Source organism: Lygodium microphyllum, chromosome 12 (genome assembly GCF_053477565.2).
Source record: "Lygodium microphyllum isolate KBCC chromosome 12, Lygodium_microphyllum_v1.1.10, whole genome shotgun sequence".
NCBI classification, from domain to species: Eukaryota; Viridiplantae; Streptophyta; class Polypodiopsida; order Schizaeales; family Lygodiaceae; genus Lygodium; species Lygodium microphyllum.
The window spans coordinates 146,271,538-146,415,716 of NC_141146.1; the positions used below are offsets into that span (position 1 = coordinate 146,271,538).

A 144,179-nucleotide genomic window follows, 5' to 3' on the forward strand; every position below is an offset into this window, starting at 1 on the left:
TCATGATTTTAGCCCTATATTTTAGAAATTACAACAAGGTATTCTGGATGAGAACTCCTAATTTCTGTTAAAAAATGGTTTCATTTGCTATCATGGTAGAATTGTCATTTTTCATACTTCTCCCTTCACATAAAAAATTATCTATCATTACTCACCTAGAGTTTGTCATTTTGGTCTCTTTAAGACCTATGATAAGATTACTAAGAGTTTCTATTAGAAGGATATTAAGAATTTTTTTTCTAGTTGTGTACCATGCCAACAAAACAAAGATAGCATATCAAAGCAAGGTGGTTTATTACAACCATTGCCCAACCTTGAAGGCGAATTGATACATATTACCATGGATTTTACTACTTGCTTACCTGCCACTAAGAAAGAGTAAAATACCATTTATGTGGTGGTGGATAGACTCACAAAGGTAGCCCATTTATCCCTCCAAGAGCTCAATGTACAACTTCTCAAGTAGCCACTCAATTCATGGATCACGTCTTTAAGTTACATGGATTACCATAGATCATAGTGCATGACAAGGATGCCAACTTTATGAGTAACTTTTGGCAAGCGGTATTCAGCTCCATGGGCACAAAACTAGCTCCTTCTACAACTTACCATCCTCAAATAGATGGATAGATACAAAGAGTTAATAAGTGGTTGGAGACTTACTTGAGATACTTTTGCCATGATCTATAGAATGTATAAGATTCATAGTTGCATTTGGCAGAGTTTGCCTATAAAAACTCCACTTATTCTAGCATTGGAGTTTTACCTTTTGAGGCTTTATATGGCTACAAAGGGTAGAAGGCCCAAGATCAAATGAAGCATTATGTTGATGAGAGAAGGTAGAATCTAGAGTTTCAAGAAGGAGATTTAGTGCTCTTGAAAGTACCCAAGTCTCATTATGCTACTATCAACATATGGTCCTGGTCCTAGTACCAATCTAGTTGATAGATTTTATGGATTTTACATGAGTTTGAAGAGAGTGGGTGACTTGGCATATTGATTGGCACTTCCTTCATTCACTAGGATTCACAATGTCTTCTATATGAGTTAGTTAAAGCCTTTTATTGGATCTACTATGGATTACGTTAAGGAGCTTCCACTTATGGATGAGGAGGGTACCATTCAATATGTGCCTAAGGAAGTCATTGGCCACCAACGAAGCTTAGAATAAGAATGATCAAAGAATATTTGATCAAATGGAGAGGATTATCTTTAGAAGAAGCTTCTTGGAGACAAGCATCGATTATGGAGGAGTTTCCTTACCTTAAGGAAGCAATATTGGCTAAAGATAAGTTATTTATGGCCATATTCTAGTACAATTAGTTTGCAAATAGTTCTCTATTTTAAACTAGATTTTATTATATTTTATAGATAATAAAACACAAATTACATGAGCTGAAAGCTGTTGGAAAAGGCTTCATATTTATGCCTAATACATGATCGGAGCTTTCTATTGAAAGTTATAGCAAATATAATATCGCAAGATACTAGGAGACAATGTGCTATTCCGTGTTTGCAACCTTGATCTAGCCATCAATTTATTATTAAGTGATGGATTTTATCCTTCTCCACTGTTGTACATTTAATATACTTAATTATACCTCCTTTATGTTTTTCATATTCTTAGAATATTCATTGATTCAGCCCTTGTAATGGTTGCTAAAACATAGTGAAGGTCTATTTTGCTCTATCACATACTCTATAATAAGTTTCTGTTTTGTTTTTGGGGACAAAAACATTTGAGTAGGGATAGAATGTAAAAAATTGGAATTAATAATGTGGAAAATACTAGTTACATTGGCTAGTGTATAAGTTGCAAGGGACTTTATTTTTTTATCATTCAGAATTAATACAAAGTATCTTTCATCTTCAAGCTTTCTCCTAGCTTCTATGGCTTCCATCTCTCACTTTTTATCTTTTTCTCTCTACTTTTTGTATTTCTCTCTCCTCTACACTCTTATGCTCTCTCTTTTGTAGTCATCTCTCTCTTAGCTTGCTTCTTCACAACATCCACACACACACATGTACGTATATATGCAATGCATACACACATGTGCAAACATATATATACGTGCGTACACAATATATAAGTACACACATACATAACATAGAAAAAATAGAGAGAGAGAGAGAGAGAGAGAGAGAGAGAGAGAGAGAGAGATGTGTGTGTGTGTATCATTCATTTATATACACATGCTTGTGTACACACACACATTCTATACTTATTATTAGAAGGTTTTGGTGGGGGATGTCATGAATAGCCTCTCATTATATGAGCCCCTCAAACCTTCTTATTTTTTCTCTACTTTTTTTACATTTTTTTCACTTTTTTCTCTCTCTCCTCAATAAGTAAGAAGAAGGGTCTCTCTCTCTATTGTATTGTTATTATAATGGAATATTATTGTATAAATTATAATTGATATATGATTAATACGTATATTTATAAATAATTCCTATGATATATATTAATACTTAACTATTATATAAAATTATTACATTATTTTATTAAAATAAATAATAATAAATAGGGCTATGTATATACGTATGGGATTTTGTGTATATGTGTGATTTTATTTTATCTAATTATTATTATATAAAAATATTTTATATACTATTTTATTCATAATAATTGTAATATATATATTATATAATTATTAATTATTAATATATCATTGATTATTTATAAGAGAGATACAATTGTATTTCAATTAACATACTATACAAATATAAGTATGCATGGATATTATTAATTATTGAGAGAGAGAGAGAGAGAGAGAGAGAGAGAGAGAGAGAGAGAGAGAGAGAGAGAGAGAGAGAGAGAGAGAGAGAGAGAGAGAGAGAGAGAGAGAGAGAGAGAGAGAGAGAGAGAGAGAGAGAGAAGAAGAAGAAGAAGAAGAAGAAGAAGAAGAAGAAGAAGAAAGTAACTCTTAATATAGTTTATGGGTTGTCAAATTTATATAATATTTGTAGGCTTAATGTGTGAGGATAATGTGCATGCCATGATAGGCTCAATGGAAATAGAAATTGCTATTAAATGCTAGGTCAAATGTGTGAGGATAATACATATGCCATGATAGGCTTAATGTGAATAAAAATCACCATTAAAAATGTTTTTCTTTAAGAAATGGCCATAAAGGTTCTTTGGAGATATGTTTTGGGTTTGATCTTGTTAATGTTGGTCTTCCACTTGAGTGCCACATCCCCATATATAGTATTTTCATGCATTTAATATTATATACTAAGTTGCCAAACTTTCAGAGTTCAGAATATGTTTCTTATATCAACCTCCCATGACCCCTCTTGCAACATGAAATGTTCTTAAGCACTAGGAGGTGTGAAGCACCGGGAGAATCTAGGTGCGTAGCGCCTAGTCATTGTAATATTCTATGTGGGTCTTGGTATTCTTTTAGAAGTTCCACTGTCAAGGAGAGGGTTGAGAGGTAAGAGAAAGAAGAGCAGAAGAGAGAGGAAAGAGGAGAGAAACATAATGACGAGGAGAGAGAAAGTCTAGAAAACAAGAGAGAGAAGCCATGAAAGTTGTGAACAAGGAGGTGAGATGAGAGATAGTAATTGTATAATGATCCAAGATGAAAAAAATTACATGTCTCACACCTTTTATACCTATGTTAGTGTGACAAGGTATTATTAATAACTCTCTCTCTCACAACACATATATTCCCTGCTTTTTACAATCCACCCTACCCAACAGTTTTTGCCCACAAAAACAAAGCTAGAATGGCAAAGAAGAATGGATGAAATAGAGTACTACTCTGATTTCAACTATACACAAGATGTGATGGGAATTAAATAGTGAAGAGTTAGTTGCTAAAATGAAGACATGAAGGAAAGCCTCTGCCATATACATAATATGGATGTCTTCACAAGAACTGGAGTCTTCAAATCTTGATGTCTTCACAATAATTGAAGTCTTCAAATCTTGAAAAAATAACCTCTATAAAGAGTAGACAACTTGATGTATAAAACAAGGCATGCTAAAGAAAACTGCCATAATTTCTTATAGAAGTATCCAAATAGAGTGTGGCACATATCAAATCATAGCTATTGAAAAGTACTTTGACCTTAGGTAGGTGGCTGGATTCTAAAAATTAGGCAAAATAAAATATGTTCTAAAATAGATTGCTATCCAGACCTTGTTTAGAGTGCAATTGGCTCCCAAATGACTGTGCCTCACAACCACCCATGCATCTTGTGGTGGATAGGAAAATTCTTCCAAGATAGAATATGGCCTCCAAGAAGCTTCCTCAAGTGGTAAACCCTTCCACTTAATCAAATATTCAATGATGGAGCAAGAGCAAAGCTTTTTTCACATTGACATATGACCTCCTCAGGAATGTATTGAATAAGTCCTTCATCCATATGAGGTAGCTCATCAATTATTTCCATCTGGGTACTATAAAAGGATTTGTGCTGACTAACATGGAATACATTATGAATCTTAGTGGAAGAGGGAAGTTTCAATTGATATGCCAAGTCTCCAATACACTTCAAGATCTTGCAGGGCCCATAAAATTTGTGAGCAAGTTTGTTGCTAGAGCCATCCTTTAAAGTAGAATATCAAGACTTGGGTATGTTCAAGAGAACTAACTCTTCCTCTTGGAACTCCAAAGGTTTCCTCTTCTCTCATCAACATATAACTTCATCTGATCTTGAGCTTTTTTAAGATTCATCTTACATTGTTGAAGAAGGGCCTGCATTCTTTCCAATTCATCCTTCCCATGAGGGTTGATCTTCTCAATGAAAAAAATTGTGGATAAGGGTATCTTATAGCCATACATAGCCTCAAAGGGTAGAACTCCAATGCTAGCATGAGTGGAGTTATTATAGGCAAACTTAGCCAAATATAACCATGAATCCCATGCATGCTGTACATCATAACAGAAATGGCAAAAGTAAGTCTCCAACCACTTATTAATCCTTTTCTAACTTCTCTTTCTCAATGGGAGATACAGACACCTAAGCCATTGTAGCTTTGAATTCCTCCCAACAACTATCAATTTGTTGATTTTTCCTCTTTATGTACCTCCACCATGTATTAGCAAAGCCTTCAAGGGGAAGAATAGCAAAGTGAATCTTTTGGTCATTTGACTTAGGGAAAATATCAAAGTAGGACTTCAACTCGGAAGTCCACTCCTCCAGATTATCCAATGATGAATGGTCACTATATTTGGTTAACACAATCTTATCATGGAGTTCCATCTCAACAAAGCTATGTTGTCCATTAGTTACTTGGAGCTGCATGTCCATGTAACTACCATTGGGGTTTGAAAGATTAGAGGTACTCCTATGATATTTAGTTTGAAACATGCTTGGAGAAATAGTTCGTTGGTTTCTAGTGGCTTGAGGAGGATTGCTCAAAATAGGCTCATCAACTCTAAAATAAGTCTCCCCAATCTCATAAGTGCTATGTAGTATCCCTTTATTTCCAATAATACCTAACTAAGGATTATTATTTGATGGCTTTAAAAAATGTTTATCTCTACTCTCTTTGTCTACCATTTGTGTTGTCACAAGCATAGAAATCTGAGAGCTAAGTTTATCCAAAGAATCCTTAATAGAAGAGGCAAACTTCTTCAAAGAATCCTTGGTAGATTGAGCCATATGCTCCATGAATTCCTTGTTTTTGATGTTTGATTGAACCAACTATTCAACCACTTGATCCAATTTAGAAACCAATTCCATGTGTTTGATGGAATAGCCTAGTGTTATGGTTACAAAGAGTGGCATTAAGAGTACTATAAGCACCATATTCTTGTGAATCTTCCTCATCTTGACGTGCCTCAAGTATTGCATCATATGCTTCTCTAATTTGTTGCTGAACATTATCATTAGGCTTGTTATTTCCCTTGTTTCCAGCCATTTTTGCTCACAAATATAGTGTAGTCCTTATAGATCCCCTATTACAAAAATGGCTATAACTTTTGACCCCAATATCGAAATCAAAATTTTTTAAATGGAAATCAAAGCCCATGAATAGCTCTTCAAGATGAGCCATAGCATCCAAATATAGAATTAAAACAAAATATTCTAAGGATATTCTTTTATTGCTATCTAGAATAGTCTTGCACCTTGTAAAAATATTATTTTAGTGTATCCACCTCTCCCAAGTCAAGGATAATGTCTTCCAACCCTATGGTACCCTGTATATGACATGTAGGAGTTGAATACACCTAACAATTCTTTGAATTATTCTATAACACCTGTAACCAAGCAAAAGTCTTTCAAGAGTGATCCTAATTCACTATTTGAGTGTATTATCCTGTGTAAAACCTGTAATAAATTTGGAATGACCTATAACACATCTAAATGACTAAAAATTAAGCCAAATAAAGTCCCAAATACCCTGTTTTTAATGAATGCACTTAACGCTTTCTCTAGGGGTAGAATGACTGAAATTCCTCATGTAGAAAACCTATGATAACCTGTATAATCCTTGTGGCTGATCAATGAAGTCCCAAGCAATGCTATCCAACTAAGAGCTTTATGTCTTCAACAACTCCACTCGTGGTACCTGCAATGAGTGATATAACGGCATGAGAGGCTCCCTACATGGGCTCTGAATAATTGAGAGGTGGAAAATTTTTCCCCCAGGTTGGTTGGTTGCACCCCTTCAGGATCTTTAATAGTCGGGAGGGTCACCTCTCTATTGTCCCACTATCTCCTTAGCATCCACCTTTTTCCTTGGTGGGAATATCAACATGGTAATAGCATTCTAATTAATCAATCAAGGATGAAATGCATAACTAAAAATTTATTTTAGTCTTTAATCATATGCATGATTAATCAATGATAGATTGGAATGAAGAAATGAGTGTTGGTTAAGGGTCTTACCAATGTAATTCAGTGGCTCACTGATTGTAGTACTTACCCTTTACAAGATTTCAATCTTGGGTAAAGAAAATCAGACAATCAAATCAGGATTATGCAAAATGATATTATAAATGATACCCATGAAGAAATAAGATTGAAATAAATATTGAAATTCAATGTAATAGGCTTTGATCAATGAGAAGAGTACTAATCTTTGATCTATTGATCAATTCAAAGAAGAGTACCAACCTTGATCAATTCAGAGAAGAGTATCAACCTTGATCAATCTTTGATCAATCATCTTTTTCAAACTTGATCAAGCTTGGTAGAAGTTGGAATCAAAGAGGCAAGAGTTGTATATCAAGGATTTGATCAAGACAGGCAGCGCATTTTGTATTGAAAATTTCGGGGCTGCTTTTGTGGTCATCCTCCAACTGGATACAACCTATCTCATGCTCTACTTGATACATTGGATGTGTAGGATCCTTATCCCATGGTCAAAGATTGAAAGAAGATCACTAGAGAGCAAGATATGGGATTTTTTGGTAGCCCACCACTATGAAAGCTTTGGCTAAAAGCTTGAAAAAGAGAGGAAAGATAAAGCATGTCTTAGAAAATAATTGGACTTCTAACCAAGACTAATTCTATTCACCATATCTTTAACCATTTTCCCTCCAAAATAGCCTATTATCAATGCACGACCTACCATTTTGTCCAATATGCCTCCAACTTTTCCTTCAAGTACTCCAGTTAGCTCTATTTAGCTATCCTTGGTCTCCTTAGTCACACTCCACTTATCCATTTTGCTTAACTAACACCGAATCCTTGAGTAACCAGGAAGTAACAAGACTGTGAAAGGAAGTCCAAGAAAAGATTGTACCAAATGGATCAAAGAACAATACTTTGATACCACTTATCAAGTGAGGGCTAAGAGGTGAGAGAAAGAAGAGTAGAAGAGAGAGGAAAGAGGAGAGAAAAAGAGTGATGAGGAGAAAGAAAGACTAGAAAGATAGAAAAGAAGAGAGAGAAGCCATGAAAGCTGTGAACAAAGAGGTAAGATGAGAGACAATATTGTATTATGATCCAAGATGACACAAATTACATGTCTCGCACCTTTTATTCATATGTCAGTGTGACAAGTATTATTAATAACTCTCTCTCTCTCTCAACACAAGTATTCCTAGTTTCTTACATCCACTGTCCTAACACTATTGTTAGGTTTTAGATGATATTTCAAGCCATATGTGTTGGTATTCTAAAATTTGCTCATCTAAATAGACCCTAGAAGGGTTGCCAATAATACCTTAATAAGGTGGATGAGTTGAAATCGTTGTTGAGGTCATCTATTGAGGATTTGGTTTTCTTTTTGTGAAACCGCCCTCCTCTCATCCAAAAAGCAACAGGTTTCCTACAAACTTCTCATGTTTTGCCATGTGGCCTAGGTTTTTTCCAAAACCACATTTATTTGGCTGAAATCTTTTTCTTAGAAAAACAATACCTTAGGATTGTTGTGGCATGCCACACATCCCCAATTTTAGTTTGAAACAAAACCATGCAGAAATAAATGAGCCATCGGTATTATGAACATATCCAACTATGTGAGCTCCATGGCATAGGTAATCATAGAATCTCCTTAGACCTTGAGTCATTCCCTCCCTTTTGGGTTCTTAAAGTTTGTTGAGGATGCAACATGAAAATATGCTTCCAATTTGGAGAGTAGATAGTATTGGTAATCAAAACACATAATTGACATGCATGACATCTTTTTGTCATCCCAATCTGAAATGCAAATGATTTTTTTTTGTTGTTGTATACCTTATTACTTTACATTTACTTAGTAGATACATTATTTTTGTAATGATTATCACGTGCCCCCGGGCAATTCACTACATGTATACCCTCTATATCACATGCGTTCAAGGCCTATTTATAAATATCCTTATCTGTGAATTTTTCCTTAATAAAACATAACCCTTTTCTATTCAATCTACAAGTAACCCCTTTATATGGGACCCTTCTATATGTAAAAAATGTGTAAAAATGGTATTTTGAAAATCTTTTTATTGAACCCACATGAGGCATACATATATTTATGACTAACCTCCCCGGGGGCTTGCCACCCATGACATGTTCCATATTCTTTCTTTTAGCTTGAAACAAAGCCATGTGGAAACATAAATGAGCCTTTGGTAAGAGCATATCCAACTATCTAAACTCCACCACACACGTAATCATAGAACCTCCTTAGGTCTTGAATCGTTTCCTCTTTTTTGGGAATCTTGAACGTTTATTGAGGATGCAACATGAGAACATGCATCCTATTTTGAGAGAGTATGTGTCAATCAAAGCATGGGCAACATCATTTTCCCATCCCAACCTAAAGTGAAAATGATTGTGTTGTTGTTGTATACCTTACTGTACTTTACATTTACTTTACAAATGCACTAGTAGTGGTAGAACATATTTCTTTACATTTATTTTGTAAGTGGATTTACACTGGCACTTCATAAAAAAGCCATTCTTAATTGGGAGTATGATTTAAGACCTTGATATGTCAACCCAATTTTCATCTCAAATAACCACTTGTCTTAAAATATGTTTTTATTAAGGTATGGTTGTAAACACGGTCTAATAAGTTATGAGTGTGCTTAAGAGTGGCTACTTTCATATCTTTAAAAAAAGTTGTTTCACCTTTAACACAATGTCAAATTTGTTGAGACTATGCATGAAAACCCCAGGGAGGTTAGTCATAAATATATTTGTGTATCATGTGGGTTCGACATAAAGGATTTTTAAAATACCATTTTTACACATTTTTTGCATACAGAAGGGTCCGATATATAAAGGGGTTATGTTTTATAAAGGAAAAATTCACAGATAAGGATATTTATAAATATGCCTTGAACGCATGTGATATAGAGGGTATACATATAGTGAATTACTCAGTATGCAAACATGCACTAATAAGTTGTGTGTGTGCTTATGAATGAGTGGTCCATATCAATGAACATGTAACAATTTTTTGTGGTTGTAAATTGAAATGAAAGTTATATATCTAGACCTTGTATACTTTGCATTTACTTTTGAAAAAGACCTTGCATACTTTGCATTTACTTTTTAAAAGGATTGCACATGCATTACGAGCAAGATGTCTTTATTTGGGGCTACCCACACCAATCCAATATTTTCATTTCGAAGTATCATTTCACCTTTAACTCAAATATAGGACTTTTTGTCAACACTCTTGTGATCATGCCCTAACAAGCTACATGTGTGCTTTTAGATGAGTGTTCTCTTTCATGATAAATGTTTGTTTCACGGTTAACTTGAAAGCGAATTTGTGAGGAATATAAATATCAAAATTCCCTGATAATGAGCTAGACGTGCTTATGAACATGTGACCTATGTGAGCATGAATACAATGATTTGTAGAATTCTTGCATTTTTTAAAGAAGAGACAAATATAGGCCATAAACCTATCACAAATACAGAGAGGAAAAAAAAATTAAGAATTTCATGTGAGAACAATCAATAATTCTTTTAGGATGCAAATAAAATCAATAAAATGCATGAATGATAAAGGACATGAATAAGAACACAAAATTAGATCTCTAAATGTAAGACCATTAAAAATAGGCCATGTAGACGCAATGAATGCATCCATCCTATTCAACTGTTAAGATAAGAAACATCATTTCTTTCAACCATCCTATCAAAAGTGGTTAGTAATATAGCCAAAAAACGTGGAAAATCCACATAATACATGAAATCCAAAATAATGTTTATATCTACCTCAAATAAGACCTTCCTTCCATGAACCATTAAAAAGTGATGTTCATTCACATTTATGACTTTCAATAATTTAAGAGCTTTCATTGTTAATGTCCTACCTCTCTTGCAAATACTAATTACTACTCATTGTACACCTCATCTGTGTGTCTTTTCAAATATGGAAATAGTAGCAAGTCTTTTAGGTTGGGAAGTTGTCATTAGCATCATCAAATTCATCAATGGTAGATAAGTTCATGTTTGATGGTTCATGAAAGATGGGTGACATGAGACCAATGATATTTTTGTACAACTTATTAGTATGGCCATAATATATAGTCTAATAGCATAAGAGTGACATGAGGCTAATGTTTATAAGTTAACTTTAAAGTAAAATCATTACATACCAACCAATATTGCGAGACTTAAGCTGTTTTAACAAATCATCCATTAAGTTGCCAAATTAGTATAAATTTGGCTAATGGGGTGGAGATGCTGAGTCATCATTCTCAAAGAAGATCCTAGGAGGCATTTGAAAATTTCAATTGGACACATAGATGATCCAATATCTTTGATTGAGTTTTATGAGGAGAAAATTTAAGGCTAGTTACACTGTCTCAGAGAATTGAGGTAGTGGAACAAAAGAAAGATTGTTGTACCATATACTATGGATTGTGCACTATATGTAAGTCCTTATCATCACATTCACATTTAGGACCTAATTTTAAAAACCCCTTGTTTGTAAGTTGATATTGAGTAAAACATACCATTTTCCTATTCAAACTATGAACATTAACATTAAATGATACCCTTCTACATGTAAATAATATCTTTAAATGGGGTTTAAAAAATCTTGTCTATTGAACCCACATGATAGATTTACATATTTATGAGTGATTTCCCCTCCCCTCAATATCAATATCTCATTCACATCGTGTTTCAAAGTTAGTAGGCACTTCTAGCCCAGGGTAGGGAAACACCTTATCCTAGTAGTCATACTATTCAGAATAAAAAGAGACATATCGCACTTTGAAAAAGACAATGATATAAAACTAGATATTTAAGTGCAAGCGACAAAAACCACTTCTTGTTATTTTTCACAAAAACAACTATTGATATGAGTGCTAGTAAATTCACTAGTACTTAGCAATGCATATAGTGACATGTATATTGGCATGCATGTTGACATGCTTAGCAACATGCATCGCACCATTGCAAAAAAATTGTTGCAGTGAAAACTTTCCCTTTCTTTGCACATTCTAGGGCTAGAAGCACACCAAGAGTCAAGACAAAAGCACGACAAGGATATCAAGGTACAAGAACCTTGATTCCCTCCATGTCTCATTCTCTTTTGGTTTTCTTTTTTCTCGTCTTCCATACTCTCTTTCTTCTCTATACTCTCTTAGAAAAAAGACGTGGCTTCAAGTAGGGTCTCTTCTTTTTACATATAAGCTTCCATGCTCATGAAAAGCTAGATTTAGAGAGAGAGAGAGAGAGAGAGAGAGAGAGAGTGTGTGTGTGTGTGTGTGTGTGTGTGTGTGTGTGTGTGTGTGTGTGTGCGTGCGCGCGTGCGCGCATGCGCGTGCGTGCACGTGTGTGCGTGTGTGCATGTGTGGAGAGAGAGAGAGAGAGAGAGAGAGAGAGAGAGAGAGAGAGAGAGAGAGAGAGAGAGATTATGATTTAATGCTTGCTTTGTTTTCTTGAAAGTTCGATTTCTTTGTGTCATTTAAAGTATAATATTAAAATTAGTATTGAAATTTGATTAATTATTTTTAAAGTACTTAAGTAAGATTAAGATAGATCTTTTAAAACTACTTGTTAAATTTAAGAAATAGGACTTAATTATTCTTAAGGCTTATGATAGTTGTAAGTGAAAGCTATACCTATAACTAGAGAATACATAAGCTCGACATAGACTAGGGCTACGCTATAGGCTAGGTTTATATATAGACTAGCTATAAGCTAGAATCCAAGTTAAGGTTAGACTAATCTATGTGTAAACAAAGTTCTCGCTTATGGTGGTTAAAGTGGATTTGCATTAGATTTAGGCTAAATAAATATGAGGGATTCTCCACATCACATACACATTTAAAAGTCCTATTGGACATAAAATTAAAAGAAAAGAAATACCTAGTCCAAGCTCGATGGCTTAGATTAATAGGCATAGAATAGAGTTTGATTACTCTTAAAGGTTTCATAAACTCAAAGTCTTAGGATAACAAGATTAGCTTAGACTAAGAATTTCCTACTCTCACATAGGTATGTCAACATCTAGTTCAAATGAGGCTCAAGACAATGTTTTGAACAAGAGATTTCTCAATCAAGGAATGCCTTACCCATGTAGTTGGCTGCTGTGCAAGATGGCTATTCGATGACACTATTGCATGATGCATCAACTTAGAGAATGTAGATCATTATGGGATATTTGATATCTTCAAGTTACATCAAGTAATGTAAGAAGCTAACTTGTCTTTGGTGCAACTCATAATTGCTATTCGTTGTACAAGCCTTTATGGATGGGGAGTTCTCAAGAAGATCCACATTCAACCGATGAGACATTTGAAGATGGAAAATGGGTGCAGTGAGTGGAGATGATGAGACTTTCACAAATTCTTGAAGAGGAAAACCACAGAAGGAGGCATTAGTAGAAGGACTTAGCATGAGGCAATCAAGCTAGAGATGGATTAATTGAGCTAGAGATTTATCAAAATATAGGCAATCACCTCAATGAGAATGAACCATGTGTTGATATCTTGAAGAAGAAAAATAAACTATCGTAATCGGGTCCAAGACTTGACATAGGGGTATGCTAGCATCATAGGTTCAACAATAAAGCATATCAAAAGAAAATACTACAGTTTGCACTAACTAAGATAAGTACTTAATCAAGAAAAGTAATGCTCATATATTCTAACAAGAGTTTTTAGAATTCAACAGTCAAATTGGAGCATGGAGTACCTCCCCAAAGGGTGATTACTTAGGGAAAATACATGAAAATGGACTCACAACCATGGTTGCCATCACAACAATACAATGTATGGAAGAATGTAAGGTGGTCTCAAAGTTTTGTAAAGGTTAGGTTCCAAACAAGGAATTGAAGAGAGACAAAGGGTAAGCAAGAGAGGGAGGAGAGAGGAACAAAACACTTCTTCTTTGATCCTTTTATAGCTTCTCGTGCCTACGGTGTCATGAAGTCCATCTACCATAATCCATGGCTAAATCATCACATTTTATTACTATGCTACTTCTGTCAACATTCATGGCCTCTTTTAGCCACCATTCCATGAATGCTATTTTGGGCTACCAATCGAGCCATCTTGCGCATAACACATGGCATGCATAAAGAACTCAAAACCCACAATAGTTACTCATCAATGGCATCTTCGTCTTCCAAAGTGGGTGCATCTTGTGCAACTTCTCGTGGCACGAGTGCTAGGTTGTTGGGACCAGGATTTGACAGAGGTAGTAGTGGAAAATGAGGCGGAATGGGTAGAACCAAATGAGGAGGGGGCCAACTATGGGAAGGGTGTGGTTCAAGAGGTGCTAGTGGTAAGGGAAAGAGCGAGGACTAATGGAGGTGGTTGTGATGGAGCCATAGGTCCATGCGATTCTAGTGTGGAGGTTGCAAAATCCGATGAGTGTAGAGTTCCATCGCCAAGATCTTCAAGTAATAGGCACATCTACACTACTTGCTAGAGTTGATCATGCTCCACCCTTCCACTATGAGGGACTATGTTAGGTGCTCAATCCTCTCATCTTGTTGGGTAGCAAAATCCTGCATAGAGTAGATATACATCAGACACTTAGATGCTAGGGCCTTTGCCTACATCAGTCTCCCTTTTAGTTGCTCCACTTCAATACATAGTTCGATATCATTCTCTACCTCATTTCTCTTTGTGCATTGGGCATTGGCCTCTTTTTCCTATGTGCATTGGTCCTTGGCCTCCTCCTTGGACTTCTTCTACAAGGTGTGCTTCTTCGAGGTTGTGACGAGATCAGTGGACGTCTAGATTTGGGTGTAGGGTCCTACTATAGTTGTGGCTATGATGATGACTAGGGCTATGTCAAAAGGGATAACACCCCATTGCATTGCGTGGCCCAAGGTTTTTCATATGAATGGTGAGATGTGCTTCTACAAGTACTTGACCTACATGGCCGCATCAGCCAGTAGTTGGCGATGATCATTTTGGAGCACTTGGACTTGCTCTAGAGCCTCATCACACTATTGCTCAAGGGCCTTGTAGAGTTCCATGAGCAGAAGCTATTTGGGATCCTTAGAGGAAGTGCCTATTGAGAAGTCAAAGAAGTCCTAAACAAGGCTTCCCTGGGGAGCTTCATCATTCACTAAGGGGGATGCGTTCTTCCTTGATGATGGTCTTTTCTTTGCAAGCTAAGGCTAGCACGAGGGTGGTTCCAAGTTGTGCGAAGGGTATTCACAAGGCATGTTTCCTTTCTCCTTGCATCTGAGCTCCAGGGATAAGAAGGGGTCTAAGACCTCCTCTGCCTCAAGTTGTAACATTTGTGGCATTCGAACTAGGAGACAGAGTTGTTGTTACCTTGCCAAGCTCTGTGGACACACCTTGGGGAATAGGGGTTGGGGTGAAGGTTATAGCCTCTTGTTGAAGTGTTGCTATCGAGCCAATGGGGAAAGGAGAGAGTGTAGGGGTGGAAGAAGAGGGGGTTGGGGTGAAGGTTATAGCCTCTTGTTGAAGTGTTGCTATCGAGCCAATGGGGAAAGGAGAGTGTAGGGGTGGAAGAAGAGGGGGTAGTGACTTTTGGGTCGGTAGTTGGAGGGGCAAGAGGTGTCAAAGTGAAATGGGCCACCGGAGAATGTGTAAATAAATCAGAGTGCAAGCCAACATTGAACTATGTGCACAAGAGGAAGAGGAGGCACAAATTACAAGAACATGTCTTGCTTATAAAGTTGTTTATGAGTACAACTAGGGTCACCTCACTCAATGAGTTGATGTAGACCCATGGGCTGTTTATATAGCCCCAATTGGCTAGGGTTAGGGTTTCCCCTTCCCCTCAGGACCATTCACACCTACCTACCCTTATCCACTTCTGCATAAGGAGAGTTCATATGCCTATACTCTCAAGTCCCCCCCTCAATGCCAGGTGGCATTGGAATACAAAGCATAAGAGAATGCCCCCCCAACCCAAAATAGGGTTCCTTTATAGATCAAACTACAAGGATGGTTATAGTCAGAAAGGATACATGACTCAAAAGAGTCGATCATCGATGGATTGGGAGGCAAAATTGGCCTCCAATTCCTTAGGTACTTTAGGATGGTTAGAACATTTACTGGTAATATATCCTATCTTCTTACATTTATTACATTTCATCTTTTCTGGGTACTTTTTCCAAGAATTATGGATGCTTAAAGTCAAAGAAAATAAAGAGAGTGTTGAGGCATCACCTCATTGAATAAAGGGAAACATATTTGGCATGCATAAAACGCAAGAAGAGAATAGCCAACTCATGTGAGTCATTCATCGAACAAGCTTGCCTACACTTCTCTTAAAATTAATCATTATTAATATATGAGGATATTATTAAATATCAATGAGCCACAACATTTTGAAGGGTCCAAAGCAAAGATCCCATTGTTGTATCATGTAACACAATAATATGATTATAATGGTGGAACTTATGAATTAGTGCCTACATTGGATTAAATGAAATTACTTAGATGGGTAGTCAAAGAAAAGAATAAAGTTGGATCATAGCATTAGTTTTACTAGGCTTGGCTTGTTGCAAAACATTATGTATAAGCATGTGGTGTGGACTATGATGAGGCATTCTCATCAATTTCTAGATTTTCTATGATTCAAACTAGCTCTAGACAAATATCAGTATTGGAACATGCCTCATAGAAGTATATAAACACTTTAACTATGTATATCAGAAACTTGAGTCTTGAGACAATCAAGACTAAACAAAACCTAACCTATTGAAATAATGTCCCAAGTTCATGACATTAATACTCAATATGCATTTTGAACTAAATTTAATGAATAATTGGAAATTTGAAATTCTACAACATCTCAATACATTGACTTGATAATAGACAAAAAACCCTGATCTAATGGTTCGTTTGGGTGAACAAGCAAAGTGGCAAGAATGGGACCCCCCCAAAAAAAGGAAGAATGGAATAGAGAAAGATAGCACAAAATGGTTTAAAGCAAGCACTTAGAGCATGGCTTTGAGAGGTAAGTTATGGATCTATAGTCAATGTAAAATTAGCAATGGTTTAAACTCAAGAACATGATGACTTATTTGTCAAAAGCGATGGAGATTATCATTTGTCATATTATTATTATTTTAGAGGATGAAGTAATCGCAAATAGAAGGTATTACTATGTATGGAGAAATTATGGAGAGTTCATACTATCTCACAATCACAAGGTTAGACATAGTTCATACAATTTGGTGTATTCAATTAGTTAATGTGTAACACAAGGAATCCACATATGGATCCAATGAGAAAAAAAATGTGTATGTGAAGACATTGAATCATAAACTTGACTAATGAGAAGTGTTAGGGGTAAAGATGCATGTGCCTAACTGCCCACATTTACTCATTGTATCCACACACATGTACACTACAAGTGGTGGGCACCCTTACTATCACTTTGTTCTTTATTCTTTCAGTGACTATTGAATAAGGCAAGGCTAGTCACAAATTGTGATTGTTGGTGGAGCTCCCACATATGCTATGTCTCTCTCTCTCTTACTCCATCCACCATAGCTCTTGATCTCTTGCTTTTGCTTGTGTGCTTCCACTCAAGCTCTACCTTTTCAACTAGTATCAAACCTCTTGCTTGCACTCAATGATCTTCATTGATAATTTAGTCCAACCCATGAAGAAGCTTCAGCTCAAGGTTTCATGATAGCCATTGTTTCTTCCTCCCAAGGTATGCATTGAGTCTCCCCTTCTCTTAGCTTGTTCTAGCTTGTTGCTCCCGGCTTGTTGAGGAGCTTCCCAAGGCTTAGATAAGCCTTGTTCAGTACTTATAGAGCTGGGAATTAGCCATTCTATCCATTTTTGAGTGGAAATAGAGCATGCCATAGAAGTCTCGTGTATCTATGGTGGCAACTTAACAACACTTTCGTATTTTGGCCATAACTTTTGCATACAATATTCGATTCAAGTATTCTACAACTAGAAATAAAGAGCACAATGAGAGCTACATATACAAATATGAATACTCATAGAGTTGATTTGGTGAAGTTTTCAATTCTCTATTTTAGACAGAATAGAATAGTTTTGGTTTGGATAGTGTGGGAGCTCTCGCTCAACCGCCAAGACCCATGAACCGCTTATTGCTTCAAGCGTTCCAAGTCGAGCACTAATGGCTACCTCTCACATAGCCGACGTGCCATCTATCTCTACGAGTGTAGTGAGCTTACCTCCATACCCGATCGAGTTACCTCCTCTCCCAAGCACTCCGGTAGCTCCACAATCCAAGTGTAAGCTTCAAGCAAGCTCCGCGCTCCAAGCTCCATTGCTGTGAGCAAGACAAGACAAGAGAAGAGAAGAGAAGAAGATAGGAGAAGATGGAGAGTTTCTCCTCTCCGGTCCCTCACCCTCACACACTCACTCCCTCACACTCTCACACTCCCTCTCTCAAGCACAAGCTCAAGCAAGCAAGAACAAGAAGAACAAGAAGAAGAAGAAGAAGATGATGATAGCCACTTTTGGCCACACACAAGAATGAGCTTCTCATTCACTTTTCAACTTTATATACAAAACCCTGAATCCCTTTTAGGCGGTCATTCCCTTATCCCCTTTTTTACATGGCAGACCATGGCCTAGGCCGTTTTTCCCATTGACCTCCTATCTTCCTAGCTTCCTTTCCACCGCCCATCTACATTTACAAATTGCACGGGTGAGAGCCCGACACTCTTAAAATAAATCATGGTGCGCCTTGCGCTTTTTTACAACAGTATAGACTCGCACTTTTTCTCATGCGCCTTTTTCCTTGATTTAGGACTTTTCTACACTTCTTGTGTTTCCACATTCTTCTTGGCACACCTTCGTCTTATGTTTCACTTTTGCCTTGGCCTTGTCTTCTACTTTAGATTTTCTAGCTTTTTCACCTTGTTCATTTGAGGGTTAACATTACCCCCTCCTAAACGAGTGCCAGTCCCATGGCACTCACCGTCGTAGGTAGCAGGCTTTGGCATGCACCGAAGACGTGGGTGGAAGGGACATCTGTGGTTTGCCATGGAGGAGTTTTGGTAGTGGTGCGGATGAAGGTCGTTGGGGGCACATTGTTGGTGATAGGGTTGGGAGCTGTACTCATGGGTTGGCACAAGGATTGATGTTCTAGGGATTCTATGGCCGACGATTCTTGGTGGGCTTGCATGATGATAAAGGATAAGAATTCAGAGTTGAGTGTTGATTAAGGGAAAACGACACTTTCATGGGAATCTTCAATACCTGCAGGTCGAACTCTAAGCAAGCTAAGAATATTGTCCTGCACTTGAGGACCCAAACTGTGTATATATTTTGGTGCATATATTATGTGAGTGCTCGTGCATACTTAGATATTACGTAGTTAGAAGACCGCGGGCTGGTTCCTCGTAACAATGTGTGGATGAAGCAAAGTTGTCCATGTTGAGGAGAAGTACACATGAAGATGTATGAGGCATCCTTTGCATTGTGACAGCATGATGTAACATAATCAAACACATTGACACCGAACTTTCGATAGTAGTTGGTAGCTACTAGGCTTGCTCAACGAGTATGTTGAACGTTTCATGGCCATTTGTGCAATGCATACCATGATTGATTGCAATGGTATTAAGGGGGATGCAAAAAGGAATCGTGCAATTGGGTCAGGGTGACAAGTCTAACCATAGGGAAGACAAGCTCCCTAGGTATGTTCTGCCCTTGATATGCCATGAACAATTGTGGGGGATGTGTAGAGGGCTAGGGAACTAGGGACGGAGCCAGCCGACCAAGGTCACTAGGTGTACCTAATTTGAGGACCCCTAGGTGTCGTGCTGTGATTGTGAGTGCTTTTTTTTTCTTCTTTTTTTCCTTTCTCTTTTTCTTTTCTTTTTCTTTTTCTTTTTTTTATAAGAATAACATGAATACAACCATTGCAATACGTTGAGGCTATCAGTCTTTCAATTGGATTTGGAATTGTCGAGATTCAAAGGATGTGAAAATGGATATGACAACGATGATTGTGTCCTAGCCTCATTTCTAGAGGAACAGTTGTTGAGATGGGGAGATACACTGGAGATTTTGCAAGACCTCTTTCTAACGTGCGATGTTGGTACAATTGAGGTAACAGCTGACGTGAGTGCCAGGTGTAGAGTTTGACCCAAAAAGAGAGAGTGGCCACTGATCATGCTTTGGGCCATGCGATGTGAGCGATCGACAGGGGTAATTTTCGCTTTCGGTGGTGAGGCTTCCATCATGGCTCTTTGTAAGGTTGATGGTCTTGCGGTGACTTGGGCATTGAACACTTTCGTACAAAGACATATGTCGTCCTACATCCACTTGACACTTCGTGAGAGTATATGCAAGTCACATGCGTCAATTATAATGAACAAATGCAATGCAAGAAGATATTACTTTATCTAAATCCTATGGTGTTGACTGTGATGCATATCATCGGTGCTTATTAAAGACATGACATGTATTAGTAGTCGGTAAGGGAGGTTTGTACAGTTGGGGAGCTTGCCCCTTTAACCACTTAAAGATAAAAAGTTATGACAAAATGGCATTTGGCATGCAGCTTATACAACATAGGGCCTATTCTATTTGTATGAGGCGGGGTGAATTTGGGTGGTCACACGACTGGGGTTGTGCCAGTGATGGGTTCTCATCAGGCCGGGCAGGGAAGAAATCACAGCCGCCGAGACCCGAATGGTGTAGTCCCTGGCCTCAATTGTTTTAAGAATTCTTTTAAATAATTCGTCAAATTCCCTCTTGTTTCTACCTGCCTTCTCCTCTTTCGAGCACCTAGTGCCCGAGCGTCTAGTGAGGGCCTACACGGCCGGGTTTGCCACCCTCTGGCATTCCCTTGAGCCTTTGTTTTCCTGGCCTGGGAAGTTTTTGGCCTGCGTCTGAGGTGATGTTGCTTAGGGCCTCTTTTTGGTGTGTGCCTCTTAAGGGTAGGCACCGATGCCCTATCTACGCCATTAGAGATGTTGGTCAAGGCTTCTTATGGCGATAATGAGGGTTGCATGCCCTCCACCTGGAGGCGAGAATGATCACATGACTTCTGGACGTGTGGTGAGAGGAGGACTTGAGGAGCTTAGCCTGTCAAACCTAACTCTTCTCCCTGCACTTGACTATCATTGCTTGTGTGTGTTGATATTATCTATACAGGGTCACAAGACTCATTGTTTATTTATGTACATATTTTCGAATCCATATCACTTCATGAGGATAAAAACCAATTGTAGAACTCAGGATTGTACTGGAGTGTGGCACATGCATCCAATACTCATGGCTGCTTACTCAATAACAATAGATATTTTGCAACATCAAGTAGCATGGTACCTTGTCCGAGTCTACTAACAATATGTAACTCCTCCCCACTGAGTACCTTATCAGCCAGAGGGTTCTCTTAGCTAGTTTTGTCTAAGTCCATATCCCAAATGGCAGTCAGTACTCGAAAGGAAGTCGGCGCCACATAGGTTGGATCTCTTTGAGACCGCCATTTGGCCAATCGCTCCTCTGAGACCGTCATAATTTGGGCTCCTAGTTCGGCCATTGTAGCGTAGTTTTCAAACCAACATTTTTCGAATTGACTTTGACCCTCTGATTGTCACTTTGGTTGTTTTATCTCTAAGAGATTTGGTTGGCAAAGCACATCATTGAATGTCACAGTTAAGCGTAGTTTGTCAACTTCCTCATCAGAGATGAGTCGCATGTATTCATGCAAGAGCCTGTCATAGTGCTCGTCAAGATGTTCTTGCTCTTTCCATGATAGGGAAAATGGTAAGTATTCCCCAAGCTACTTCTTGGGGAATGCACCCATGTCCGCAAGGATGTAGACACGTGCCAATACTTTGAGTTTAGCATCCAACTTAGTTAAGCATTCTGCGACACTTTTATGTTCAATGAGGGCTTGCTCAGTTGCTATCTCATGCAAGATTCTAGGAGTTTCCCTAGGCTTGAGCATAACTGGGGGCTCATGCCTAGATGAGCAAGATTGGTCAACTCTAGGATTGCTTATGTCCTCGAGGTTTCCATGTGTCTCCTGAGGCTTTGTTGTTATTGTGTCATGGTTCTCCTTGGATGCGACTGGTATAGATTTGTCACCCTGTTGTGACAGTGTTGTATCCACTCTTGATTGGTTAATGCAAGTTCTGTTGTCAGTGGATTGAGTGTTGCAAGAAACCGCTGATGGTGATGGTTGCTTTGACATATCGGAACACACGGATGTTTCTGAGGTTTCACCGTTGTTAGGAGAGATGGCAATGGGTTCCTTAGTGGGTGGTCTCAATGCTTTATTTCCAAGTTCTTCCGTGCTCTTGGTCTCAATCTTCTTAGCATCCATAACCACTTGTAACTGCCATTGTGCTCATTGTGTTCTCCTCTTGTTTGTGGGCAACGAAGGTGTCTTTCACAAAGACTCAGGACCTTGAACTAGGTCAGTCGTTGATGTGTTTGGTTTGGCCTCAGCATTCTCTTTCTCTAGTATGTCCTTATGGGACATGGTTGCGCCTATTGAATGGCCTTTCTAGGTTGTGAGGTTACAGCTGCCTCTCTTTTTGGAGAGTCTATCTCTTCAGCTGATTCCCTTTTGTTTAGCTCCTCAAGCCTAAGCTTTAGGTGCTTTGGAAGTTCCGGAGTTGTCAAGGATGTTGGTTGCAACACCTCCTCCACATGTGTATTGCTAAGGACACGTTCCACAAGGGGCATTGTCACAGCCAAGGGCTGTGACTGCTGTGATCACTGATTGGAAATAGTAGCAGCTAGTTCAGTGGAATGGCTACTATTGGTGGATCGTGGTGTCAAGTCCTTAGGCCAATCGGAAGCGGTCGTGTCTTTTGTTGCCCTTTGAGCATTCACTTGTGTAGATCGAGCATCAATTGATCTAGTCACATTAGGTTGCACAGGCATATCCTTGGGCCGAGAGCTATGGGTGGTGTCATGTCCCACCTTTTGGACATCTTGAAGCTTAGATGGAGATAGAGATTGGGATTGAGCAAGTGCACTTGACAACTGATGTTGTGCTTCTTGTGTCCGTTTAGGGAAAGAGGGTGTAGGAGACTTGGGACTCCTAAGTGGCCTTGACCCTGGTTGGACGATTTGCTCATGGCTATTAGATGATTCTGCCATTTGCTCTGTTGAGCAATTAACCTTACCATGAGCAATGTTGTACCTATGATGCTCGTTATTCTCTTGGGAAATCAAAGGCTCCTTGGGCACTAGGGGCTTTTGCGTACCCTCGATGATTACATCTTATATCTACTTGTCAAGCACGCTAGGCTGAGGATCTACCCTTCGATTAGTCCCGTTTGGTTTCTTTATTTCGATCATGAGGAGCTCGGTCACTCCAATGTTTTTGACTTGAGACTTGGTTTTTCGTTTAGATTTCCTCCTGCATTTCTTTGCTCTTGATACGATCTGGCCTTCAGCTGACAAAGGTGGTTTAGCTAGGGGTTTTGGCACCTAAATCCATTGGTTACCTGCGTAATATCCTTGAGCACATAGCAATGCTTTGGATATCCATCGTGCCGTTGTATTGTCTCTCCATCGATACCTTCGTCTATGAGGCTTGGGCTTCTTTTGTGATCTTCTACGATATTTGTAAGTCTAAAGCCTATCCTTGGCATTGTCTCTTGACCTTCTTGTTTCAAGCATGGCCTCGCTCACTGGTTCTCTCTGTTCAACATGCACTTGTACCAACTCTTTCAACAAGTCCTTGCCCTCATTACTAGGCTTGCCTATTATGTCAGCACCTTCCTTGCCGTTCCCTGGAGGTTCGATGAGGTCACCCTTGCTAAAGGTTGTGACTATCCTCACATCCGATAGTGTCAAGTGTATCCTCTGTGCTACAAAGTCGGCCTCACACTTCGTCGCCCTTTTGAAAGGTCATCCGAGGAGGGTTTCCTTTCCACAACTAGCACTATTTGGAGGAACATGGAATAGGATAGGAAAGCTTCCCGTTTCAATAGTTACAAGGATTTTACACTTCCCTATAAGTGCTTGTGAGAGTGTTCCCCATAAGAACTAAGAGTTGCATTAGTTGGTGTGAGCTCTGGTTGGCCTAGTAGGGTCCATGATATTAAAATTAGCTCCTTCATCAATGAGGGCATCGACAGTGTACTCTCTTTTTGCGGTGAGGTTGACCCTAAGATAAGCAAGTGGTACTATGTCTTCATCTTCTGGGTCTTGGCTTGTAAATTTCAACCTTCTGAAAAATGCCCTTGAGTCCCCAACTACACGACCAGATGTGGATTCTCCACTAATGTCTTGGATCATCTGTGCAATGCCATTCAAGGTGCATCTATCGTCAGGATTGTCATGTCTAGTCATCCTCGCAGTTGTAGCTTGAGGTTGTTGCATTCCGCTTTGACTAAATGCAGTCCGGACGCAATCTAGACATGTTTTTGTGGTATGGCCTTTTTGCCCTTGTTGGCTAGATTGGCCCATTGAGGTTCTAGGATCTCTTTTTGTCTTTGTTCAGGTATGGGCTTTTGGTTGCTCCTTTGCAAGTGAGAATCCATGCTTGTGTAGCGCCATTACTACACTAGGATCTAATTTGGAGGACATGTCACAATGCATGTTTTCTCTCCAACCTACTTGGGGGAGGTGCGGAGGGGGCAGAGCTAGAGCCCCCTCTGCGAGGTCCACGGGGGGCAGTCCCCCCAACCCGCAGGGCCGTTACGTGTGCAATTTAAAGGATCATTTATAGCCAAGTTTTAAACTACTTGCTCTAGATTTCAGACTAGCGATAGATCTATGATGTGCTTTTGGCTCTATGGGGTCTCTAGTCGCTTTCAAAATCTACAAGTTAGAATTTTGAAAAAATCCAAATTCGCCGCAGCAGGTCCGAATTGCAAGGGCTGAATGTCCGATTCGGCCCGTCCAAATGGGCCGAGGGCCAAGTCAGGTGGGCCGACTGCAAGCGGTCCGAAGGGTGAATTCAACCGGTCTGAGTGGTCCAAGTGGTCCAAGGGCCGAGTGGAAAGGGTCGAGGACCGAGTGCCAAGTTGGGTTGAATATTAAGTTCATCCGAGTGGTCGATTCAGACAGGACGAGCGATGGGTGTCCGAGTCGAGCGAATCGAGGGCCGAATATAGGACGGGGCCAACAGTTGATTCTGAGACTCGGCCAAAAATCGTCGTCCACTCGGATGGGCTAAGCGCAATGCGTTTTTCACTGAACTCCACAGAATTCGTCGTGCCGAGCGATCGAGGCCTTCCTATTGGTCGAGCACCTCTCCAGATCCAAGCTACTTATGCAGGGGAACGTGTGGAATTACCTGTGGTGGGCAAAGAACTCCTCGATGGCAAGATCGAAGCAGGTCCACGCAATGAAGCTTTCTCTCCCTCTCTCCATCTCTCCTTAAACCTTGCAGTGAAAAATGTGGTCTTCCTTACCACTCCTGGTCCCTTATCACCATGCCCAGGCCTGTGATCACCTTAGTCTTGCTTTCCTCACCAATATTTAACCCAAAATTTCTTTTTTTTTCCATTCTTTTTCCTAATTTAGCCTGTTATACAGCAACAGAAAACCCTACTGCGTGCTCCAATGTTTTGCTCATATCCTTCCTAAATGTAAGAAAAAATCATAAGTGAAATACCTACACTACTCCAAAATGCTTTTCCTAGTCCAAAAAACCAAAAACCTACTTGCTAAGGAGATCGAATACCTCTTCAAACTCCCTCGCTTCCTACATATCTACCTCAAGTACCGATTCGGGAAAAACCCTACTTCAATGCTCGATTCGAAGCGCACAAGCGCTCAAGGCTTGAATCTGTTAGTCCCGGCAACGAAACCAAAATATGGAAGCTCTCACTCAACCGCGCAAGACCCACGGACCGCTTATTGCTTCAAGTATTCCAAGCCGAGCAAGCACTAATGGCTACCTCTCACATAGTCGACGCGCCATCCATCTCTACGGGTGTAGTGAGCTTACCTCCATACCCGATCGAGTTACCTCCTCTCTCGAGCACTCCGATAGCTCCACGATCCAAGTGCAAGCTTCAAGCAAGCTCCATCCTCAAGCTCTGTGCTCCAAGATCCATTACCGCGAGCAAGACAAGAGAAGAGAAGAAGAGGGGAGAAGATGGAGAGTTTCTCCTCCCCGGTCCCTCACCCTCACACACTCACTCCCTCACACTCTCATACTCCCTCTCTCAAGCACAAGCTCAAGCAAGCAAGAACAAGAAGAAGAAGAAAAGGAGGAGGAGAGCCACTTTTGGCCACACACAAGAATGAGCTTCTCATTTACTTTTCAACTTTATATACAAAACCCTAAATCCCTTTTGGGTGGTCATTCCCTTATCCCCTTTTTTACATGGCCGGCCATGGCCTAGGCCCTTTTTTCCATTGTCCTATCTTCCTAGATTCCTTTCCACCGCCCGTCTACATTTACAAATTGCACAAGTGAGAGTCCGGCACTCTTGAAATAAATCATGGTGCGCCTTGCGCTTTTTTACAACAGTAGAGTTGCGCTTTTTCTCATGCGCCTTTTTCCTTGATTTAGGACTTTTCTGCACTTCTTGTGTTTCCACATTCTTGTTGGTGCACATTCGTCTTATGTTTCACTTTTGCCTTCGCCTTGTCTTCTACTTTAGATTTTCTAGCTTTTCCACCTTGTTCGTTTGAGGGTTAACACAATAAACTTACCTATGAGGAGGCTATGCTAAAAGGCGGTTCTTATTCCGAGGAGTGGGCTATGCAGTCTAAGTTTGATTTGTTACAAGGGAACCATACATGGGACTTAGTTTCCTTGCCTAATGGAAAATGTGCATTACCATGAAAGGGGATGTACAAGTTGAAGAGTACCCCTAGTCACCCTAAGCCAACATATAAGGCTAGATTGGTTACAAAGGATTTTAAGCAGGAGCATGGTGTTGGCTCCAATAAATTGTTTTAACTTGTAGTCGATATAACTACCCTATGCTTGTTCTTAGACTTGGTTGCTCAATTGGGTTTAGAGCTTTATCATATGGATAGTAAGATAGCTTTCTTACATGTGAACATGCATGATGAGATTTATATGCAGCAACCTAAGGGCTTTGCAGAGAAAGGCAAGGAACACCTACTATGGAAATTGAAGAAAAGTATTTGTGGACTAAAGTTGGCACCTAGGGACTGGTACCACAAGTTTGATACTTTTATGCATTTGCAAGGGTATTCTCACAGTGATATGGATCTGTGTTGTATTTATACACCAAGAAGGCTTGTGATGGTTGCCTTATTATTTTGGTGCTTTATATTGATGTTATGGTTATAGTTTGGAAGTGCTCGTGTTGAGCTAGCTGCTTTAAAGATTGCTCAAAAAGAGCTATAAGATGAAGGACATGGAATAGGCTTTGCACATACTTAGTATGTGCATTACGTGCAATTGCTCTAAGAGACTTATATATTTTTTCTAGGAGGAGTACGCCCACAAAGCAATTGAGTATGTAGGATAGTAAGCCTATTGGCTATCCTTTATCTTCTCATGTGAAGGTCTGTCTCGTCAGGCCGATTGTCCCTAGTCAAATGATGAGAGGAAGGAGATGGTCAAGGTTTTGTATGCATCCACAATGGGCAATTTGATATATACCATGATAGGCACTTGTCCTAACATAGCATTTACAGTGAGTTGTGGCATGCTGTATGGCTACACTTAGCATGTGACATTAAAACACCATAAAGAATATCATGAGATACCTGAAAGCCACAATAGATATGTGCATTTGCTATGGTAGCGAGGATACATAAATCATAGCCTACACTAACTCCAACTATGCAGGACATGCAAACAATTAGACAGTCCACCTCTAGGTCTATTTTTACCTATGCTAGAGGTACCATATCTTGGACGTCTAGGGCACAAAAATGTAGGACCTTGTCTATATCAAGGCTGAGTGCATCGCAACCACTAAGGCTTGCTAGGAGGCCATATGGTTATGCCATCCAATGACAGACCTTGGTACATTGCATTCAGATTCTATGGGTGCCATTTGCCATGGGAAATTGTTTATTTCAAACTTGCATAAAGACCTCAAGTGAAGGGCCTACAATATCTCTCTTTTTTTTTGCAGTCCTAGATTCTCTTTGCTCCTCCTCCCTTCAAGACTTTGGTCGACTGAGAATATACAATCTCATAAGAGGTTGGCCAATTGGTTTTGACTCTTTGCGCTAGTCTCCTAACCCAAAGCATTTTCTTTTCGTCCAAATCAAAATGTTGAATCGTTGTCCCATAAGTCCTTCCATTGTCTAAAATCTTTCATATATATCTTCTTGGGCAATTTAGGGTCTTCTTGAGCTCGTGCTGCCGACGAGTTGAAAGCATAAGGCAAAAGCCAAACATTAGCTATCCGGCCTCCTACTCCATTTCTCAGGCCATGACCAGGTTCGGCAAAATCTTTGAGACGTCTCTTGAACTAATTCCAATCCTGGTCTTCCATCATGTTTGTCAATGGTTATCACATTCCCAATAATTTGACAAAGTCCCTCTGCCAAAAAAAAGCCCTGAACATCTTCTCAGTTTTAGCCCAAGTAGTTTTGTTAAATGGAAAAATTGACCCAATAAAAGTAATTGAAGCAGTGAGTATGGAGTTTGTCACTACCATTCTGCCCTCAAAGGAGAGGGAAACACTTTGCCCTTTGAAATCTTCTCTTTCATCTTCTTGATAAGTCAATCTTCCCACTGCTTGGAGGAAGTGCCCACTCAAATTGAACATCCCAAGTACCGAATTACTTGGCCAACTTGAACAATCCTAAAGCCATAGCCTTGCACCCATTCCGAGATATCTTCCCATCCCAAGTAGATGAATTTTGTTCTCTGGATACTCGCTACTGATACATATAACTTAGCAAAGTCCTAATAAATCTCCAAGAAACCGTCCATTGAAGCTTTCTCCACTCTTAAGAATAGAATTGTCATGAGCAAAAAATTGCACTGCAAACTACCATGCATTGGGCAATAGGGAGCCCTCTATTCACCCCTTCCTCGATTTTCTTGTCAATTTCCTTAAGATGGGTCTATGATCAAAGTGAAAAGGAGGGGGGCAAGGGGACGCCCTTGTTGCACTAGGCTCATCAACTCAAAAGGCTCTCAAAGGTACCCATTGACATAGACAAATACTATAGCATTGTTGAATAATGACGCAACCATTTTAGTGAATATTGAACCAAAGCCTACTAGCACCTTGAGCAGTCATCGCAAAAGGCTAGCTAGCTCTATCGTAGGCTTTTTCTAAGTCTAGATTTGTTAGGACAAAGTTAGATGGGAGACAATGCATTATCAATTGGAGCAATGAGTTTTGACATGGAGTCATGCATCCTATGCCCGAAAACAAACCCAAGTTGAAACGGATGAATCACCTAGGAGAGGATATGCTTGACTCTCAATGCTAAGGCTTTCACTAGGACCTTACAAGCAAGGCAAAGCATAGTTAATGATCTCCAATGGCTAGGTTTGTACCTATTCACTACCTTTAGGACGAGCTTAATTAACCCATGGTTAAAGAACTCAAGAATAGCTGTAGTTTCCTATCCCACTTGAAGTAGTCTACCAAATCACCAACACATACATCCCATATTGCTTGGAAGGCTTCAAGGGGCAAGCCATCAGCACTACGGGATTTGCCATGTTTCATGGCTCCTACAACCTCTTGAATCTCCTCAAGGGACAAAGGGCTTTTGAGCAAAAGCACCACATCATTGAGTATTCCAGCTCCATAACCCTTCAAGAATTCCTACAACCTTTCACATAATTGTCTGGTACAAGAGGAGTTGTCCAACAATCACTAAAATATGATTGGTAAAGTCCACAACTATTTCAACATCAATTGTGTATATGGTACATATTTCATCTTCCACAAAAGGAATAATGTCCTTTCGTTGCGTCATTTTCAAGGTCCCCATGAAGAACTTGTTAGGTGCATCACCAAGCAACTCCCGCTCTCGTCACAATTGCACTCAATTATACTATTGCAACATTAATGGCATATTTCTCAATCCTACAAAAAGATTTCAACTTCACTTGGAAGTTTGTGTAAAATAGGGTCCCTTTAGCATCCTCCGACACTCGAGTGGAGTTTCTCTCCATTTTATAGCTCCATCCTAGGCTCTCCATCAAGCCTCAACACGCATACATCCATGAGGTTTGGCAACCCTAGAGAATGCAAGAGGCTATAGAAAAACTACAAAAAATGTGCACAAGCACAAGTTGTGTATGCCATGAGATTAGTAACATTAATAATTGTTATTGCCTTGAGATTGATGGTAGATTACTATACTAGTGTGTTCTTAACTTGTAACTAGATCTCTATACTAGCCTACATTTCAGCATTTATCTTGAATTTGTACCAAACCAAAACGAACTACTAGCTAAGAATAATAGTTTATTTGGAGCTTGTCCTTTAGAAACTTGCTAGAAAGTAGTGATCTTCATGTACTAATTGTGCATTTTGGAACATGTTTGGCAATGCACTATTCACCTCGTATGCCTTAGGATGAAAGAATCTACAAAACTTTGCAAATGGAAAGTTTGACCTAGATATCAAAACTACAAGTTTCTTCCCTTGTATTTATTTTTATTAGTGTCTCAAGGATGAAGTTATTGACTCTATTTAAGGCACAATATCAAGGAAAAATTACTCTCGAATAAACCATACATAAAGACACATTGATCTTTTCTCCTTGTGCTGATCTTTGCAAAGTAAGAACATTTTAATGCCTTGTGATCTGGAAATTGAATATCTTAGGCTAGCCAGCTTACCAAACATCAAAACCATTCCAATTAGTCCAAGTATGAGGTTATCCATATTGGAAGATTTGTGAACATTTCCTATGGATACTAATGTAATCATTGGAAGTTAACCAAGGTATACTTATAAAATGAATTGACCATCTAGAAAACATCCCTCACAAATTGATACATTTCACATAACACTCCAAAGTTGCATATCATTGGAGGGCTCCTATTCTCTTTTTTGCCAATTTTCTTTTATTCAGCCTCCTCAAGATCTGATTACAAGGATTTCCCATGCTACAAAATCAAAAAGCTTAGGGTTCGAAGTAAATCAGCCTACAGCTGTGATCTGGTAGATAAGGGGAGGCCTTTTTTCACTTCAACATACTAATTCTGAGTGAATCACAATCATTTAGCCATACAAGTCCAAAGACATGCAACGGGGAGTTTTCTCCTTGGATCTAACAAATGGAAAAATCACTATCATACCATTTCGACGTAGTAAAACCCTCCAAGATAAGGAGAGTCTTACATTTATGCAAAGACCTTACATAGGCTTGTAAAATAACGAATTTAATATGAAGAGCACAAACCATGTACAAAGCATTCTACGATGAAACTATCCTTCATAAAAGAAACCTGCTAGCTTCAGCAGCTGTTAGGCTTACTACAGCTTCACATTTTGCTATTGTACTAAGCCCCATCTTATTACAAGAGTCTGAATATGTGTCCAAATCACAATGAGCTTCTGCTTTAGAATTTACTTAAGAATGTATTAGTCAAGATATAAGTATAGAAAACATTACAAAAGGACCACAACGTGGTAGGGAACAATATTCATTTTGCTTTACAGAAGGGGGGTTGTACAAAAGAGCAGCAAAACAGAACACATGGGAATAGCGTGAAGCATTCTACCACAAAACGCCCGGTCTGTAGATATAAACTACTTCTATTAACATCCAACAGGTGACTTGTCAATATTATGTTACAATCCTACCCTGGATAGGCCCACATGGAGGAGAACCAAGGAAAACACATGTACCAAACCACCAATCAGTACCGCCTTCCTCCTGCTGTTGAAAGCAGTACTTTTGATGCTTTTTTACTTTTCTTGGTGGAAGATTGGCTTGCTGCCATGCCATTGGCACCATTTTGTATTAATTTTGATGACTGTGCTTGTATGATGTCAGCAAATGATAAAGGTGACAGCCTATTGGTTCCTGCCCAGTTTTTAAACCAACACAAAGTAGTGAGGTTCTGCTTATGCTACATAGGACATTTTGGCAGACTAAAGATATCAGACACTTTACCAGCATCTGGAGAGCTGCCAAAGCTTTGACTAGAAACTGAGACTGCTGAAGATTGCAACGGAGTTGTATTCGTCAGAGTTAACTCTGGTGCATCATGAGCCGAAGCAAACCCTAGCTTTGTAACTTGTGAGAAAAGCTTGCGCTGATCAAGCACTGGGCTTGTAGACTGCACAGTACTGCCAATACCTGTACATACAATCCAGAAATGGTTATGTTGCTCTGTCCTTGCATGTTGACTAACAGAATCACAGCATGTGGCACCTGCTTTATTCACGTCAAGGTAAGGCTAGCACAAAAATCAAAAGCTGACAAATCACAGGAAAATACTAGGTCCCACTGATAAACATTACTTCCAGCTGTCAGCTCTATGGTATGAAATATGCATCAAATACAGACAGAAGCCATAACGACTAATTTCCAAAAAGCTTACTTTGGCTGGACACCAACATCAGACATGGTTATCTGAGAATACCACATTCAATAAAGCAGCAAGCCACAATCTTTGGCAAGCTTGCAAATTGGCACGTACATAGTGTTAAGGGTTAGCTGATCTCAAAGATGTGGGAAATGTCAAACCACAAGCACAAAGAACCTTACTTCTGCAGATGAAGGAAATGAACAACATTCAAGATATAATTGGCACTACGTGCTTTGTCCTAGCCATCATCACATTCGAAACAACACCACCTTTACAAAACATCTTCACTAATTCTTAGAGAACACTTTGTCAGAATCTCCCTCAGAGGTATTGCTTCACTAAACACTTCTTTCAGAATTTGTGAACTATCATGGGTGAGAGTGGGCCAGCTTGAACATTTGATTAAAGTCTGGCCAAATCAGAAATTCAGGTACCAATTTGCAGTTTTGCCTCGAGTTTGCTCTTCTTAATCTGGCTAGAGCAATTTGCCCTTTTAGATAACTTACCCATAACTTAGAGAGCAAGTTGCCCCCCACTGGGCTCTTAATTTAATCTGTTTAGTATACCCCTATACCCATCTGTCCAAATTTGGGACAATTGCATCATTCCCCAATTTCGACCTGAAAATAACACTCGGAGCAAAACCCAGGATAAGAACATAACAAAGAAAAAGTAGGAAAGGCACATCTTTCAGTTTAGATTAAATCATAGTATCTCTGTAAATAAATTCAATGACAATCAGCCTGACATATGTCGTGCTCCCAAAAGCATATCCTACACATTGCCATGTGGGCTTGATCTAGGCTTCTAGTTATCATCCTGTTGTTTGGGGCTGTCTATTGGCCAACTAGAATCAATATATTGCACATGTGCACACAGGTGCCAACAATTTGCAACAGACAACAATCTTTGTAATTCAACTACTTGCCAGAGAATGTGCCTCTTTTCGCTGCCCAGACAAGAGGGAAATTTTATATCCCCGAAAAGATATGAGGTAGATGGACATATCAGGGATCTTTGACTGCGGTGTCCCTGCAAAGAGTAGCTCTCAGAGAAGGGTGTGAATTCTAGGCAATTGAGTACATATCAATGTATGGTTTAATTTCAAGTGTCTTGAGCGGACTTTTGTAACCATCTTTGCAATTTTGAGAACTCATGATGTGGCAAGTCTGTAGAGCCATACAATGTATGTAATGTTTGGCAAACAGATGATGGCCCATGTGCAGACAAGATTGACTTCAACACAGCACTCAAACTACAAACTTTTATGGGACTTTGGCATATACTGTGACAACTTCAACTTTACCAGATGGCTTCACACAAGAAAAAGGCAATACCATCAAAAGCTGGGCCAGCCAATGGTTCTTCCTCTGATTCCTCTAACGGAACTCTTCCAGATGGTGAAAAAAATTTGCTTTGAGATAAATTCATTCTTTCCTCCCTCAGGCGTTCAGTGTGTTCCTGTCCAAGACATGTGTTATTCTATAGAAGCACGCCATTCTTGCAATTATTATGCACACGATAATGCACGTGCAAAATTACATAGTTTATCAAGAAGGGGGTTAAGATTATTGCACTTAAAAATCCTTCACAACCAAATTAGCCATGAACAATTTAATCTCCAAGCATGGAGTCAAACCTTCTTAAGGCGCCTTTTACGACAATAGTGCACAAAGAAATCCTCTAAGACAACTTAACCACAAGCCCAGACAAATTAATCTGCCCAACCTGCTTCAGACGCCTTCGTCGACGAGCCTCACGAAATCGTATTTCTTCCATGAAAGGTGTAAATGCAGAACTTGGCAAAACTCCTCGAAGATCAAGCTCACAGAACTGCAGAGAAGCACAACCACTAAATATACAGTTCAAATAGATTTTCAAATTGCCCTCTGTTTTTCGTTTCTCCTTTTTCTTTTTCTTTTTTTGGCCAAATGCCTCCTGACAGCAGAGCCAGAGATGCAATGTATCCCATGCCATTTCATTAATACATTTATTTTGTATTCAGGCTCTTGTTCTCTTTCTTTTCCATGATAGCAAAGTTTCCAAAATCAGGTGTGCCTGTTATACCAAAGAAATGATTCCCCTTATGACTAAACACCAAGGAGTATGCAACCTCGTAGAATCTTCATCTAGACAACTGAATGGAAGTGTTTCACAAAACTTTTAGAATATGAACTTCAAATGTTTCAAAGACTGCTGCTTGGACTAGCTTTTGGCATTGAGCGTTTACTGTTCTCCTTTTAAGTGCACAAATGCCCCAACAACATTCATGAACCATATTGATCAAAAATAATTCAAGGACTTAGATTTTTGTATTCATTAACGATACTTCTTGTCTATTCAGAGAATAGCCATAACATATTCTTGTAAACTTCAACAATAACTTCAATCAAGGAGCAAAGAAGATCAAGGGATGAATCAAAGAAAAACCTTGAAGAAACTGAATAAAATTCATGACATGTTGACTGAATACGTTTTTCGCTAAAAAAAGTGGCATCCTATACTTGGGCAAAGTGGGATCTCCAAACATGGGGATTAAAATGACATATAGAAGGGAAAGGCCATAGGACATGCAAATCAGTGCACGCTCTCAAAAACACTAAACAAGAGTCCAAAATTTTCTGAAACAAGAAACCTCTCTGGAACTTTCAATTCCAGTTGGAGGCCAAATGGTCATGTCCTAATGCAAGTTGAAAGGGCATTGGTATACAAGACCAGAAACTTGAAATGCTCCCACTCAGGATCCAGAACTAGCTGCAGTAGGTAAAACAAAACAAGGACAAGAGATTGGAATATATTATCACTCAATCCTTTATAAACAATACATAAACAAGATGCCTTTTGGTACTTATATGCAATCGTTCAGCATTTGGATTTCTACCTTGATTCTGATGTGTAAAAATTCTGCTGGCATTGGACAGCCCAAATGAGTATGGGGTAACACCGCACACGCACACACACACACACGCGCGCGTGCACACACCCCCCCCCTTCTTTTTTCCACCTCTCAAATTTCTCAACACCTCTTGGCACAAGCAATAAGTTATCTATTATATTGGCAGATTCTCTAATTAACTTTTGGTCCATTTCAGATTAGAAAGAAACCCCTATGTCTAGAGAATGCCAAACAACAAGACTACATGCAAGTTGCAAGAGACATATTGAGGCCAGCTGTCAATTGCCAAGGTAGACCAAACAAAATTGTTTGTGGCCATGATCTTTCCCACTTGCAGCAACTTGAACTAATAATGAGGGTCAAGTAAGGAGCTTTAGCTTGCACCAGAGTAAATTATGTTGAAGAGCAACAACTTCAGCTTCAGACCAAGACACAAATTCAGACTGAGTGTTAGCTTCCTAACTCCTGATACCTTACTCAACCATGTTTGCATCTAAGACTTAACAGAATACAATATTATGAAATGATAACCTGTGTATGCAAATTAAGGCTCAAAGCACATAAACACACCCCTAACAGATTAGGACTTTACATAGACAAAGTGAGTCCAATCATATGAAAGATTCCTCTCAACTACAGAATGAAGGTAGATGCCAGGTATGACAGATATTAGAATGCTAGGTGCTCTGCATATCAACATAAGTATTCAGGCAGTTCATTGTGTGTTTACAAGAGATTTTATGCCTTTTTCTTTGATTATTAGGTCTGTTTCTTTCTTTCAGCCTTCTCGATCTTAGGGAAGGCTTTGATTTTTGATACTGTGCACGAACTTATGTGCATTAAACCTGAACTTTCAGAAAATGAATTACAGTTTGGCACAGCAGCACTTAAGGACCAAATAATATACTTTTGATTTTACATCTGGTTTCCGTCTATAAAACTGAGCACAAACTTTATTAGACATAACTTTCCAGAAAGCTAGCTGCAGTTTGGTAAAATGCCGTATCTCTAGGACAAGCTTTTTAAAAGCTGTATAAATATTTATTAGTTTAACCTACCCAAAAGTTGGTTGTCAAGGGAAGATGACTCAAATAACGGTAACGCTTTCGCGCCGCTTCTGTTTGAATGTGACTCTCCATTTCAACTATCCTTGCTCGTAGCCTATATCAGTTTGACATAGAAAGCCATGTAATCAAAAGAAAGAGAACTATATAAGGTTCCAGGCATTAGAGCAAAGCAAGCCCCAATCAATTTCAGGAACTCTATATGGCACAACTCTATACAAATCAAAGAACTCCAAATAGTCACATTGCTTCTTTGAGAGCCAAGTAAATCAAGTACTGTTCTCAACTAACATTCTGTCTTATTTGAGTGCACTAGTACAATTCAATCTTATAGTATATAATTACACAACAGAAGACCATATTGAACATATCCTTTCTAAATTCATGCCACGCATACACTAAAAATTGAGAAATGCACTGTAGTATAGAATACAAATAGAGACAATGTGAAACACTCTCCATCCCTGTCTTAGTCAAAAAAGACTGTAGCAGCAGAAGAAACACAAGACAAAGCCAGATACAAGATGTGGAGAAGGGACACAGAGAATACTGAGCTGGAAAAACAACCTACTAATGGTGTGACATTTTTCTCATCATGAGATTTCCCTAAAAGAGTCAATGCTAGAGAACCATAGATAACTTTTCTCACCAGAAGCTCAGCAGATAACAATCAATAAGAATCATGCCCTCCATGTCACCGCCATACTAAATCTACACACTGTGGAGTCATTACCCTGCCATCCATGTTGACACTTTACCCAACAAACATCTTTTATATATTCCCGCCAGCTTTATTGCATTATCTTTCATCTAGACCCTTTCATCACCTTGCAGGACTTCACAATACAGCTAACTGCAACCCTACAAACAGTTGAGACAAGACTATAAGGAGGTTTGGATGCTCTTCCAGGACCCCAAACCCCCCCCCCCCCCCAAAAAAAAAAACCCAAGTTACCTCACTAGCGACTTGGCATACTTATGCTGCACGCATAGGTGTCTATCATGTTCTTATGCAGCCACCTCTCGCTCACCTCCCTAAGCCACGCCCACAATACTCCACAACAAAGATGGTATGAGACTCCATAGGCAAACTCCAAAATGGGAGAGTAGAAGGTCATGATGGTTTGGTAGAAAAGCATTTTCCATGCACTCAAGACCTAAGTACACACATTCAACTTAGTGTGAGACTTTTCTGCATAGTAACATGGGATGGGTTTGGGGGATGGGAACAAGAACGGGAGCAGTGATGGGAACAAGAATTGCCATCCCCTACCACCATGAGACGGGGTTCTAACATGGGGACACCATTGGGACAGTACAAGGATGGGATGGGACTAGGACAAGTATCACGGGGACATGATATCTAGAGATGCTTTAATCTTGCCGATAACTTTTGATTAAGTTATTAATCAAATGTGCAAGGTTGTTTAGTATATGTGATGCACATGGCAGTTACTTAATGGTAATAGGCCAAGGACCCCGAGGGTGCACTGAGAGTGTCAAAGATAAAAGTTGTGATAAGCTATGCCAGCTAGGCTTTGGGGGTTATTTGGTGTCACTTTTGACCCTAGGACAGTTGTTTAGCCAATAAGTGTCAGTGGTGATACTAGGGCCTAGCATTAATTAATTAATTAATGCCAATCTAAGGGTCAACAAAGGTAAGGGACCACTCCACGTTGCAAATCGTCTAGTCAATTTAATTACGAATGGGCCAATTTATTGGAGCCTTAGCCTGACGGAGCTGAGAGTGAACGCGACAGATAACACACACACAGAGTAGAGAGTAGTAGAAAGGAGAGTGAGCACGACACCTCTTATGTTCGGTACAATAGACTAGTGTACCTCTTTGGGTTCTCGATAGATATATATGAAAGTACAAATGTGCTAAGGATGTGTTCACACCCATGCACATATAAAAGGCACGATGGCCCTTTATTCCCAACAACCTCCCACCTAAAGGCTATAAAAAAATTACACGGCAGAGCGAACAAAATCTGAGAAAGAGATAGAGAGTACACAACAGATAAGAGGAGAATTAGTAAATTCTTTAGCTCCAAACAACTGATACAAAGATGGCTCTATCCACCCGTGCGCTTCCACTGTGTGAAGCTTAGATGGCGATCTAGACAGAAGATAGGTGAAGAGCTTAAGGCTAGCTGGAACAACTCTGACTGGGTGAAAGATGAATGATAGATGGCTGTGAAGGGGTTTAGCTTTTATAGCCCGCGAAGGCTGTTAGGTCGGCCTGACCGACCTACCATATAAGCCTCCACTAGTCGGCCAGGGAATATTCCGGGGAATATTTTCTTTACCATCGGGCCGGGGGTGCTGCCCCGGACCCTCGCCAAGGGAGGCCGCTGGCCCCCCTGGGACCCCCCAGCCAAGGGTCGCTTCCACGGCCCCCGAACCCCAAAATAGGGCCCCCTTTTAACTCCCTTACCCCGCAACTCGATGCAATGCGCCTCGAGTTGCTACCAACTTAACCACTCCGTCTAACCCAAAGATTAAACCCACAACGGTCACCTTTTTGCCATCCGGTCACATAGACCTCATCTGATATATAAGTCAGGACTCAACCAATGTCCGGGCTCACATTTTGCTTCTCCTCATAATGGGGGCCTTACAACTTTGAGCACCATGGATCATTGGTAGCACCTTATGAGGGTGGGGCATTGATCATATCTAACACCCCCCCTCAATGTCCACCCATAGGTGAACTATCTCCTCGGCCCAATGCCGAGTCTCTAAAGATGAACTTGAAGCAAATCCTTCGTAAGTGCTTTGGTGAAGATATCTGCTCCATTCTCCTCTGTTGGACAGTAGACCAGTTCCACTATCCCATCCTCCATCAAATCACACACATAGTGATACTGGATCTCTATATGTTTGGTGCGTGCATGAAACACTAGATTTTTGGCAATGGCGATGCAACTCTGATTGTCACATCTCAGCACAGTTGGTTCTTCATCCTGCACTCCCATATGCCATAGAATCCTTCTCAACCATATTGCTTCACATTCAGCAAAACAAGCTGCCTTGTACTCTACTTCAGTAGAAGACAATGCCACTGTTGGCTGCTTCTTACTAAGCCAAGAGGAAATTCCTGAACCCAAAGAGAAACAATAACCAAAAACTGACTTCCTGGAATCATTGTCTCCTGCCCAATCTGAGTCAAGTTCCCCATAAGAGAAGTTCCGTAACTGTATGTGATACCATAGTCAAGAGTTTCCTTCAAGTATCTGAGCATCCGCATCCCAGCCTTCCAATGACTCTCATGAGGTTTGTTTGAGAACCTGCTCAAAACACCAACAGCAAAACTGATATCTGGTCTGGTGTTACACAAGTAGATCAGACTGCCGATCAACCTCCTATACCTCCCAATGTCTACTAGTGCTGATGTATCCTCGACAGATAACTTTGCATTCACCTCCATAGGTGTAACTATCTCCTTGCACTCGATCATGCCAAATGCCTTCAAGATCTCCCATGCATACTTCTTCTGAGAGATGAAGATCTTTCTTGGCTCTTGCCAGACTTCAATCCCCAAACAATAGTGCAGCAAGCCCAAGTCTGTCATTTCAAACTCAAAACTCAAAACCTTTCGAGTTTCGTTGATCATATCTTCATAGTCACCTGTAATAAAAAGGCCGTCCACATATAGGACAATCACTACAGACTTTTTACCATCTCTGTAAACATACAAGTTAGCATCTGAGGCACATCTTTTGAAGTTTAGGTTTAAAAAGAACTTATCTATCCGCTGCTACCATGCTCTGGGGACTTGTTTCAGCCCATACAATGCCTTCTTCAACTTACACACTTTATTCTCAAAATGGGGAGCCTCAAACCCTGATGGCTGAGCCACGTACACCTCCTTAAGGTCACCATTTAAGAACGCTGACTTAACATCCATTTGGTACACTGGCCACTTCTTGTGGGCAACCACTGCAAGTACTGTGCGAATAGTGGTCATTCTGGCAGTTGGGGCAAATGACTCTTGAAAATCAAACCCTTCAACTTGTGAAAATCCTTGGGCAACCAGTCTAGCTTTGTACTTTTCTAAGGTACCATCAGCCTTGTACTTTACCTTCCAGATCCACTTAGTGCCAATAACCTTCCGCTTTCCTGGTCAATCCACTAGCTCCCAAGTGTCATTCTTCATTATGCTGTCATACTCCGCTTGCATAGCAGCCTTCCATGATGAATCTGCAAGTGCTTCTTCTAAGTCAGTTGGCTCCTTTACTTCTCTCATAATCTCAACCATCAAGGTCATATTGACTATGTGAGCAGAAGCCCTCCTTTGCTCCTCTATTCTCTGAGACCTCCTTGGTCCGTCTGCCTTCTCCTCAACAGATGCAAGTATAGGATTATTGTGGTCATAGAGCTGCTTCACCCAGCGCAGCGATGGCTTTTCCGGTGGGGTGATGTCAAGTTGGTGAACTTTTTCCTCATCATCTGAAGATGATGCTTCCTCCTCCTTAAGGATAGGGACAGCTCTCGAGACGGTTCATAGTGGACTACTACTTCGCTTGATGATAAAGTGGAAGAACTTGCATTCTCCTCCTCCATTGTATGCGGCTTCTCCTTGAACACCACATCACGGCTCGCGATGATCTTCTTTGCCTCTTGGTCATATAATTTGTAAGCCTTCTGCTCATCACTATAACCCAAGAAGATACATTTTCTGCTTTTTGGTTTTAACTTGTTTCTCTTCTCATCTGGAACATGTGCATAACATTCACATCCAAAAATTATGAAATGTGAGACAGATGGTTTCTTACCAATGTAAGCCTCATGAGGTGTTTTTCCCTTGAGAGCCTTTGTATAGCTCCGATTTAGAATGTAGACTGCAGTATTAACAGCTTCAGCCCTTGCCCTTTAGCATGCATCTTGCCATCTCCACAATGGTGTGATTCCTGCGTTCCACAACACCGTTCTGCTGAGGTGTGTGAGGCGTCGTCAATTGACGCTTGATCCCTTTGCTCTTGCAAAAGTCTTCAAACTCCTTTGAGTTGAACTCACCACCACCATTTGTTCTAAATTTCTTCACACTTTTCCATGTTTCATTCTCAACAAGTTTTAGCCATTCTTTAAACTTACCAAAAGCTTGAGCCTTATCACAAAGGAAGTACACCCACATCTTCCTACTGTAGTCGTCGACAATCAACATAAAATAAGAAGATCCCCCCAAGGCCTGTGTAGGCATCTTACCACACAAGTCAACATGCACCAACTCTAGAGGAGCATGTGCTCTGTTCTTGCTTTCTTGTGGAAATGTCTTTCTCTGTTGCTTGCCCATCGTACAAGCTTCACACGGTTCCTTCAATTCAGTTATTATAGGTAGGTGAGCAACCATACCTTGCTTTTGCATCTCCTTCAACACTGCAAATCCGATGTGTCCAAACCTTTCATGCCAAAGCTTACTTGTGCCCACTCAAGCGGTGGCTGTAAGAGCACTTAGCTCATACAGGTTGTTCCTTCTTTCTCCTTTGCCAATAATTGTGCCAGCACTATCAAGAATTTCTGCACATGTCTTCTTGAACCTCACTTCATGACCAAGATTAGTTATGGCAACAACTGATAACAGATTTCTCCTGATTTCGGGAACATACAACACATTTGAAAGCTTTTTTACTTCACCATTTGCAGCAACAAAAGAAATAGTACCTATGCCCGCAGCAGGGCATTTAGCATCATTTCCAACCGTCACAGCGATGGATTCTTGTAGAGGCTGCATAGAACTGTATAGACCTTTCTTGTTGGTCATGTGACGGGAGGCCCCACTATCCAACACCCATGAGTCAATAGTAGATTCTTCTTGCGCCGAGGAGCACACTTCCTCAATGGTCGCCATGAATAATTCCAACTCTGCTTCAGCCGTATTGGCTGTCTCTTTCCCTTTACTTTTAAGGGTACCATTCTTTTCATCTGCCTTCTCGACACGACAATCTGCAATTGCATGTCCTTTCTTCTTGCAGTAAAAGCACTCTCCTTGAAACTTCTTCTTGCCGCCCTTCTTCTTTTTGTCACCATCATTTTTTGTGGAGGAACCACCTTTACCTTTTGCATTAGTAGAGAATGTAGCATCTCCATTGTTGCTTCCTTCTCGGGCTTTCAACCTCAACTCCTCCTCCATCAATAATGCACAAAACTCCTCAAAAGTCAAAGCTTGAGGTCTCACTTGGGTACTAAGGGCAATTACTAGTCCATCAAACTTTTGTGGACAAATCCGAAGACACCTCCGAGCTAGCTCTTCGCTAGTCTTTTGTATCCCAACGACAGCCATCTGGTCGCGCAGATTCTTAATCCGAGTGATGAATGCTTCAACCGTCTCTCCTTCAGCAAACTTCTCCGTTGCTAGTTGATTCTCCAAGTTTTGAATCCTTGTTTGGTTTCCTGTTTCATACTGACTCCTTAGTACATTCCAAGCCTCTGACGCTTTGGTTGTATGCTGAATCAAAGTCAGAACACTATCAGAACAGCTTGTAACTAAGACACACAATGCATCTACATTCCTTCGTTTCCAAGCTCGTAGAAGATCTGCATTCGGAGGAACCATCACACTAGAATTTGATGGGTCGGGGGTAGGCTGTGGTTCTGTGTCAATCCCCAGCACAGTCTCAAGAAGCTCATAAAAATCAAGGATAGTTGTAATTTTGAACTTCCACAAGGTGTAGTTTGTACCATCTAACTTACCTTCGCTGAAGGTTGGTGGACGAATCCTCAGTGTTTGAATAGCCGGTACATCAACACCACCTCCTGCACCGCTTCCTGATGCGCCAAAACCGCTTCCGAAAGTCGACATAGTTTCTCTTTGCTGTTGAAGCCTTTGCCTCTTGCACACACTCTGATCTCTAGAGCCCCCTGGGCTCTAATACTATGTAAAAAAATTACATGGCGCAGCGAACAGAATCTGAGAAAGAGATAAAGAGTACACAACAGATAAGAGGAGAATCAGTAAATTCTTTAGCTCCAAACAACTGATACAAAGATGGCTCTGTCCACCCGTGCGCTTCCATTGTGTGAAGCTTAGATGGCGATCTAAACAGAAGATAGGTGAAGAGCTTAAGGCTAGTTGAAACAACAACTCTGACTGGGTGAAAGATGAATAATAGATGGCTATGAAGGGGTTTAGCTTTTATAGCCCGCGAAGGCCGTTAGGTCGGCCTGACCGACCTACCATATAAGCCTCCACTAGTCGGCCAGGGAATATTTCCTTTACCATCAGAATCCAAAGATTAGACCCATAACAGTCACCTTTTTGCCATCCGGTCACATAGACCTCATCTGATATACAAGTCAGGACTCAACCAATGTCCGGGCTCACATTTTGCTTCTCCTCATAATGGGGGCCTTACAACTTTGAGCACCATGGATCATTGGTGGTACCTAATGAGGGTGGGGCATTGATCATATCTAACAAAGGCAATGTGCCTTAAGAGGAGAAAATAATCAGCTAAGTCTAGGTATGTACAAAGCTGAAATACATATACCTATCAAACTCCCATCATTTGTCGGCAATGAGCAAACCACTCTGCGGAAAGACCCTTCCTGAGATGATCTACAGAATTATCATTTGTATACACTTTGTCAAGCTCAATACTCTTGCTATCAAGTACATCTCTAATGAAATGATACTTCACATGTATGTGCTTCATCTTTACATGAAAGACAAGATTCCGTGCTAACATGATAGCACTCTTAAATATCACAATGGAGAACAGGTAACTCTGTAATGCCAAGCTCTCCCACCAGACGTGAGAGTCATAAAGCCTCCTTGCATGCCTCAGTGGCAGCCATATACTTTGCCTCTATAGTAGACAATGCAACACACTTTTGTAGCCTAGAGATCCAAGAGACTGCTCCTTCTCTGAAGGTAAACACATACCCAAAAGTGGACTTTCTACAATCCGCATGTTTGTATCCGTAAAGCCAACGACAGATGCCTTTTGCTTTCCAAAGCAGATGCACAAATCATTTGTGCCTTTGAGATGTCTCATAATACCTTTCACTGCTTCCCAATTATTTTTACCAAGGTTTGTCATGTATCAGCTAACCACTCCCACTGCAAAGGCAATGTCAGGACGTGTAGCAACCATACCATACATCAAAATGGTAACAACTGAAGCATATGGTATCTTGGCCATTTCAACCTTCTCATCATCAGATGTAGAGTTGTCCTCTGCACTGAGTTTCACATAAGAAAGCAATGGAACCCCAATTGTTTTCCCCCCCTCCATATTGAAAGGTTGCAAAACCTTGGAGATATACTCTTGCTAAGATAGATAGAGTAATCATTTGATCTATCTCTAAGTATTCGCATGCCAAGAATGTGATTTGCATCACCAAGATCCTTCATGTTAAAGCTGCTATGAAGACTTCGCTTCAGTGAGTCCAAGGCATGAATATCCCTGCCAGCAATCAACATGTCATCAACATACAGAACTAAGATAATCAAGCTGTCATCTGTTGCCTTCTTGCTGTACAAGCAATAATCCACTTGACTTCTATGAAAACCTTGAGACTTCTATGAAAATCGTAAGTTTGTATGAACCAAGATTATCTTGGAGATATTCTCTTAGTGTTTGTTTCAACCCATACAAACTCCTTTTGAGTTTACATACCATCGTCTCTTTCCCTTTTGCCACAAATCCTTCAAGCTGCTACATATATATATCTTCATGCAGATCACCATGTAACAATGCAATCTTTACATCTATCTATATGAGCTCCATATCTTCAGATGCAACCAAGCCCAAAATGGTTCTCAATGTAGTCATCTTAACTACAGGAGAGAAAATCTCATCAAAGTCAACTCCATGTTCTTGTTTTTACCCCTTTGCAACCAATCGTGCTTTGTACTTTGACAAGGAACCAGAAGTGACCTTCATCTTGTGAACCCATTTGCATGAAAGAGTTTTCTATCCTTTAGGCAACTGCACTAAGTCCCAAGCGTCATTTTTCTCTAGAGAGTCCATCTCTGACAACATGGCTTCATACCATTTCTTGATGTCTTGTCTGTCCATTGCTTCCTTGAAGCAAGATGGTTCATCACACTCTGTCAACATGACATAATCAGCCACATTGTTTTCACCAAGAACAAATCTATCAAGTTGTCTAGTAGCCCTAGACGATCTCCTAACCCAATGATCATTGTTTGTTGGCTGTTAAGCCTGCAAATTTCCATTTTCAGCTTGCTGTCCTGACATTTCAGCCTACAAATCAGCATTAACAGCTTGCTGTCCTAGCTGTTCCTGCACATCCAATGGCTCATCATTATGCGCAATGGCTGGCTGATCATTTCCAGCATTATTTTCTACATTTGCAGGTTCATTTACAGCAAGTATTTGCTGCTGTACAGCGGGCACATTTTGCTGTCCAAAAGGTATTTCTTCCCGGAATACAACCCTACGGACTTCATCTGTTCTTTCGGGCTTCTTGTGCAAGCGATCTTCCCGGAAGATAACATCATTGCTGTGTACTACTTTTCTTTTCTTGAGATCCCATAATCTATACCCCATTTCACCTTCATCACCATATCCTAGGAAAATACATTTACAGGACTTTGGCTCAAGTTTGCTGCGTTCTTCCTTACGTATGTGCACAAATGCTTTGCAATCAAACACTTTCAAGTGTGCATACGAAGGTGGCTTGCCCAACCACGCTTTTTGGGGAACATGCTGAAGTGTAAAGACAGAACCATGTTGAAACTGCAACTGCACACTGCCAATACCTGCAATGTCACATGCATAGTGTCCCCAAGATGGACAACAGCATGTCAACCCCTTGTATAGTCAGAAAACCACTCACGATGAGGGGTGACATGAAAGGAAGCACCTGAATCTAGAATCCAAGTATGCATGTCATCATCCATATCTACAAGTAAAGCATGTGTACTAAAGTGTGAAGAGACAAAGAGTACGTCATTCCCACTATCACTGTCATGAGTGACTACATTCACCTCTTCAATTTTGATATTGCTCTTCTTAGGCTGCATCGTACACTTAAAATCAACACCTGAAATTCGTGGAATTGACAAGGATTTTAGATGTCAGGCCATCCATTGTGAATTGGAGTAACATTTGATCAGTTGGTCGTTCCATTTGTGCAAGTCTCACGTAGAAATCAAGGGACGATTGGCACAAATTGCTTGCTAATTGTTTGTATAGCAAGAGGCTTTTGGATCAACAAGGGAGATTGTGGAATCTCAACTTGTACTCAATCCACGAGCAATTAAAGTTAAAGAAATATCGAAAGGAACGCCACTTTTGGGGCCAACCAGGTGTCTATAGTCCAAGATTAATAAGGTAATGTGTGCATTTTAGTTTATGCTCATTTATTAATTGTTGCAATTAAGTGCTTGACTAGGTAATCTACTTAGCATCAAGGAAGTTAAAGGCATAACTGCTATTAGAGTATTTTAAAAGCATCTTCTTCGACCACAAAGAGAACTAATGGCGAAGAAACGGATGATTCAAAACAAAGCTAACCATTTGAGCTCCTTGCTCTCTAACAAGTGCAATCCATGACAAGTTACCAATATCCTTTTGTAGGTTATTCAAGCAATGAGCCATACAATATAAAACTCTGATAAGTAGATAATATCCATGGATAACATCACATGGTGCCCTGTTTGTGGGCTCTCCATCTCCAACAAATCCCACAACATGCTCTAGGCCAATAAGCTCAATACCTATAACCCACTCTATTGCAAGTACATCTACCGACTTTCATGTCCCTATACATCATGTAAAGATATGAAGTACATCTTTCCATGAGAATAAGCAACCGTGCCATGAATGGATCGCTTGTGTGTATCACTCTAACCATTAGCAATCAATGAAACCCCATTTTTAGCCCACATGCTCTTTCTAGTCATTGTTGCTTGCTCAACAAAGCGCTTCTCCTTGTCAAGTAAAGTAGTGCGTAAGGTCTTTGCTAATGGAGGCACATATGAAGGAACATACTCACCAATCTTTGAGTATGGCCATATAAAGGGCCATACTCACCAATCTTCCTACACATCAATTTGAAATACTCTGATCTAGCTGCACGAAACTGAATGTGGTCATGATAGAAAAAACATGCCACGGATGTATCCACCTCTTCCTTTTTCTTGGGATTCCAACTAGCATCAAGTGGTCTATCTACGTGCAACATGTGGCATTACTGATGCCATGGCTAATGCAATGCCTGCAATAGTGTGAAGGTAGCACTTCTAGATACTGATCCTACTCTAGACACATCTGATGGGGGTGGTGTCACAAACGTTGCACAGTTAGCTACAACACGTCATGGTCTAGACGCAAAATAAGCTTGTTGACCTGCTACACAATCACAAAGCTCCCTTTGCTTCTCCAAGGTCACATTAGGACAAAACTGTACCTCTAAATTTGGCTCATGTAAGAGACGAGCTCGGACCTAATTATGCATAAGATAAGTGACAATTGGTATTTCACATTCTAATATTTAAGCAACTTTGAAAAATTAAAATCAATAAAAATTCGAAATAGAAATGCTCGGTTCAATGGATTACCTTGTTTGCTCCACTGGTTCACTTGTATGGGTAAAGCTTACAAGTCCATGGTCAAGATCCTTTACCATTCAATGGGCGATCAACATTTACTTCTTCCCACTATGACTAATCATTAGACCTTTTTCCTCGACCACCAACATGACAAGCAGGGCAGGAGGATGAAGCCATTTCAAGCTGAAAACTAAAATAACAATGGCTAAAGAAAGCCTAAAGCGTTTGCCGTTGCAAAGAGACTCGAGAAAAGAGAGAAGAGTGAACTGTGAGGAAGAACCTAGAAGAGAGAAGGAAAAAGGAGAGAAGGGAGAAGGAAAAAGAGAAGAGGAGACGAATGGAGAAGAGACAGAGGAGGGAAGTGGAGCAAGAAGGAAGAGAGAAGAAGGAAGTGGGAAGTGGGAAGTTGGAGAAGAAGGAAGAGAGAAGAAGGAAGTGGAAAGTGGGAAGTTGGAGAAGAAGGAAGAAGGGACAAGGGCAGCAAACAGGGTGGGGGGCTAGAGTTGACAAGACCTACAGGACGTAAGCTAACAGGACCTGCAGACGGGCGAGAGCGTGCAGACAGAGCCAAACAGCAGACACAAAACGAGCAAGAGGTGAGAACACGAGCCAACCAAGCTTTAAGGTAAGTGGCTTGCATAGTTGTCAGGTACGGTATGGTACGGTATGATAAAATACAATACTAAATGGTACCTTATGATTTTATAAGATATGGTATGATATTAGTACGAAAAAAATTAAAATAATTTTTTAAATAACAAAAACCATATATCGTTAAATGATAGATCATAGAATACATGTTTAAAATGAAAATAGCCATTTCATTACAAAATAAGATGAATACATGGAGTGACCATCGTGGTCGCATGGGCTGCGCAAAACATACGATACAACTACAGTCTAGTATATCTGATACAAAAAAAAGAGACCTATGTCATATGAATCTATGAAGAGGCATCACTATCATCATCATTATCATCATCATCATCAAAACCATCTGAATGCTCATCAAGAGAGTCTGAAGATGACTCCTCGGCATCCGATGATGAGACACACTCATACTCATCCTCACTGATGAGGTTACCATCATCATCAAATGATGGCTCCCCAGGTGGTGGCTGTGTAGGCCAGGCGGAATGTCATCATGAGACACAGGATGTGAGCTACTAGAGCCCCGCCTTACATATGTCTACAAGCCACTCAAACCACCCCTCTTCGATGATGTAGGGCGTCGAATGACCATGCCCCTGCTACCACCTACTCGAACTCCTCGCCCACGAGCACACTGACTGCGAGTGTCATGAGTATCTGCTGCTATAAGCTCACTATAGAGCTCTACAAAAATCATCTCCTCCTCCTCGTCCACCTTCTTATATATACTCGAAAGAGTGTCGCCCATCAACTTGAATGTATCAACATTTACCTACACAATGCAGTGATGCACGTAAGATTGATCATTATAAATGCTAAAGTCCAAATTATAAAGTATAAACTTCAAAGTTCAAAGTTTAAAAGTTAAAACAACAAATTTTAAAATTTAAATGTTATAATAAAATGTTTAAACTGTATCTGCTTCGGACAACCCATGCTCATCATAGCTCTCATCATGTGTAAGTTAGTGCGGCAATAGACTAGCCGCTCTAACTGTTGCGTGCTAAACCGATTGCGAATCTTTGTGTGAATGAGAAAATAGACACTCCAGTTTCTCTCACATGTACCCAAAGACCAATCCTGGGCAAGGACCCTCATGGCTAAGGGCTAAAGGTCTCCAATGCGTATCCAAAGTTTTGCCACCAAAATAAAGGCTTCAAAAGTGACTCCCTCTAACAAGTGGAAGAACCAAAAGCCACATGTCCTCTCTGATCTACATAGCATCCTAGCTCCTCCAGCACTGCATTGTGGTCATCCACAGGGACCACACAAGTCAAATAAGCAAGCTGGTCCGAACGGAACTCTCTATTATCCATGACCGCTGGTGACTTGTAAGCCAGATGTACCAATGCAGCAAAAACATGGATAGGCTTATGCATCCACGCCCATCTCCTCTCTGCTATCTCTAAAACATGTGCACGCTGTGTCTCTATGATCACTGTACAAGCACGTGCCTCTACCAATGCCGGTCTAAAGAAGTGAACAAAAAGGCCCATGGTGGACCCCTCACAATCACTCATACGTAACACCCTATAAAAGGGAGTCACGACAATGACAACAGCACGGACTTTTTGCCAAAACTGCTAATTAAGGCACAAGCGCTGCATGGCTTTGGCCTCCTCTGTCTCGTACTCATCCCCTCATTCCATAGAGTGGACACCACTGTCTAGCGCAAGGCGGACCGCACCTCATAAAGGCGCTCCAACAATAACCACATGTAGGCAAAGCGAGTTAAAGAAGGCTTCTTCAACTCCAATACTCACGATACATCGCAAGCACCTTTACCTTTACCGTGAGGAATGTGACAATTGATGTAGCTTTACCGACCACCCTCTTCACCCACTTGAGCTTCCCAATGCCTCCATGAGCAAGTCCAAACAATAACTTACACATGGAGTCCACACAATCGTAGGAAACTCGAACTCAAGCAAACAGCCCATACGCCCACAATTCGATGAATTGTCGGTAACAACTTGCACCACATTTGAGAGGCCCACCTACAACCACAATTTACGAATTACAAGTAGGTATACTTATTACTAACAATACTTGGAAATTGGAGGTTAGAGAGAGAAAGAGTCCAGAGAGAGTTGAAACTTGGGCCTTTCAAGTTTCAAGTTTCAACTTTAAACTTTCAAGATTCAAGTATGAAGAGAGATGGGGCCCGGGGGTTGGGAGCCTTGAGGCCCGAGGGGGAAAGAGAGAATCGAGATAGATCATAAATACTGTTGGGAATAAAGAGCCATCGTGCCTTTTATATATGCACGGGTGTGAACACACCCTTAGCACATTGTACTTTCATACATATATCTATCTAAAAACCTAAAGTGGTACGCTCATCATTGTACCGAAAAACGTGTTCACTCTCTACTCTGCTCTCTCGCACTCTGTCTGTCTCTCTCTCTACGCATAACGACTGTCTGCCTCGATCTCCATGCCTAATCGATTCCTACAAACTAGTATCAGAGCGCAGAATGCACGCTCCCCGAGGTCAAAGGCAGCTCGTGTACAGTTGCTGAGTGTGTGACCGTCGGCAGACAAGAAACGAGTAGCAATTCCAGGTTGCAGTCACAGGTAAAGAACGTCAGTAAACAGTCGAGCTAGTCGTGAGCTACAGGCATCATGGATAGTCAAATGCGAGCAGGAGCCGCTGGCGGGCAACAGTCGGACAGGTGACAGGCTAGCTGCGTGACAGGTAACGTACTGCAGTTGGTCAAGGGTCCAACATGGACCACAGCAATTGCAGGCGTAACGCGACGGGTGACAGCTGCACGGCAACAGCGGGCACTGACGAGCGCGACCAACCAGCGGAGTTCTAGGCTCACGGCGACGCCGGTCAGGTCAACGGACCCTTCTGAATTTAAAAATTTTTCAATCTTTTTTTGAAAATTCATTATATCCACTGACGGGGTTTCGCGCGTGTAAGCACAAAATCTCAAATTTGTGCAATTCTGGCCCAGAAAGTTGGGGCTTCGCCAGACTGATCATTGTTTGTGAAAATTTGAGGCATCTGCGTTGGAATTGCAGACATTGTGTGCATTTGAATTGGGGATTTCGCCAAAATTGTTGAAATTTTGCTCATTTGAGTGAAATTTCTCAACATTTGGCCTAGAAGTTTGGGGCTTTCCCAAATTTGGGAAATTTGATGCAAGACAAGCAAATTTCTCTCAGAATTTGCAAGAATTTGAGACATTTTGTCCCCGACATTTGGGGCTTTTCATGTACATGCACAAATTGGGCTGAAATTGACCCAATTTCTCGACATTGAGGCACACTGGACCCCGTGCAATTTGGGGCTTTTGCGATTTGGGCAAAATTTGTGCAACATTTGATCACTTTATGTACATGCAGGTTGAATTCCGTGCAATCTGGACATCAACACTTGACAAAATTTGGGGGTTTTGCTGAAATTGCTTTATTTTGGCAAAATTGGACAGTCCTATGCATGACAGAGGAAATGCAGATGTGTGTTTAACGCTTTTGAGCACAAAATTTTGGGGCTTTTGACCGTTCATGTCAAATTTTATGCTCATAGGTACATGTACAACAGAAATTGCAGCTGAAATTTTGGGATTTCTCATGTAATGTGATGCACATGCCCTTGGAACAGCTGTAATCAGTTGGGTAATGCTGTAGCACTTGTTTTGGCGCTTCTGAAAACTTAATTACAGATCTGAAATCTGAACTTCTGTGTGGTCATTTATTGCAGATTGATACTTGTTTGTACCTTGGTCACTTGGGTGACAATTTAGGCCTGCATTTGCTGGTTTTTTTGTCACATTTGGGCTGAAAATCATGGCTGGCAGCAATGACAGCAGTAATTTGATGCACATAAAGAAGCTTGAAGGCACACATAATTTTGCACTTTGGCAAAAACAATGCTACAATATCATGTTTCAAAAGAAGCAAGCAAAGCCGATCAAAACCAAAGGGGCAAAGCCCGCGGACATGGATCAGGATGATTGGGATGAGTTGAATGAGCTTGCATGCTCAACCATAGAGCTATCCATTTCTCATGCCTTGTTGTTCAACATTGAAGGTTTGGATTATGCATATGCTATATGGACTAGACTCAAAGAACCGTATGCACAGAAGAGTGCTGCAAGCAAAGTGTATTGGCTGAAAAAGCTTATGGAAAGAAGTTACAGCAATGTCTACTCACTTAAGTGAGCTTAACTCCATTTTCAGCCAGCTGGTTGCCTTGAAGTTCGTGATTGATGAGGAATTTAAGGCTACTTTCTTGCTTTGCACTCTACCAGAGAGTTGGGATACATTCAAGACTGCTATGAGCAATTCTAATGTGATCCTTTTGTATGCTGATGTAGAGAGTGCTCTACTTATGGAAGAGATGAATCAACAGAACAATGCATCCAGTAAGTCTTCCAATGCTTTGCATACTAGGGGCAGATCACAGCAAAAGGGCAAATATAATGGCAAGGGACACAGTAAATCACGTGGCAAAGATGTTGAATGCCATCATTGTGGCAAGAAGGGTCACTTTAAACGTGACTGCTACAAATGGAAGAAAGAGAAAGGAAAAGGCAAGAAGACAAATGATTGCAAGGAAGAGAAGAAGGACAGTCAGCCTAAGAAGAGCAGTGTAAAAATTGAAGAGGTGAATGTAGTCATTCATGACAGTGACAGTGGGAGTGATGTACTCTTTGTCTCTTCACATTTTGGTGCACATGCTTTACTTGCAGATACAGATGATGACATGCATACCTGGATTCTTGATTCAGTTGCTTCCTTTCATGTCACCCCTCATCATGAGTGGTTTTCTGCCTATACAGGGGGTCAACATGGTATTGTCCATCTTAGGGACAACTATGCATGTGAGATTGCAGGTATTGGCAGTGTGCAGTTACAGTTTCAGCATGGCTCTGTCTTTACACTTCAACATGTACGGCATGTATCTCAGCTCAAGAAGAGCTTAATTAGCACAGGGCAGCTAGATGATGATGGTTTTCATACCACCTTTGGTGATGGAAAATGGAAGATCTGTAAGTGATCTAAGGTTATTGCCAGAGGTTGCAAGAGTGATACTTTGTATCCACTTCATGTATCTAGTGTGCGTGACCATGTTGTTGCCGTGACCGAGCAACCAAGCGTTTCTTTGTGGCATGGCCGATTGGGACACATGAGTCAAACAGGAATGAAAGTGCTTTCTCGTTTGGGTTACTTGCCTTGTTTTCATTATGCTGATTTTGGGCATTGTGATCATTGCATTTATGGCAAACATGCCTAGATGTCTCACAAAAAGTCTCTTTCTTTGAAATCTTCTCCTCTAGAGTTAGTACATTCGGATGTATGTCAAATGCCAGGATTATCTTTAGGGGGAAAGAAATATTTTGTCACCTTTGTCGATGATGCTACGTGGAAAGGATGGGTTTACTCTATTCGTAGCGAGGATGAAGTGCTTGACAAGTTTAAAAAATTCTTGGCATTGGCTGAAAATCAGACAAATAAGACACGTGTCTTCGCTCTGACAGTGGTGGGGAATATGTGTCCAAGGCCTTTGAGGCATTTTGTGACAGCAAAGGGATAAAGAGGGAGCTCACTGCCCCTCATAATCCATCCCAAAATAGAGTTGCAGAGTGTATGAATCGGACCATACAAGACAAGGTCCATACGATGCTGTCTCATACTGCATTACCCCATGGTTTTTGGGCAGAGGCTGTTATGACAGCCATTCACTTGATTAATCGGTCACCAAACAGGTCTTTGGGAGGGGAAGTTCCCCAAGAAGAATGCTGCGAGGCTTTTGTACACATTTGTAAAGAAATACGCAGCAAACTTGAGCCAAAGTCTTGTAAATGCATTTTCCTACGATATGGTGACGAGGGTGAAATGGGATATAAATTATGGGATCCCGAGAAAAGAAAAGTAGTATGCAGCAATGATGTTATCTTCCGAGAAGATCGCATGCATAAACAGCCCGAAAAGATTGAGGAGATCCGTAGGGTTGTATTCTGGGAAGAAATATCTTTTAGACAACAAAATGTGCCCGTTGTACAGTAGCAAATACTTGCTGTAAATGAACTTGTAAATGCAAGAAATGGTGCTGGAAATGATCAGCCAGCTATTGCCCATGAAAATGAGCCATTACATATGCAGGAACAGCCAGGACAGCATGCTGAAATGGAAATTTGCAGGAACAGCCAGCAAACAATGACCATTGGATTAGGAGATCGTCTAGGGCTACTAGACAACCTGACAGGTTTGTTCTTGGTGCAATTAATGTGGCTGAGTATGTCATGTTGACAGACTGTGGTGAACCGTCTTGCTTCAAGGAAGCAATGGAGAGACAGGACACCAAGAAAAAGTATAAAGCCATGCTGTCAGAGATGGAATCTCTTGAAAAAAATGGCACTTGGGACTTGGTGCAGTTGCCTAAAGGGCAGAAAGCCCTTCCATGCAAATGGGTTTACAAGAAGAATGTCACTTTTGGTTCCTCACCAAAGTACAAAGTAAGATTGGTTGCAAAAGGGTACAAGCAGGAGCATGGAATTGACTTTGATGAGATTTTCTCTCCTGTAGTCAAGATGACTACATTGAGAACCATTTTGGACTTGGTTGCACTTGAAGATATGGAACTCATACAAATGGATGTAAAGACTACGTTTTCACATGGTGATCTGCATGAAGACATATATATGCAGCAACCTGAAGGGTTTGTTGAACAAGGGAAAGAAAAAATGGTATGTAAACTCAAAAGGAGTTTGTATGGGCTGAAACAAGCACCAAGAGAATGGTATCATAAGTTTGATACATTCATGCAGTCCCAAGGCTTTCATAGAAGTCAAGTGGATCACTGCTTGTACACCAAGAAGGCAGCACATGGCAGCTTGATTATCTTGGTTTCGCATGTTGATGACATGCTGATTGCTGGCAGGGATGCTCATGCCTTGGATTCATTAAAGCAAAGTCTTCATGGCAGCTTTGAGATGAAGGATCTGGGTGATGCAAATCACATTCTTGGCATGCGAATACTCAGAGATAGATCGAAAGGCTTACTCTATCTATCTCAACAGGAGTATATCTCCAAAGTTGTGCAACGTTTCAATATGGAAGGGGGGAAAACAATTGGGGTTCCATTGCCTCCATATGTGAAACTCAGTGCAGCGGACAGCCCTACATCTGATGATGAGAAGGTTGAAATGGCCAAGATACCATATGCTTCAGCTGTTGGCAGTTTGATGTATGCTATGGTTGCTACATGTCCTGACATTGCCTTTGCAGTGGGAGTGGTTAGCAAATACATGGCAACCCCTGTCAAGAAGCATTGAGATGCAGTGAAAGATATCATAAGATACCTCAAAGACACAAAGAAATTGTGAATCTTCTTTGGAAAGAGGAAGGCATCTGTTGTTGGCTTTACGGATGCAGACTATGCTGGTCATGCGGACTGCAAGAAGTCCACTTCTGGGTATGTGTTTACTTTCACATGGGCAGTCTCTTGGATCTCCAGGCTACAAAAGTGTGTTGCATTGTCTACTACAGAGGCAAAGTATGTGGCTGCCACTAAGGCATGCAAGGAGGCTTTATGGCTTTCACGTCTGGTGGGAGAACTTGGCATCTCAGTGTTACCTGTTCTCCATTGTGATAGTCAGAGTGCTATCATGCTAGCACGGAATCCTGTCTTTCATGCAAAGACAAAGCACATACAGGTGAAGTACCACTTCATTAGGGATGTACTTGACAGCAAGAGCATTGAGCTTATCAAAGTGCATACAGATGATAATCCTGCAGACCTTCTCACGAAGGGTCTTCCAGGAGAACGGTTTGCTCATTGCCGACAGATGATGGGAGTTGGATAGATATACTTATTTCAGCTTTGTACATACCTAGACTTAGTTGATTCTTTTCTCCTCTTAAGGCACATTGTCTTTAGGTGGGAGGTGGTTGGGAATAAGGGGCCATCGTGCCTTTTATATGTGCACAGTGTGAACACACCCTTAGCACAATGTACTTTCATACATATATCTATCTAAAAACCTAAAGTGGTACACTCGTCATTGTACCGAAAAACGTATTCACTCTCTACTCTACTCTCTCGCACTCTGTCTGTCTCTCTCACTGCGTGTAACGACTGTCTGCCTCGATCTCCATGCCTAATCAATTCCTACAAATACTAGAGAGAAATTAATTATTAAACTAGGGAGATAGATAGTTATGCATAAATCAATTTTCAATTATGAATCATGATATTATCATAATGAAAGAAAGTGAGACAAATTTAAAAGGAAAATTGCAATATATATCTCAATGATAGCTTGTCGAATGTTGCGGTAGATGAATGTGCCCCTCGTTTTTCTCCCCCTCTTGCCATTATCTACGGCCCGCAAAAAGTAAGTGCCGAGTGGGCATGAGACAAGTATATTGATGATGCCATGTTTCTTACGATCACTCCATCCGTCAATGAGAATGAAGCAACCATATTTTATCCATGAGGCCCGAATAGGATCAAGGGCTCTATCAATCCTCTCCTTCTCTTCATCAATCTTTTTTGTCCTCATATCATTGTATATAACACTAGTCCATCCTTCACATGGACCCACATTGGCAATGGCTTTTACCATATTCTTTCATTGCTCTTGCTTTAGGACATTGAATGCAAGATTACTTTCAATCACCATGCGTGCAATTTCAATGTCCGCAAGTCGTCGTCTTTCTCTAAGAAAGGCAATAGATCCACGCACATGACCGGGAGCTTCAATGAGAGAGGATTGTCTCTCCGGCATCGCATGAGCCTCCACTCTTTGTCTTTTACCGGAGCCAGATGCGGATGTGGAGCCCCCACCACCAATGGTAGAAGCCTCTCCCGCATCGGTTGAAGATACGCCCACATTGGATGCTTCCTCGTTAGTAGACATAGGAGTTGGTGCCGATAAGCCACTTCGTCCTCCTCTTATGGATCCCCCTCTCATCTTGGCAAGAATCTCCTCCGCAATGTTTTGAGGGATCTCCTTGCATGGAGCAACTTGCCCCCTGTCTTGGAAAGATGTTGGAGAAGCGGAGTTGCACCACTTGTATAGCGCTTCCCACAATACTTGCATGTCCAATGGTGGGAGTTGGACTTCTTTGTGTCCCTCTCCACATGGATCGCATGCAAATTGAAGGCCTCATGCTTCTCACGAGTCATGGTGCCGATGACGAATAAAGAGGCCCCAGAGAGAGAGAGAGAGAGAGAGAGAGAGAGATGCTTGAGTCTCGACTCTTGAAACTTGAAAGTTGAGTCTTGAAAGTTGAAAGAGAGGGAGACTCAAGAGGTCCGAGGATTGGGGTAAAGTTAAAAGAGCAAGAGTGAGAGAGAGGGGATGGGAGATGAGAATGGCAAATGCTTTGATAGGGTGCCGGATAGAGAGGATGGGAGATGAGATTTGAGAATGGCAAATGCTTCGATAGGGTGTGGGAAAGAGGGGATGACAGGTGAGATTCGAGAATGACAAATCACAAGTCCGTTCAAGAATCAAGATCCAAAAGAGGAAGGTGAGAATGGTAAGTGCTTGCTGAATTGGTGTGGAAGCATGGAGGAGAGAAGTACCTTTTGTAGATGAGAGAAGGGTCAAAGTTCAACAGTCAAAGAGGGGTCAACGGTCAAAGAGAGGGCTGCCAGCTAGAAGGAATTCAAAGAGGGCTTGGGAGGGGAGTGCATGGCTAGAAAAAGGGGTGGGATGAGGTATCCAAGGCTTCCCACCCCCCATAAAGTGCCATGCAAGCAAGCAGAGTAAAAGCAGGGGTGCAGTGTAGCAAAACACGTGATGCGGGACGCAGGATGCCCAGGCAAGGTGGCCTAAATAGGCACAAAATCATCTACGAATTCGTACAAATACATACCGTGTGGTACCATACAAATCATACCGTACAGACAGATCCATACATCGTACGGAGGCAACTATGGTGGCTTGCCACGTGGCGTTCCCTGTCCGTTCCTAGCCTGTCAAGAATGAGACAAGGAATGTTTCGCCAAACAAGGACGCAACTCAAGACGGATTTGCGATGGGGACAATGTTTCGACGTGCCGAGGGGCTGTTTTGGTTGTTTCTTGTTTCTATGGTCTGTCATCACTAATCCAACCCTATCTTGCTACATTTGCTGCTGCCAAACCCTCACGGAGACTACCTTGCTACGTTTCTGGATCTGCCAGGCGTATGGCACACACTTCAACTCATACTCTTTGCCCCGTGTTGAGCTAAAAATTTCATTACCCCCACTGATTAGCTCTTTAAAACAGCCCCAAAATGGTAAATTACCAAAAGTTTCATTAAATGAGCAGCGGTTCTAGAGAGTTTGTACCCCATATGCAAAACCCTAATTTGGAAGAATCCTTCCACATCTATCAATAGATAGGCTGCCCACCAAACAGCCCCATCCTTGTCATGCACGTTTCCGCCATTAGCCCTCTTCCACTAGTTGTCCAGCCCCCACTGATTGTTGCTACATTGTCTACAGTTGCCGCCCACCCTCCTGTTGATGTTGGTGATAACTTTCATCATTAGCCTCTGCTCCAACTGGTAGTTATCGCACTCGAGATCTGTCTCTGATGGACAACACATATCAACACCTCCCTCAGCTCACTCCCACAAGAGCTGCCAGTTGCTGGACAACTCTGGCCTAAAGCATCTTCTACATTCTTTCCTTCATTTACAGCATTGATCATCCACTTCAAAGTTCTCTTTCTTCATTGTTTATGTTTGTGTTTTGTGTTTTGCATTTTGCACTTAGGATTTGTGTTTTGTGTGTCACTATCTCAATCTCTACGTTTCAATCGTGGTCATACTTTCTATGTTTCCTTGGTGCAACCCCTAGCATATCTTCACACAGTATCAGAGCCAGTGCTCTTGTAAAGAGTATCTTGCAGATATTGTGGAGGCTTAATTTTGTGCGAGATACACGAACGACATATAACTGATTCATAATGTATTAGACACCTTCTTCTTGGGATCCCACGATGTCTTATCAAGCTTCTCCATCATTGGAGGCCCTGAGGAGGCATTATGGACTCAACGAGGAAGACGACACCCCACCTTCACCTTCACCTTCTTCTTCTTTTTCTTCTCCTTTTCCAAATTTCAATCTCATGACAAAGGAAGAGTTTGAAGAGTACTTGCGCACCATATATAGTCAAGTTTACACCCCTCTTACTAGCTTTGCTACTACATCCAGATCAATTGGTGAGATCGATCACCTCTCCGATCACGGAGGACATACGATATTTGGGACAATTGGCGACCCATCTTCTTCATCTCGACTAGGCCCAATGTCACATTCATGCAACCCGTTTGAGTCATATGAATCAAACTCTCTTGTTTCTCCTTTTGGTGTGCACAATCTAGATGATTTTTAGTATATAAACTTCAATAGAGAGAGCTCTCAAAGCAGACATCCTTCATCAGGTACATCTACATCTTCTCTTTCATTTGAGCATATAAACCAATCTTCTCAAATCCCTCCCATCCCACCCTCTTCTACTCCACACATCAATTTTCTCTCTACTTCATTCCAAAACCTTGGATGATGGATTGCACATCACTTTTGCATCCAACACACTAAGAGTTGTATCCTCCATCTTCGCTCCTAGCATGTGGCTGCACCATCAAGTCCACAAGAATTCCTCCACATACTCTTATTCGAAGAGGGGTCTAGTTGCCTCTTCTTCGCAAGGAAGAAGAACAGTAGCAATAGCTTACAAGATGTGAAGGCAAGTCAAAACAAGAGCGACACCCCTTTCTCCGACGAAAACAAAGAAACAAAACCCATCCGACAACAACTCCCTAAGAAAAATAAGTTTTCGGGCCATGTGGACGAGGAGTGTCATACCAAGGCCCCAAGTCTTCCTCCTAAGAAACCTCAATAAACCATGACCAACGACTGTCTCCATTCCTATTAGACAATCTAATGGGGCTACCCCTCTCACGATTGCCCCATCTACTCCTGCCCCAAAGGGCACAGAACATTTGGCATGCAAACAATCTCAGCAGCATATATCTTTCAAGATTCATGAAGGATTAGTTGATTGGTCTCCGAGCTTCTCACCCATTGTACTCTTTGCATCCATTCCTAGGTTATTCTCTCCACCTCCAACTCGGACCACTTCTTCACCTCGTCAGGCGTTTCATTGACAAAGACCTATTGATGGTAGCATATGATGGTAGCCACATCCTTAGTTTTTTTTTTCCTTCTTTAGTCTTCCATTGCATTCACTCGTGTGTGTGTGTGTGTGTGTGTGCGCGCGCGCGCTCTTTATTTTACAGATTATGATCTCTCTTCCAAGGTTTTGTATTTCAATATAGGCCTAACATACAAGTTTGCACTAGTCCTTTCTTGGCTGGAGACATGGGATGCGCATCCTTTCCTTCATGGTTTCATATTCCTAAGACATTTGCTCTTCTACTAGCATGGAGGCTTTCTCTCTTACAGCAAATCGTACAACGTCTCTCTTGATGCTATCATGGCAGTGGCTTCTACCTTGCTCTTCCAATCCGGGTGCTTCATCCTAATCTTCCTCTATCACCATGGTTCTCAGCACCACACAAGGACCAATATCAAGCCTCTTCCTCTTTCGATATCAGCATTCAGGGTTGAGAGGAGGTTCCTACCCTTTCTTGGTGTTCTACACAATTCACCAATTGTCTTCAACATCAACCTTCATTCCTTGTTGTACCTTGTCCTTTGCATTGTGTGATTTCATCATCTTTGTAAAGGACACTTGGGCACGTGAACAATTTCCCCACGAGGAACAATATCCAAGTGGCATCTACTGCAGATGTGTTCTCATCATGTAGTATATTACTATGCATCTCATTATGCAAAGCACCCTTGAGTAGATCCCAATTTGTCTCCACTAGCAATTCATCACCACCTTACCACCACTTCACCTTACTTCATCACCCTTTTCCTTGACATCAACACCCTCAAGAGGTTGGGTTACCTTGTTTGTTTTGTGATGTGTTGGATCTAGCCATCCCTTTTCATTCTCCCCACAAAGAACAATTACTTGAAAAACCGCAAACCATATCTATTCTCACCCACCCAAAAAAAAAAGTTCAATGTGGTTCTATCCGCCTTTGCAAGGCTTGATAGGCAACTCGGCAGCCAATCAGCACCCTTTGTCCGATGCCTTGTCCTCTCTAGGGTGACTACTTGAACTCCCTTTGTAAGATAGACATCGCCTCTGTAGTCTCGGTAGGCCACTGGGCGACCATTGTATACCAATTGTCCAATGCCCTAGCTGCTTTGGGGTGGAATACCTTGGGGTAAAAATGGGCTTTGAGCTTTTCTTCCAATCCCTTCTTGGTTCCAATTTTAGGCCTTAGATACAGTATTAAACTAAAAATTTCATTACCCATTGATTATCTCATTAAAACAGTCCCAAAACAGTGAATTACAAAGAGTTTCATTAAGCGGGGAGTGGTTCTTGAGAGTTTCTACGTCCCAAATGCAAAACCCTAATTTGGGAGAATCCTTCCAAGTCTATAAATAGACAAACAGCCCACCATTCAGCCCCATCCTTGTCTTGCAAGTTTCAGTCATTAGCACTCTTTCACTAGCTGTCCAAAACCCAATGATTGCTGCTACATGGTCTGCAACTGTCACCTAGCCTCCCACTGCTATCGGTGCTCAACTTCCATCATCTTTGTTTTTGTGTTTTCAGCACGTCGTGGTTACTATACTCAGGATCCATCTCTAGGGGATGACACACATTGACACCTCCCTCAGCCCGCTTCCATGAGAGTCACCAACCATTGGACAGTTGTGCCCTTGAACATCTTGCACATTATTTCCTTCATGTACCGTATTGATTCATTCACTTCAAAGTTCTCTTTCTTCTTTGTTTATATGTGTTTTTGTGTTTTGCGTTTTGTGATTTGTGTTCTGTGTTTTGCATTTTGCATTTGGGATTTGAGTTTTACATGCACTGTCTGAGCCTCTATGTTTTAGTCATGGTCATACTTTCTATGTTTCCTCAATACAAACCCTAGCATATCCTCATACCCCCATCCTCGAGACATGGGGGTTAAAAGGTCACTATTCATTCACTGCATAGTGTGTTTATTGCATGAGCGTTGTTATATTCTCAATGTGTGCTTTGTGATACAATTGTGTTTGAGTTTCCAACTAATGATAGGTACCACAAAAAAGAACTTGTACATTGTCTTGATTATTTAACTAAAAGTCCTCATCTCCCAACCTCTCTTTTGAAGCTAGCAAGTTTTTTAGTTCTAGTTTCCATCCTCAAGGTTTTCTCCTTTGTCACTTATACATTAGTAAATATTATTTCCCCTCTAACTGTTGTAGTCATTGTGAGCAAGTGTTTATTTCTTAGAAGTTTCATGTGTCTATGCCATAAGCATATTTAGGAACTCCCCCCTACTTGCTTTTAAAGTATACCTATGAGAAATTGGATTTAAACCCACTCTTATCTGCTTCCATCCTTTCATTGCTAGAAAATAACACATTACATGATAAATCACTCCAAAATAACTATAGCCAACATAAATAAAGTATCCTTTCTCAAAGAGTCTCATGTATTCTACAAACCCAAACATTCATTTCCAAGAGTAAGGAAACTAGCTACTCACAGCTGAATAGGGTGACTTGAGCAAACATCATTAGGCTACATAGCCAAAGTACATAGAGTAAACCGATCTTGCCACCAAGAACAAAGATGGCTGCTATCAAGACCATTTTCTCCACCCTCAAATACACATCTGTCACACAATTTGCACAGGACATGCCAGCTATGTCATTTAGAGGGCAAAATAGAGAAGCACTACATTTTCAAATGGCTAGTTTATTGAGAGATGTGAAGGAGATATCGTTGTTCTTTCGAGATGGCTAGCTCTCCCTTGGATCACTTAGTTCCTCAACAAGACATGTCTCAACCTCTCTCTTTCAGCACTTTGCAAACATAGTGAGAGATGTCCAGCAGCATCAACCAACCAGCTATTATACACTTCTAGAAATATGCAAGCCTCATTGAGCTCCCTCGCCCCAAACATGGGCACTTGTCGAAGGGGGTGATACCAAATCAAGCTATGGAGATCCAACATAGCACTTCATACACACCCCATCCACAAGGCCCTCAAGTAATATAGTGTTGTAAGAGCTAGCCACCGTGCTACTTTGGCTATAATACCTTACTTTATACATTACACACCCGATGCCATCATTGGATGGCATCCACCTAATCCCAAATAGCATATCCATGGATTGTCATAGGCATTGCTCTCATTTTCATCTTCATCACTTGATGAAGGTGTCATTCATGCGCATATATGCAATGTTTTGGGTTGCATCGGTCAGTTTTGGCCATTTGAAGACAGTAATATAGCTTGCTTTCTTTCTTTCTTCACCCCCCCCCCCAATAGATTTTGGTAATTGTAGATGTGTTGTTTTTCTACTTTGTTCTCTCTCAAATTGCAGCCACATGGACCCAACATATCAAGGGCCCTCTAAGATAATGGTGCCAAAGTGATCCAAAAGCTAATGGACAATGGCCCAATTCTTGAGATCACATCATACTGAATGCTGTAACAAAGCGAATTGCTTATTTCATGACAATGACAAAAATTCAATAGGAATATCTAGGCAGCTATCTGACTCTGAATCGACCATATATATGCTACACCATAATCACCAAAACATTTCATAGATGTCGGAAGTGGAGAAATTTTTCATGATTTTGATAATACCTAGGAGGTAAGTTGTCGTAGCTTTCATATTGTTGAAGAAGGCACTTCATATTGAGTGGATGTAGGATAAAAGGCTGGCCATCTAAACTCTGAATCCAAACAGCAATGGAAAATGATTAATCTTCGTATGTCATATCCTCATAACAAACAAAACCCATTCATCATCTTTACCCCATATTCTTGTTCTATACCAGGAAAAAAGCTACAGAATGTGATCAGTAGTTGATGTGATATCCCACACAATGTAAAATGATTATGTTGCTTTATGAACTCAGTTTTAAGTTGCAGTGAAAGCACAAGTTCACTCCCATTAGATGACAACCCCATAATTGAACCATAATAAACTAGAATCAATAGACAGACTCACATTGTGTGCCTACACAAACATGGACCTTGAATTGTCCACAAACTAGGATATACCATTCATTATCAAGATTCTGTTTTAAAGCATTAAAGAAGTAAGATTTTCACATAATTCAAGATTTGTGAATGCATGTGATAATCATTGTCAATTAAAGAGACAGGAGACTAGTAAATATAAGTTGGATTGGATGTTAAACCACCTCTCTCTTGCTTGACATTCATGTTTCCATGTGACAATATAGCCATTACATTCTCATATGTGAGACATGAACTCCACATTTAATTGGTGTATGGTTTGTATCTGGAAACAGTAATAGTATTCAGCCAATGAACTAACAAACATTATTAAGAGATGGATTGATTTATGCAGCAATCCTCAATCAATCAAGTAGAACTATTTTTTCATATTACTAATTTCACTTTTGATTATACATACTGTTATGTCCTTGGACATCTAGATGGGCGATAGTCACATTGGTCATGGTGGTCACGAAGTGTCCTTAGTGCATTCCTTCGTAGACACCATGACCAATGCTACTAGTGCCCATCCGGATGTCTGAGGACATAAGACATACCACTCCATACCAAGTTATATTTAGAAATTATTCTAATTCTAACCTTAGTTGTATTTCAATAATTGTATAGACAACTATTAAGTTACTCAAGGGCACGGGCACTAAAACTTTTGGTGGTTCCCTAACTATGAAAGCAGCAGCAAAATAGAGGCTTTCATTTCATACCCTTAACTAAGGAAGAGCTGGAAATTAGTTAATGGAAGTAATTTTGGTCATTGCCCCCCCCCCCCCCCCAAAAAAAAAGTGCTTGAACCTAGTAATGTGTACCTCCCCTTCCTTTTCATGAATCCCAAGGTAATACAAGCACTCACTTGAATAAAAATGTATGGAAACGTTGACACAAGTTCACATGAAGATGGTGGAAATTAGCTACAGTGGAAGCCAAGAAGTGAATTTGGTCATTGCTCTCTCCTCAAATATCAGAATTTAGTGCTTGAGCCTTGAATAATCATCTTGGTGAATTTGGGTGATGTAAAACCCATCAGCATTTGTATGATATGACTGTTGCACCAACCACAACTAGTCAATAATATGCATACCTCCCTCTCTTCTTTATAAGTCTCAAGGTAATACAATAAGCCGCTTGGACAAAAATGTATGGAACCATTGACACGAGTTCACATGAAAATGGTGGAAATTAACTACGATGGAAGCCAAGAAGTGATTTTGATCATCACTCCCTCCCCCAATATCACAATTTAGTGCTTGAACCTTAAAGAGCCGTCTCACTGATTTTGGGTGATGCATGGTTGCATTCCATCTGCGGACAGAACCATCCCGTCCAATCCATCCAGCCTAGTTGGATCTACCTGATCCATCCACTATCTGGACTGTACCCCACCGAGGTGACCATTTTTTGACCGCTGTCCAAGGTCAAATTTGACCATTTCTGCCCATTTTGTGACCATTTTTCCTACCCATTTTTTCTGAACACTTTTTTTTTATTTTTCCACTTTTCAAATTGTTTTGGGCCTTTATAAACAACCCCTCCCACTTCGATCGCCACCCTCAACTTTCAATCCATCTCCACTCAAACCTCATTGCTCAAGCTTACACCTCAAGCTCATGAGTCATCTCCACCTCTTCCTCTTCCTTCTTCTTCTTCCTCTTTCTCTCTACCAAGTTACCACCTTCTTCCACTTTCTATCTTCCCACCTCTTCCTCTTCCTTCCAACTTTCAAGTTTCATCTCCCTCTTCCTCCATTACCACTTCCAAGCTACTCCATACCACCTTCTCTTACCACATCCTCTTTCCACCTCTCTTACCACCTCCTCTATTTACACCTCGACCTCTCTTACCACCTCCGTCTCTGCACCATGCCTAAAGCCCTTCATGAAGAATTTTCTCTTCATACCTCACACCTTGAGAAAGCCATGAATCACACCAATGCCTATCGTTGGACTTGCAAGTATTGCAACAAGGTCCAAACATGTAGTGTGACATGCCTTCTCATCCACTTGTCCAAGATAGGTGGAGAATGTGGTCCATGCCCGAAGATCCCTCGAGGGTTGGCCAATGTGATCATCAAGAAATATTCGCCCATTTCAAATGCATCAGGCAAGGTATCCTCTAGTATGGCGCAAGCTCAAAAGGAGATAAGTCTCTCCTGACATATGCACACCCACGCGACCCCTTCAGCTACACCTATGGCTATTATGGACAGATTTATAGATCCCTCGGATTCCCCTTCCACTTCGATCTCCCCCGCCGCTACCCATGGGTCCAAGAGGCTTAAGAGAGAAGCCACAATTGTTGAGGCAACAAGATGTGTTTCGGGCCCTCTCTCATTCCTTCGAGAGCGACAAAGGAATGCAAAAATCGAGATTGCACGGAGCCATCATCAAGTGCAATCTCTCTTTCCACATTCTAAGAGTCACTAGAGGAGAAGAATGGTAAAGGCTATCGCCGTTGTGGTTCATGTGAGGGGTGGCATGGAGTTACTGTCATCAGGACATATATTTTTGAAACCTCACTTAACATGTGGATTAATTTTTAATCACATGGTTAAGCGAATGTTGCACATGTGAGGTGTAATTGGGTTTTAGAGTAAATTCACGAGCCTGTGACTTGAGGAAATGATGGAATGTCAAAGGCAAAAGTTGCTATAAGTTATGCCGCACAGGTACTTGGTGGTATATGGTGCCAGTTGTTGGCCTAGGTCATTTATTTGGCCATAAGTGTTAGTTGTTGGGGACACTAGAGAAGTGACATTTAATGGTACCTAACGCCACTTTGATGGTCAAAGATGGCACACAGACACTCAGGAATGGAAGTTGCCTAGCCAATTTAATTATTGGCCAATCAAATTATTTTTCCATGCACCAAAATAATTGTTAGATTAATTTTCAATATTTAAAGACTGAAAATTAATATTTAATTATGGATAATATTGGAAAAACCATTTGGGAAGACTGCCACTTCTCAAAAATACCCATGCAAGACTGAAAAACGTCTTTAGAGGCTGGAGAAAGGCATTTTTAGTGTATTCAGCCTGCAAGAGAGAGAGAGAGAGAGGAGATGTTGGTCTGATTTGCAGCCATTGGAGAACCTTCTGAGATAACCAAGGGTAGGAGAAGACCAATCAACAGTAGGTGACAGCATCTAGAGACTATTGAGACAAGGCAACAGCAATAAATGACTAGTTTTCTTCAGTTCTTTGCATCTACAAGCTGTTGAGACAGGGCAACAGCAGTAAATAACAGATTTTCTTCAGTTCTTCACGAAGAAAGTCTGAATTTTCTCTCCTCAACATTCTCTCTCATCTCCTAACCTTTCTACAGTCTTGCTCCGAAGATTACAGCATTGAGATCACCAGAGGCTGAGAAATTTCAAATTGGAAGCGTACCAAAAATTGGAAGCTCCAAGACTTAGATTCAACAGGGCTGAAGTGGAGAGACCAGCAAATAATTGAATTTCAGGCATTTTCCATCTCCACTAAAGCGGGTGAAGACCAATTGATTGCCCGAATCAAGGGGCAAATCGAATTAAAGACTTGCTAGTCATTTTAAACAGCAAGGAGAGTTAGAATATCAAAAGCAATTGGGAGAATTCCATTGTATATCAACTTCTTCTTCAATTAGGTTAAATAAATATCGAAAGTGACACCAATTTTGGGACCAACAGGATGTCCAATGTCCAAGATTATATGGTAAACTGTACTTTTCACTTTAATGAATTTGTTAATTGCTATAAATAGTGCTTAATCAGGTTATTTACCACCCTATCCGAGAAGAAAGACTGGTTACATGGTTCCATTGCCGGGATTTGATATGGATTATCATTTACAAGTTTAGCAAACGTGCCCATTTCATTTCGATGAGAAAGAAAATAAAGGTTGATCATATGGCACGATTGTTTTTGCAGCACTTCTTTTTAAGTATCATCGTATGCCATAGTTGATCATTAGTGATCGAGATCCTCGGACGACCAGTTTATTTTGAAAGAGGTTGTTTGAGAATATGGATACCACATTGAAATTCTCATCATCCTTCTATCCACAGACAGATGGTCAATCTAAGGAAGCACATTCCATAGTATTAGATCTTTTGAGGTGCTATATTTCAAACCACAGGACACAGTGAAAGCAGTATTTGCCCTTGGTTGAGTTTGCTTACAACAACACACTGCATAGTTCTACCGGTGTCATGAGAACATGTATTTTTGAAACCTCATTTAGCATGTGGATTAACTTTTAATCACATGATTAAGTAAATGTTGCACATGTGAGATGCAACTAGGGTTAGAGTAAATTTACAAGCCTGGGACCCAAGGAAATCACGGAATATCAAAGACAAAAGTTGCTGTAAGTTATGCCACACAGGTACTTAGTGGTATCTGGTGCTAGTTGTTGGCCTAGGTCATTCATTTGGCCATAAGTGTCAATTGGTGATACTAGAGAAATGGTGTTTAATGATACCTAATGTCAATCTAACGGTCAAAGATAGCGCATAGACACTCGGGAATGGAAGTTGCCTAACCAATTTAATTATTGGCCAGTTTGATTATTTTTCAAGGCATCGAAATAATTATTAAATTAATTTTCAATATTTAAAGACAGAAAATTAATATTTAATTATGACTAATGCTGGAAAAACCATTTGGGAAGGCTGCCACTTGTCAAAAATGCCCATGCAATATTGAAAAACGTCTTAAGAGTCTGGAGAGAGGTATTTTTAGTGTATTCAACCTGCAAGAGAGAGACAGGAGATGTTGTTGGTCTGATCTCCAAGCTGTTGAGACAGGGCAGCAGCAGTACATGACTCTGCTGATCTTCTCTAACACTTGGAATGGCTCATAGTATTTCATACTTAACTTCGGATACAACCTCTCTTCCTTTCATCTTTTTCAGCCTTGCCTTTTCAAAACGTAGCAATACATAATCACCCTTTGTAAACTGCAAAACACGTCTATGGCGATTGGCAGCCTTCTTTTGCTTTTCCTATGATCTTTGAAGTGCATACATTATCTTTGCATAGATTGTATCCAAATTTTCCAGCGATCAACCTCAAAGATCTTATCTTTAGTTTGCAAAATAGGTGATATCTTCTTGCCATCCTCAACCACCTCAAATGGAGCTTTGCTAGTGGAACTATGCACTGTGCTATTGTAAGCAAACTCAACCAATGGCAAATACTGCTCCCACCGCGTCTTATGGTTTGAAACAAGCAAGGGGCTACCTACCTCATAAATTTTGACTAGAAAGCCTTCAATGTGTAAATCATGTGTTGAATCGTGCACCCACTAAGTAACTGAAGACGATCACACTGTTCGAAGCTTGGCATGGCAAGAAACCCAAAGTAGACTACTTTCGAGTGTTTGGTTGCATAGCCTATGCACATGTTCCGAAAGAGCTTCGTGGGAAGCTTGATGATAAGGCTGTAAAATGCATATTTATTGGCTACAGTTCGGAGAGCAATGCTGAAAATGCCGCATTTTCACGTGATCAGTTTCAAATGCCAGCCACCCATGACATTGGTAATGTCTTTGAGGGTCTTTTGCCACTTACTTTGGAGTCTATGCCTGCTGTAAATGGCAGGACAGACTTAATACAGCAAGTTGTTGCTGCACCATATGCTCCCGAACAGCAAGGTATCGATAATGGTTTGTCACATGCAGTGGAAGAAATAGTACAACATGAAAGGGCCAAAACAGTCCCAAGATGGTTGTTACAAACTCTCCAAGAGAGTAAAATGGATGCTCCTATACCTCAACGCACTAGAAGGGCTGCCAGAAATGCAACAAATGATGCAAGGGGGGCACATTTGATTGATTTTACGAAAGCAGACGATTGTGATGAGCATGTGTTTATGAGCTTACTATTGGATGATGATGAGCCTACTTCCTTGGACAAAGCTCAACAAGATGTACATTAGATGCAGGCTATGCAAGATGAGTTAGACTCTATTGCCACTAACTCTACATGGAATCTTCTAAATTTACCATCTAGCAAGAAGGCCATTGGCACAAAATGGATTTTTAAACTCAAACGCAAGGCTGATGGTACAATTGACAGGTACAAAGCACGGTTGGTAGCAAAAGGCTATGCACAGAAGAAGGGCATAGATTATGAAGAAACTTTTGCTCCTACATCCCGTATGAGTAGGTGAGATGTGTGATTGCTATAGCTGCAAATTATGGCTGGAAAGTACATCAATTGGACATTAAGACAGTATTCTTGAATGGGGATTTACATGAGGATGTTTATGTGTCACAACCTCCAAGGTCTGTGGTTAAAAGGAAAGAGCACATGGTATGCAAGCTGCATAAAGCTCTTTATGGTCTCAAACAAGCTCCTTGTGCATAGTACTCCAAAATTGATGCTTATTTGGCTAGCAAAGGGTTCAAAAATAGTCCAACTACTCCCACTCTATACATTAAGAATGAGGGGGGTGGACTTGCTGATTATCATTCTTTATGTAGATGATATGCTGCTCATTGGACCTATTAAAGGAAAAATTACACATTTTAAGGCTGAATTAAAACATGCATTTGCTATGTCAGATATGGGCTGCCTATACTATTATTTGGGATTCAATTCACCCAAAATCAGCATGGTATCATCATGTCACAGTCACAATATGTGGATAAGTTGTTACATAGGTTTAGTATGCAAGATTGCAAACCTATGTGCACTCCTATGGAGCCAAGCTTAAAGCTGTCTATGCATGGTGGTGAAGAGATGTCTGATGTTGCAATTTACAGCCAGGCTGTTGGCTGTCTTATTTATCTTTGCAACATACGCCTTTACATTCAGTATGCAGTATCTCAAGTGAGCACGTATATGCATAGCCCACAGACCATGCATTTCATGGCTAAGCAAAAAACAGCCTACAGTGGCTACCTCGTCTTGTGAGACTCAGTACACAGGGCAACATTTACGACAACAGTGAAATGTGTATGGTTGCGCTAATTGTTGGCCGATCTACATTTATCATTGGAGGGTCCTACACCCATTTTTTTGATAGTCAGAGTGCTATTGCAGTAGCACGAAATCCTGTGTTTCATGCTAGCACGAAACACATAGAGGTGCATTACCATTATGTCAGAGAGAGATGCTATGCAAGAGAGATCAACTTAATGTATGTACCCACACAGAAAAATGTTGCAAACATTTTCACCACGGCACTACCACGCAAGAATTTTGCGGCTTTTTGAAAGTCCTTAAACTTGTTACCCATTGGTGATTGATCATCCTTGTACTTCATCACATTGGCATTGCACTTCATCACATTGGCACTGCAAGGGGTGTTAGAATTTGCAGATTCTATGGGTAGCACCCAATGCAATTTGTGCAATGTGGACACTTATTAAAGTGTCAATGTAAGGTGTGTACACCTAGTGTCTTAGAAACTTAAAGTAGTCACACCAGGCTCTAGAGTAAAATAAACCTAACTCTAGTTAGTTGGTAAAAGGCTAGTTAGGTCAACCCTGGACCTAAACATAAGTTGTACTTTCACTCTATCTTTTATTCTAGCAAGTACACTCTTCTCTTTTTGCTTCAGCTCACTCTCTTGTTGTCATTGTCTCTCCTCTCTCTCTCTCTCCATAGCTGGCTGCCATTTTCCAACAGTTGAGACAAGGCAGCAACAGTAAATAACTGATTTTCTTCGGTTCTTTGCATCTACAAGCTGTTGTGGCAGGGCAACATCTGCATTTTACTAATTTTCGGTTATTCTTCACAACAAAAATCTGAATTTTCTCTCTACAGCTTTCCCTCTCATCTCCCAACCATTTCACAACTTTGCTTCGAAGATCTCAGCATTTGAACCCTTGGAGGCTAAGAAATTTCAGATTTCTTTGCTATAATCCCTAATATGCAGTAGAAATTAGGATTTAGCAGTAGCCTCAGGAAGCATGCCAAAAATTGGAAGCTCCAAAACTTGGGTTCAACCAAGGCTGAAGCTATTTTTAGCCTATTCAAGTGGAGGGAACAACAAATATTGAATTTGGGGCATTTTCCATCTCCATCAAAGCAAGTGAAGGCCAATTGATTGCCCGAATCAAGGGGCAAATCAGATTAAAGACTTGCTAGTGATATATCACAGCAATGGGGGGGAATACCGAAAGGGATTGGGAGAATCCCATCGTAAATCAACTTTTTTTTCAATAAAGTTAAAGAAATACCGAAAGGGGCGCCAATTTTGGATACAATCAGTGTGCATTGTCCAAGATCAGTAGGTAAATTTGTATTTTCAAATTTGCACTAATTGTTTGCTGCTGTAATTAAGTCGTAATCATGGATTTACCACCCATCCATAGAAGGAAGGCTAGTTACATGATTCCATTACCCAAATACCACTCAATCTCTTGATTTGGTGAGCCCGAGGCACCTGATTGCAAGCCAAAGCTTTGTGCTAGTGCTGATTTTTACTCTCAGCTGTGAAATTACAGCAATATGTCTTCATTCAGTGAGATGGACTCTAGCAATGATGATGCCTCTCAGTATGAACGTTCACATGGGAATGAAGAAAATGCAATGCCTGACCTTAGACAAGGCTCAGATTATGGACAGCAAGCTGAAAATGTTGCTATTGGGCAAGATGCATGGCCTTCAGGGCATAAGGAGGCTGATGACTAGCAAAGTGAAGAGAAATTTGATAGCCAATTCAAGAGTTCAAGAATCGGATGAGGACAGCAGCAAATCTCTTTGCTGAATTGGCAAAGGATCCTCAATTTACCCGATTTTTGAATGCTCCAAAGAATGACAGCAAAGCCAAGAAGAAGAAGATGTCTTCTACACCTTCGAGACAGCACGATGCACCGAAGATAATGCCAAACCCTTCATTTGAAGCTCCCAAAGATGCTAATGAAATAAAACAGTTGGTACCTACGGAGCAAGGAATGCAAATGCAAGTCTATCACGAAAGTGCCAATCAAATGGATTTTGGACAGCCGAGCATGTATGCTATGATGGGGCAGCCAATATATTTTGGTGAAAGCGCGATTTTTCATGCTATGGTTGGACAAGGACTGCATACAGAAATGTATGGCAAAAATCCCTATAGTATGCAACAACCAATGCATGGAGTGCAAGGCCCAATGTATTCGAGTATGGATGGAAATTTGCAAAACCCTATGTATAGCAGCATTGGCTTGATGCCTGGGGCACAAAGTAGCATGTTTGGTACTGCATTTGCACCCCCGAATGCTTATGGGGCTCAAGGAATGAATGTTGGTCATGCAAATGCTCTGTTTGGCATTGGTTTTGATGTAAATTCAGCAAATGCACCCTTTTTGCAACAGCCAATGTGTGACAACTTGACACCCAAAGGGGCAGCAAAAGACGATGATGAGGGTGAAAAAGGAGTGAAGTTTGAGTCCTTCAACGGTGTACAAGATAGGCTAAAGGCTTTGACTTTCATTCAGCAGTTTGATGCAGCCTATTCAGGGGGGAACTTCATGGAGTCCTCAAAGATTCAAAAGACAGCCACTTTCTTGAAAGGGAATGCATTACAGTAGTGGTCCACTCTTTTGATGCAAGGTAGAGCACCGTCAACATGGATACAATTCAAGCAAATGTTTGCATTGAATTGGTTGACAAGTACCTTTGAGGTGGACATCATGACAGCTTGGAATAAGCTGGATACTAAGGAATGTAAGAATTTGGAGAAATATAATAAGAAGTTTTGGGATGCATTGCTACCTATTACTTCTTATCGCCCTGTACCCCTTCATGAGCAAGTGGAAAAATATGTTTGTGGGCTGCCCAAAGGAATCAAGGAGTTTTGCACTAAATCCACTGTATCTAGCATGTCTCAGCTTAATAGAGACTGCTGCTACAACCGATGCTTTGCTGCGTGGGAAGGATTCGGGCTTCCTAGAGAGAGGGGAGAAGCCGAATAAAAATTTGTTTAAGGCTGAGAAAGGGACAGATCTGAAAATCAGCCTGAAAAGAGGCCAAAACAACAAAGAAATGGCTCGAAAACATTAGCACAACAACGTAGGGAATTGATGGCTGCAAATAAATGTTTTATTTGTGAACAAGAGAGTCACATTGCAAGGGACTATCCCAATGGGCAGCAAGCTGGAAAATCAGAAAATCAGGGAGATTCTAAAGGAAAGAAGCCTAAAACATCAGTGGGATCGATGCCCGATGTTGTTAGTGATCAGCCCAATGATGATCCTACTAAGTTATGCAGAGCATGGGGCAAAATTAGGGATCAACATGCATTGATTTTCTTTGATAATGGTGCACAAGCCAACTTCATCTCTGTTGACATGGCCGCCCGTCTAGACATCAGAGAGGATGAGATGGGACCCATGGGGGAAGTTGGAATGGCATGTAAAGGCCTTGTAGAGCCTGTCACACTGCTCATTGGAAAGCTTCGATTGCACATACAAGGATATGTGGAAAGTGAAGAGTTCTTCATTGCTCCACTTGAGGATTGTGATATATTGCTTGGCATGCATGCAGTGATTGATTCTCATGCAAAAAAGATCACTATTCAGCATAAGGGAAAGATACTCACACTTGATGTAAAGTTGAAAGGTGAATCTGTCCTTGTTGTATCTGCAGCTACCATTTCTAGAGTAATGAAAAATCATCTTTCAACGTACTCGGTTTTTACTAAGGATAAAGATTATAGTGAGAATGTTGGAAACATGTCTTAAGTTAGAGAAGGATCGCATGTCATTTTTGAAAATGTATGCTAATTGCTTCTCTCAGTCAATTTCAAGGCAGCTACCGCCTGAAAGGCCAGAAGATCATGGCATAGATCTTATCCCTGGAAGTAGCCCACCTAATAAGCCACCCTATAGAGTTAGTGCAGCCCAACAGAAGGAGATTATGAGTCGAGCTATTAGAAAAAGGGTTGATTCAGCCCAGCTCATCTCTTTTTTGTTCTCCAATGCTTTTGGTGCAAAAAAAATGATAGTTTATAGCGTATGTGCATTGATTATAATGCTCTGAACAAGATCACAATAAAGAATCGCTTTCCGATTCCTCGGATCAATGATGTTATGAATAGATTACAAGGGGCAACCATATTTAGCCGTATAGATTTAAAAAGTGGGTATCATCAAATACGCATTAGACTAGAAGATGTGCCTAAGACAGCTTTTAGGACATCTTTTGGATTGTATGAGTTTCTTATTATGCCTTTTGGACTTACGAATGCTCCTGCCACTTTTAATTGGATGATGGATCGTATCTTCAAGCCACATACAAGGATTTGTGGGCACTTTCTTTGATGACATGATTGTCTATTCAAAGAACGAGACCAAGCATAGAAAACACTTGGACATTGTGTTCAATGAACTAGTGGGAATAGACTGATTATCAATGACAAGAAAAGTGAATTTTTCTTGCATGAAATCCACTCTTTCGGGCATATTGTATCAACTCATGGTATTCGCATGGACCTTGCAAAGGTTGAGGCAATACGATCATGGCCACCTTTGAGGAATGTGCATGAGATCCGCAGCTAATTGGGTTTATGTTCTTACTACAGGAAGTATGTACGTGGGTTTGCTGAAATTGCATCTCCATTGCATGCCTTGCAAAAGAAGGATGTGCCATTTAGATGGATAGCAATGGAAATTTCAGCATTTGAAAAGTTGAAGAAAAAGATGACTTCAGATCCTGTGCTTGTGTTGCCTGATCTAAGGAAATCATTCATAGTTCAATGTGATGCATGTGGTAACAGCATTGGGGCTGTTCTTATGCAAGACGGCCGAGTTGTGGCTTATGAGAGCCGAATTCTCCATGGTGCAAAAAAGAATTTGCAGGTCTATGAGAAAAAGCTCTTGGTTGTAATTCATGCACAATCTACGTGGAAACATTATTTCTTGGGGGCTGATTTTACAGTGCAGACAAACCATCAAACTTTGAGGTACTTTCTGGCACACAAAGTTGTCATAGAAGCATATGAGATGGGCAAATTTTCTCTCTATGTTTCATTTTCAGATTGTACATATTGATGGTAAAAAGAATGTTGTGGCTGATGCACTGTCACATAAGCCACAAATTTCAGCTGTCAGCATGGTTTATCACAGTGAGTTGGAATCCATGAAAAAGCAATATACTACTGATTCGGACTTTGCTAATGTTTATGATCAGCTTTGCAATGGCCAAAGGCATGAGCACTTTGTGCTAAGAGATGGATTTCTAATGATGCATGGACGACTATGTGTCACAAAGCAGTTAAGGCCTAGAGTTATCACTGAAAGTCATGTTCCTCCGTATACAGGACACAGAGGTATCCATGCCACGGTCAAGGTAGTGGAGCATTTCTTTTATTGGCCAGCTTTGAGACATGATGTAGAACAGTTTGTTAAGACATGCATCGTATACCAGAAGGAAAAGCATGATAGGCAAAAGATGTCGGGTTTACTGCAGCCCTTGCCTATTCCAGATAGGCCTTGGCAGAGAGTTGCAATGGACTTTATTTTTGAGCTTCCTGAGACACCTACATGGAATGATGGGATATGGACTATCATTTGCAAGTTTAGCAAACAAGCCCATTTCACTCCGGTGAGGAAGACTATAAAGGCTAATCATATAGCACAATTGTTTTTACAGCACATCTTTAAGTATCATGGTATGCTAGAGTCGATCATCAGTGATCGAGACCCCCGGATGACCAGTTTATTTTGGAAGGACTTGTTTGAGAATATGGATACCATGCTGAAATTCTCATCATCCTTCCATCCGCAGACAGATAGTCAATCTGAGGAAGCAAATTCCACAGTGTTAGATCTTTTATGTTTCAAACCACAAGACACAGTGAGAGCAGTATTTGCCCTTGGTTGAGTTTGCTTACAACAACACAGTGCATAGTTCTACGGGCAAAGCTCCATTTGAGGTGGTTGAGGGTGGCAAGAAGGTACCACCTATTCTGCAAACAAAGGATAAGATCTTTGAGGCTGATCATTAGGTGGAAAACTTGGATGTAGCCTATGCAAAGATAAAATATGCACTTCAGAGATCGCAAGAAAAGCAAAAGAGGGCAGCTTATCGCCATTGACGTGCTTTGCAGTTTGCAGAGGGTGAATATGTATTACTGCGATTTGAAAAGACACGGCTGAGAAAGATAAAGGGCAAAGAGCGATTGTATCCAAAGCTATCTATGAGATACTATGGGCCATTCTAGGTGTTGGAGAAGATTAGGGATGTGGTATATTGATTGAAATTACCTCCACATTGGCAAATACACAATACCTTTCATGTCAGTTTGCTGAGGCATTTTCATGGTGATGTGCCAGGGGATATGTCTGCTGAAATTCAGCCTAAGGTTGAGGAGCTAGATGAGATTTTGGTACCTGAGCAAATTTTGGCGCATAAGGAAAGAAAGGTCAAAGGTAAAGTTTCCAGGAGATACTTGGTGAAATTTTAGAATTATTCACCAATGGATACCGAATGGATGAAAGAGGATGACTTGGCAAACCATCCTCAGTTGTTGCAGCTTTACCTAGATGCCTTTCAATTAGAGCCGACTTTAGTTCGGGCTCCGTCAAGTTCAGCAGAGTAAGGGTCCCGAGTATTGCATGATGCTCAAGGGGAAGGTAGCACTTTCCCTCCTCCAGCTATGGACAGCTCTCGTATGTAGTAGATCTCCAATATATCCAACATGCATCCAAGGTACTACGAGCTTGAGAACCATTTATGGTCACTTTTTGGATCAGTTATGCATCAGATTTTGCACTGATTGCTGGTCAAATTTTGCAATGAGTTCGTAATCTGTTTGGAGTCACATTTGCAGCAGTTTGTGATCAGTTCTTCTTCCAATTCTCTTAGAGCGGTTCTGCGCAGGATTTCCCAACCATCATGCACGTTGTGCGTTTAATGTAGTTTATAATCAAATTATACTCAGTTTTCAATGGTTTACATCTAGTTCCATGGACAACAATATATGTTATGATGCCATTGATGTTTTAGCCATGGTTTATGCTTGGTTTTCACTATACTATGGTTTGGTTTTGCCAGATGAGTTGAGCTCATGAGAAATGGACATGTCACATGATAATCTCGCAATGTTTTTGAGATTCTTTGTAAGTCTTATGCTATGTTATGTTGGCTGGTAATTTTCAGCATATGTTGAGCATAGAAATTGTTGAACAGCAATGAGCAATGTTGTGTTGACTATGATGCCCTATGGAAATTCCAGTGTAGTACTTTGCTTTTGATGCATTTGGTAGTGCAATCGAGGACAATTGCAAGGATTTCAAGGGAGAGAGCTGTCATGAGGACATGTATTTTTGAAACCTCACTTAACATGTGGATTATTTTTAATCACACGATTAAGTAAATGTTGTACATGTGAGGTGCAACTAGGGTTAAAGTAAATTTACGAGCTCGGGACCCGAAGAAATCACAAGATGTCGAAGGTAAAAGTTGCTATAAGTTATGCTGCACAGAAACTTGGTGGTATCCGGTACCAGTTATTGGCCTAGGTCATCCATTTGGCCATAAGTGTCAATTGGTGACACTAAAGAAGTGACATTTAATGGTACCTAACGCTAATCTAATGGTCAAAGATGGCGCTGAGACACTTGGGAATGAAAGTTACCTAGCCAATTTAATTTTTGGCAAGTCATTATTTTCCATGGCAGCAAAATAATTATTAGATTAATTTTCAGTACTTAAAGGCTGAAAATTAATATTTAATTATAAAAAATTGCTGAAAAAATCATTTGGGAAGGCTGCCACTTGTTAAAAATGCCCATGCAAGACTGAAAAACGTCTTTAGAGGCTGGAGAGAAGCATTTTTATAAATTCAACCTGCAAGAGAGAGGGAGGAGAGACTACTAGTCTGATTTGCAACCATTGGAGGACTTTCTGAGGCAGCCAAGAGCAGAAGAACAATCAACAGCAGGTGACAACATCTACAGGCTGTTGAGACAGGGCAACAGTAGTAAATGACTGATTTTCTTCAATTCTTTACATCTACAAGCTGTTGTGGTAGGGCAGCAGCTGGAGTTGACTGATTCTCAGTCATTCTTCGCGACAAAAATCTGAATTTTCTCTCTCTATAACTTTCCCTCTCATCTCCCAACCATTTCAATGCTTTGCTCTGAAGATCTCACCATTTGGACCCTTGGAGGCTGAGAAATTTCAGATTTCTCTGCTGTAATCCCTAATCTGCAGTAGAAATTAGGGTTTAGCAACAACCTCGAGAAGCATGCCAAAAAATGGAAGCTTCAAGACTTGGATTCAATAGGGCTAAAGCTATTTTTAGCCTATTCAAGTGGAAAGACCATCAAATAATTGAATTTGGGGCATTTTCCATCTCCATCAAAGCAGGTGAAGGCCAATTGATTGCCTAAATCAAGGGGTAAATCGGATTAAAGACTTGCTGGTGATTCATCACAGCAAGGGGAGTTGGAATACCGAAAGGGATTGGGAGAATCCCATTGTAAATCAACTTCTTTTTCAATAAAGCTAAAAAAATACCGAAAAATGCGCCAATTTTGGACCAATCAGCTATGCATTGTCCAAGATGAGTAGATAAATTTGTATTTTCAGATTTGCACTAATTGTTTGTTGCTGTAATTAAGTCGTAATCAAGGATTTACCACCCATCCACGAAAGGAAGGCTAGTTGCATCTACCATCTATTTCATTTGAGCAAGTAAACCATACTTCTCAACTACCTTCCATCCCACTACTATCTTCTTCACATTCTAATCTACTCACATCTTCATTTGAAAATCTTGAATTATATTCCACTTCCACTCAAAGCACACTAGGAGTTGGATCTTCCATCTCTGCTCCTAACACCTCATTCTCTCTCCCACCAAGCCACTATTATAGTACCTACATTTTTGCTGTCTAGCAAGCCGTCTACACTAGCAAACACCTCTCCTATTGTTGCCTCAATTCCCTAACACTCTCCTGATCAACATTTGGTGTTTCCCACTATCACAAGAACGTGAAAATTTGATACTTTGCTTATGTTTAATTGACATTTGATTAAAGGATTAATCAAATGTGCAATTAAAAGATGCACATGTGAGGTGCAAGCTACTTTCTCACAATTGAAGACCGAAGGACCCTGTGAAAAAGATGGGTGTCAAAGGTAAAAGTTGTAACAAGTTACACTTGTTGGAGATTCTAGGTGAATTTTGGTGTCAGTTTGCCCCTAGGACCGTTAATTGGCCATTAAGTGTCAGTGGTGACACTAGGGACTAGGCATTAATTAATGGATTAATGCTTGTCCAAGGTCAATTAATGCATGGGACCACTTTGGGTTGCAAATGGCCTAGCCAATTAATTTTTGGATGGGCAAGGTCAATTTTCTGGGTATGGATTAAGGGCCAAATTAATTTTCAGAATTAATTAATTCTAAAATTTAATTAAATGGCTGGAAATTGCTGAAAATTGATTAAGAAAGCTGCCACTCGGCAAAACTTTCCCATGCAAGTGGGGGAAAGGCTAAATAGGGCTGAAGGGAGAGGAAAATCTCGTTTTTTCATTTTGGAGCTGTTGGAAAGAGGTGTTGGGACTGTTGCTGCCAGCTTTTGGGACCAATTCCCAGCCATTGGAGACCATTTTGGCGATGGAGATTGCATATTCTTGACCTTGGGAAGCTAACAATTGCTGTTGATGCACTTTCTCTTGAAGATCACAGTCTTTGATGCTCCTATTGTTGTTGGTGCATCCGTTTGGGGCTGGTACAGCAGGGCAGCAACTGATTTTGATCAGTTCTTCGCGACAGATCTCAAAATTTTCTCTCTCTACAGCATTCTCTCATCTCCTTCAGCCTATACTCAACCATTCTCAGCAATTCTCAGCCATTCAGAGGAGATCTCAGGCATTTTTGGTGGGCTGATCTGTAATTTCTGCAGTAAACCCTAATTCACAGCAGAAATTAGGGTTTAGCAGCCACCTTGGGATCTGTGCCAAAGATTGAAGGCTCAAGGAACTGAAGTCAGCAGCAGCTGATAATTGAAGATTATCAAGGGATTTCAAGAGCCAGCCCATCCTGAATTGATTTGGGGCAGCATTTGGCCAGCCAAGGGTCAAATTGGAGAAGAAGTCTTGGGTGAAACAAGGGGCAAATGACCCAAAAAGCTTACTGGACATTTATGACAGCAAGAGCAATTGGTTAGCAGGAGGAGATTGAAGAATCTCAAGTTGTACTCCTTCCAATTGAATGAAAGCTAAAGAAATACCGCAAGGGGCGCCAATTTTGGGGCCAACAGGGTGTCTATTGTCCAAGAATGTTATGGTAAAGTGTGTATATTATTTTATGTGCATTTATTTATTGCTGTAATTAACTCTTAAATCAGGTTATCACCACCCATTCTAGGAAGAAAGGCTGGTTTCACCCACACTCCGACACTCCAACTAGTGGTTACCACACTTGGAATCCGTCTTTGATAGACGTCACTCTCCAACACTGCATTGCTCTGCCCTTGGGCATTCCGTACACTCTTACATTCATTTATAGCATTCATTCACTTCAAAGTTTCTTCTCTCTGTGTTTCTCTCTATATTTGAGTTTTTGTGTTTTGTGTTATATTTTGCATTTAGGGTTTGAGTTTTGCTTCTCTTTGTCCAAGCCTTTGTGTTTCAGTCTTGGTCGTACATGTTGTATTTCCTTAGTGCAAACCCTAGCACATACAGTTTCTCTTTTTCATTCCCACTTTTAGTTTCAGTTTCCAATCCCAAAAAGGTTTTCTAGGGTCTTTCGAGAGAGTCGAAGCACTGCTCAAGAAACTTCAGTGGACAAGACTCAAGACTGTTCATGCATATATAAATACGGCATCTCCCATTCATTCTTTACCACATCTCACCACCCTCACTTCCTTTGGGACTTTCGTCTGTTCTCTCTCACTCCATTTTCTTCAAGCACCCTATCTACTCAGCATCGGGTTTGCATTTGGAGTCCATTCCCACCCTCGCATCAGCTTCTCCACCCTGGTGACAACACATCTCAGTCTGGTATCAACATCTCTGGCTTGGCAACAGCTTCCTCCTTCTCCAGATGTCATCTCCACCTTGCATTTGACTATCTAGGCAATTTTTCTTCATCAAGCATATCCCTTTCCATTCCTTATTTACTTTTAAGGAGATGACTCATTAGCACAAGATGGGGATTCATGTGTTTTGAGCAACGGAGGGAAGTACAATGTGCAAGAGGGGAATTCCTCACACGAGAACCAAAGGACAGAGAGTAACACACTTGCGAGTATTGTGCAAGGCACAAAGTTAAAGGATGGCATTCCTAATAACAATGTACCAAGATACAGAGTAGTATACTTATGAGTGTCTAGTGATAGCCTAGATCCTTGATGTACATCAAAGACAATGTACACTAAAATTGTATAACATACGATGCAAAGTGGTATGTTTCTGAGTATCTAGTAATGGCCTAAAACCTTGATGTGTATCAAAGACAATGTACGCTAAGATTGGATAACCTATTGTAGGTCTAAAGCAAGGGTCTAGATTGAAAAAAGAGGAATCTAAATGTGAAGTGAATGTGGGAGGGAAGGACAAGAAATGTGAAGGTGAATGGAAAGCATCAAACTCATACTCAAATGAAATAGAGAACACAAAATTACCATCTAGAATATCTTTAAACATAGAGTTTTCATCAAAACCATACCGGTACCAATCTAGGTCTCCATGGTTACTTATAATCGATTCCTGACTCCTGTACAATAAGAGAAGCGATATAGACAAAATTAGAATCACATAAAAATGAATTGTACAAAACTCCCACTAGGCTCAATTGTGAAGAGTTTGAACTTTTAGCAATGGTCTTTCCTTAACTGAGAGGTGATCAGCCTCATCAGTGCAACGCTCTAACTAAGATAGTGTGAGAGTGCGCAACGGAAGAAGAACACGAACACAGAGGAGAGGAGAGAGAAAGCAGAGAATGAAGGAAGCAAGTCTGCACTGACTGAGATGAATGCTGAATACACTGGAATGGACAGAACAGTCCCTGCACGCAGCCCGGAGCGTCAGTGAGGGAACCAGGACAGACTGGAAGCAATGGCAGCACCAATGCCGGAGACGGAGACGGAGGGAGCAGTGCTGTACCTGCAGAGAACAATGCTGGACTGACTGGGGGGGCTGCTATAAATAGCCCCCAGGCCAGCAAACTGGCCGACCTGGCCAGATTTGGCCAACCAGCCAGATCTGGCCGACTTTGGCCAGATCTGGCCGACTTTGGCCAGATCTGGCCGACTGCCCAGAAAATGGGCAGTCTGCACAAAAACCAGCCCAGTTTGGGCTGGAACAAACCCAGGGCTGCATGCTGACTAGAGCAGCCACAAAAATGCACTGACAGAGCTCCTCTGTCTCCTGTCAGACTCTGACAGGAGCTCACAACCAGGAGATGACAGACTGAGACTGAAGAAGAGCAGGCTAACACCCCCTCTCAACTCCTGGGAGAGTCTGAAGACCCAAGAACTGCATGTGATGAAGCAAAGAAGCCTGAGGCAACGGCTTCGTAAAGAGATCAGCTGCATTGGCCGCCGTAGGACAATAGACCACCACCAGCTCCGAATCCACGATCCGCTCTCGAACATAGTGATACTGAACCTCAATGTGCTTCGTACGAGCATGAAACACCGGGTTCTTGGCCAGAGCAAGAGCACTCTGGTTATCCACGCGCAACTCCGTAGGTCCGGTCTGGGAAAAGCCAATCTCCACGAGTAAGCGACGGAGCCAAACTGCCTCCATAGCGGTCGAACATAGGGCCCGATACTCAGCCTCTGTAGAAGAAAGTGCCACAGTAGGCTGCTTCTTGCTGCTCCAAGAGACAGCACCAGATCCAAGGGTGAAAGCATAACCTGTAGTGGATCGTCTCGAATCCACATCACCTACCCAATCAGAATCACTCCATCCAGAAAGGGTAATCCCATCTCCATACATGATCCCAAAGGATCGAGTCCCCTGTAAATAGCGAAGAACCCGCAAGGCCGCCTGCCAGTGATCCTGGGTAGGAGTCTGCATAAAAGAAGACAATAAAGCCACCACAAAAGAGATATCCGGCCGAGTGTGAAGCAGCCAGATAAGAGAGCCGACAAGGCACCTGTAACGGGTGGGATCGGTAAGAGGAACTCCAGCTGTCAAAAGCTTGGACTCAGGGTCCATGGGGCATGAGATAGGCCGACACTCAGCCATATCAAACTCCGAAAGAAGCTCGGAGATGTACCTGTGCTGCGAGATAAAAATGCCCTGTGCCATCTGATAGATCTCCAGTCCTAGAAAGAAGTGAAGGATCCCTAGATCCGTCATGTCAAACTCCTGATGAAGAATGGACCGTGTATGCTCCACCTGCTGAGTGTCGCTCCCTGTAATGATAAGATCATCCACATACAAGATAAGGAACACCGAAAGAGAATCCACAACCCGTAAGTAGAGGTTGGGATCATAAGCGGAGCGCGCAAAGCCACTCTGTAGAAAGAAGCGGTCAATCCGCTGGTACCAAGCACGAGGAGCCTGCTTTAGGCCATAAAGAGCCTTCCGCAGCCTGTAGACATGATCCTCCTTCCCCTGCACAAGAAAACCAGGAGGCTGTGAAACATAAATCTCCTCCTCAAGAACGCCATTCAGAAAAGCAGACTTGACGTCCATCTGATAGACAGGCCAACGGTGGTGAGCAGCAAGAGCCAAAAGAACTCGGATGGTGGTCATCCTAGCTGTAGGAGCAAAGGTCTCAAAGTAGTCCAACCCTGCACGCTGAGCAAAACCCTTGGCAACAAGCCTAGCTTTATGCTTGCCCAAGGAGCCATCTGCAAGATATTTGGTCTTAAAGACCCACTTCACACCAATCACCTTCCGTTTCGCGAGATGCGGTACAAGCTCCCACGTATGGTTTCGCTCGATGGAGTCGAGCTCGGCCTGCATAGCCTGTCTCCAAATATCCTGTGCAAGAGCCTCCTCTACAGTGGAAGGCTCAGAATCCTGAAGAATCTGTGACATAAGAGCATAGTTCATACATAGTGAACTGTCCCGCTGGGCCTATAAACGTGCTGATCGACGGGGACCTGTAGAAGAAGCAGGAAAGTGAGTAACACCTGAATCCTGCATGAGCCGGCGATACCATAAAGGAATCCGGAGAGACTCCGGCGGCTGTGAGGGAGACCGGGGGGCCTCCGGAACCTGTAAAGGACCCAAATCGGAGAGGGACTCCCCCTCACCGAGTGAAGGTAGATCCTCCGCATCTGAAGAAGGCTGTATATCCCGTGAAGATCCCGAAGTGGCAGTAGAAGAGCTCGTAGGAGACGAAGGCACATCCACCAAAGGGGAAAGGGAAGCCGAAGGAGGAGGAATAGGGGGGGGTGCTAAGGGGCATCCTGGAAGGAAGTGAAGGGAGAGAAGGTGGGGGGGGGGGGGGGGGGGGTCCGTCGATGATGAAGAAACATCGGTAATAGAACCATCAATCGGATCCTCAGAGGCCAAAGCCTCATCAAAGATCACATCCCTGCTCACCTCAACCGTCCGCGTCGTCGGGTCATAGAGCCGATATCCCTTCGTGGTCGTGCTATAACCAACGAAGATAAGCTTTCTCGACTTAGAGTCGAACTTCGTCTTCCTCTTCTTCTTGTCCACATGGACAAAAGCATCGCACCCAAAGATGCGAAAATGGGACACGGAAGGCTTCTTCCCAAAGAAAGCCTCATACAGAGTCATGTCCTGTAATGCCGAAGCCGGAGAGCGGTTGCGTATATGCACCGCTGTAGCCACCGCCTCACCCCAAAGGAAATGAGGAAGACTCCTATGCTCCAGCATAGATCGGGCCATCTCAATCATGGTCCGATTCGCACCCTCCACCACACCATTCTCTGATGGTGTGTTCGAATGGGAATACTCCACCCGAATACCATGATCCCTGCAAAACTGAGAGAAAAGAGAAGTAAACTCTCCACCGTGATCAGCTCGAACACCACGAACCTTGGAAGTTGTTTGGGTCTCCACAAACACCTGCCACTCACAGAAACGGGAGTACGCCTCGCTCTTGTACTCCAAGAAATAAGGCCACACATAACGACTAAAGTCGTCCACAATCAGCATCAAATACTTGGCCTTCCCAAGGGAGGCCGTGCCCATAGGTCCGCAAAGGTCGGTATGAACCAACTCAAGCGGAGAAGTAGCCCGCCTAGAAGCAACCTGCAGGTGAGGCTGCCGGTGCTGCTTGCCCCTCAAGCAGCTAGGGCACAAAGTGTGAAGAGGAGGGAAATCAGGAAGTCCCTCCACCATCTTCCTCCTAGAAGCCCGGCGAAGAGAATCGAGGTTCAAATGACCATACCGAGCATGCCAAAGCAGCCCAAGCTCATGGGAAGTCCGCGCAGCCAAGACTGTGAGCGTATAACACCCACCCTCCTGTGTACCTGTCCAAAGAGCATCACCTGTAGAAGCATCCTCCACTGTGACTGCATCCTGAGTAAAAATGACTCGGGTACCCAACTGAGTAAGACCATGCACAGATAATAGGTTAAAACCCAAATCAGGGACATAGAGAACTTTGGCGGAGGAAGACCGCCTGTCAGAAAACATAGGTAAAGTCCCCACTCCTCGAACAGGAACTGTAGAATTGTCACCAATGGTGACTGTACCCCCTCTGGAACGAAGATCCTGAAGCCAATCCTGACGGAAGGTCATATGTGAAGATGCTCCACTGTCGACGAGCCAAGGCTTCTTCTGTGTGGTAGAAGCTAGGGCAGTGTCTCCCTCAACAAAGACATGCACAAACGCAGATTCTGTTGTGGCTGGGGCCGCCTTCGAGTCCTTCTCCTTAGGCTTCAAATGGGAATACTTCTGCCAACACTTCTCCTCGGGATGAGTGCCCTTCCCACAATGGGGACACTTGGGCTTCTTCTCCTTCGCATCCTTCTTGTCCTCCTCCTTCTTGTCCTTGGCCTTCTCCTTCTTTTGTTTCTTCTTCTTGCCGCCACCTGTGCCGGCCGTAAATGCTCTGGTGGAGCCACTGGCTTGTCAGAAGTGGTGCAGCAATGGAAGCGTAAAGAATATGCTGAAATAAATGCTGAAACACAAGACAGAAGAAAGAATGAACACAGTAGACAGATGAGAACTCAGATGTATGCTCGGGAAATGGAATCTATATCGAACACGAGACAGCAGCATACAACGGTGAGTCACTGGCTGCGTGGGCTCCTCAACACCGGCTCCTCTCTCCCAAAAGGATCTCCACTGATGGCTGAAGCACAAAAGACTGTGGAGGAGCCCTATAAATAGCCACAAAAGTGGGGAGCATAAAATGCAGGTCGGCTAGCATTTAATGCTGGTCGGCCAGCAACAAATGCTAAATAATACATCATAAATGGCCACAAAAATGTGCCATAAAATACTGCATAAAATGCCCAGTCTCTAACACAGACTCACACCATGAGCTGACTAATATCTGCTAACACCCTCTCTCAGATCATGTGTGATCGGATACAATGAAAGAGTACAATGATGGAGAATCATAAACTACACAACAAATAAACACCAGAAGGACCATGGATGTCCAAGCGGTGAGTGGCCAGCCCACCACCAAGAAGCCTCGGAGAGTATCTGATGTCGATGTCGATCATACCAACAATACCTGAAAATAGAGAAGACTCATAGCAGCTCTCTGTGTAATGTCACCTATGTCCCTCAGGACATACAAAGCCAATCTGCCAAACATGTCTCTGAACATGTGACCATGGATTCCCCGCCTGTGGCCAAACCACCAAAGTGTCCCCTCATGTGAGCTCCAGACGAAAGCCTCTCGCTCTCTGTCAAGAAGAACAGCTCATCATGAACCCAGAAATCAACTCCAGTCTCTAGGATTTCACTGCCAGATACCGTCGATGCGTCAGGGACGTCCCTCTCTGGAACCTGTGCACCTGTATCAAAATATAGATGAGGCACGGCAGCCCCACCAACACCCGCTCACACTCCCTCTCTGGCAACGAGGAGTCGTGAGGGATGACCGCATCACCACCACTAGAAAGCAGCCGAGGAAGGGGCCACCAAGCCCTTCCCGCAATCCGAAGAAGAGGATCCCTTCCGCGCCTTGGACTTCTCCTTGGTCGGAGGATCGGAGTCAGAGTCTGATGAAGGAGAGGACTCATCGGTAGAGTCACCATCCCGCTTCGTCTTCTGTTCCTTCTTCCTGGAAGCCGCTAACTTCTTGCAGTCCTTCCGCAAATGTCCCTTCTTGCCACAGTGGTAACACTGGGCCTTCGACTTCTTCTTCCCGTCACCCCTCTCTGAAGCTACATAAGCCTCACCTCCATAATGTGCCGGAAGCCGCCCCTGTAATCTCAAGGATGCCTCATGCTCAAGAAGCATCGAGGTCATATGTGTAAAACTGACAGGAGTCGATGATGTCTGCGCCCGCAAAGCATTGGCCACTCCATCAAACTCCGGGGGGAGCTTGTAGGAAGTGCACGGAGGAGCCATATGGAGAGGATAAGAAGAGAAGTAGAAGAAAAGAGGGTCGTTGGGAGAGTGAGCACAGCCAAAACGCAACCAAAAACACCAAAAATAGTGAGTTCACATGCAATATAACCCAAAGGCTGACCAAAATAAGCCAAAAGCTGCTGCACAAAGTGAAAAAATCAGTCAAAAACTGCCAAAAACAGCAAAAACGGCCTGAATAATCAGAAAAACAGGCAAAAATAATGCGGTAAACAGCAAAACGCAGGCTGCAAACTGAAGAAACAGGGGCTAAAGACTGTTGCCAGCAGTTGGATGAAGGAAACACGGGCAGCACAGAGTGGAACAGCAGTAAACGCAAATCTGTCCAGAAAAACGCAAAACGCAAATGCCGAAACACTGTCGCCAGCAGCAAATCAGCAGTCGCCAGCAGGAAGGACAGCTGGCTGATCAGCAAGAAGGGTGTAAATCCTGAAATCAGCAAGAAAACACAGCACAAATAGGTTGCAGCCTGAAATCTGATACCATGTCAGAAGTGGTGCAGCAATGGAAGCGTAAAGAATATGCTGAAATAAATGCTGAAACACAAGACAGAAGAAAGAATGAACACAGTAGACAGATGAGAACTCAGATGTATGCTCGGGAAATGGAATCCATATCGAACATGAGACAGCAGCATACAACGGTGAGTCACTGGCTGCGTGGGCTCCTCAGCACCGGCTCCTCTCTCCCAGAAGGATCTCCACTGATGGCTGAAGCACAAAAGACTGTGGAGGAGGAGCCCTATAAATAGCCACAAAAGTGGGGAGCATAAAATGCAGGTCGGCCAGCATTTAATGCTGGTCGGCCAGCAACAAATGCTAAATAATACATCATAAATGGCCACAAAAATGTGCCATAAAATACTGCATAAAATGCCCAGCCTCTAACACAGACTCACACCATGAGCTGACTAATATCTGCTAACATGGCTCCCACCTCTTTGAGTCGCTCGTCATGCTCCAAGACAAGCGGGGAAAGCTCCTCCCATAGGAGTGTCTCACGGGTCCTCGAAGTGATGAGGCTGGTGTAGAAGACATCATAACGGGGTGATGGCAGCTGAGTCAACAGAATCATCGCCATATCCTCAGACGATATCAGACGACCAAGAGAGGCTAGCTCGCCTCGCATATCCTCCATCTTCGTGATATGCTCCTTCATGGAAGAAGAACCATCAAGACTGAGCATCCGCAGCTTCTTCTCCAGGGAAATCTTGTGGGCAAATGTCTTGTGCTGATACAAAGACGCAAGCTTTGTCTACACTTCCGCCGCGGTCTGTAACCTGTGAACATGTACAAGAACTGAATCATGGAGACTCATAAAAAGAAAGGAACGGGCTCGAGAGTTGAGCCGATCCCATAAGGCAGCACGGTCCATAGAGGTGCCATCGGACGAATCCACGGGGGGTCGGTCGATGGGCGAAGAAACAAGCTCCCAAAGGTCAAAGGTATCAAGGATGCAAGCCACCTTGCAGGACCATAGGGAGTAGTTGGAACCATCCAACTTATCTTCCTTCGGAAAGGAAGGGAGAATCGGCACCTGTATAGAGGGAATCAAGGAAGGCATCCGCACATCTGATGCAATCTTCACTGAAGAAACCTTTGCAGTAGATGGAACCCTCTGAGATGCATGGACTGAAGAAGGACGAGTGCGAGGAGGTTCTTCCCGATGTCGAACTTCACGATAATCCCGCCTCCGCTCAGAGGAATGATGAGAGAGAAGCTCATCCTCTGAGTCTTAAAAGCCTGAAAACTGGTAAGACATCTTCCAATCTGCAAAATACCAAAGAAAGTTGTGCCGCTGTCGAAATAGGACCAGCAATGTGGTCACCAACCACCAAGACGCAGGCAGAGAGTGCCTACAAACACCTGGATCTGCAAAACGCAAAAAATACTGATGTCGAACACCAGAAAAGAGACCACCAGCACCAGGAAACAGCCCAGACAGAGGTCGCCAGCAGGAAAAGAGCCGCCTGGGGTGGAAGCGACCTGCAGAGCAGCAAAACGCAGCCTGTAGGGAGGTCGCCCAGCAGCAGGAGAGGCCGCCTGGTGGAAACCGCAGGGTTGCTGCGTCGCTGGATGACATGGCAGCCTCTGCAGTCAGCGTGGGCAGCAAACGCAGGGTGAACAGCCTCCTGTAGCAGTCGCCTGGCTGTGGTTGATCTGTTGGCAGCAGCAAGAAGGTATATCTCTCCGGAAGGTATGTCCTCCGTGCTCTCAATCAGGCGATGATACCATGTGAGAGTGTGCAACGGAAGAAGAACACGAACACAGAGAGGAGAGAGAAAGCAGAGAATGAAGGAAGAAAGTCTGCACTGACTGAGATGAATGCTGAATACACTGGAATGGACAGAACAGTCCCTGCACGCAGCCCGGAGCGTCAGTGAGGGAACCAGGACAGACTGGAAGCAGTGGCAGCACCAATGCCGGAGACGGAGACGGAGGGAGCAGTGCTGTACCTGCAGAGAACAATGCTGGACTGACTCGGGGGGCTGCTATAAATAGCCCCCAGGCCAACAAACTGGCCGACCAGCCAAACTGGCCGACCTGGCCAGTTTTGGCCGACCAGCCAGATCTGGCCGACTTTGGCCAGATCTGGCCGACTGCCCAGAAAATGGGCAGTCTGCACAAAAACCAGCCCAGTTTGGGCTGGAACAAAACCAGGGCTGCATGCTGACTAGAGCAGCCACAAAAATGCACTGACAAAGCTCCTCTGTCTCCTGTCAGACTCTGACAGGAGCTCACAACCAGGAGATGACAGACTGAGACTGAAGAAGAGCAAGCTAACAGATAGACCTTATGAAAGAGTATGAAACGAATGTAAATGACCCCTAAAAGAAGAGTAAGTAGATGGAGCGTTGTCCTTCAAATCAAGACCATAATGCCTACTCAAGGCTTCCATTGAAAAAGTAGTTGGAGAAAGCATCTGAGGATCCAAAGATGGAGCCGTCTAAGCCATCGTGAGTCAAATGTGTCGTTCGTGTATCTCGCGCAAACCCAAGTTCTCCGCAATAGCCACAAGATACTCTTTAAAAGAGCACTCGCTATGATACCATATGAAGATATACTAGGGTTTGCAGAGAGGCACAAAATGTACGAACATGGCTGAAACACAATAACTTAGACAGTAACGCAATAAATGCAAACCCTAAACACAAAATACAAATACAATTAGAGAAGGAAGAGAACTTTGAAGTGAATGAACCAATGTCATAAATAAATGAGAGAATGAACAAAATGCTCAAGGGCAGAGCTATCCAACAATCGGTGGCTCTCTTGGGAGAGGACTAAGGGAGGTGTGGATGTGTGTCGTCCCTGGAAACAAATCCTGAATGCAATAGCCACCAATTGGAGTGGAGGATGATGAAAATAAGTGCTGAAAACACAACAAATGACCTGTTATAGATGCAAACAATTCACTATTATAAGTGATTTTTCAACAATTTTTTATGTGTCATGATTATTGTGTTAATGGCATTTATTTCTAGCAAACCAACATTAAATGTTGGCCGACCCAATCACATTTATGGCATATTTTTTGCCTATTTATTCAGCTCCCTCCTCCACAGTCATTCATTCATCACTTGCAGATTCCAATGCAGCCCTTGTTGGAAGGAGGGAGCTGATGCCAGTGTCCACACAGCTAGTGACTCACTGCTGTACACAACTGTCTCATATTTGTTATGTGGATTCCATTTCCCAAGCATATCTTTGAGTTCTCTCCTTGCTGTGTTCTTTTATTTTCTTCTATTTTCTCCTCTCTTGTATTGCGCAGTCTATTACAGCAGTTTTCTACCCTTCCATCGTTGCACCCACTTCTGACATGGTATCAAACATATGTGCTTTCATCTGTTTACTGCAACCTGGGCAACTAGTTTCTAGGACTTTTCAGGGCTCACTTACCTGCATTTTTATGCTGCTGCCTGCGTTTTCTAATTTTCTGCATTATTTCATTCTGACAACTGCATTTAATGCATGTCCATCTGCGTTTTGCTCTGCAGGAGTTGCATTTACAGCATTTCATGTCCCTGTCAGCTGGGCAGCAGTGTTTTCAGCCTCTATTCATGGTTGACAGCTGTTGTGATTTCAATTTTCCCAGATTTTGCAAACACTTTGTGATCAGTGTCCCTTGACACTATGTTTGAACTTGTACTTTGTGGAGTCTGTATTGTGCTTGGATGTACTCTCTCGCTCTCTATTTGCTCGTCCGTACTGTTCTACTAATGACAAACTTCACAATCCTGATTACTTCACATGGAGTGCTATTATTAAAGCATGCTTTGTGTAGAAGGGATTGTGGTACGTGGTCTCTAGAGATTAGAAAACGAAATTGGAGAATACACATGTTTTGGAAAATGCCTTCAGCAATACAAAAAATCATAATGGCCACAAACTATTTAAAATAGATCACAACCGGCTCGGTTCAGTAAAAGAAACATAATGACTTGCCTGGTAGAATGCATATGATTCTCTCTCTTCAAAGTCTTTGTTAATGTCCTGAAGAGGATGCTTATCCGACTCCAACACTGTCTGTGTCCTTTCAAACACCTGACCTTTATCAATTGAGATATCTTCCCATGTTGAAGGAATGTTAACAGGCCTTGTTTTCTCTGCGTGTCCAGTAATATCCTGCGGCTGAGATGTCCCTCCCCTTGGTCTTGAAGGTTTAGACTTCTTACTGCCCCCCTCTTCCTCATCTGAAAAAGCATTTTCATACACCCAAGCTGCTCTATCTTTCAGATCTGCCATGGCAGCTTCCATTTCAGCAGCCACGTCCTGTGTTTCCCCCACCTGGCTCACATTAGTGACCATTGTAGTGCTGCCCGAGATTAGAGTGTCATTGGGTGGGCTAGAGGCATGCACTGTCCTCTCTCTTGTCTGAGCCATGATCCTCTGCCTCACAGGTGGACTGCTAGAGAGAAATTCTGAGACACGATGTTCTCCCCAAGTGACTTTCCTTTCCTGAAGCTGGTCAATTGCTGCAAAGACAAATGGGAGTAAGTCCATTTCCTCGCCACCCTCCTTCTGCACCTTCTCCGCCCAACTTGAAAGTTCTGCAATAGCTTTGATTGCTGTCATTTCTGTTTCTGAAGTTAGAGTGAACTTGGAAAACGGGTGGCATTGTCCATCGTTGCTGTATGGCAGGGTGCCAATGACAGGATTGTTCTTTTCAAAAGGGATTATGGAGCCTTTTGCTCGATTCAGGAGTGTGAATTCAACAAAATCACCCACCTGATAGCTGTGTACATCATCAATCAAAACCGTTCGCAGTGCCCTGCTGGAGATCATCGCAAAACAGAGAGGGCACTTCTTGAAGTAATCATTTTTCTGTTCCTCCTCGCCCATGGCTAGATAGCGCAGAATGCAGGCAAAACAGAATATATGACCACACAATGTGATTTGGGGACAAACTGGGGGTGCTTCCAAGCAAATGGGGCATTGAATGGGATGAGAAGCAGACACACTAACAGCTGCAACATCTTCCCACTCTAGCATTTTGTCAGGATCAGATGCATTGACCAGATAATCACCATAGTCTGACACCAGAAACCTAAAGTTGGCCTGCAAAAACAATTCTTTGTTGTACGGTTGCACTTTAAGAGGCCTGCGAATAAAGGGGGTTCTGGCTGCTGGAGGCCGCACAATTGGATCATACTGGAAGTTTAGTAAATGATTTGCATTCAAGAACTGACCACGCTTTCCAGGTCCACCTGTACCAGCAACATTCGAAGCAGCATCTGAACCTCCTTTTGAAGCTACCAAGGGCCTGCTATAACCAGTGTGTCCTCGCTTGAAAGCTATTGATGAACCCCCTTTTGATTGATCGGTAATGGAAGGATCTTCTTCTCTGCATGTACTTCCATCAAAGGCAGCCTGGTTCATCGTCTCACTGCCAGCATCTGACCCGCCGGATTGGACTGGAAGAGACAGCTGAACATTGAAACCCAGCATCAGTGAATGGAGATGTTACCAACACATCACAACATTTGTGCAAACGCCTATTAAAATACATATATTTTTTCTATGTTAGGGCAAGCGACCTATAGCAGAGAAGGCATATTCTATAAGAGTTAATAATTCAGAGAATGGAAAACTTACGTTAGATGATTTGACTGAAAGATCTCCTGAATCTCTAGTTGGCAACAATCCTTCACCTGTAACATAACCTCAGAGTCATCAAAACAGGGCATCAAGCTCACTGATCCCTAGTTTAAAAGACAGCTTGACCTCATCACAACAAAATCTGCCACTGAACTTCTACTTGTCAAAAAAGAAGCCTACTATGTCACATCCCAAACTCGTGCTAGAGAGTCATTAAATTAGGGCCACAGAGTACTTCTTCTCAGCTAACAAAGCAAAATGTCATTGACATAAAAGACATAAGCATTTTGACAGTTGACTCCATATTGAGTGAAATACCTCCTTGCTGAAAAAATCGCCTGCAAGCAGTAGTTAATGTGCCTGATTGCAAAACAGGTTGGCAACTTCTCTTGCATCAACACTAATTTTATTCTAAAGTCACGACCAACAGACTAGCAATTGGTTTTACAAAACACGCACACATGCGGACGCAGGCAGGCAAGCACGCAAGTGCACATTATCCAAAGAACAGGACATGTGCGAGAGAAGCTACAGCCGGCTGCCCTGTCGATGCAAATCAGTTAAAGAAAGTCATTATCAATAGGCCAAAATCTGCAGATAACTACGACACAATTACCACACAAAATATTATTCTATAAAGCCTATCATCAAGGGACAAAAGGCTCTGGATAGTTATGAATCAGAATTAGCACAGACTCATACTCGCCGACGATGATGTGCTGGGAACAAACTCCTTGGCGAGAGGATTGAGCGAGAGTGATGATTTGCTCCTTGTCGATGCAGAATCTGCATCGGGATCGGGTTCGATGCGAAGGTCCTGGAAACGTTGTACGGGCAGACGAGAAACCCTAGACGATGATCCATTGTCGCTGCGAGAGGGGGGGGGAGGAGGAGGAGCTTCGAAGGAGGCTACCGACGGTACAAATGACGGGGGCGAGCTGGACATGAAAAAGAAGAGGGGACGAGGAAGACGCAGAACAGAGAAGAGAGATGGAACAAACAACCAAACAATGCGCAGAAGAAGAATTGATCAGCCCAAGCGAGGGAACATAGCTGGAAACCTTTTTGCTTTCTTTTTTTCCCTTAAATGCATACACAAGCTATATATGTATATATATATAGATACACACACACACAAAATAAGCAATAACACCAATAAACTATACTATTAGTTAAGGAGAGGTGGGGGGCGGGTGCCATGTGGCAGCCCCCACCCCACCAAAAAAAAGAAAACACGGGGACGGGTGCCACACGTCCAGCACCCGCCCCCCCCAAAAATCGCGCCGGGGCGAGTCTAGGCGCTCTCCACGCCTAGTGGGTTTTTAAGTTGGGGATGAATGCTTAGGGCCCAAGGGGTAGCTCAGTTAATTCCTTAGGAAAGGTATTCATGCATTCGCTTCGCCACGAAAGTTTGTCCTCGTTGTTAGTGTATTTCGCTTTATTGAGTTTAATCTCTCATTGCATGCAATCAATCTCTCTCTCTCTCTCTCTCTCTCTCTCTCTCTCTCTCTCTCTCTCTCTCTCTCTCTCTCTCTCTCTCTCTCTCTCTCTCTCTCTCTCATATCCTCGCAAACAACCACAACATATTCCCTTCTGAGATTCTCTCTCTCACATTCTAACAATCAACCACAAGTTTTCATCCACACAAGAGAGAGAGAGAGAGAGAGAGAGAGAGAGAGAGAGACACCCCCTATGCATGTACTTGTTAGACTTGAGCCAAAAAACAAAGAGTTCCAAGAGAAAAGAACTTTTTATACCTTCATCATAATAAATTTAGCAAGTTGTCATGCAACCTACCATGTTATTCCTCGGTTCCTTCAAGATTTTCAAAACTCCCCCTGTTGACTCTGTAACGATTGACTTTACAAATAAATCTTGGTTAATGGACCTCAAGATCTATAGTCCTCTCTCTTAAGCGGACCCAAAAAAAAAATCCATTTAGAGAAAATAAACTAAGTTGACATGTGTAGCTAAGTAAAGGAGTACGAAGTTCGATATGAAAATCTTGCATGTTTGTTATGTAGCAGTTTTACTGATTGTGTTTAGACATGTGACATGTTTTGAAGCGAAGTATGTTTATAGATAAGTTTTAGCATTGTTTAAATACATAGAGAATTTTGAAAGAAGAATATGTATACATATATAGTTCGAGTCAATGATCGTGAGTTTCAACATTTACATTTTTTTTTGCTATGTTAAATGAGGTTTCTCCTCTTCGAAAAATAATACTTTTTTACAAATTGTTGGGTGTCCATATAGGTTGTTGTACCCTGTCATAGTTGCATTTTTCTTACGGATAGTGGCTTGCTCAAGATTTGTAGCCTTGTCAATGCTGTCAACTATTGCTTCTATATTAACCTCAAAGTTATTCTCCAATGGCTAAAATGTTTATATGTATTTCTTTATTTTCTTGACGGAATCTCTTTGATATTATTGGATTTTTTTCTCGATGTTGTTCGTCTGTCCTATGTACTCCTTGTCATTCTTCTTACATCTTATGTTGTAGATGAAGTACTTGCTTTTGTGTCTCTACATTGTTGTGTCGCTATGCGGACATAGTGTGAAAAACTCTAGAGTGCATTGTCATCCAGCTTTCTTATTAATCTAAAGAGTCAATGCCATATTAGTCATTAGTATTAGTGTCCATAGTATGGATGGTTCAAAAATATTAGATTTTTAGACAAGTTTAGCCTATTTTTGATATTTTGGATATTATTTCTTGTAAATATCCTAAATATATATAAAATACTTCTAGAATATGACAACGTATAAAAAACAAGTTGGATTTTCAGCCAATTTTGGGAGATCTCGTGCAAAAATAAGAGACTTCTGAATTCGCGCAGCGTAATCGCAATTTCCAAGCAGCAAACAACACTCCAAACTGGGAGAAGAAGGAGCGATCTAGGAGAATTCTGAGCAAGTATCCTACAGTTTTACACCCCTTTCAAAGCCAATGAAACCATCAGATTTGTAGTTTGAGCAGCTGAGAATAAGTTAATGTTTGGTGCATGTTTTTGGTCTACCACGACGCTCCACGAGATCTAATGCTTGGAGATTGCTTCTGAGTAATCCCGGACAAGGATTTTGTTCTCATCTTCTCAGGTTCTATTAATACATAGTGCTTTGATTCATTGAGCTTTGTCTTTACCTTGTGTACCTCTTGTCTATTCTTTTTCTTCTCTTCTATCTCATATTCTCTACTTCCTTCTCTCTCTAATCCCCGGTGGATACGACCTTTTGACTAAAACCCCTCTGACATTGGTGAACCCGACGTGAAAGGTTGTCGAAAGGAAATATAAGATGGGAGAACCTTCAAGCACAATTTCCAGTGATGTTTTATAGCAATTAGTGCAATAATATAAACATGCTTATGTAGATACAACAACAACAACATGTGATGCAAGCTTTTGCTCAAACAGAAACTATTATGATGAATGCAAGCAGTAGAGTATGAGATGAAGTTGTTTAATGGCAAGAATGTATATTTGCATACCTATCCTCAAAATATGGAGCTAGTATTTTATATGGGTCACTGTACATGAATTAAAAGCCCAAGTTACTAAATTATACATATAGGATACTGACTAGGTAGCTTTCAAGAAGACACTCAAGGAAGAATTTTACATTGAAGTCACTGGTTTGATTACCCGTAGGACTTTATAGGAGTGGGTTCTACAACCCAATAAGGATTTTATGGCTACATAGTTATTAAAAGAATTTGAAAGTCGGTTTGAGCAATTAGATTTGTAGAACAACAAGCTCTTACAAGTCAAAAAATTGAATTGATTCTACAAGCGGCAGATCCTGAGCTTTAAGAAAGCTTGATGATTTGTTAGAGGATCTATAGAGACGCGGCTTAAAACAGTGGAGGCATGTTAAGGAAGTTGTTACTACACTTGTGAAAAAGCATAGAAGAAGAGAAAGATTGCATGTATCTAGCTTGCCCACTGTTACGGGCAAAACACTTGATAGATCTAGTAAGTCACCCACTTCTGTGGCTAACCCTATGGTTGCACCTGATGTTCCCACTATTAGGGAAGATGTATTAGATGAATTGGTCAAAGGCATGTGAGATCTTTAGTTGAAGGTCACAAAATTGGATGAGAAATGACAAGAGCAAAGGGGATGGGCAGCATCCCCTAAACCAAGAAAAAGTATGTGATGTGATAGTTTGCAGTATGAAAGGGAGGATTGTGTGCTTATTAGGAGGCCTTGGCATGACAACTCATCTTTTGGAAAGATGGCAAGATCCATGCACAAGAAACGAGATTGCCTCTTACTTTAAATTTTGGAAAGGGAGATATGCAAAAGTTGTTGGAAGACTTGGCTATTCGAAATGCTTATGTGGATGTACATGCTTATACTTTTGGTCTACAGTTGGATAGAATGCAGCGTCCGAAGGCTACAATATGGACACATGCTTTGCATGTAGCTGAAAAGAGGAAAGTTACTTATAGTGAAATGTATCGTGCAAGGCAAGACATTTGTGACATAACTGATTTGGAATCACTAATAAATTCATATTTAGTGTATATTTAGCAAAGGTGCAAAACACGAATGTACTTTTTGAAGAGAAATGAAATGGAGATGAAGATAATGTAGGGACATCTAAGAGAGTGACAAGAAGTGTGGATCAGCCTAAAGGTACAAATCAGCCACCTTCCGAGCATGTTAATGAATAGGTTGGTCAAGAGCAAAAACATAATAGCAAACAAGAGGGCAAAAAGAAGAGCAAGTAGCCAAGATATAAGCTGCAATCTGATATTGAGAGATCCACAGATCTTAAGAAGGTTCTTGAAGAATGGATCTAAAACAGTTGGGTGGAATTCACCTTTGGAGAGTTGCTTGGCATTGCCAAGCTGGAATTTCAACAAAATCATTGACATAATTAAGAGAAAGCACCAGTTTCTTGGTGATACCATTAGTGCATTGCTGCAATTTGAAGAATAAACAGGTTTGTTGGGTATTCGGACTAAATATGAGCATGATGTAAGTGTTGGTTTATCTATGTAGGATATTAATAATTAGCAGTATGTGGAAAAGAGAAGAAAGTGGCTAAAAATGCATTGTCTTGTAGCAATATACATGGTGGAGTAAGGCAAATGCAACAATATGGGGAAGAGACTCTAGGATTTATTCCTCAAAGTCATTACACAAGAAATCACTGGCCAGGGCTACCACTAAAACAGTAGTGAAAATAGAGGAGCGTGAAACTCCTTTTGTTACTTTGCATGACCACAGGTCTAAGACTAATGTCATTGAGCATGGATTGTATGAGAATGGTGCATGGCTTGTGTGGACACTAATCATGGTTGACATATGAGGGCTACAAATAATTATTCGGGGGAGCTCCATGTTGCATGTTCTAATGTAAAAGTGACGATTGGTGATGTACAAGAAGAGCAACGCTTCTTTGTGCAAGATAATTCCTCATATGCAGTGATTTTGGGATAGCCCTATATTATAGGAGTGCGTATGGAAACAAATGTACTTGATAATGATTCTACTTATGCAAGAGTCAGATGCAAGGATGGGAGGAAAGTAATCAAATTTCTTATCATTTGTGTTAATCATCCTAGGAATCAGGATACACTTCGAGAGTCTTCTTTGCCTCCAAATGGAAGGGAATTCAAAGACCCGGATTTTCATTAAGCATTGATGTAATGAGAGACTACAATAGTGCTGTTTAGAGGATGTACTCGCCTCTTGATGGAATGAAGCATGTATTTACTATTGGTTATTCTTAGTTTATAGCAAACAGTTCATGTTGGTTTAAGCATATGGAAGCTATGTGCAAGGCTAAACGCATATCTATGAAACGTGATATTAAGGAACTAAGAACATTGGGGTTGTTAGATGAAAATGAAGGCATTTTAGGCATCTTTTATGGATTGAATATCAATGACACTATGGGTGAAATGTCAGTAACTATACATGTAGAAGAAAATGAGGCTGAAAATAGAGTGTTGTTAGTATATTCTTTGGACATGTATGATGTTATAGCATTGTTTGCTTAGCAGGAAGGATTATAATGGGCTGAAGCAATTGTGGAGACAAAGTATAAGATGATTAACAAAAAGGTGAAACCAGTTGCTTTGCCGCTTCCACTAGAAAGCAAGGGTCTGTATGAAAAAAGTGTCAGTGCAGCCAAGCTTGCAGGATTCTAAAGATATAGGTTATCTAGGTCATCAATTTATAGTAGCTGAAACATTACATGAGTTGAAAGTTGGTGCAAAAGGGTTTCTCTTGCCTACTGAAAGATACTATTTTATGCAAATGTTGGCTAGGCATGGAAAAGCATTTGCATTTTATCCAACTGAAATAGGTTGTGTGGATCCGAATGTTGTCTCTCATGTGGTAATATTTATTGTGTCACATGTACCATGGAACTTAAGGCCTATTCTAGTACCTAAAGCTTACTTGCCAAAGCTAATGGATTTACTAAATGAAAAGATTCACACGAAGATCTTGGAGCCCTCTTTAGTCCCATACTCAAATCGTTGGTGTACTGTGCCAAAAAAGAATGGAGCTTTGAGATTTATTTAAGACATGCAACCGATCAATAAAGTGACCATAAGAAATGTGGGTGCAAGTCCTATGGTTGATGAATTTGTAGAGGATTTTGCAAGCAAAGCGATATTTTCTTTTGGTGATCTTTACTCGGGGTATGATTAGTTTCAACTTGTAGTTGAGAGCAGGGATATCACAACCATGAAGACTGATGCTAGGAGACATATTCCACGGTGGATTCCATAAAATTATATTTATTTACCGGGGCTCGTACACAATGTGTATTCCTTGTGCGAAAAGTTGATGGGGACGCTTGTTCTTTTCGGGCGTCACCTTAATTTAATGTGCAAGTGGGTGATTCCGCAAAATACATATTTAAATTAATGGACGTTTATGAGTTTAGAGTGTGCATTCGTATTAAATTAAGGTTAGGACAGAGTTCCAACCTATCTATTTATTTTGTAGCTGAAGATTGCTAGGTATTCACTTTTTTCAGTTTAATTTTATTATTTTCTAACAATTGGCTTCAGTTGATGTGTTGAGCAGGCGGTAGTGGTGCTGGGAAGCACTGGGGGATAGCGTGTATTCAAGTTATTTAGAAGAAATTATCATTTTTTATAGGCGCGCGTCTTAGGCGTGGCACCAATATTTATTTTGATGCGCTTATTTATTGAAGCGCTTGACATATATTTATTATTTTGTATGTGCATGGGTGCACGATTTAAATATTCATTATTGGTCAATGTATTTGGGCACAGCCCGACTCTTAGGGCACCCAACCGCTTTATTCTTTATTTGGACAAAAGCAAACACAAAAGCTAAAGCATGCTAATTGTAAATTTGGGCTATTTTTGAGCTTGAAGAGGAATAAAATATTAAATACATGCTTTGTGGAGCACTCACACAAGGCATGGGGGCAGATTGTACCTAATTGTTCTTTTTGCTTCATGTCATGCAAGTCTATTCTTTTGGATTTTGAGCAAAAAATAGAGTGCTTTGTTCTTGGGGACCTTCCGGCGTTCGCTACGTACGCATATGGCATCCGATTTGCGCACCAAATACTCCATTGGGGTTAGTACGGATGTGTACTATCCCGGAGGGTACAATGAACTCAGTAGCACACAGTGACAAATGCTATGAATAGGGTACTCCATGATTTTATGCCACAATTGACAATGCCCTTCTTGGATGATGTTCCAATCAAAGGGTGTGCAGTGGATGAAAAGAATGAAGGGATGGATGCTCATGGATGCAGACTGTTTGTTGCTGACCATGTTCTTGATTGTGAAAGGATTTTGACGCATCTAAAAGAGGTGCATTTAATTGTTTTTGGACAAAAGTCACTCTTTGGAGTTGAAGAGGTTTTGATTGTTGGGCATATGTGTGGGCCCTATGGGCGAAGACCATCACTAGAAAAAATAGATGGGACTGATAGAATGCAACATGTATGCATGAATGTATCAACGGTGTATAGGTTTTTGGGTGCATGTGTGTTTTATTTGATATGGATCCCTCACTTTGCACATGTAGCTAATGCTCTATATCAGCTCTTGAGGAAAGGTCAGAGGTTTCACTAGGAAAGGAAGCATAAAAAAGCAATGAAGAAATTGAAGTAGTTGTTGAAATCAGCTTCTACATTGAGAATGGCTGATTATCTACATGGAAAGCCTATCATTATTATTGTTGATATGAGCCTAATCGGGATTGGATGGGCAATTGGGCAAGATGATGAGGAAGGGCAAAGATATGCAATTCGCTTTCAAGCTAAAGTATTGACTGAATGATAGAGAAGGTATCCATAGGTAAAAAGAGAATTATGGGGAATTGTAACAGCCCTTGAATGTGATAGGGAGTATTTTATGGGTGCTCGTGTAGTTATTGTTTGAGACTGATTGTTTTTACCAGTATTGGATATGATAACTAGTTGTGCTACCTCAGACATTGCTATGCTCCGATGGATTGCATACATCAAATCTTTGAACCCTGAATTTCAACATATTACAGGAATAGATAATCTAGTGTTAGACATATTATCTCGGGCACACTATGAGAATGAAGATGGGATGATGGATGAGGAGGAAGAAGATGACTTTCTTGCAACTAAAAATAATGTTGTAAGAGTGAATTTAGCAATGTAAGGAGTTGCTATAGTACTAATAGAAGCTTGGACAACAAAGAGAAGACACTTTAGATTTTATGTATTTTGTGTAGAAGTGTTTCTAGAAGACAAATATGTAGGAGAGTGGCCGAGAATTAGTCAATGCCTTAGTACATTAACAAAGAGAGATGAGTGGTTGAATGAGGAGTTTAAGAAGATCAAGAGGAAAGCCTATGGGTTTTTCTTAAAAGATTGATACTTGTGGAAACATACTGAGAAGAAACGGGGTATGCCATTGTGAGTTTTGGGTAACAAAGCTTCACAAGTAAATATTATGCAATAATTTCATGAAAGCTTATGGGCTGGCCATAGAAGTGTTTGGGGTACTTTTGCAAAGATCAAAGAAAGATATTGGTGGTAGGGCATGTATAAGGATGTTGCTCACTTTGTGGAAACATGTACGACATGTCAAATGTATTCATCTGTGAGACATCGAGATGGATTACAATCCACACATATCCCTTGTCTCTTCCTTTTACATGGGTGGTGGATTTAGTAATGATGCCTACATGTCTTTGGCAAATGAAGCAATGTGTACTTTTCTCTTAGAATAGATATTTTGTCGATATGGCTGTGTAGAAAAATTTACAGCAAATAGAGGTGAACTGGATGAAGATGAAGCCCATGATTTCTTTGCATAGCTGGGGATAAAGCTTACTTTAACTTCAGCTTATAACCTTGAAGGAAATGACAAAAGTGAAAGAGGTCACCCACCTATTGTGAAGGCATTGGCAAAAGCATATGGAGAGAAGGTAAAAGAGTGGCTATGATTGCTCCCTTATGCTTTGTGGGCTAGCAGAATAACTCATAGTGTTGTTACAGGATATATGCCTACTAAATTGATGTATGGTCAAAAACCTACCACGCCAATAGAAGAGATGATAATCACATGGAGTGTGCTACCTTGGGAAGAGGAGTTGAATCGAGAGGAGTTATTGGCCTTACGTATTAGACACTTGGAAAGAAAGTCAGAAGACATAGAGGCAACAATTGCAAAGTTAAGGGCAGCAAGGATACAGAACAAGAAACAGTTTGACAAAAGACATAGATTGAGACCAAGAACCATACAATATGGGGATTGGGTGTTGGTTTATGACAGCAGCTTAGACAACCAGCATAGTGCCATGCGTAAAGTCTCCAACAGACCCTATGTGGTAAGACATGCGTTTGATAATGCTACTTATGCATTAAATGAGCTGGATGGGATAGCTGTAAAACTTTCGATAGCAAGGAAAATAATCAAATTATTTAAGAGACGAGAATCTACTGCCTATGAGTTGCCAAAATTGGAAGAAAATAGTGGCCATGATATAACGACTAGCCAAGAAGATATGGAAGATGAAGAAGCAAAAGATATGGTTGCAGATGATGAGGAGGACTCAGATTTTGGTGACAATTAGGACTTTGGCACATACCAAAGGATGTGCAAATTCAGAGGGGTGGATGTCGTGCCGTTATGTGGACACAATGTGACAAACTCTAGAGTGGATCATCATCTGGCTTTCTTATTAATTTAAAGAGTCAATGCCATATTAGTCATTAGTGCTAGTGACCATAGTATGGATGGCTAAAAAATATTAGATTTTTGGACAAGTTTAGCCTATTTTTGATATTTTGGATATTATTTCTTGTAAATATCCTAAAAAGGTATAGAAAACTTCTAGAATAGGGCGATATACAAAATGCAAGTTGGGTTTTCAGCCAATTTTGGGAGATCTTGTGCAAAAAGAAGGGACTTCTGAATTCGCGCAGCGTGATCGCAGTTTTCAAGCAGCAAACAACACTCCGAACTAGGACAAGAATAAGAGCAATCTTGGAGAATTCTGAGCAAGTGTCCTATGGTTTCACTCCCCTTTCGGAGCCAAGGGAACTATCAGATTTAAAGTTTGAGCGGCGGAGAAGAAGTTAATGTTTAGTGCATGTTTTTGGTCTAATGCTTGGAGACTGCTTTCGAGTAGTCCCATACAAGGATTTTGTTTATCTTCTCAAGTTCTATCAATACATGGTGCTTTGATTCATTTAGCTTTGTCTTTACCTTGTGTACCTCTTATCTATTCTTTTTCTTCTCTTCTATCTCCTATTCTCTACTTCCTTCTCTCTTTGATTCCCTATGGATACGACCTTTTGACTAAAACCCCTTTCACAGCGTTGGCCCTTCTGGACTGGCTCATGGGTTTTGGTTGCAGACGATGCCAGATGATATGGAAGTACTTGAGTTGGTGGTAGGACTTACAATGGTTGAGGCCGCAAGTTTGGCGAGGACTAAAGTTTGGTTTGCTTCTATATGCATTTCTGTGAGAAAAAGTTGATATTATTAATATTATTATTTTAAATGTTTGAGAAGAAGTCATGTTTGAGAACTTGCATGTTATGTAGATTATGTTGCTGAATGGATCAGAATTGGAATCGTATTTCTAGGTGTAGACCTCTCTACTCAATAGGTATGTGACCTTCTCGATCGTTGTTGGAGGATTGTCACGACCATGATTGTAGTGGTTATTTTTCATGTAATCTTCTAGTGTATCCTTGCCTTCTTTTTTCGTGACTTCTACCAATTGGTTGAGCAATATATTAAATATGTAATGCAATAGTTCAATTGGATATGTTCCGATCCCATCTATTATTGTGTCTAAAAATGCTTGGGTCGTGCTTGTTCATAGCAAATTGTTAAGCGAGTCTTCGTAAAACTCAAGTTTCAGTCTATTGAGTATGTCTTTGAGGAATCCTACATCTTAAGTGCACATGACTTAGAATTTTTATTTCAAGTAAAAATGAAGGTTGCATACTTTGCAGGAGGTTGTGTACCAATTGCAATCTTGTCATCTGATGCAAGACGTCGTTCATTCTCAAGAAATTGAGTGCATGCGGCCATCAATTTTTGGAGGTCGTTGTACGCTGCGAAGCTGTTGACGTACGTTGATCTGGCATGGGTGGTCCTATGGTTTTGAATGTATAGCTAAACAGTGGCCTACCAAGACTACCAAGGTGATGGTTATCTTACCAAGGGAGTCCAAATGGTCACCCTAGAGAGGCTAAGTCATCTAACAAAGGGTGCACATCAGCTGCCCAATGGCCTACCAAGTCCTGCAAAGGCGGATGGAACCAGAATGAACTTTTCTTTTGGTTTTATTTTTATTGTTGTTGTTTTTCTTTTTGAATTAATAATTATTTTAAAAAGATAATAGTTGATCAAGTAACATATGGGAGACAAGTAGCTAGTCCCAAAGGCTTTCACAAAACAAGCAAGTTATTCCTACCACTATTGGATATCGACTATAAAGAAAGAGACTAAGGGTGTGTAAAGGATACTTCCATTTGAGAAGTGGGGAATAGACATTGTGGGTCCTATTACTCCGTCGTCGACTACGCAAAAGAGGTATATTATTGTAGCAACTGACTACTTCACAAAGTGGTCAGAAGCACGTGCAACAAGGAAAGATGATGCTAAAGAAACTGCTAGTTTCCTTTTAGAGAAAATAAAGATGAATTGAAAGGAGGTTGTTTTGAAAGGTGGGCTAAGAGGTCCCGCCCTCAGTTGGCTAATGTTCTACACATGAATAGAGGCTTTGTTTTGTCGTTGATTCAGGATCATAGAGTCAATCATTGTATGCCAAGATGTTTCAGGGCAATTGGCCACTTTAGAAGAATAGGTCTAGAACATTTGATCAATTTGCAACTCCAAATATCTAACATACAATGTAGCTTGTAATACCACATCTCCTACATACCAAGCCAAATCTTCATCATCTAGTATTAACAAATCACCTCTCAAGTACATATAAGACATAAGCATAGTGTCTGTTAGTCATAGAGTCTTCAAAAACCATTCTAGCCACTTCAATCAATAAATTAGCAAACCAAGCTCCACTCCAACCATCCTCTGGTTTCCCTATTTCACCTTGTGTACTTGCTATTTCATTGTTCAAATCCTGAAATGTGACTTGACATTTTCCACAATGGATATGAGCATGATTGGGAATCATCCAATCCATTCCCAGTAAACATTCATAAGCTCCTAAGTTCATTACTCTGAACCTCATACTTGAAAGGTCTTCTCCTAGGTTAAACTCTACCTTGGTAGTTTGTTGTGTCGAAAGTACTTCCTTTCCATTTGCTAATTCCACGATGAGTTTTGATGCATTTATTGTATCTATTCCTAACTTCTTAGCACACTTGGGTGAAATAAATGAGTGTGTATTTCCACAGTCAATCAAAACTTTAAATGATTTACCTCGATGACTAGTTGGTGTCTGTATTACCAAATATTGATGATTTGGACCCTTCCTATGGAATGCAGCATGAACAATTGCCCTTTCAATATCTCCTTCCATAGTAAGGTCTTCCTCCCTATTAGTTTCTTGTAGGGTAATACTTGACGTTCTTCCTCTTGCCATAGCTACTTGACCATGGCCTTGGGCAGCTCTACCTTGATCTCGAAATTAGCCTTGGTGATGGTTTCCACTAAGCTTTGGACAATCTCTCCTGAAATGTCATGGCTCATTACAGTGAAAGCACCTAAGACCATCCCTATTTCCCTGGGTAGGAACAAAATTTCCAACTGCATTGGATTTTGCATTTTTCTTCTGACCTTGGTAAAATTGGCCTTGGGTTCTTTTTGCTTGACCTTTGAATCCTCCTTTGCTCTAGTTATTGTAGCTCCAGAACTTATTATTGTTAGGCTTTAATTGTACTTCCCACACAATAGGAGCAGCTTGAATCAAAGCATCTTGGAGGTCTATTGGGTGCATTGATTCCAAATGAGTGTTCAAAGGAGAATTTAGCCCATTGCAGAACTTGCACACTTATTGAATAGTATCCATGGGGGGGGGGGGGGGTGCATATTTAAGAAGTGAAACAAACTTGGAGTAATACGCTTCCAGGGTCAGTCCCATTTACTTCCAATTAAAGAACTCATTTATCTTTTGGATGCGAGGTAGGTACCGGTTTAAAAGAACTATATGCCCTCCTTCTGGTCATTTAGCACCACGTCTCTTCATCTTGCGTGTGTTACTCCTCATCTTGCACACACAAAGAATTGGTTAAGAAAGGATCCTCCTCTTAGGAAAATCTTCAACATGAATCACAAAAATACTACACTCAATACCCTCAATCATAACTAATCCTTTCTCATTTGAATTCAAAAATACACTTAAACAAATCCTGCCCGGGTAACAATCTACCAATCCCATCCATCCCTGTAAAATCCTTACCTTTGTAATAGTGGCTACTTTATGTTTTGTCTTGCTTTGTACCTTGTCATCTCACATCTATGTGATAAAGTCTGATACTTCCATGCCCACCCATCTCCTCCTTGAGTACTTGGTAGTCTCCTTGCTTTGAAGTACCCATCCATCTCATCCCTAAGTACTTGGTGGCCTCTCTACTCTAAAGTATTCAATAATATACTTGCCCAATATGATGCTTTTGTCCTCTCATTCTTTCATATCCATCCATGTCCTCCTTGAGTACTTGGCAATCTCCTTGCTTTGAGGTACCCATCTATCTCCTCCCTAAGTACTTGTTGCCAACATTCCTATTCTAAAGTATTCAATAGTACACTTGGCCAATATGCTTGCCATGTCCCATGTGCCTAAGAAGTTTATCTACTCCTGTGCATGTTGCTAAATAGTTCACTATAGTCATGTACCTTGCTACAATCAGTTGTACTGATACATACCTTGTTGGGTACCTTTCTGTGTGCTCAAAGGTACTTAGTACCACATTATGCATAGATCTACCCACATAATTAGCTAGCCTAATTTCTTGATTGTAACACTCAAAAAGAATTTCATTATCATCATTATCTTGTCATGGTTTTTCTATCCTACCATGTCTCTGTGTGAGTGCAAGGCATACTTCTCTTCAAGACATCCTTTCTCTCCCACATTTTATGAACTATTTTGTTGCTAGACAAGCAAGGGCATAAAGTTTGTCAATGTAGAGAAATCCACGTGATCTCTCATGATTTTGCCTTGTCAAGAAAGAAATCAAGCCAACTCGACCCCAGATCCCACACCACAAACTAGGCTACTCAAATTGGCCAAAAGTGAAGGAGAATCTCAAGTTCTCAAAGATTTTCCCATGCAATAGCCCTTGAAGAAGATGGTTTGATGCTTTGATTATGCATTTTTGGTCTAACCTAATGGGAAACTTAAAATTAGCATTATCCATAATGTAGCCCCTCACATTTTCTGTTATATTTGGCAAGCCACTCCCCATCAACCACATCTCCAAGGCTATTGGAATCTGTCCTTTACTATGTTTTTTAACATATACTTCTCTTATTCACTCCTCTATTATTGTATTTTTTAAACACATCTCATGTCTACTTCCTCTATGACATGCTGAGCAAGAGGTCAAATGTGCAAAGGTGACTCAACAAGGTTTCTTGTAGATCAAACATTCACACAACTACAGCTCCACCCAAACCAACTCATTTGCATGATAAAAGGATACATCTTCCTAAGCCTATAAATAAGAAAAGTGGTTCATCCACTCCATCAAATGGCAACTTCCCCCATTGCATCTTCCACTCCCTCCCTAGTCCTCTACATAAACTACCCACAAGAAAACGAAGCAACCCAACATGGACTAAAAGTGATATGCTAAAGGCAATAGTAGCTCATTAGGATGGATATCAATGAGGTAGTGTAGTAGGCAATATGGAATGAGAACAACATCTTTGTGTAGGCAACTCATGAGGATGGCATATCAATGAGGTATTGTAGTAGGAAATATGGAATGAGTACAATATCTTTTGGAAAGTGGATTGATGGTCAGTATACTAAGAAGAAGAGTAAGGTCTAGCAATTGTTTTGTTTGCTGAAGAGGAAAAGGCCCTTATTGAGTGGTCATTTTGCATGCAAGATACTAGTCATGGAGTATCCTTAAATGTGAAAGGGAAGTGGAACCCAGGAGGAAGAAGCTTAGCCATGAGAGCTATGGTGGATGGAGAGCAAGAGCTGAGAGAGAGAGAGAGAGAGAGAGAGAGAGAGAGAGAGAGAGAGAGAGAGAGAGAGAGAGAGAGAGAGAGAGAGAGAGAGAGAGAGAGAGAGAGAGAAGTGGGAACTCCAACAACCACAATGTGTGGCCAGGCCTTCCTTTATTCAAATTGTCATTAAAAGAATAAAGAATAAGTGACTGTGACGGGCACCCGCCGCCTGTAGTGTGCAGTGGTGGGTATTGTCAGTGTAGTAATACACGGCCGGCTAGGCGGAGGCGCCTTTCCCCCCAACAACCTCCCACTTAAAGGCGAATCTTCCCCAGTGAGAGAGAATAAAAGAAAATATAGTACAACATGTACACATGTACAACAGGATGAGGAAAAATACATCATCTCATCCAATGCCCATCAATCTCCCGAGGAAGGCAAAGCGCTCGGTAGTGAGGCTCTTCGTGAGTAAGTTTGCAGGATTCTGCTTAGTCGAAATCTTGACAAGTTCAATAGACCTGTCCTCAACGACCTCACAAATGAAGTGATACCTCACCTCAATATGTTTCGTTTTTGCATGGAAGATCGGATTCTTGGCCAATTGAATGGCACTCATAGAATTCGAATGCAGGATAGGCATAACATCTATCATACCAAGGTCTGCAATCAAACGGCCTAACCAGATAACCTCGTTGCAAGCCTTTATGGTTGTAATATACTCGGTCTCTGTAGTAGAAAGGGTTGTACACTTCTGCGCCTTGGACATCCAAGAGATAGCCCCTCCAGCATAAGTGAACACATAGCCAGAAGTGGACTTCCTACTATCTGCATGTCCTGCATAATCAGAGTCAGTGTACCCCATGACTCCTGTGTCCTGGCTGCCATAACAAAGACACATATCTATTGTGCCCTTTAGGTACCTCATGATACCCTTCACGACATCTCAATGTTTCTTGCCAGGTGTAGCCATATAATGTGCCACAATCCCAAGTGCAAAAGCAATATCTGGACGGGTGGCTATCATGGCATACATAAGACTGCCCATGGCTGATGCATAGGGAATCTTGGCCATCTCGGCCCTCTGCTCATCTGTCTGTGGACAACAATCGGCTAGTGAAACCTTCACATGAGAAGGTAACGGACATCCAATAGGCTTAACATCCTGCATGTGGAAGTGCTCAAGGACTTTATGAATGTACGCCCTCTATGACAGATAGAGTACTCTCTGAGATTGATCGTGCATACCAAGTATATGAGAGGCCTGTCCTAGATCTTTCATCTCAAAGCTCTTCTTGAGCTGAGCCTTAAGAGCATCTAGCTCCTCATGAGCTGTCCCTGGTAAAAGCATGTCATCCACATAGAGTACCAAAATCAGTAAGGAACCATCATAGGATTTCTTCGTGTACAAGCACGAATCCATAGTACTACGGCTATAGCCCTGTGATTGCATGAATGCATCAAACTTATGGTACCATTCCCTAGGTGCCTGCTTCAAGCCATATAGACTCTTCTTTAGCTTGCACACTAGGTGTTCCTTGCCAGGGTCTGCAAAGACCTTAGGCTGCTCCATGTAAATCTCATCATGCAAGTCTCCATGTAGAAAAGCTGTCTTGACATCCATCTGGTACAAGTCCAGGTCAAGCTGTGCAACCAAGGCCAAGACTAAGTGTAGGGTGGTCATCTTGACCACAAGAGAAAAGACTTCATCAAAGTCAACACCATGCTCCTGCTTAAAACCCTTCAACCAATTGAGTCTTGTATGCCGGCTTGGGGTGTCCAAGGGTACTTTTTAGCTTGTACACCCACTTGCATGGCAAAGCCTTCTTATCCTGAGGCAAGGAAACCAAATCCCAAGTCTGATTCTTATGCAACGAGTCAAGCTCATACTGCATAGCCCTCTCCCAAGAGTGACAATCACCCATGTGCATAGCCTCATCATAAGTGAGAGGCTCTCCTACATCTGTAACCAGTACATAATCCATAGAGGGTGCAAAACGGTTAGGGGGTCGTCTATCTCTAGTAGAGCACCTTTGCTGCCTGACCGACATCCTGTCTAACATCAACATGTCTAGCATCTGGGCCATGAGTATCAGGTGATGCTGCACGTTGTCTAGCTGGGGCTGAACAGGAGTAGGTGGCTCCTCTTGAAAGATAACTCTGCGTACCTCAACCACTTTCTTAGGCTGCATATGCATTTTGTCCTCATGAAAGATGACATCATGGCTGCGGATCACTTTCCACACCTGCGGATCCCATAGACAGTAACCCATCTCTACTGCATCTCTATAGCCAATGAAAATGCATTTGACACTTTTAGGATCCAGCTTATTGCGTTTGTCCTTGGGCACATGGCAGAATGCCTCACATCCAAATACACACAAATGATCATAAGAGGGTGGCTTGCCTGCCCATACCTCCTCTGCAACCTGAAAGTCAATGCCATTGCTAGGTGACCTGTTAATGAGATGCATTGCAGTAGTAATTGCCTCAGCCCAAAAGTGCTGCGGTAAGACAGCCTGGCTATGCATGCTACGGACCTTTTCCTGAATGGTCCTGTTCATGTGCTTAGCCATATCATTCTGGGGAGGGGGTGTAAGGGTCGGTCAACTGCTGCTTAATACCCCGCTCATCAAAAACTGCTCAAAAGCACGTGATACATACTCACCCCATTATCTAACCTTAGGCATTTCAGCCTATTCCCAGGCTGGTTCTCTGCTAATGTAAGCCAATGCTGAAATGTGTCTAAGATATTGGATTTTCTCTTTATGGGATAAGCCCAAACATTACGTGAGTAATCATCTATGAAATTAACAAAGTACTTTGCCCCACCAAGTGAATGATAGGGCATGGGCCCATATACATCTAAGTGCACAAGAGCCAAAGGCTCGCCCATGCGTTTCTTACCAGACTTTTTATGCGTATGATCACAAGCATCAAAATGCGAAGAGTCAAAAGGCGGAAGATATTACAAAACACGGAGCATTTTCATTCCTTTAAGAGACATATGCCCCAAATGAGCATGCCAAAGGGAGACATGGGGAATAGAACCTACAAACAAAACATGATCCAATGTAGCTCCAGATACAAGTAAGGGATAGAGATTGCCAGACTTGGCACCTCTTGCAAGCACAAGCCTGTCCACGAGTAATCTTCCATGGAGAGTCTCCAAAAGACACAAAATACCCTGCATCATCAAGCTGTCTAGCTAACACAAGGCAGTGAGTCAACACATGCACATGGCGTACATCATGCAAAACAAAAGAACTGCCAAAAGGAAACTGTAGCCTAACATCTCCAATGCCCACAATGTCAAGAGACCTGTCATCACCAAGACGCACAGAACCAGACATGGTACGATATGTGTGTAACCAATCTCTACAGGGTGTCACATGAAAGGACGCACCTGAATCCAAGAGCCAGCACTGCGCATACATAGAATGTATCTCAAAAGTCTGTAAGGCATCGCATGAAGAAGCTGCAAGTATGTAATCATCATCTGAATCAGTGGCCTACATGACATTAACCTCTTCTATCTTCACACTGGACTTTGCACGTACAATACTGCGCTCAAAAGACTTTTCCTTCCCTTTTCCTTGCCCTTATCATCGCGCATTTTATGGCACTGTGGCCTAATATGTCTTGCTTTCCCACAATAATGACAGGTAAGATCAGACTTCCATCAACGGGACTTACTGTGACCACGTGACTTGGACCTAGACTTTTGAGAGTCCCTACCCTTATGATCATTATCATGCCTGTCATGTCTGCCACCTCTAACAGTCAATGCATGTGAAGAGCAAAAAGCATAATTGTTTCTCCTGTTGATTTCCTCAGTCAATAAAGCACTCTCAATATCTTTGATTTTCAGCCCATCAAGCTTGTTCGTGCATATGGCAGTACGGAAGACATCCCATGATTCAGGCAAGGTGCCAAGTAGAAACAACAGGTGCAAGTTGTCTTTGAACTCAATACCCTGTGACAGCAGACTCTTCATGACAGCATGAAACTAACTGAAATGAGATGAAAGGGAGGTCCTCTCCTTCATGCGAAGGTCCATTAACTACTTCAGCCAATACATTTGTGATGCAGGACTTTCCTGCACATAGAGCTCCTGAATCTTCTCCCATAAATCCCATACACTCTGATTCTCATCTTCAACAACATTATGATGGACCTCTTCTGAGAGTGACAAAATAATGGTAGACTTGCATAGCTCATCAACTTCCATCCAAACATCATCATCCATATCCTTAGGTTTAACACCCTTGAAATGCAAGGGTTTAATATGCAACTATGCACCAAAACCTGCCATATTTGGGACTTCCAATACCCATAGTTGGTACCATCCAACTTGGCAATGTTAAAGAGAGCTGTGTCTTTCAGATGACCAGCCATACTGTCCCAAATCAAAGCAAAAAAGTAAAATTACAGGTTGTTGTAATTAGCAGAAAATGCACTAAAACCATTGCTAAAACTGGCTAAAAGGGTGGATTTCACCAAGAGAAGCACCTATCTACCAAATATGACCAAGATAACATTAAATAGTAAGCATTACCCTCATAAGAGTGCTCAAAATCTGCAGATTTTAACTTGTTGTAATAAATGACAGCAGTATGTAAAACTGTCCCAAAATGAAGCAATTAGTGATACATATGTCACTGCAATTGCCAGGTAGCAAGATACATCCAACAGTGAGTGTCCAAGGGCAAGAAGATACCAAGAACTGTCAAACTAACAACTTGTCAGGCAAGAGGCATCTCATAGGTCTAGAAGTGATGCATGTAATGGGTCTCGAGGTAAGAGAAGAGACCAAGCACAAGCACAACTAATAGAGCAAGAAGCTCAATACATAACCATCCAAGATGCATACAAAACCGACAAACCTGTGACAGAGATAGGTGCCTACCCCAATAGGCATATCAAATCAGCCCACTACAGACTAACTACAGACATAAATCTCTCAAGAGAGCAAATGCATGTAACTGTCCCACAAGCTCAAGTTCAAGTGTAAATAAGACTCTGTGTACATCTGAATATACCAAGAGGCTCCCACTAGAAGTAAAGTCAGATGCAAAGAGAGCAAGCAAACTCTAATACATCGAATACATAGCATCAGACATGCCAAATCCCAGTAGGGTACATCCGGAGCATAAATCCCAAGCTATCTCAGACTCGTAAAGCATAAGCCTGAAAGCATTCAAAGAGCATGTAACTGACAACCAAATGTAATGCCCAGTAGATCCAAAATGCTCAAATACATCTGAAGATGAAGCTCCAAGTAACTATCAAGCCTGGGCAAACCAAGTGGCATCCATATTTGACCAAAGCATAAATGCGAGAAGCCTAAATGTCAAGTAGTGACCATAGTCATAAACCGGTCCAAAGCATGCCAATTGAAGCCCAAAAGGCAGAGCCTATTCCAAGCTCTAAAGCATTCCAGAACCAAGAAGAAGCATTTGAAAACCTCCAAATACATCGATATGATCATTCAAACCTCCAGTAAGCACCCTGTATCCATGAACCAATGCATACACCAAGTAAATGAGCTTCAGCCCACTATATTACATTGAGCAATTTACTGTTAAATGAAGCTCAAATGGCGCTCAAATCTACTCGAAATCAGTCCCAAAGCATAGACATAGCGTCCCATAACATCCAGGCAACACTGGGCATCAATAAGCATCAAACGGGCAATGCCAAGAAGCATCAAACAGTAAATGTCAAGTGCTGCCATGTTTTGACAGTCCTAGGACTACGTATACAGCAAGGGCTAAAGGGGGAGGCACTCCAATCGATCACCGGGAGCCAAGCACTAATGGTAGGGAGTCCAACAATGCTCGGGAAGGTTGCCAAGAGTGTCGGGAAGCTGAGGAAGAGCAGGGAAATGCCTGGAGTAGGTTAGCCCAGCCCCCTAAAAATGCGTCAAAATTTTCACTGGCTATTCTTGGGGACTGGGGGGTCTTCAACAGGCCTCAGGGCACTTAGCAATGTTGAGGGGGCTCCAATGCAGCCCACCGGGAAGAAGCCGATGCTGAAAGCTTGGGGATGAGGCAGGAGATCAAAACATACCTGCAAATGAAGGTGCCATGGCTGCCATTGAAGCTCGGGTTAAAGCTCTTCAAATCCGGGGTGAAGAGAATGTCGGGCAAGCTCCAATGCCTTTGCTCTGATACCAGTTGAAAGGGAAGTGGAACCCAGGAGGAAGAAGCTTGGCGGTGAGAGCTATGGTGGATGGAGAGCAAGAGCCGAGAGAGAGAGAGAGAGAGAGAGAGAGAGAGAGAGAGAGAGAGAGAGAGAGAGAGAGAGAGAGAGAGAGAGAGAGAGAGAGAGAGAGAGAGAGAGAGAGAGAGAGAGAGAGAGAGAGAGAGAGAGAGAGAGAGAAAAGTGGGAGCTCCAACAATCACAATGTGTGGATGGGCCTTCCTTTATTCAAACTATCACTAAAAGAATAAAGAATAAGTGACTGTGACGGGCGCTCGCCACCTGCAGTGTGCAGTGGCAGGTATTGTCAGTGTAGTAATACTCGGGTGGCTAGGCGAAGCCACCTTTACCCCCAACAAAATGCACTAAAGATTGTTGAGGTAGTTCAATCTCACAACAACCTCTTTAGTAATGGCATGCTTTGGAAAGAGTTGGTGGGATGGATTTTGCAAATGGCACCAGTAGCTCAGAATCCATGTACATAAGAGCCTTGATAGGTCGCTGTCATTGCTTTATGGCTTGAAGTGGTAAGAACATTCTATGATAACTTGGCAACCATATATAATGAGCGTCACTTTCCCTTGCGAATATTTGAAATGTAGATGAGATAGTGTGCAAGGTAGTAAGGATAGGCATGCAAGTATTGGCAAGGAAAGGATCTGAGAATGTGTATAGCATGACTCCCGAAAGCTACAATAAAACACTTACCTTTAGTTTAGAGAACTACCTTACTTTAGGTTGGAGTATAAAAGGCAAGAGGATGCTAATGTAATGGATCCTTTTTTTTAAAACTCATTTGTTAATTTTCTCCATTTGGAGCTTGAGGGTTTCTATCTTCCCCACCAACATTGAGGGTGAATACTTAATGGCCACAATTGCAAGAGGTGGATTTCTTGCGACACCCTTACCATGATGATTCTCATTGTTCTTTTGATTAAATCTAGCTATGGCTTCATTGTGTTGTAGTTTTAATACAAGATTTAGCTATGGCGTGGCTATGGCTAGTTATTTTAATTTTGATTTCTTGATTTTCTTGGCATTTTAATTCAAGATATGTTAAATCCATTTCAATGGTATGAAAGCCTTGCCTTTGATCCATTGGCAAGGTCGTCTTCAAGCTTAGATCTAGTTACACGCACTATATTGGGTAACTAAAGTTCAAGATTTGGTTATCGGACTTGGTACAATTCAAACTGTGACTAGTTGGGATTCTTTGTAGTGACTATTTTTGGAGTTCTTGAAGAAGATTTGAAGAAGAAATGGATTCTTGGACATTTTAGAAGTTCGTGTCAAGAAGAGGTTCATCTTGGAGGTTCTTGGTCTAATTGGGATTAATGAAGATTAAAAAAGCTTAAGCAATATTACTTTTTATTAATCTAGGATTTTTCTCTCTTCTCCCAGCTAGTTCTAAGCTTCCATGAATCATTTCATGGCATGATCTTCTCAACATGATTTGATCACATTCTTCTGAGTGCACAACCTCATTCCTTCCATTCCTAGGAGCAAGTTAAGCACCATATTATCCCGCATTTAGAGCATCAAGCCATGTGAGGTAAGCAGGGATGATCAATGTGATTTGTACCAAAAATTGCGAGCTCACTAATGGCAATAATCTTTAGCAAGAAACTCCTCTTTGATGCATCAAGCTTGGTCCTTGGTGCTCCTTGATGGTTCTCCAACAAGCCGGTAGCATGTCTTTAAGGAATGGACAAGGATTGAAGGTTAGTCATGGATTTTCTTTCTCCTCATAGATACCAAGAACTTAGGACAGTGATGATTTCTTTATAATTTCTTCAAGACTTCTTGAGCCTTTCACTCCTCTAAGCTCTAGGAAGCCTTCTCCGACTTCATTCTTTAGGCATTGAACCATTTCTCATTCTTGAAGCTTCTATTAAATCCTAACTATGGAGTTTTTGGATAGAGAGAAAAATCTTGCTTGATTCTTTAAATTTCATGGGGACTTTATTCAGTTTCTTCTTGAATACTATAAACCTTTAGCATGCATTGAGAATGAAAGATTGAAGCATCTTAACAAGATTTGGTGTATTCTTGTCTCTCCAATTTGGGGAAAACAAGGAAACCATGAATTTCTTCAAATCTTTGATCAATTTTGGCTCAAATAATGGGGTGTATGAAGCATTCTACTCCAAGAAAGCAAGATCAAGGCTATACTGTGAAGATTTGATTGACATTGTAGCAACTTATCGAGATTCATAGCATTTTCTTCTTCTTGAATGCTCGGAATGACATGGATGTCTAAAACTTATTGAATTCTTGATTCCAATCATGGACTGAAGTATTTTTATGAAGCTTGGGTTCTTCTTCAACCTTAATCGAAGGCATTATTTCAGGATTCATGGAGCTTTGATAACTATTTAGCCATTATAAAGAACAATAGTTCAAGATAAGCATTCTTAAAGCTATTTGAAGACTTCAAGTGGATTCATTATCAATGGAGGCCTTAAATGGATTTCTCATGGAATTTGATTAAACTTAGAATTCTTAATCAAGATCAAGCATTGAGCAAGGTACATCATTTACTCTTTTCAAATCTCTCCAATTTCAAGTATTGAAGCATAGCCAATTGCTGAAGGAAAGGTTGAATTGAGTACATCCTTCTTGCTTGATTGAAATTCTCAGTATTAGTTGACTAAAAAATACTCATCCATTGAAGATTGAATTTCTATCATTGTGTGATTGATAATTCAACCCATCAGCTTGTTTTTCATCATTGCTGCTTCTAATGATTGATGCATGTATACTAGTACATTATAATCTAAAAATTTCACTGAATTCTTGCCTATGTGATTGGCTAATATTTGAATTTTGATCTCTTGTGATCTATATAATGAAATACTCAAAATATTGTTTTTATGCATATCACTGGATGCCAAAAGCTTTATTTTAGCCATGCATATCATCCTTGTTTTTTTTAAATACTAGCATTGTTGTATATACATACCAATTTAGAAAAAAGGTTGAAGGTGGTCAACATAGCAAGATAAAAGAGTGTTGACCCTCTCTTACTATTTAAAACTATGTAAGGGTGCATAACTTGGCCCAAAAAGAACTTTGCATACCTTTTGGAGTTTCAAAGTCCATTTAGATTCTCCTTTTGTCATTTAATCCCTCACCAGGGGTGGTGGACTATAAAAGACCACTTGGGATAGAGAGAAAAAGTTTTGAAGGTCATTAGGGGGATCATTGGCACTAAAACAAAGTGTGAAACAAGGCAACGAGCACCAAAAAATTGTAGGAAATTACAAGTTTATAGGTCATATACAAGTAGTTGGATAGTACTTGCAAGGTACACATGTTGATATTTCACTAGCCCACAGGTATATAGTGCAAACTTATGGTCACAATTGTCAAAATAGAGCATAAATAGGGAAATTACAGGTTCATATAGGTTATTGTTATAGTCTCGACAATCATAAATAATTAATTATAAAATTCAATATCTTAATTCTAATTGGGGTTTCTTGTAATCCATTGGAAGAGGAGAAAGATAGCTTTGATCCTAGCTAGAAAGGAAAATGGAGTTGTGAATCAAAAGATATGGCTATTTTACTAATATGTGGTCACTATAGATAGCTAGGTAGGGTTTATTGTTTTGATTTGGAACTATTCATTTCAATGGATTTAACTACCTTGAATTAAAATGCCAAGAAAATCAAGAAACAAAAATGGACACAAGTAGCCATAGCCATGCCATAACTTAATATTGTATTAAAACTACAACACAATGAATCCATAGTTAGATTAAATCAAAGGAACAATGAGAATCATGGTGAGATTGCTGTAAGAAATTTACCTCTTGCAATGGTGGGCATTGAGTATTCACCCTTAATGTTGGTGGGGAAGGTAGAAATCCTCAAGCTCTAAGAAATGGAGAAAATTAATAAATGAGTAAAAATATATGTTACATTGGCACCCTCCCATCCTTTATACTTGAGTCTAAAGTAAGCTAGTTCTCTAAACTAAAGGTAAGTATTTTATTACAATCCATCCCTATTCAAAAGTTTTGTTCTCAAAACTTGGAAGGCTGAAATGGTAAATGGATGGTGAAATGAAGAATTGAGTGGCCAATACTAAGGAAGCCTTATAGAAGTATCATTAAGGTTCAAATAATGAAAAATTGGCATGCTATTTAGAACATGGTAACTATAGAAAATGGCCCATAACTTTGGATAAAAAGGTCAAATTGACACCTCATAGTATGTAAATGAAGTATACTTCATAAAGAATCCATCCATATAATCAAAAGTGAAATTTGATGATGATGATAGGCCAATTATTTTTAATATAGAAATTTAGTACATGAAGCTATCCAACCATTGCTCATCGTACTAAGTATCTTCTTTACCAAGAAGCCATGGAAATTGTTTCAAACATAAAGCATATTGCCAAGAAGACTCTTCAAACCCTTTCATTTAACAATGTATCCTATGATAATATGGTTCCTTAGAACCTTCTCTTGCTTGCCAATAATCCACTCGTATTCATAAATGATCAACCCATTCTCATGAAGGGAAGGTAGTTCTTCAAGAACTTGAATGACATGGCCAATATACTTCTTGAGCTAAAAGACATGAAAACCATTGTGAATGCATGCGATTGATGGAAAATCAAGTTAGAAGACAAGATCTCCAACTTTCCTTGAGATTTGATATGGATCATAATATCGATAAGCAAGCTTATTATATCCTCCCTTAAGTGATACATAAGGAGATTTAGGTACCTTTAAGAATACCTATTCTCATTCTTCAAAATCCACATGCCTTCTTTTATCATCCACATAAGACTTCATAGCCTCTTATGCCTTTCGAATATCATCCTTGCATTGTTTCATTAAGGCTTTCATATTTTCTAACTCACCATGAGTAGGAGGATTCACTTCATTATGAAACAATGTTGAAGGTACTTGGACCTTATATCCATATAATGCCTCAAATGGTGATATATCTATACTCATATGAGATGTATTATTGCAACAAAACTGCGCAAGATGAATCCAACTATTCCATACATTTTGTGTGTCATGGCAAAAGTGCCTCAAATAGACTTCTAGCCATTTATTGACTCTTTCAGATTGTCCATCTATTTGTAGATGATAGATCGTACTTGGTGTTAATTTGGTTTCCATGGAAGTAAAAAGGTCTTTACAAAAAATTCACATTACTTTTGTATCCCTATCAAAAATAATATTCATAGGTAACCCATGAAGTTTGAAAATTCATTCCATGAACTGATCTACCACTTGCTTGACTAAATATTGGACTTTGCTAGGTATGAAGTGGGTTGATTTGATAAGACAATCTATCATAACAAAAGTATTATTCCAATCTTGCCTAGGGGTAGGTTCTTAATGAATGTGTTGATCTTGCCCATTAAAAGAATTAGGCACTTGAGCATTTTGTGGATAAAACTGCTTATAGAAGTGGTCACATCCATGAATGCCATCATCTCTATTAGCATGTTGAAAATTATCTTACTTTCCAAGATTCTTTGGAGAGTTATAAATGTGTCTTTGTCTTCCCCTATTCCCAAGATTGGAAGGCTACTGAACAGTTTCTTTAACTCTAGATGGGCCACCATGTTTATAAGTTGAGTATACAAACTAATTCATTGCCTTTAACTTCATATTATCATTTGGAAGTGATGCACCATTGTCATTGAAGTGCTGATTACTTTGCCATTTACTACCCAAGTTGTTGAGAATGGCAATCATTTAGTCAAACTTTGCATCCAATGAATGGTTGTGCTATCCAAACTTCTCAAAATGGATGATCATTTAATCAAACTTGTCATCTATCGAATGATTCAATTGAATGATACCTTCATTCATGCTGTCAATCCTCTATGAGAGTTGTTGGTACTCATTTGCTTCAACCAAAGGTTCCACATCTTAATGATTTCCTAGCCAATGTGATTCATTATTTGTATTGCTATTGCCAACAATATTTAGCCCTTGATTTGTTTCTCTCATGGTTGAGTTAATTTCTATTTGATTTTTAGCAAAGTCTTCATTCATATTCTCGAGTATTTCCTCCCCCTCCTTGTTTCTAGCCATTCAAATAGGTGTAGTAGAAAAGAGCTCCTTGTCAGTAAATGGGCGATATCTTGAGTTATACTCCTCCTATCCTTGTGATTATAGGCTCTTAACAAAGCTTATTATGTGAGGTAATGCAGATTTACTGAAAGACCAAGTTGAAATTAGTAAGAGATAGTTCCAAATCAAAATAGTAAACCTTGCCTAGCTATTTAAGAGCTGTCTATATAGTGACTACCTATCAGTAAACTTGCTATATCTTTTGATCCATGACTCTATTTGCCAAATGTTTTGGCTAGGATCAAAGCTAACTTTGTCCTCTTTGAATGGATTATAAGAAATCTCAATTAGAATCAAGATGTTTAATTCTGTAATTAATTCTTTATGATTATCCAAACTGTAATAGCAACCTATATGAACATATAATTGCGATGTTTATGCTTTGTTTTGCCAAATATGACCATGAGTTTGTGCATCATACACCTGTGATTAGTGGAATACAATATCTGTACCCTAAAGTAATATCCAACTACTTGTATATGACCTGCAAACGTGTAATTCCCTACAATTCTTTTAGTGCTCACCGACTTGGTTTACCCTATCTTAGTGCCAATGATCACCAATGATGTTTGAATCTTTTCCACTCTATCCCAAGTAGTCTTTTGTGGTCCACCACTTGTGGTGAGGGACAAAATAGTAGATGCGGCACCTAAATGGGCTTTGAAACTTTAGAAGGTGTGCAAAGTTTCTTCCAGGCCAAGTTATACACCCCTACGGAGTCCTAAATAGCAAGGAAGGGTCACCTCTCTTTTGTCTTGCTATCTCGTCTAGCTTTGATATTTTTCCTTAGTCAGTACATACATGTGGTAGTGCTAGTGTTCTAGAAAACAAGGATGATATGCATGGTGGTGGGCTGAAATAGAGCTTTGGGAATTCAATGATATGCAAAAATTTGAAAGCTTAATGAATCAAAGAGGACTGAGAATGATTTACCTTTAGTAATTAGTAACTCACTAAATTACTAAACTCATCTTTTATAATTTCTTGGGTATTTCAATGTATATGATCACAAGAAATCAAAATTCAGAGATTAGCCAATCACATAGGTAAGAATTCACTGGAAATTTTGATTATAATGTACTAGCATACATGCATCAATTATAAGAAGTATCAATGATAAAAAAACAAGCCGATGGGCTAAATTATTAATCACATAATGATGAAAATTCAATCTTCTATGGATGGTATTAAATTTTAGTCAAATAATGCCAAGAATTTCAATCAAGCAAGGAGGATGTACTCAATTCAACCTCTCCCTTAGCAATTGGCCATGCTTTTACAATTGAAATTGGAGAGATTAGAAAATAGTAAATGATGTGCATTACTCAATGCTTGATGTTGATAAGGAATGTTAAGATTGATCAAATCCCATCATAAAAATTGATGAGAAATCCATTTATGGTTTCCATTGATAATAAATTCACTTAGAAGTCTTCAAATAGCTTCAAGAATGCCAATCTTGAACCAATGTCCTTTATAATGGCTGAAGAGTAATCAAAGCTCCATGAATCTTGAACCAATGATTTCAATTAAGATTGAAGAATAATCTAAGCTTCATGAAAATACTTCAATCCTTGATTGGAATAAAGAATTCAAGAGATTTCAGACATCCATGTCTATCCAAGCATTCAAGAACAAGAAGAAGAAGATGCTATGAATCTTGATAAGTTGCTTCAATGTCGGCCAAATCTTCATGGTGTAGTCTTGCTTTCCTGGAGTAGAATGATCCCCATGATTTGAGCCTAAATTGTAAAAAAATTGAAGAAAGTTGTGGCATCCTAATTTTCCCAAATCGGAGAGACAAGAATACACTAAATCTTGCCAAAATGTTTCAATCTTGCATTCTTGATACATGCTCAAGATTTAGTTTAGAGAATCAAGGAAGATTTTCCTTATTGTCCAAAACTCCATAGCTAGGGTTTGATAGAAGCTTCAGGAACGAGAAATGGTTCAATGCTTGAAGAATGAAGTAGAAGAAGGTTTCCTAGAGTGAAAACCCAATAAATCTTGAAGAAATTGTGAAGAAATCACTATTGTCTTGAGTTCTTAGCAAGGAGAAGAAAAAACTCCATGACTGACCTTCAATCATTTTCAATTCCTTAAAGAAATGCTATTAGCTTGTTGGAGAACCATCAAGGAGTGCAAGGGACCTAGGTTGATGCATCAAAGAGGAGTTTCTTGTTGAAAATCAATGTCAGTAGTCAACCTACATTTCTCGACGTAAATCATGTTGATCAATCCTGCTTACTCCATGTGGCCTACTACTCAAATGTTGGACAATATGGTGCTTAAATTGCTCTTGGGAATGGAAGGATTGAGGTTGTGCACTCAAAATAAGGTGACTAGATTAGGTTGAGAAGATTAGGCCATGAAATTGTCCATTAAAGCTTAGAGCAAGTTGAGAGAAGAGAGAAAAACCTTGGATCAAGCCATAAAATCATCCATGGAAGCTTAGAATAGGCTGAGAGAAGAGAGAGCAATCTTAACTTAATAAAAGTAAGAATGCTTATAGGCTTTTCCCAATCTTCATTAGACCAAGAACCTGTGAAGCATGATCTCTTTTAGGTGAGCATTTAATTCGTTGGTGTGTTGCATGCTAACTGCAATCATGTCAAAAGCATTAAATGCTTCAAATGAACACATCATAATTATTCAATGTTAATTTACATACATATTAAATCACTCTTAAGCAGGTATTGCATATGTAGAATAGTAAGGTGTAAGGGTGATATTATGTGCAAATTCCACGTTGGGAAGGAAGTGGAGGGTACCTTTGTTCTAGTAGTGTAGATATGAAGGGTACTTGTTGCAACATTGGTGTTGCTTGAGATTGTGGTAATGGGAGGAGAAAAAGGTGCTTTTTGGAGGGGCAATTCTCATCTAATGCCCCTTCTTCCTCTAGTAGATGCTACTTGTTCTACTCACAACATAAGGTTCGAGTGCCTCCTTTTCTAGCTGATTGGCAAAGAGAAGGTTGAGCCCTTAAGTTCAATGACTCTCCCAAATAAGTTGCCACACGACCATTTGAATCAATATCTATGTGCATGGTGCTACTGGCCTGGCATATTCTTTATGTTGGCCCCATGGTGAGAATAGTGAGCCATGGTTGATCCAATTTTGCTCTCACAATTTATTTATACGACTTTTTCTCCAATGCATGCACTACGCCACATGCTTTCAAACCAAGCATGAATGTAATGCTTCTCCCTCGCTTCTCCATAGACTTTGGCATGCAAAAGCAAGTCACCTCGCTTCTCCATAGCTTGTGGTTTTTGTAGACAAGTCAATTCATAGTCTACAAGGGCGAGCTGATACATGACATGAGAGGACAACATGCATGCGCCATTGCCACTCAACTAGTCTTGGTGGGGCACTTGGCCCACTACACATTAGCCTTTGTTTCAACCATGTGGAGGGCAATGAGGGGGGGAGTATCCATCATGGCGAGTAGCAAAAACTCTCCACTTTATTATTTTATAAATTAGGTTTTTGTCATATATATGTGTGTGTGTGATGGATCTCAACTTTTATTGCCATGCTGCAACCACCACTTTGCCATTACAAGGGACCAACTTGGGCAAATAAGGAGTCATTTACACTATGCCATTTTTGGTGGCACTCTATTGGTCCCCTTACCTTAGAAGAGATATGAAAGTTGTTTGCAGAAAGAAGATCTAGATGGCATATTATCCTCACCCAAGTTATGAAATTCACCAAAAGTGTAGTTGAAGAGTTTTGAACAAATAACCCTTGCTTTGTGAGACCATCTTCATCATGCAATGAGCTAATCATCTTATGATGTTTATAAATTTACCTCTACTTTAAATACAACATGTTGGCATGTGTGAACCAAGGATGATCACTCCCTCTTTCTTATTTACGTTTGTCCAGACATTGAGCCTTAGGTGCAAAGATACATTTTCTTGATTGGCACGGCGAGCAAAAATGCCCACGAGAGAGAGAGAGAGAGAGAGAGAGAGAGAGAGAGAGAGAGAGAGAGAGAGAGAGAGAGAGAGAGAGAGAGAGAGAGAGAGAGAGAGAGAGAGAGAGAGAGAGAGAGAGAGAGAGAGAGAGAGAGAGAGAGAGAGAGAGAGAGAGAGATTGCCCTGATCCAAATTAAAGAGCAGCCTCAAGTCAACTCTTAAGAAGGTTTCTTTTTTTCATACCAAACCTTCATTCCTTGTGCCACATAGGCTTGTGAGCATTCTCATTAGTCTGGGATTCCGGAACCAAACCTCTAGATACTATATAGAATAGATAGATCGAGGATATTGTAATAACCCCCCTTGTGTGTTCCATAGGAACCCCCCCTAATATAATTAAAATTATTTCAAAAATGTTAACTTTTCCCCCCTATGGACGTCGCCAACTGGCGGGAGGTAGGGGGTTTCAAAAGTTGGCGATGAAGATGATGGATGGAGACAATGAGGAGGAGGGGCACACGTGTGCCACCTCCATCCCTCTCGAAATTGGTAGTGATAGCTTGCATGGTGGCGGCCGTTTTGGACCGCCCAGGTGGAGGGTGAGGAGAGGGGCACCATCACCCCCCATAGCACCCCCCCTCCCCCCCCAAATTGGTGGTGGCACTGATTAGAGAGGAGAAGGAAGCCAATAAAATTCTAGAAACTTCAAAAGAATCCCTATCATAACAACCCTTCATGCGCCTTCTATTCTACATATAGATATCAAGTGCTACTCACCCAAGAGTGTGTAAGGACCATCATAGTGTTGGAAATTTTGCATTGCTTTGTAGAAATTTTCTGCAACCCAGGCCAACAACTACCTTGCAAGAGACGTGTGTGTCGTTAGATCCACGAGCAAGCTTTCATAATAGCCCGTGCACGCATCTGTTGAAGAAGGCCCAAGCTAAAAACAATGGCTATAAAGCGAAGGAAGGTTCAAGCGAATGCTAATCCCACATCAAATGATGGAGCTACGGATCAAGGAACCGCAACACTTAGTAACCAGGTGTATTCAATAAATTTTACTCTAGTAGAAATCATCTTAAAGGAACAATAAACACCGATCAATTATATTAAGTAGGAAAAAAATTATTCATGCTAAATTTCATGGTAGTAAGTCACCAATTATGTTGCATTAAAAGTCATGTTGGAGATTGTATTTATATTCACAAAAAATTATGGATTTTATTGCACTTAAGGCATGCTATAGAATGTAACAATTTTCATAATAGACTTTGCATTGGTACACACAGAAATTAGGGATTTTGTATTGGTTTTTCTTCATGGAACATTAAATTTTATGCACTAGCATTGGCATGCATGAGAGATAAAAGGAATTCATAGATGTTTGCACTCGAGTGTGTAGAAAAATGAGACGGACTATTAGAGATTGACGTTTTACATCAAAAACATGATGAAGGAGACTTGCATCTAGAAAGTTGCATCTTATGATTGTAAGTCATGATCATAAGCATCTTAGTTAATAAAGGAATATTTGCATCCATTTCTACAAGAAATAAATGCTTCCATGAAAAACATTAAATTCTTGCTTCATTACATTTGCAAAGAGTTAAGTACTTCTTCGCTTGCTGTAAGAAGCTGGGAAGAATAAGGATTTAGTGTGTGGGAAGAATAAGGATTTAGTGTGTAAATAATTTTGATGATATGCCATGTCACACTGACATTGGTATAAAAGGAGAGGATACGTAAATTTTCCTATCTTTTGACACATTAATACAATTACTTTCCTTCTTCTTTCTCCTTGCACACAGCTTCAATGGCTTCTTTCTCTTTCATGTCTTTCTCTCTCTCATTCTAGTCTTTCTCTCTCCTTGTCACTCTATTTCTCTCTCTTATGGACTCTTTCTTCTTACCTCTGTAGTATTCTCTCTCCTCCTTCTCTCTCTCCAATCCTCTCTCTGACAAGTGGTATCAAAGCATTGGTCTTTGATCCATTTTTCCTTCCATTTCTATCCTATTCTTCTCCATCAAAGTCAATTTCAGACAAGTACTTGGCAAAGACAGTGACTAGTGGAGGGTTGTAGACCATCGACAGTTAGCAAGAGACTACATTGGGAGATCTTCAAGGTTAGATATGGAGGAGGATGGCTAAAGTAGCAGGTCGTCATCAAATTTTCATGTAATTTGGAGGTAACAAGGTTAAATGAGAGTTAACCAGGCTTAGTTTGGGGTTAAACTGTGGTTACTTTTCAAAAGAGGTATTCCTTTCCTCTTTCTCCAAGCTTTGGCCAAGCTTCCATGGAGTTTTTTAGCAGATATCTTCTCTTCCTTCACTGATCCTTGCTCCTCGTCTCAACAATGGCATGCATAATGGCCTTCTAGGCATCAAATGCCACAAGTAGAACACCATTTTCATGACTTTATGAATAGCCACCTGTGCAGGACATTAGCCCAAAATTTGCGCTGATTTTTCCAGCCCCGTTCTTCATAAATCTTCAGCACTGATGCTTCTCAATGATCAATGGCATTGTTTACTTCAAATCTCTGAAGTGTAGACTCTCAAATGAAGCTATATTCTTCATCTTTTCATTCTCTTGAAACCCAAGCTTTATGAACAGTCCATGGGCAGCCATGAAAGCTTTAGTAGCCCAAGCTTTCATTCCTCAACAATTCCTTGAAGATTCTTCATCAATTCAGCCCGTGGAACCATTTCAGTGAGGATTCTTCAACAAATTTCAAGGATTTTAGCTTGTGGAGCATATTAGAGCTCATATTGAAGGTTTATTTTGGGGCTTTTCTTCAAGAGGCTTGAATCTTTGGTATCCAAGCATTCAAGCAAGCTCATGGCTCTTAATAGATTTGGTCATATTGGAGCTTATATGGACCGATTTCATGGATCTCTCAAGCTTTATGGTGGATTCATGGTGGATTATGGAGAAATCTTCCATTGATGGGATTGGAGTTGACATTTACTATCCTCTTCAAGCTTAATCAAGGTACTTTTCTTGCTTAATCTCTGAAATCTCTCAATAATCCACTTGCTAATGTTTTTCTACTTGTTGATGAGAGATTATTGATCAATTAATTCTTTGAATTGATCAATAGATGAAAGATTAGTATTATTCCTATTAATCTCAGTCCATTTCATTGAATTTCAACATTGATTCAATCATATCTCATTATAGATATCATTTACCGAGTTTGATGCATAACCTTGATTTGTCTGGTTGAAATTCTTTTGCCCAAGCTGAAATATTGTAAAAGGGTAAGTACTAGCAATCAATGAGTCACTGAATTGCATTTGTAAGACCCTCTCCTTATCTAATTTTTCCAGATTTCATCCAATTGCATCTCATGAAAGGGGTTGAATGAATATTTCAGAAAATGCATTTCATGCTGGTTGATTAGAATAGAATGCCATTGCCATATTGATATACCCACCGAGGAAAGGTGGATGCTGGGGGAGATAGTGGGACAAAAGAGAGGTGACCCTCCCTTACTATTGAAGATCCCGAAGGGGTGCAACCAACCGACCCGGGGGAATTTTGCCCACCTTCCAGTGATTCGAAGCCTGTGTAGGGAGCCTATCTTGCCATTTTATCCCTCACATTGGTACAACGAGTGGAGAATTGAAGATTCAAGAGTTTCCAAAGGCTCAAGTACCTTCAGGAGCAAAACAAGGTAAAACAAGGACTTTACAGGACACTGCACGACATTTACAGGTTCTTACATGTACAAACTTCATTACCGAAGTACATGTGCAGGTACTATAGGGTACCTACATTTCCTACTCAGCCTTATACACTGGGTTTGGTAGCCATTTAGGATTACTATTTTACCTTACAGGGTGGAAACATGGCATTTATTGGTTAAAATAGAGTGTAGGTCTGGATAGTTCAGATTCAAAGATTGACTTGCAGAATTTTTTATCCTAAACCTGTTATAGCGTGCCATAGCTCATCTCGAAGAGGCCATTCTTAGCTTCGATTTGAACTAAAAAGTTTTGGAATCAGAGTTTCCTAGCCCAAGTTATAGCCATTTTTCTGACAGGGGGTACTGTAGGACTGCACTATTATGGCAGGGCATAAATGTAAAAATAAGGTCCAGGATGATTATGCTCAGAAAATCAGAGATTCTATGTTGGAGAATACACCCCAAGAGAACTCTGAATAGCCTCAACAACTTGGAGAAATCATTGCACTTTATAATACCCTGTGTGCACATGAACAAAGGCATCAATAATGTCATATGGACCTACTATCAAGAGTGGAGCAGGTGCTTTTATCTATTGATCAAACAAAGTCTCCTATTGAGAAATTAGTTCAATGACTCAAATAAAGGCTTCTATTGACAAGTTGGTGGAATCCAATGCTCAAATAATGGCTTAATTCTCCCAATGGATGCAAATGCAAATGCAAATGCAAATGGGATCTAAAGAAGCAAAGGAGAAAGCTTATTCAAACAGTGAGCCTTCAGTCCCACTTTAGCCACCTAACCAAAATGGTCAAGGTCATGGAATTATTAGTTGCAGAGGTATCCCAAATAGCCAATATGAAGTAGGTGAGACTTCACAAAGGCATGATGAGCATTTGGGCAGTTTGAATGGAGCCAACTCCCAAGCTTTTGGGCTGAATACTCAACTTCCTTGAGGTCCTCTACCAACAGGAAAATTGCATAGTGGTTCTCAACCACCTATTGGGAGATTTCCATCTTACTTTGGGGGTTCAATGCCTGGCACTCATGATCAGTCATTTTGGGACAACAACCATTCCATGAAAGAGAACTAAAAGACAAGATCATTTTGGCCAAGTTTAATGGTCAGTCATCTTTACCATTTGATTTAGAGGAGTGGATCTCCAAAATGGAATCTTATTTTGACATATTTCCTAGAATTGATGACATGAAGATTCATTTTGCTTCCTTGCACTTGGAGGGATTTGCACATATATGGTGGAGGTATATTAAAAAGGATAACATCCTTATAGAGAATTGGAAAGCTTTCAAGACACTTATAGCTGAAGTCTTTGTCTCTTCTCTTGAAAAAGAGAAATTGGCACGGAGATGGTATGGTTTGGAGCAAAGAGGCATAAGTGTAAGAGAGTACACTAACCAATTTCTCAACCTAATGTTGTATGTAGAGAGCATCAGTGATGAGGCTAAGCTCCATAAGTATATGTATGGCTTAGAGCCATCTTTATCAGCTGCTGTCATGGCACAAAACCCTACTTCTCTTTTTAAAGCTATTGAGCTTGCAGAACGCTATGGAAGGAAATATAGAAGAGAGTCTTCATTTTAGCCTAGAATTGGATAGCCAACGATTGTTTTAAAATAGGGACAAGTTGGTAACATTTATGGCAGCAATCATGCACAAACTGGAGGCTTAAGCGTGCCAACTTATCCACCGTTCAATTCTTCAAGACCTCAAAGTAATTTTAGGACAGCAAGCAGTCCTAGAGTTGACTTCAAACAAGGGGATAGCAGGCCTAAATCCATTTTAACCAATATGAATCCTAAGTCTATTCCTATGGATTTCTATAAGAAAAGAAAGGAAAAAGGCTTATGTTTCAAGTGTGGGGAAAAGTATACACCTGATCATGCCACAAAGTGTGCATACAAAAATGCCAAAGACAAACTTCAGAGTATGTTGGTCTTTGAGGATCTTGAAGATGAGATTGATGAATGTTGGTCTTTGAGGATCTTGAAGATGAGATTGATGAAGCTAATGCAATTGCACCTAATGTTGAAAATGAAGATATTGAGGAAGAAGTTGGGCAAGAGTATTTTTATGATCCAGCCGACTCTTTTCCTTTTGATCCAAGTGGGAGTGTTCCTTTTGATCCAGGTGGGACTTATCATGAGCCATTTACTGCCACTATTTGTTCTATTTCCATGGATGCTTGGACAAGTTCTAAGAGCCCTAATACACTCTGTATGAAGGGTAACATTCATGGAAAGGCTGTGTTCATTCTGATAGATAGTGGCAGTACCCATAGTTTTGTGAATAAGTCCATTATGGACAAGCTAAATTGTCTTCCCACTGATTTATAGCATCCCATACGAGTTCAAGTGGCCAATGGTGAAGAAGAAATTAGCACATAAATATGCCCACAGGTTTCTTTATAGCTGCTTGAAAATTTTGAAGCAAAAGTAAACCTGATTACCTTGGAAATGGGGCCTATAGATATTGTACTCGGTTGTGATTGGTTGATGACATTAGGCAAAATCACTATGGATTTCTCATAGTTGTATATGGAGTTTATCTTCAATGGACAGTTCATTCATTTACAGGGATTTCCTAGTAGATCAGATTTTCAGCTTATCACCATTCAACAACTCAAAAGGGAGTATAAGAGGTGTTCACATATATTTGTTTTGCATTTGAATAACGAAATGGAAGATTAGTCCAATAATTCGGCAAGTCATCTAGCCTTGACAGCTCTTCTTGAGGAGTATAGGGATTTGTTTGAGGTGCCTACTTCATTACCTCCCAAGAGAGTAGTAGATCACCCTATTGATTTGGAGCCCAACTCAAAGCCAATCAATAAGCCACCTTACAGATTGTCTAAGTCAAAGCCAATCAATAAGTCACCTTACAGATTGCCTGAGTGTGAGGGAGAGGAAGTAGCCAAGAAAATTAAGGAACTTCTTGAGATGGGATTCATTGAACCAAGTTCTTCACCTTATGCTTCTCCAGCTTTATTAGTAAAAAAGAAAGATGGATCTTTCAGGATGTGCATTGACTACATGGATCTTAATAAGATCACAGTGAAGAATAGGTATCCAATACCCAAGATTGATGATTTGCTTGATGAGCTCAAGGGGGCTCGATTCTTTATGAAGATTGATTTGAGGTCAGGGTATCATCAGATTTGCATGAGAGAGGGTGATGAAATCAAGACTACTTTTAGGATTGATCAAGGGCTTTATCATTTCTTTCCAGCTACCTTCCAGAGCCTAATGAATAAGATTTTGCAACCTTTCCTCTTTCAGTTTGTCTTAGTCTTCTTTGATGACATTTTGATTTACAGCAAGACTCTACAAGATAACTTATCACACATGAGGAGGGTTTTTGATGTATTGAGACATCATAGGCTTTTTGCTAAGGAGAAGAAATGTTCTTTCATGCAGACTAAAGTGGAATAGTTGGGGCATATTGTCAGTGAAAAAGGGATACATGCTGACCTAAGAAGGTGCAATGTATAAAAGATTGGCCAACACCTATTTTTACTACTTCTCTTAGAGGATTTCTTGGTCTATCTTCATTCTACCACTGATTCATTAAGCATTATGCGGCTATTGCAGCTCCTTTGACTGCTGACATGTTGAAGAATGAAGCTTTCTTTTGGGATACTCTTGCATATAGTAGCTTCAACCAGTTAAAGGAACTCCTTACTTCCGCTCCTATTTTAGTATGCCCGGACTTCTCCAAAGAATTTACTATACAGTGTGATGCCAGTGGCCGTGGCATTGGGGCTGTTTTGTTATAGGAGCATAGAGTGATTGCCTTTGAAAGCTGTAAGCTTATAGATAAAGAAATAGCCACGAATGCTTATGACCAAGAGATGTTGGCTATCTTGCATGCAATAAAGAAATGGTACCATTATTTGTATGGTAGTCGATTTAGAGTCCAGAGTGATCACAGGGTTCTTAAGTATTTCCTCACTCAGTCCAATCTTACTCCTAAGCAGTGTAGATGGGTAGTTACACTGCAAAATTATGATTTTGATATCACTCATACAAGGGGTAAAGACAATATAGTGACCGATTCTCTTTCTTGTATGTGGGCTTGCAAAGTTTTCAATGATTGAACTACATAGTGATTGGATTGAATAACTACAGGAGGCTTATCTTTTGGATGAAGAGCTTAGCCATATTTTTTAGAAATTACAGCAAGGTCTCATGGAAGAAAACTTGCATTATCAGCTTAAAAATGGCCTTATTTGGTTAAATGGCAAGATTGTCATTCCTTCTACCTTTTCTTTTAAACGGAAATTATGGAGGAACTACATTCTTTGCCTTTAGCTGGACACCTTAGAGTCTTCAAGACCTATGACAGGATCATCAAAAGTTTCTATTGGAAAGGGTTGTGGAAAGATGTCAAGGACTTTGTCATGAGGTGTATGCCTTGTCAGTAGAATAAGGACAACACCCATAAGCCAGGTGGTTTGTTGCAGCCATTACCCATTCCTACAGGTGAATGGATGTACATTACTATGGATTTCATTACTAGGTTACCTACTACCAAGAAGGGATGGAATAGTATATATGTGGTGGCGGATAGACTCGCCAAGGCAACCCATTTCATTCCAACCAAGACCTAGTTTACTGCTTGTCAAGTGGCCAATCAGTTCATGGAGCGGATTTTTAGACTACATGGATTACCGCAGGTGATTGTTCATGATAGAGACTCAAAGTGTATGAGTAACTTTTGGCAGGCGGTATTCACATCTATGGGCACTAAATTGGCTCCTTCTACGGCCTATCATCCACAAACTGATGGACAAATAGAAAGGGTAAATAAATGGCTAGAGATTGATGGATTCTTGGTTACATTTGGCTGAGTTTTCCTACAACAACTCTACTCATGCTAGCATTGGATTTTCTCCCTTTGAGGCTATGTATGGCTATAAGGTGCCCTTACCCACAGTCATCTTTAATGAAAGAATCAATCCTCATGGGAAAGAAGAGTTGGAAAGAATGAAAACCCTTCTTCAGTAGTGTAAGATGAATCTTAGGAAAGCTCAAGACCAAATGAAGATGTATGCTGATGAGAAGAGGTGGCCTTTAGAGTTCCAAGAAGGGGAATTGGTCTTATTGAAGGTGCACAAGTCTAGGTACTCTACTTTGAAAGATGGATCTAGTAACAAGTGTGGTCATCGATTTTATGGCCCCTATCGGATCTTAAAGCGCATTAGAGACTTAGCATACAGATTGGAGCTAACCTCTTCCACAAAGACCCATAATGTCTTCCATGTTAGTCAACTCAAGCCTTTCTATGGTGATCTAGTTGATACAATTGATGACTTGCCACCTATTGATGAAGGTCTTATTCAGTACATCCTAGAGGCTGTCTCATAGGTCAGAGTGAGAAGAAGCTTTGATCTCATTCTATCATTGAATATTTGATCAAATGGAGAGGTTTACCACCTGAGGAAGCTTCTTGGAGGCCTAATTCTATATTAGATGAGTTTTATTTTCTAAGGGACACATTGGTGGGGGCTGAAGCCTACTGCCTATGGAGCTAGTTTTGGTGCAGATAGGGACATGACAGCACGTTGTTTCAGAACAGTTTTTATTGTGCCTAATTTTTAGAATTAAGCCACTTACATAGGGTCAAAGTACTCTTCAAGAGCTATGTTTTGACATGTGGCATGCCTCATTTGGACACTTCTACTAGAAGTTACGACAAATTTGGTCCAGCAAAGTCTGTTTACACAGCAAGCTATCTACTTCATTCTGGGCTCATTAGTTGAAGACTTTATGGCTCCATATACCTTTAAAGCATTCCTGATCATGTATATAGCCGAGGCTTACTTTTGTTCTTTCATTCTAGTCCATATATCAATCATCTTTCATTCATTTTTCCATTTGTAAAGCTATAAAAATAGAGTAGTACTCTATTCTATCCATCTTTTTTTAGCCTTTCTACTTTTGTTTTTTAGGGCAAAAACCCTTTGGGATGGGATGGATTGTAAGAAGCTGGGAAGAATAAGGATTTAGTGTGTGGGAAGAATAAGGATTTAGTGTGTGAATAATATTGATGATATGCCATGTCACACTGACATTGATATAAAAGGAGAGGACATGTAATTTTTCCTATCTTTTGACACATTAATACAATTATTGTCCTTCTTCTTTCTCCTTGCACACAGCTTCAATGGCTTCTTTCTCTTTCCTGTCTTTCTCTCTCTCATTCTAGTCTTTCTCTTTGCTCGTCACTCTATTTCTCTCTCTTCTGCACTCTTTCTTCTCTCTTCTGCAGTCTTCTCTCTCCTCCTTCTCTCTCTCCAGTCCTCTCTCTGACATTTACATAAGTAGTGTATTCTATTTTCGCTTCACTTGTAGAGAGGAAAGAATTGAAGGAGATAAAAGTGTTCTTCATTTTTTCACAAAATTGCATTTACACCCCATGATTGCAATGTGCATGAATTAGGTTACTTGCGTTCACTGAAACATAAAAAAATGTATCTACAATAATGAATACTTGAAAGATATACAAGCTTCGATCTGCTTGTGATAATGACACTGATAATTAGACTACCTAAAAATTTCCCAAGTAAGAAGGTCAACTCACTTAGGTTATCCCAAGGGATTCCCGATGAATAGGTAAACCTTACAGCGATAGTTGTGACCCAACTATCAAGATGATGAAAACACTGTATAAGGACCAACCCATAAGACCACTGATTTCTCTTTCCACACTCGTTGGCGAGAGCATAGTTGCCCACAAATATGTGACTATTTGTAGGAAACTAGGGTTGCTATCATAGAAAAATAAAACCCCATGATGGTGGTGGTCATCCAAACTGCGGTTGAGTTGTTCTTATTGTACATGAGGTAGTTGATAGTGATTTCTGCAAAGAAATCAGAGTGGGATAATGAGAATAGGAGGGACCCTAAATAGAACGTAGAGTGATCTAGGATGACTTAATTTGACTTACACAAAACTCTAATCCTAGAGGATTGGGTAGGGTTTCATGGGGATAATAATGGGGATGGTAATAATAATTCCTATTGCAAGGATAATCAAGGAATGAAGCATAACTTACTCATCTAGGAGTAAGAGGACTTGTACCTATAGGATACCTCTGTCATGCAAGAGATATGGATGATAACATTGAGGATTTGATGCAAACACATCATGGCCAATCTCAGCTAGGCAAGAAAAATCCGAAGGTTGTATGCTAAGCGTTCAAAAAGGAACTCCACCTTAGCAGGTGTTCTGAGCACTTGCCCACATTATTGTTTGTGCTTGTAATTTTAGGAGCACTATTGTGGAAGGATTGTTTGATTAAAGCTCATAAGAATATTGTATAAAGAATCGGGTTAAATTCTTAGAGGAGTGTGCCAGGCCACCCCAAGCTGGCCACCAACCCTATCCAAGGAGGTTCTAAATAACCGTGATGGGAATGTGGACCGAGCCCACCACGAGAGGTCTCTTCGTGGATTAGTTTGATTGTAGGAGGACACTTGGATGCCAAGGGGGCTCTGGCTATAAATCCCTTGCCTCTGGGTCCTACTCAAATGGTCTACGTGACTCGAGATGGATTCTCGAGGCCTTGTTACTAGTGCAAGGGCAGAAACTTGGAGGAAAATAAGAGGCATCCTCATGGATTGCAGAAATCATCCTATGGATGGAATTTGTATCTTAGTTGAAATTTTAATATAAATTTTACTTTTAAGAAACTTGTTTGAACTCTATTGTGTCAATGCATAAAATTACGTAAAGGAACATGTGGCTAACAGGTTAATTAAGGAAGCTGCTTGTATGTGTTACTAGTAATATGCCCTTAGGTAAGTAGAAAACTAAAGCTATCAAGGGAAGCGGATGGGTGGATCCCCCGACCGGTTCGGCCTATGGTAGGGTGGTCCTAGAGAACTGGGAGGCTTCTCAACATTCAAATCGCGATGATGTATTGACCTTAGATAATGTAGGGTAGAACCCTGGCTCATATTGTTTTAGGGGATTAGAATGGGAGTTTACCTTAGGGGTAGAGAGGTTGAGCGATGCATCCTCTCGTTTCCCATTCTCTTTGAACCAAGTGCGATATGAGTCCGCTTCGGTTTAAATGATCTGCGCAAAGGAAATCGTTTGAAGAACAATGCTAGAAGGCTGTGGAATGACTTGACCATTAGCAACCCAGATCCTAAACAGGGTTGACCAATACATTTCGTTGCGGAGTAGACTCGGGAGTCGCTAACTGACAAATCCTGTGACATTTCGAGGGAGTGCCAGGCAGTGTCTTTAGATCAGACTCCCGATGGACTACTAAAATGTGTCAAGGTTCGGACATGTTACAGATATGATCTTAGCATATTACACCCTATTGGGGCAATAGACACTTTAATGAAACATTAATCTTCTTAGGAAGGTTTAACCTTATTATGATATGTAGCCTTAGCCCTATTAATTAAGGTTTCATTCCTCTAAAATCAGGCCATAATCAACTTGCTATGCTGTGATGATACCTATAACCTACATTGCCATGAATGACTATCATGCTTTAAAACACCATTTTTTAACCATGCAATTGCTAATTTGTCATCATCAAACTCTTAGAATTGAAACTCAAAACATGAATTTTTTTTCTACACTAGTGATGGGGAGCATGAGAAATATAGATTTGAACTAGAAATGATTACAAATTAGTAAGAATTGAGTGGTAGCAATGCAACTTTTACAAGTTGTCATTTTATTAGCTCCTCTACCCTTAGAATAAAGGAGCCAATAGACTAACATCTAGTGCTTCCCCATCAACATTTTTATGCTTTAATAATTGAAATACATATATCATATACACTCATCTAGAAAAGTGTGGGTTATTTTGATACTTTAATAGTATCAAGCAGACCTAGTTATATACACACATCTAGAAAAGTGTGGCTTATTTTGATACTTTAAAAGTATCAAGTAGACCTAGTTATAAATGAAGAGTTCACAAAAGAGTGACAATGAGGAGCCAATAGAGTGACACTCAAGGATGCTTTTTTCAAAGGTCTTATAAAATCCAAAATTTAAAAGAATTAATGTGGTTCAAAAATTTTAACTCACGTTGGTTATATATATAATTCATATGTATTTCTACCATAACTTCAAGTGAAGATGCATATTTTGTGCAAACCTCATATGTGTAGAGCAATGGGATAGTTTTATGACATAGGTTGCATGATGTAGGTGAGAGCAAGATCACGTCACATGTGTAGAGCAATGGGATAGTTTTATGACATAGGTTGCATGATGGTAGGTGAGAGCAAGATCACTTCACCACTAGCAGGGTTCTCACTCTAGCTCTTATTGAAATACATGTTAAGTGACCCTGTTTTATACATAATTATATAATTGAGGATATCTTCTAATTTATTCTACACCAAGATCTATTTCATTTGATATATTACATGTCCATGTGATTTGAAAACCTCTTGAGATAAACAATAGTATGGTTATTTCTTGTTATGTTTGTCACTCACTCCTCTCTCTCTCTCTCTCTCTCTCTCTCTCTCTCTCTCTCTCTCTCTCTCTCTCCCTTTGAGTTTGATAGTAGCATCTTGTAGTTCATCAATAGTAGCAACATCTCATAGTTCATCAAGATCACCATCACAATTTGATAGTAGTAATCGCTCTAGTCCAATCACAAAAGTTATAGCTTCTCTCAGTCTATCCATCTTAATCATAGCAAGAGTCTCTACATTTGCATTTTTTAGTGATAGTCCTCCCTCTCTTTTCCCCTTTCACACCCTATTTGCTATTCTTTTTCATAAGATTGGCACACATGGGATTTGAGGATATTTTTAATCTCTCTCTCATCACTCTTTCACATGGTGCAAAGGGAGTACCTAGGAGTAAGGGTTAGACCTGAGCTCTCATAGTGACATTTACTCAAAGACTTTCTTAACAATCTTAGTATCACTACCCAAGCCAAATTGAGAGCCAAATACATGGGAAGAATATTTGTATCATTAAGTTTGCAAGTTGGAAGTAGAGAATGCGGTTTTGAAAGATTCACTTTTCGATGTGCTTTTGCACTTGATGGAGTTAAATAGAAAGCTAGCAAATTAAAATCGCTATAACCAATGAGAAAATTGAGAAGAAAACCCAAGAAAGGTATGACAAACACAATCTTGTAAATTTTAGCTAATAAAGCAATATGCAAAAGAAGATCACATTCCATGTGCATATAGGAGGCCTCCATGACAAATGGCGTGAAGAAACAAAAGAGGAACTAGATGACGAAGACTGACAAGAATGTTCAAAATTAGACAACTTAGAGACTAAACTAGAGACAATTTTGAAAGAAAAGGGTTTAATTAGATGGTATTATGGAAATTCACCAACCAAGAAAAGAATCAAGCATTTTTTAGTTTGGAAACATGTAAGATAAAGTCAAAGTATTAAAGTAATCAAAATGTTTTGATAGAATGAAAATGTGGATCACAAATTAACTTCAAAGTAACTTAGATGAAGGTGGGTAGGACAAAGGGCAAATGTGCAATTTATTAAGGTAGCAAAGCCATCAGAGGAGAAAAAAGAGCCTAGAACTAAGAATCAAGTTGCTTTAGGGACATGATATACATGTTATTTAATAACTTTTGTAGCTTTAGCAATTTCATTTCTTTTTGTGCTAATGGCACCTTGAAGTGGATTGTAATTAAAATCTTGATGTAGATGCCTTTGAGGCTCTCTCTTTCGCTCTATGTGTGTGTGTGTGCGTGTGCGCGTGAGCGTGCAACACACACACACACACACACACACACACACACACACACACACACACACACACACACACACACACACACACACACACACACACACACACACACACACACACACACACACACACACACACACACACACACACACACACACACACACACACACACACACACACACACACACACACACACACACACACACACACACACACACACACACACACACACACACACACACACACACACACACACACACACACACACACACACACACAGAGTTTGGAAATATACAAAATAAAAGTTGAAGTATTTAAAGAATTAAAATGTTTTTAAGGGAACTAAAATGGGGAACACACGTGAACTTATACTAGCACAAATCAAAGCATGACCAAGTGAAATCACCACAATAATGGTGACTAGAATAGATGGAAAATGGATAGACTATTGAGGCAACAAAGCCATCGTAGAGGAGTTTAGACACCCTAAGTAGTGAGTTGCTTTGCGATCATGATGTATTTAGTAACTTCTATAGCTTTAGAAGTTGGTTTTCTCTGTCCCAATGGCACCCAAAGTGGATTGTAACTAAAATCTTGATGTGTGTCACTTTGTCTTATATTCTTTTGAGGAGTCTTAGAAGCACAACTTTCTCTTTCTTTCTTTTTCTCATATACATTGTACATATGCACCCAACTTCTATACATGTATACTTTTTAACTCATTTTCACAAACTCATTTAATACAACTTTCTTTCCTTTTTTATTTCTATATTTTTTTCTTTTTTTCATATACACATGCTCACATGTTTACTCTCTTGCACAACCTTGAGATTTTGGAAGAGTTGCAATCATAGTTTGGTGGTACAAAATGTGATGTCCTTGATACAGCATGCCTTTGGTGAATTGTATATTGAATAAACCATATTGTGAAGAAATGAAATATTTAAATTAAAAAGGGAGGGAGGGGGCACGATGGCCCTTCCTTTATTTCCTTTATTGTGGACATGGAGGGTGGGGGTTATGGTGTAGGAGAGTCTCTTACCATAGCCTTCTCTCTCTCTCTCTCTCCATCACCACAGCCCCTTCTCTCCCCCCTCTCTCTGCATAGCTCAATAGGAATCACCATAGCCCCTTCTCCCCTTTCTCTCTCTCTCTCTCTCTCTATATATATATATATATATATATATAGCTCAATGCAAAAATCACCATAGCCTATTGGGGGAAGGGGCTGGAGGAGAGTCACTCGCTATATCAAGAGGTTCATCACCATAGCTCTCTCTCTCTCTCTCTCTCTCTCTCTCTCTCTCTCTCTCTCTCTCTCTCTCTCTCTCTCTCTCTCTCTCTCTCTCTCTTTATATGTGGTAATGGAGAATCCAAGTTTATAGTGCTTTCCATAGCTCTCTCTCTCTCTCTCTCTCTCTCTCTCTCTCTCTCTCTCTCTCTCTCTCTCTCTCTCCTATGTGGTAATGGAGAATCCAAGTTTATAGTGCTTTCCAAGATTTGATGACTTTGAGCAACAATCTTTACATGCCATGGATGTTGGTCCAAGCACCAAGGTAATGCCACAAACCTATCTGGTCCCTACTTGCATGTCAACATTACTTACAAATCAAGATTGGCTATTGGGTTGCAAAGAAGCGTTGACATATAAGCAAAGAAAGGGATCATGGCACCATTGCAAGATCACCAAAAACCAAGTCAAGGAAGAACATTTGCTTAATACTAGCATGGACTTGGTGGCGCAAGCAAACTCAACGTCTCCCACTCTAGTGAGTGAGCAAAAGAACTATTCCAGCAAACTTACTATACCATCAAACATTTTCAAACTTGCAAAGTTCAGATATCTAATCGAGTCTCGTCTCTGGTATTCACAACACATTCACACAACTCAAGGCCCCTCGCTTGGCAAATGAGGTTTTCATGAAGAAACACTCTTCGAGTATAGTCCTGAATATTGCAAGTCGCACAACAACAATGGATCAATTTGAAATTGCTAGTGTCTTAGGTGCTCATTGAAGGAATATAGTGGCTGCCACAACTTCTTGGCTAAACATGAAAAATGAGGATAAAGTGTTGCCATTGAGTGCTTTGTTAGAGATTAGTGCATTGACGTAATCTTATCACTCTGAAACAAGGGACTTGGTCTATGCCTTCTAGACATCAGAGATTAGAGTTTCTCTTAATGAGAAGGACATATATAAGATAATAATTGAAGAAAAGAGTGTTGTGAAACATCTGGTGCATTTGCTAGGTGACTTTAAGCTAGTCTTCTTTCCTTAATGTCATAATTTGTGAGGCGTATCAATTTGGCTATCATTGTAGAAGGTTTAATACACTTTGGCTATTATAGTAAAAGGTTTGATACAGAAGATGTTCCATAAGCATACCAAAAATTTTGATATTCTGTTGCCTCATAGTGGTTTCATGTACAATATGAAAATGTCTAAATCTAGTACTTACTACATTGTCCAAAGTACCAAATGTGAGACTTTATAGAGGCTTGAATACTATTTATATTATACCCGATTTTGTACTTTGTTGGACAATAGGCACTTACAATACCAAAAGAACTAAATTGGAAACTTTACAAAGGCCTATATACTATTTGTATTGTACCAAGTTTGATACTTTCCTAGAAAACAAGCACTTATAGTACCAAAAGTACCAATTGGAAGCTTGACAATAGCCGAAGTACTATTAGTATTGTACCGAATTTGGTTCTTTTTTGGATGACATCAACATATAGTACCAAATTGGATACTTTACGAAGGCTTGGGTACCATTCATAATGTTTCAAATGGGTACTTTCTAGGACCAAACACTTGAAATTAGGTACTTTTGAAAGAGACCAGAGTATTATTCATGAAATACCAATTTTGGTACTTGGGTTCCAACACATCCTGTGTCTACTTCTGCAACAACTTAAGGATATTCTCATTCGAGAACAGTTGTCTAGCAGTAGG

General features: G+C 40.7%; 1 protein-coding gene across 1 annotated transcript; it reads right to left on the minus strand.

Annotated features, from left to right (window-relative positions):
• Positions 1-31,244: 31,244 nt before the first annotated feature.
• LOC148028413 (RING/U-box superfamily protein) lies at positions 31,245-96,030 on the minus strand. The gene is made up of 9 exons (XM_087690218.1): positions 95,658-96,030; positions 94,953-95,008; positions 93,303-94,784; positions 64,054-64,142; positions 36,175-36,277; positions 33,949-34,053; positions 33,558-33,681; positions 31,803-31,988; positions 31,245-31,712 (listed from the first exon to the last, which is right to left on the minus strand). Exons 1-9 carry the CDS (start codon positions 95,899-95,901, stop codon positions 31,546-31,548), a joined length of 2,556 nt encoding a protein of 851 aa, XP_087546344.1. The 5' UTR covers positions 95,902-96,030; the 3' UTR covers positions 31,245-31,545.
• Positions 96,031-144,179: the final 48,149 nt, after the last annotated feature.

Bases quoted from the DNA above. Each gene is read 5' to 3' on its own strand.
- LOC148028413 (XM_087690218.1), bottom strand. From the start codon at position 95,901: ATGTCCAGCTCGCCCCCGTCATTTGTACCGTCGGTAGCCTCCTTCGAA. The intron at 95,009-95,657 runs GTATGAGTCTGT...GTTATGTTACAG, and splicing joins CAGCACATCATCGTCGGCGA to GTGAAGGATTGTTGCCAACT. The intron at 31,989-33,557 runs GTATTGCCTTTT...TTGTATGTACAG, and splicing joins GGCTGGCCCAGCTTTTGATG to GTATTGGCAGTACTGTGCAG.